This window comes from Electrona antarctica (genome assembly GCF_951216825.1).
Source record: "Electrona antarctica genome assembly, chromosome: 9".
Taxonomy (NCBI): Eukaryota; Metazoa; Chordata; class Actinopteri; order Myctophiformes; family Myctophidae; genus Electrona; species Electrona antarctica.
In genome coordinates, this window is record NC_136790.1 from 39,753,917 (window position 1) to 39,877,444 (window position 123,528).

The 123,528-nt window shown below is 42.7% G+C and overlaps 6 protein-coding genes across 7 annotated transcripts; 3 read left to right on the forward strand and 3 right to left on the reverse strand.

The window, feature by feature from the left end:
* Window positions 1-3,128: 3,128 nt before the first annotated feature.
* erc2 (ELKS/RAB6-interacting/CAST family member 2) lies at window positions 3,129-52,310 on the forward strand (the record flags this gene model as incomplete). Its single annotated transcript, XM_079509391.1, has 19 exons — window positions 3,129-3,803; window positions 20,072-20,095; window positions 22,574-22,993; window positions 24,015-24,089; window positions 26,225-26,380; window positions 27,699-27,866; window positions 28,814-28,981; window positions 30,492-30,629; window positions 31,354-31,494; window positions 32,437-32,577; window positions 34,914-34,949; window positions 37,348-37,550; window positions 38,900-39,022; window positions 43,321-43,435; window positions 44,681-44,841; window positions 45,704-45,851; window positions 46,428-47,168; window positions 51,955-52,022; window positions 52,193-52,310. The coding sequence occupies 18 exons, from the start codon at window positions 3,129-3,131 to the stop codon at window positions 51,979-51,981; spliced, it is 3,660 nt and encodes a 1,219-aa protein (XP_079365517.1). The 3' UTR covers window positions 51,982-52,022; window positions 52,193-52,310.
* A 7,121-nt stretch (window positions 52,311-59,431) lies between these two features.
* On the reverse strand, window positions 59,432-65,031 carry creld1a (cysteine-rich with EGF-like domains 1a). Of its 2 annotated transcripts, XM_079509496.1 has the most exons (6): window positions 64,902-65,031; window positions 64,018-64,193; window positions 63,347-63,430; window positions 60,753-60,848; window positions 60,410-60,550; window positions 59,432-59,665 (listed from the first exon to the last, which is right to left on the reverse strand). In XM_079509496.1, exons 2-6 carry the CDS (start codon window positions 64,178-64,180, stop codon window positions 59,445-59,447), a joined length of 705 nt encoding a protein of 234 aa, XP_079365622.1. In that variant the 5' UTR covers window positions 64,181-64,193; window positions 64,902-65,031; the 3' UTR covers window positions 59,432-59,444. The 2 variants fall into 2 exon arrangements, with proteins under 2 accessions (XP_079365622.1, XP_079365623.1); XM_079509497.1 differs by lacking the exon at window positions 64,902-65,031 and having other exon boundaries at window positions 64,022-64,108.
* Window positions 65,032-67,691: 2,660 nt separating this feature from the next.
* Window positions 67,692-79,920, reverse strand: il17rc (interleukin 17 receptor C). The gene is made up of 11 exons (XM_079510731.1): window positions 79,852-79,920; window positions 79,461-79,572; window positions 79,199-79,240; window positions 78,700-78,821; window positions 78,550-78,606; window positions 78,014-78,077; window positions 77,063-77,286; window positions 76,693-76,746; window positions 76,531-76,582; window positions 69,505-69,600; window positions 67,692-68,665 (listed from the first exon to the last, which is right to left on the reverse strand). Exons 2-11 carry the CDS (start codon window positions 79,513-79,515, stop codon window positions 67,968-67,970), a joined length of 1,464 nt encoding a protein of 487 aa, XP_079366857.1. The 5' UTR covers window positions 79,516-79,572; window positions 79,852-79,920; the 3' UTR covers window positions 67,692-67,967.
* Window positions 79,921-87,314: 7,394 nt separating this feature from the next.
* On the forward strand, window positions 87,315-102,565 carry rad54l2 (RAD54 like 2). The gene is made up of 22 exons (XM_079510301.1): window positions 87,315-87,467; window positions 88,557-88,779; window positions 89,439-89,778; window positions 89,872-90,014; window positions 90,919-91,050; window positions 91,905-92,137; window positions 92,413-92,595; window positions 92,737-92,870; window positions 93,032-93,228; window positions 93,351-93,693; window positions 93,788-93,965; window positions 94,080-94,301; window positions 95,775-95,893; window positions 96,187-96,305; window positions 96,605-96,704; window positions 96,852-97,057; window positions 97,499-97,674; window positions 98,464-98,660; window positions 99,069-99,247; window positions 100,137-100,226; window positions 100,310-100,402; window positions 101,005-102,565. Exons 2-22 carry the CDS (start codon window positions 88,614-88,616, stop codon window positions 102,015-102,017), a joined length of 4,563 nt encoding a protein of 1,520 aa, XP_079366427.1. The 5' UTR covers window positions 87,315-87,467; window positions 88,557-88,613; the 3' UTR covers window positions 102,018-102,565.
* A 3,019-nt stretch (window positions 102,566-105,584) lies between these two features.
* cyb561d2 (cytochrome b561 family, member D2) lies at window positions 105,585-106,968 on the reverse strand. The gene is made up of 3 exons (XM_079510302.1): window positions 106,527-106,968; window positions 106,403-106,440; window positions 105,585-106,282 (listed from the first exon to the last, which is right to left on the reverse strand). The coding sequence occupies exons 1-3, from the start codon at window positions 106,657-106,659 to the stop codon at window positions 105,779-105,781; spliced, it is 675 nt and encodes a 224-aa protein (XP_079366428.1). The 5' UTR covers window positions 106,660-106,968; the 3' UTR covers window positions 105,585-105,778.
* A 6,866-nt stretch (window positions 106,969-113,834) lies between these two features.
* Window positions 113,835-118,766, forward strand: rassf1 (Ras association domain family member 1). The gene is made up of 6 exons (XM_079509293.1): window positions 113,835-114,245; window positions 115,579-115,706; window positions 116,229-116,333; window positions 116,501-116,789; window positions 117,774-117,889; window positions 117,983-118,766. The coding sequence occupies exons 1-6, from the start codon at window positions 113,954-113,956 to the stop codon at window positions 118,130-118,132; spliced, it is 1,080 nt and encodes a 359-aa protein (XP_079365419.1). The 5' UTR covers window positions 113,835-113,953; the 3' UTR covers window positions 118,133-118,766.
* Window positions 118,767-123,528: the final 4,762 nt, after the last annotated feature.

Genomic DNA, 123,528 nt, shown 5'->3' on the forward strand with positions numbered 1-123,528 from the left:
AGGATCCACTTCTACCATGTTTAACGTATATTCCAAAGTGTACACATTGTTTAAGTCAAAGATGCGCAGCATCATGGCTTTCATATGGTAATATAAACTTTGGCTAAAAGCAATCCACCATCACTTCTAATCAATGTTTACAGTCAGTCTGTCAGTCCCTCCCTCCCGGCTTCATGATCTGAAAAACAACTGTCTGTCATGGAAGTAGGGCAGGCTACAACCGAACAGACTTCCTCTTCCTCTTCAAAATAGGAGCTATACTTGTAATGATTAGTCAACACTAGTTTTATTTCTTAAGTGAACTTGCAGGATGTGTAGATATATTTGTAGCGCCCTGAGAGATAACGCTTTGAATGGGTATCTGTCATGAGTGTCATGAGCATCAAATGTCTTTTAAACAACATTAAATTCACTTTGTCACTCACTTTGCCACTCGATTTGCCACTCGATCTGCCATTCACTTTATGCCTGCACATACCTAACCTGACTTCGCCAGATGGGGCAGCAGAGAGTACCCTCCTGCTCCCATCTGGGAACTCTCAGGCAGACTTGATGCCCGGCCACAAAACGGCCTGGCCAATCAGCAGCAGCTTCTAGCAGCTTCTAGCAGCAGCTTCTAGCTTCTAGCTGCTGCTGATTGGCCAGGCCGTTTTGTGGCCGGGCATCAAGTCTGCCTGAGAGTTCCCAGGTGGGAGCAGGAGGGGGGAACCCAGTGTACTCTCTGCTGCCCCATCTGGCAGAGTCAGGTTAGCACATACCCTCTATTGTATGAGATATCTAAAGAGCATAGAGAGTATGTTCTTGACTGTGCAGAAAGGCTGTCATTGTGGGACTGTCAATAATTGACAGGCTGTTAACAAATTGTTGCGACGACAGCCCATAGTATACTGCCAGTCAAAAACGTCCTTACTTTAAGTAAATCATAAGGCAACAAGTGTCTTCTTTTATTTCTGGACCAATTATCTGAAACGGGTCGCAATCATTAAAATGTTTGTTCATACACTGGTCCACCCGATTCTCATTGACTTCAATGCATTCCATCGAACTTATGGCTCTAATTTACCTCCCATTGTGTCAATGGCGCATGCGTGTCATGATGTAGAATTTATCCTTCCCTTCTTTGCGGTGTGCGTGTGTGGGGCAGTCATGTGATGAGGAAAGTAGGGAAAGTCTGAGGACATCTAGTGGATCAGGGATGAACAGCAAGGGCCTGGGAAAGCAGAAGGAAAGTACATTGGTGGAGCCATGTCCTTCAATATTAATACTTTCAGCGCCATTGCCGTCGATTAAAGTCAATTGAAGCCTAATTTTGATACTGACGCTTAACGCCATTGCCGACGGCCTTCGGCAATTGCGCTTTTATGGCGCGTTCGATTGCTCGAGCCATAATGCTACTCACGTTAGCCGGTTAGCTAGCTGTGTTGTTAGCACAGCACTGGATCGCCCATCTTAGATCGTCGTCGCCATAATAATCCATTCTATAATCCATTTCTTTCAATCGCCTGTATCTCCCATTCCTTGTCCCAGATGGCATTTTGGTCAAAACAGCGTTTCTTTGACGGCACAGATATGACGATCTGGAGCTCTGCAGAGCTCCGGTCTGGCTTCAGATGGTAAACAAGGCCTGTCCGCTCCGTGTAGTTTCCTAGGTTATGACAACTGCTCATGGACCGGAAATGGCGGCTTTTCAAAATAAGAGCTCAAATTAAAAAAATGCTGGCGTGAATTAGATCCTAATTTTTCAATAAATGATAGCGGCCGAAGTGTTAATGATCAGAAGAATTCTGAACAGCTCTAGGACGTTAGTCATCACCGCCACTATTCAACCTGCTTTTTTACATTTTCATTTACTTCTGTGTCTTACATGTGAAATGCATTTTCATTCACCCTCATTATAATATCTATTTCGTTTGCTTTTTGTACAGTTTTACTACAGTATTTGCACTATTATTACTGAATTCTATATTTGTGTTTGGGGGAAGGTACTTTGCAATATCCATATCACTTTATGATAAACAAATACAAGGCCCCTCATTATTCACTTCCCTCTGTAGCCAGTATAGGCTGCAGTGTTTAGAAACCACAGCAAAACCCTGAATCTCAGATTTCATTTCTCGTAAAAGGGGGGGAAGCACACACTTAGACACTGAAAGATATTGATTGATGTAAGTTCAAAGCTCAAGATATTACTGTTTTCAGATCAGTACATATTGTAGTAGTGCCTACAAATATATCAGAGAAATCAATCTGGATATTCCTTTGCATATGAAGAAAGAGAATCCATCTTGTAGCTCGGCCACTATCTGATCTCAAAATCACCTGTGTACTGTAATTGACATCATAAATGCATGTCTATTTATGAAAAGACATCATTAATTTAAATGGTATAATGTCTTCATCAATCTATATTCAACTTGAAAATTTGTTTTACACGTAACCACCATACTCCATACTTTTGATTGGCTGTGAAAGATAATATTCCCCAACATAATAACAAATAATCGCTGATTTAGACATTAAAACAATAATATTATGCATGATAAGAAAACAATCACATCCGTGTGAAGTAAAGGGCGCTCTATTCATCGTACATCATCCAATAAAACAAAAATAAACAGTTCTATTAGACATGTAATGACGTAAATTCTCCATTCATTGTCAATGGCATTTAATGTTTGGTCTACATTAAAAGGACTGGGATGAGCGCCTGCATTGGGGAGAGCCAGGTTGACACTGGGATTCATAGGGTTGACATGGAATTAGTCCAAACAAAATTAGGGTTGCTGGTAGTGACTCATGCTTTCCTAAGACCAATAAAGCTGTCCCTTTCTCCCTACAGTATAACCCTGACCTCGTGCAGAGGGTGTCAGTGTTTGTCTCCAAGCCACTGCCATAGCCCATCATCGCATATATTATTTTTCTGCCTTGTGTCTATTTCATCTGACACATTTTATCCTTTCATCTAACAATTACTTTGCCTCTGTTTTCTCAGATCAGACTTTGAAGTGCTCCACCTCTTCGGGCAATGCAATAAACCACTCATGTGTGATTGGGAGAAGCGGAGCAGTCTCATTACAGCGCGCCCCTGGTAAGGACCCTCTTGGCGGTTACACCTCCCCGTGCAGGACATGTACGGCAGTGCCAGAGCAGTAGGCCACATAGAGAGCAGCCCCGCACGGTCCCCGCGCCTGCCAAGGTCCCCCAGACTGGGCCACCGGAGGGCCAACAGTGGGGGCGGGGGTAGTGCGGGGGGAAAGACGCTCTCGATGGAGAACATCCAGTCCCTCAATGCTGCCTATGCCACGTCTGGGCCCATGTATCTTAGCGACCACGAAGGGGTGGGCTCTACTGCCACCTACCCCAAAGGCACTATGACTATCGGGCGTGCCACCAGCCGGGCCATGTACGGAGGCCGCGTCACGGCCATGGGCAGCAGCCCCAACATAGCCTCAGTGGGGCTGCACCAAGCCGACCTCCTGTCTTACAGCGACCTGGGCTCCCTCTCCATGCTGCACCACCACCACCACCACCAGGGCGTGCCCTCTGCCCTGCTGCGGCAGGCCATGAGGAGCAGCGGCGGGGAGATCCTGGAGATGCAGTCCCAACTCCGGGACACGCAGAGGGAGAACGAGCTGCTGCGCCGGGAGCTCGACCTGAAGGACAGCAAGCTGGGCTCCTCCACCAACAGCATCAAAAGCTTCTGGAGCCCTGAGTTGAAGAAGGAGCGCATCATGCGCAAGGAAGAGGCGGCGCGCACCTCCATCCTGAAAGAGCAGATGAGAGTCACCCATGAAGAGAGTCAGGTACGGTTGCCCCGTCCGCACACCCTCACATTCACTAGTTAATTTGAACGCTGGATTTAATTAATTTATTCCCAATCCATTCTCTTTGCTTTGGTCACTGCCTTTCACCGTCAGTCTCCCTCTCACTGTTCTTCCTTGTGCTTTTCTCGTCTCATCATTCTTTTTTCTCCAAAGGTTCACTTTGTCAATCTCTGAGTACTCTTGCTCTATTATCACACGTTATCTCAATCAAACTGCATTGCTGAACCTCTCTGGAAAGAGTTGTGTGTTTACAAATATTTCACATACAGTATACTGTTTCATGATCTAGTACAATATGGAATAAGATAAGTTGATTTGATTCATTAAGCAGTTCATTGTAAATTAATTAATTCTGGGTATGTACTGTAGTTTCTGATAATAGCCTACTGTTTGAGAGAAAGCCAACTGGGTGAATCCATGACTGGTATGGCATTTCTTACCCATTGTATTTCAAGAACCTGCCAACAGCTAAATTATAACATCATGGTTCATTGTAAGTCCAAAGACCATCATGCTTCACATGCTGTCTTCTGTGTGTGTGTGTGTGTGTGTGTGTGTGTGTGTGTGTGTGTGTGTGTGTGTATGTGTGTGTGTGTGTGTGTGTGTGTGTGTGTGTGTGTGTGTGTGTGTGTGTGTGTGTGTGTGTGTGTGTGTGTGTGTGTGTGTGTGTGTGTGTGTGTGTGTGACTGTGTGTGTGTGTGTGTGTGTGTGCGCGTGCGCGCGTGCGTGCGTGCGTGCGTGCGTGCGTGCGTGCGTGTTGGGGCACTCCTTAACCACATGAACTCTAGTGTCCCTATTCTGGCTATTCAGTAGGCTCTACACTTTTCTTTTCATGTAGTAGCATGTGGGGGTTCGCTTTTACGACCAGTCATTGGTCCGACATGCGGAAAGCGACCGGATTAAGGTTGGCGAACATGCGGTAAGGTTGGTGAACATGCGCTGCTCCGTGCTTGCGGTTATGGTTAGGTTAGGGTTTGAGGTAGGTTGTCGTTGTCGGACCAATGACTGGTCGTGTCCATCTCTTTTCTCTTATCTTGTAATCAATACAGTATAAAGTATATGGTAAATGCCTAGCCTATGGGGCGGCAGTGGATCAGTAGGTATACTGGCCATCTAGCCTATGGGGCGGCAGTGGATCAGTAGGTATACTGGCCATCTCAGTGGATCAGTAGGTATACTGGCCATCTCAGTGGATCAGTAGGTATACTGGCCATCTCAGTGGATCAGTAGGTATACTGGCCATCTCAGTGGATCAGTAGGTATACAGTGGATCAGTAGGTATACAGTGGATCAGTAGGTATACTGGCCATATAGCCTATGGGGCGGCAGTGGATCAGTAGGTATACTGGCCATCTAGCCTATGGGGCGGCAGTGGATCAGTAGGTATACTAGTGGCCATCTTGGAATCCGAAGGTTCAAGGTTCGATTCCAGGCTCCTCCTGGCAAAGTGTCGAAGTGTTCTTGAGCAAGACACTGAACCCCTAACTGCAGGTTGGTGCCTTAGATGGTTTCCTCCGCCATCGGTGTGTGAACTGTGAATGGGTGAATGTGAAGTACATTGTAATGTAAAGCGCTTAGGAGAAAAGCGCTATATGCAGTCCATTTATACAGTCCATTTATCTATTCTGTACAATTGAATTTGGCTGCCCAGATGGCATCATCATCAGAGCCAATCAGCGTAGAGCCAATCAGATTTAACAATATTCTCCGTCTGATTTGTCAGATTTTTCATATTCCATTCCGATTGACGATTGGCTTCCAAATTTACAGGAGTGCCCTGTTTTTCACAAAATTGTAGGCCCCACATTAGGCCCCACAAGTATAGGCCAAGGATGAACCTCCACCCTAAATTTCTCAAATTCAGTATTTTAGCTGTGACGTGAGCGCCCCCTCCTGAGATACTTCCGGGTCCTACTTTTGTGTCGCTTTTGTGTCCCCATTGAGTTATACTGTGACGCTCCGTCGGACTAAATCTGAGACGAAAACAACCACGAAAGTCTCATTTTACCGCTTTCCTCGCAACAACAAAGCTGCGCTGCTCTCCCAAATCTGGCTGTGACAGGACGTCTGCCCCACACGGAATACTATCGCCATTTTATTTCATTGTGTCAACTAAATCCTAATTAATGCAAACTAGATTCAACATACTCAAGCCTGCAAACATTCTAAATATGCCCCCGAAATATTTTACTGAGCACTTGTACAAAACATTAATAATTCTACTCGAGTTGGAAGCATTAAGATTTTAACCCTCAATGGCTTCCTTTCTGAAAAATAACGTCATTGTAAAAAGATTCACGTGTTTAGATATTCTATTTACAATGAGATGCGGACGGGAGCTGGTGCCACTTGGACCCGGACGTAACGTAGCACTACAAAATGACGTCGGACTTAAATACTGAATTGGCCTCATGGTGCTGCTACAACAGCCCACTTCACGTTTTGGCCGTAGGTTGTACAAAATCTTTTTTCTCTGGATTCCTTGGATCCTCGCTCTCCATATAGGCCACGGCCACATTCTGCCATTTTGCGTTTTCTTCCAAACACACTTTTTGCTACTATACTCCTACAGATTTTGTCCAAGAGTTTGCTTTCATTTAGGCAACCCATATGCAATCCAGCCAGGCCCCAAGCAGCACACGTTTAAAATTTTGATTTCGTTTTTCCCTTCTTATTATTTTCTTTCTCCTCTCCTTTCCATTTGGCACCCCTTGGCGGCCCCCACTTTGAAAACTTGTGCTCTGTTCAGCCGAATAGATCTACAAATCAATTGTTATCCTGTACCAATGACACACCTGTTGGATATAAAGTAGATTGTTTTGTGCAGTGTTGCAGCTGCAGACAAATAGAATGCATGGCACAATAAATGAATGGTATAATGAGGAAGGTGTCACATATTACTAGACGGGGCTCTGTGAGTTTTGAGGCCAGGCGAGCCGTGATGCAGCAAATTGCAAAACGCCTCAAGCTAATTTCAGTGGCTGAAAAGTGCCAGCTGGTTGTGGTGTTGGCCTCAGCTCTGTCTGGAGGCCTGATTTATGTTTCGGCAACAAAGTGTCTCGCAACGTGTCGATCAAGAAAAGTATGTTTTTTCTTCTTGTTCAGTTTGCAAATTGTGATTGGCCGGATGCAAATTGATGCAAATTGTGATTGGCCGGAATGACATTTTTGATGATTTGATTGGCTGAGCACACAGAAACTATAGTAAAATACGCACATCACTTCGTGGAGGTGCTGGGTTCACCATGTTGTGTTGGTTCCACCCGTGGAACCAACACACCCGTGGGTGTCTATTTAAGTGGGTGGATCACTCACATCTTGAGTTTGACCAGATGAAGAGCCTTGGCTCGAAACGTTGTCAATAAAATATACCTTTTGGAGCATATGAGTGTGCGGGTTCCCTTCTCTTTTCCTATTGGCTGAGCACGCAATGTGATATATGTATGATGATCAGAGCGCCCCTCACTTCATACAGGTGTGATTTTTAAATCAGGCTACTTGAGTGATGGCCACCGACATCCTCAGCAGCAGGCTAGCTATTCATTACTCACAGCAGCAGACACTGTCACTCCACCTCTCAAGGTTACAGCAGGATACTATATATATGAGTCTGATGTCTGACTGACTCCCACCATACAGTGTGTGTGTGTGTGTGTGTGTGTGTGTGTGTGTGTGTGTGTGTGTGTGTGTGTGTGTGTGTGTGTGTGTGTGTGTGTGTGTGTGTGTGTGTGTGTGTGTGTGTGTGTGTGTGTGTGTGTGTGTGTGTGTGTGTGTGTGTGTGTTTTACATTTAAACGTCTTCTGTTTCATGTATTTTCATGTTGCTGTATGTGAATGTCATTCCTGTTGATTATTGTGTTCTGTATCTTGGCTACATTGAAAAGGAGGGCTTGCCCCGCAACTGTACTCCTCTTATTTCACTAACATTCTGCAGTCTGCAGTACACTAGCTGGTCTTTGGGGAAATGACCTATAACGACTACTAGGATGCCCAGCATTTTCTGCTTCACAAGTGGATGCCCTCAAGCTCTGGAGATCCCTGGAGGGGACATACTGTAGAGGGACCTCACATTTGAAATCTAGCGTGGCAGCCTATAGTGTGTTTGATAAATGTGAACCTACAGGCCTATACTGTACACAGCCTCTGATTTAGTTACAGCTATTCATGATATCAGTTATTCACTGTTCTCTGTGTTGGCAAATATTGATTGTAAGAAGAGCTTGTTTGTTCAGCTTGATTAAGTAGTTGCTGAATATGTTCACTATAATATGTACAACAACAGCATGGGCTTCAATGCGTACACACTACAGTTAAAATCCTGTGTTAATTGTATCGTTATGTAATCCAGAGAGTGTGCAGAAGAGTCCATTTAGTTACATTTGTACACTGTCAGAGTTAAATAAGTGCTGAGGATTTTGACAGTGTGTGTTCTGTACAATCATGGCAGGATTCCATGTCTGTCTTTTAGCATTGATTGGTTTCAGATCTCTGGCTGCGATGCTGTGAATGATATCTTCATCCCTCCCACCAGGGTTAATGAAGTGTGTCAGCTAATATAAGGCAGATGTGTCTAGTTACTGTAACTGCTCATTTGTATCTTGATTTGTGGATGCATGTGTCCTGATCTAAGCAAGGTTCTAGTGGGAAGGTTTGCCCCTACCCATTGGGCTAGTTGAGAGACTGACTGAAAAACAAATTGCCTCATTAATTATAGAGTCATTTTAGGCCAATCATCACATCTGTCTCACAGAAGATCTTTGCAGTTTGCCTCAGGTGCCTTTAAGCCTCTGTTAGTGCAAGCAAACGTCATAAATAATTTATATTGTGAAAAATTAGGCCTGAGAAATGCATCATTACTCTAAAGGTGTGGTGTGTTTTTTTTGGGTCGTAAAAAAACCCAACACTTGATGTCAATCACGTTTTCACACTGCCGCCACATATTTCGTCCGTATAACGTTTTTCCGGACCGGGGTAAATTTTATCAGTTTTCCGCAGCTGTCTAGTCGGGTCTAGTCGGGTGTTGCTGACAGCTGAGCTAGTGATAGCCTACTACTTTCGGATCTGCAAAACGCAGCGAAAAAAACGTACCAGTGTGCAACCACCTTTACACTAGATAGACATGGTGTAAGAGTAACTGCATGTTTTTCAAGAGGGGAACTTGTAATACGGGCGATTGCAGCACAAGTGAGCAATAGCACTGGGCATAACGGGCAACGGATAAGGGATCTCTTAAAGGCAATGGCATGTGGCACAGTGATTGGTTTAATTGTTGTAACGCCCAAACCACACCTATGCATAATGTAACGGGTAACAGAGGTGTTTTAGGGAATTAGACAGGTAACCAAAATACCAACTTTAGTGGGGGAACACCCCTTCCCCACTGCTAAATCCCCAAATAGTGTATTTAGAATGCTCGAACGAAAATGGAGCACTATGTGTCTGGGTATGGGGGGGGTTATCCTACAGCCCTACAGTACAGCAGTAGACGAAATATGTTCAATGCCATTTTAGGCATCAATCGCGCTATGTGTGTGCGTGCGTGCGTGCGTGCGTGCATGGGTGCGTGCGTGCGTGCTGCGTGCGTGCGTGGCTGTGTGCGCGCGTCTTAGTCATCTCTTCATGTGTGGGAGCAACATGGTCACGAACAGGATGTGGGAATGCGCGCACACACTGTACGCATTCATTGACATGTTTAATTGGTAGTACTCCAATACTGTGCTGTTCATAGTGGAAGGATGATTTCTCTGAACTCATAAGTTCAGTATTGTATCAATGAGGTGACTTAATGATACTTACAGCTACAGTATGTTATAACTGTGTTCAAAGCTTTTGTAGCCATTAGTCAGTACATACCGCAGGTATGATGATAGTTGGTTTACTGACACATTTGCTATGCAGATATACGGTAATGTCTTCTGTAGAAATGGAATTCAGCATAGCACTTGGAAATCTCAAGTGGTCCACCCATCTGACCTCTTATTATTCGGCTGCCGTGTTAAGAGGTGGACCGTGTGCATTTTCAGAGCATGTTTATTTTAATGATCAATCAATGGATTGTGTTCCGGCTTGGATCAATGGAACTAACATGAGTTACTGCTTATCGGTCTCACAATGAAAACACATTTAGGTTTTAAAGGTTTTTCTTTTTACTTTATTTTATTTTTTTATATCACTGTTATATTATCATTCAAATCTTAGTGTTTTGTCAAATATTTGGGAGCCTACTTGGAATATCCCACAGTTTGGGAATCACTGGAATACATTTTATATAGAGACAGTCACCGAACATTATCTACAGCTTACATATATGTAAGAAATAACTCTTGTTCCTTTTATCTTTTTATGTACTAGACCTGTACATGCCCGTCGCAGTCGGCCACCGGCCTACTTGGGAACGATGCAACTTGGGAACCTAATGTATATATACGTTGTCATAGCACCTGTTTTAACTGTCAGCCGGTGTCCCACATGGAGATCTGTGTATGTGCCTGTGTGTGAAGACTGCAAACTGAAAAGTGTACTTGGCAATCAATTCGGCCCACTGGCAGAGCCTGATTGGTTGAGCCTCAATTGGCTGAGGCAGAGGCTGGAAACTGCACAGGTGAAAGGAGTTGGCCTCATTAGGCCCACTGGCAGAGCCTGGCCCAGGTGAAAGGAATTGGCCTCATTAGGCCCACTGGCAGAGCCTGACCAGAGCCTTTGTGGTAGTTCTGGAGAACCGTGGGTCCGACCGACTCGATACCTGGCACTGTACTCCCTGTGGGGGTGTGGAACGCGTGTGTCGAATGTGACGTCGGTGGGTCAAACGGTTCTCGAGTTACGTGCATTAAAACCGTACACACACGCACGCAGACAGACAGACAGACACGCAGAGACATGGCGCATTTATAGTAGGATTCAGGATGCATACTCATCACAGCCTTCCATAGCATAGACCTGTATGAAAGGGGATTCAGGATGCATACTCATCACAGCCTTCCATAGCATAGACCTGTATGAAAGGGGATTCAGGATGCATACTCATCACAGCCTTCCATAGCATAGACCTGTATGAAAGGGGGGAGGGGACCAGTATTGATACTTCGGACTATACCGACGATGTCATGCCATATCGTATGCAATGCCGTGTGGACACAGGAAGTATCATGTGGACAGTCAATGTGCTCGCGGATCCCACAACTCCTCGTGAAAGCCAAGTTCAATCTCGTTAAATGGCTCCTGCTTTTAGTGGAACAAGTGAGATGATGAGATGAAAACAAGAGAGGCGGGGAGGAGAAATGCTGCACAGCAGACAGAGAGCATAACGTGATAATGTATTACGTCTGAGATTTGCATGCAAGGTTGAAGAACAAAAAAGCATGCAGACAGAACATCTTGTTAGCCCAGAAGTGTCTCCGTCACACATCACATCCAGCACAGGGCTTTAGATTAGATCGGGTGAGCTAGCGTACAGTAGAAGAAAAGCCTGCCTCGACACCCAGAGAAAGAAACAAAGTGAACCTGTACAGAGCAGAAAAGAGACATGGAAGCAAATGAGAGGAGAGAATGTCAGCGAAGTCAATGAAGACCTATCAACTGTGCCATTACCTGTCTCCCTTCAGTTGTATGTGAGGCATGCAGAGAGAGAGAGAGAGAGAGGGATATGCAGTGGTAACCATCTGTTTGAATATATATGTTTTTAAAGTGAACATTTTTAAATCAAATATTTGCATTTGAAACGTTTTCAGATGGGGTCCGTGGCCAAATACATTTTGGTTGGTCCTTCCTTGACATGAAAAGTTTGAGAACCACTGATATAACACATATTTTCCAGAAAACTGTTAGGATTTAGAGGACATTTTTAGAATCGGCCTCAGGTCTTAATGGTTTAAGGGCATTGATCCTGGCGCTCTTCCGGTTGTAGCATTATAGTCTGTCTAAGATGTAACAAGCTGTCGTGGATCTGTGTGGTGAGGCTACCCAGGGCATGACTGAAGTGACTCTCCACTGCCACGGTGGGGTCAGTCAGTTGCGGGAACACCACAGTGACATACCATCATGAGATTTGGAATTGAGAGTTTTAGTTTGAATACGTTTTGTACTTAGTAATAATACCTTTTTTGTATCTATGTAGTATACCTGGACCTCAGCTACATTTACATGACGGTCAGTGTCAAAGGGCAGTGGTTGTGTGGCTGTAAGCCTTCATCATAGGTTGTTGTGAAATTTAAATAGAGAATGAAGTAATAGAGAATGAAGGGCAGAATGAAGGGCAGACACTGACTTTGCAGTTTGCTCACATATCTTCTTCATATTGACGCGCACACATTGGCTTTCCCACTAGGTTTTTTTCAACTATGTCCTATTTTGACTTGTAAGACTTCCCTGTGCGTGCTTAGCCTGGCTAATAAGCCAGACCGAATCAGCCGTTGGCAAAAAAAAAAATTGCCTGCCGGCGGATTACGGTCTGGAGAGGCTCAATTGTACGCCCATTTCCTACACCAGAGAACTGGTGTGGCCAATCGGGACACGGTATGCAATATGGGCGGGCTTTGGTACAGTGACGTTCAATGCTTGAGACCTTTGACTGACAGTAGCTCTGACCAATTGCGTCAAAGAGAAAATGTTTGAACCCGCCCCCCGGGAAACAAGATCCATACACAGCATCTCCAGACTCAAATACCACACGACAGTGTGATTTGAGTCTGGCTTATTAGCCAGGGTAGTGCGTGCTTGCATGTGTGTGTGTGTGTGTGTGTGCGTGCGTGCGTGCGTGCGTGCGTGCGTGCGTGCGTGCGTGCGTGCGTGCGTGCGTGCGTGCGTGCGTGCGAGAGAGAGAGAGAGAGAGAGTTATAGCTAATATTTCTCTGTTATGAAGACCAGATCTGTCACTGACAGTCCCTGTAAGTTAACCGATGGTTCATTTGTCCTGAGATGGTGACAGGTCTGCAGCATTGTCAAATATAATTATTTATCACATATCAAATTCATCCAATATCTTTGTCTTATGTAGTTCAGTCCCTCCCCCCCCCCCCCATTTGCCATAAAATGATTCATATACAGATACATTTGCATGAATCAGAACAGTTTACAATTGTGTATGCACTACTTATTCATTTCAAGATATAATTTGAACTTGCAAATTCTGTCGCTGCACATTAATGTGTTATGTTGATTAATTCACATTAACTATATTCACTTATATTTTAACAATGGCATTTTTGCACAGCATATTGTACGCTTACTTTTATATTGCAGTGATGTAAACTTTTTTTATATGGCATCGGTTTTAATATGGCATCGGTTATTTGGTCTTGAAGAAAATTTGAGAAACGTATTAGTAGTGTGACAGGCATATATCATACTCAAATATTTAAAAACCATGCTACAGGTATTGCTATGTGCTATTTAATGTTATTCCTCCTAGTGTTCTCTCCAGATTCTCCAGAGAGTCATTCAATATTGATATTCAGCAACGCCTCTTCTGCACTCACCCCGGCCGTAGAGTCAAGTTACGTTTTAGCCTATCCCTGTATTTACACTTATTGAAACCCATTGGTTTAATTGATTATAAAAAAAAGAATATATTTTTATAAAATAATCTTTTGAAAAACAAAATCAATTAATTAAAATGTTTAAATATATATACCACAAAATAGCAAGCTGTGTTGTGATGCGATATGTGAGCTTGTAGACAGGCTATTTTTGCGCAACACTGTTGTATGACAAAATATAAAATAGGGATGAAGTGGTTCATCGATTTAGTCAATTATAAAGAAATCATTTTGAATGTTTTCACGTTTAGCCTATTTGTAATTTGTATATCTCTGTTGTCGGGAAGAAACCACCTAACTCCACAATGTTCATTTTGAAGGAAATGAAGAAAATCTTATATATATTTTTAAAAACAAAGCAATACTGCCTCATCAAAGTTGGCATTGTGACTTTATATATTGTCCATTACTTGCATGAGGGTCCAACCGAAGCGCTTTTTAGTACTTTTCATTGGTTCAATGTTTTTTTTTGTTTTTTTTTCAATGTATTTTTATTGAGGCTCTGAAATTTCACAGCTGAACAATCGCCATTCAATGTATATAGAACCACACATTTTTCTTTTTTAAACACAACATAGGAAAACAACCACAATACGGACATTACAATGCACAGACAAAAAACAAAATACAAACAAAAAAAATCAAAACAAGACAAAACGAGTACACCACAGTCTTGACATGATTGTACATTACAGGTCACCAGAGTCTTTGTTATTCACTACCGTTCAATAAGGTACTTTGAAGCGCAGTCTAGAAGGGTCCACTGACTGGTTCCCATACCTTCGTGAACCCTTCCATGTTATCACGGAGGAGATAAGTCAATTTCTCCAGAGGAACCACAGGTTCAATGTTTATTTAACCAACACACAGACATGAAGGGTGTTCAACAGCACTGATTTATTCAAGAAAATCAAAAACATAAAAAATGGAGTTAAGTGGTTTCCTCCCGACAGCAACGATATATAAAATAAATAGATTTTAAAAACACGCCTTAATTGATTAATAGAAAAAGTAATCAATAAAATAATTGAACAAAACGTATTCAATTATTCTATTGATTGTATTATTTAATAATTACATAATTGATGGTTGAAACCCTATCAACTCTCCTCAGGCCAAGTGCAGATGAATAAATGCTGGGTTTTTCTGGGTTGGTTGTGAGTGTAATAGTATATTGTCAGCCATCATCACATACAAAATGCAGCAAGCAGCAGGGTGGTCTGAGTCAGCGCTTTAGACCTGTCTGTGTTCCATTTAAGGACACACAAAAACACATACACGCATGGACGCACACACGCACGCACACAAGGAACCTGCAACTGTGGAATAAGCATGAAGTCATGCATGTTGGAGCTAGGGCGATATTGAACATTGTTTTAACACCTCATTTTTATACCACCCCCCCCCCCCCCCTACTTACAGTAAGTAAACTATTGCTATTGTGTAAATCTAAGTTCACTGTTGAGTCACATAACTACGGTGTAATGATGCCAGTACTGAATAATATTCAAATCAACAATCAGAATTTTGAGTGCAGACCTATTTAGGATATAATGAGGTCTGCATTCAAAATTCAGACTTCTTCTTTATTCCATAATTGATACAGCTAGGAGTACGAATGACTCCTCATAGACATATTTTCTGATAAATCTTAACACAAGGACCAGTTTGTAGAGTCACATTATACAAATAACTCATAATTCCAAATTCATAAACTGAGCTCTAGTGGACTGTGTGTACGTGCGTGCGTGCGTGTGTGTGTGTGTGTGTGTGTGTGTGTGTGTGTGTGTGTGTGTGTGTGTGTGTGTGTGTGTGTGTGTGTGCATGCTTGTGTGTGTGCGTGTGTTTGCGTGCATGCATGGTAGTATCCCCAGATTCCCCACCATGCATGTAGACATGTGCACAGGGACATGAGTATCGACCATACAGGAGAATTTCACATACTGTACAGCACACATACCAATAGAAGATGCAGAAGTCAGATCTCAGGCCTCTTTCAGACGGCGACGGTCTCCAGATAAAACGGCAAAGTCCCGTTGCGTTCTGATTTTTTATTGACCCTTTACACGAGAACGCACACTTTATGAAAACTGTGCGTTAGACTGCCAGATAGACCAGTCACCCACGTACAAGAAGAAGAACCAGGTAGCTCCCCCTTCGCGCAACCCTATCAGAGTTTTGAATGACGCTTCCAGAACACAACCGAGTTGTGGCCGCCTCTGCCTGCTTTCAACTAACACATCGAGTAACACAGGCTGACAGGCAGCCCAGAGGCATGCAGGCAGCGAGCGCCACGGGATGGTTATATTTTATACATACATTAGGCTACATAAACGCTGCTGCTGCTTATCACAAGGCTTTTTATTTACATCATGGTTTTACATTCACCATCGCTGATGAGCGGCGCTTTGAGGGAGGAGGGAGGCTTGCTCATTGTAGGAACTCCAAATATTATGGCTCTGCATCAATGTAACATAATTATGCGTTGTGAGCCGACATGAGCCATGATGTCACAAGTTTTGCGGATTCACCGTTTTGCCTGTTTACATGGAGACGGGAGGAAACGGCGTTCTCAAAGATTTCCTCTCTGGGAGGTGTTTTCACTTTGTTGCTAATCACCTCCTGAAAACACCGTTCTCGTCTAAAGGGACCCTAGCAAACGATACTTTATTTTGCCGTTTTCTATGAACACCGGTCTCGTGTAAAGGGGGTCTCAGTTTGCACTTAAAAACTTTAGGCAGAAGGCTCAATTGACCAGCTTAAACTAACTGTGTGATCGCAGTTTAAAAAGTTAGAATTGTTGAAGTAGTATCATAAAAATGTAAAATGTAGAATTTTTCAAGGTCAAGGTCCAACCCTACGACTAAGGACTGACAGTGCTCCCATTGTCCTCGGGTGTAAGAGAGATGGGGGCAGGGGGTTACAGACTAGAATTTATTTAGTATTGAATACTTTAATCACAGTTTGCATGGACAATCACAGGGAAGTACAGTACTAAAAGGATTTAGCCTATTAGCTTGTTTCCATTGGGGTCCTTTTGTACTCAATTCATTGAAACTCATCGAAAATTAAAATATGTACAGTAAACAGCCCTGTTTTTAAGGCCTTTTATGATGTGTGACACGCACATGTGTGGACTACGCATGCACCTCTATATTATGGTACGAGGTAATTTGTCCCTGTCTGAGACCAGCAGAGCTGAGTCATCCGCAAACAGGAACAAATTGCAGTCACAATGTCATGTCGTTAACATATTAAGAACAGACTCAGTAAAGGCCTATGCTTCCTTGTGGAATGCTACAGCACACTTTCGGGCAGGGTAATTCCGTTCACCTCCACCACCTGTTCTAGCTCTCGATCCCCTCCAGATGCAAATGCCTTAAGGCTAATTACTTACAGTAACAGGCTGGTTAATATGACAAAAACATATTTTCAAATGCGGAAAGTGTTGACGCGAATGTGCCAACATGAATGCTGAATGTGATACTTAACTGCAGTGAAAGAGAAAACTTCTCTGGACACAAAATTAGACTAGACTGCCCCAATATTTGCTGAGTCATGACCCGATCCCAGAAGGATTCTCGTAGCTGGTGCAGCTGTGCCAGAGATGTGGTGGTGAAGAGGACCCAAGAATTGACCAATGTCAATTTTAACACTCTGTACAATTATGCAAATGGATTTATTGGACTGCCTCCTCCAATTTAGCTCCTAGAAGACACAATATTGATCAGGCCAGAGAAAGACAGTGCGGATGAAATTGGGGAAAGGGGGAGGGGTACTTGCAGTTGAGATGACAAAGTGGTAAGAGATGCGGAGGGAGGAAAAGGGGAATAGTGAGCAAGAGAAAAATGTTCCCTAACCTCAGCAAACCCTGGCAGCCTGGCAGGAGGAAGTGGAATATCACTGTGCTTTGGGAACAGAGTATAAAAGCCCCACTAGTGTGGTTTGAATCGAACAGCCTTGCCATCTTTGGAGCCCGCATGATCTCACTAGTGGGGCTAAAATGTTATAAAGAGGAAATTATTGGTGCCAGGATTGTGTGTGTGTGTGTGTGTGTGTGTGTGTGTGTGTGTGTGTGTGTGTGTGTGTGTGTGTGTGTGTGTGTGTGTGTGTGTGTGTGTGTGTGTGTGTGTGTGTGTGTGTGTGTGTGTGTGTGTGTGTGTGTGTGTGTGTGTGTGTGTGTGTGTGTGTGTGTGTGTGTGTGTGTGTGTGTGTGTGTGTGTGTGTGTGCGTGCGTGCGTGCGTGCGTGCGTGCGTGCGTGCGTGCGTGCGTGCGTGTGTGTGTTTGCGCAGCCGTGCTCACGTGCAAATAAATAAAAGACACACCAAAAATAAATCCACCCAGTAGTTCACAAGACATCTTGTTTGGGACTAAAGTGGAGGTTGGATTGACTGATTGACAGCAATCCTTATAGAGCTCTGCTCTGCCACTAGCGGGGATAAAAATGCTTCTCCAGATTTAGTTTGGGATTTTACATTTTTATGCCTGTCACACCACTTTAGCATCACAGTGTCCCAAAATAAATTACTTCAATGACGCCCGACACCAAGATACAGTATAGGCCTATACACTACAATCTGGAGTGTGTGTGTGTGTGTGTGTGTGTGTGTGTGTGTGTGTGTGTGTGTGTGTGTGTGTGTGTGTGTGTGTGTGTGTGTGTGTGTGTGTGTGTGTGTGTGTGTGTGTGTGTGTGTGTGTGTGTGTGTGTGTGTGTGTGTGCGTGCGTGCGTGCGTGCGTGCGTGCGTGCGTGCGTGCGTGTGCGCGAACATTTGAGGGGCTTTAAGTGGTTTTAGTGGGCAGGATTAAAATGGTTGTGGCTTACATAAGGGAGCTGGTGGAAGTAAAATGATCTGGCAGCACTGTCCAGAAAACACTGTTTCAGCACTGGCAGTACAAGCACTGCCCCCTGCTGGGTGGAAGAACATATGTTTCAAACACATGCCATAGGTTCCCAAGTTGCATCGTTCCCAAGTAGGCCGGTGGCCAACGGGCACGTACAGGTCTAGTATTTGTAAACAAACGTGTAGTGTCGGTATTCCCCAGCAGATCTATGGATATTTGACACAATTTAAATGTGTCTAGAACAATATAGCTATATGTCTAGTTTGACAACCTATCGAAATTTAGAACAATATACCTTTTTTTCTTCTTTTTCTTTTCTTTTTTTTTAAAGATATTGTTTTTTGCGGCTTACGCCTTTTATTGGTTTTTGAAGGGACAGACAGTAGGCTGACAGGAAACGGGAGAGAGATGGGGGAAGACATGCAGTAAAGGCCGTGTCGGGCTCGGGAGTCGAACCCGCGGCACACTGCGACTGGATTACCAGTCGGGTGCCCAGACGGTTACGCCACCGCCTGGGGAACAATATACTTTTTGTGTGATTTGTTGTGGGACATGAAAATGTACTGAGCAAAGAAATGACACACTAATGGGTGTACCATTATACATTCCTGTATGTGTACAGTGGCCTGTTTGCCACCAGCGCTGGTCAGTCAGTCAGAAGTAAAAATCCCTTTAATTTTCTCCATAGATGATCTTTTAAAGTGGGCCCTGGTCCAGAAAAGGTTGGGAACCGCTGTGAGAAAATGAAGGGATTTTTGTTTTCACCTCCAAATCCAAACTGCTACGCTCTATTATAAAGCGTCCCTTTTCATTATTCTATTAACATCACATAATTACATGAACTCGCATGAAATTGCCCAGCCAGCTTATTTCAAAGCTCACATTCAGCTCTTTCCAGAATGGTTCTGTGACTGAAGGTACATTTGTGACAGTGATGACAGTGGTGCAGTATAATGTATGTATACGTTGACATACAGTATCATAGTACAAAACACTGGTTCTCAACATCAGGTCCGGTGACCACCAGTGGGGAATGAAAACTGTAATATTGGTAAATCTCTGGGACCTTGAACTACACTGTAAAATCTGCAGCATTCATTTAAAAGGATATTTCACTTTCAGTAGCTTGATTTAGTATTTAGATATTTGATATTCACTGATATTCAACTGCCCTGCCCCCTTCCTATACAAACCCATTGTAACTTCAAACTCCATTTTATTTTTAATCATGATAGATCAAAAACACCTGTCCTTCTAATGTGAGGTGGCCATGTTTTTTCAATTACTTTTTTCATTTTTTATTATTATTTTTCTAAATTGTAAAATGAAAGAAAATGTATTTAAAAAAATCTATCTTGGACTTTGAAGTTATAATGGGTGTGTATATGGGGGGGAGGGGGTAGGGGGCAGGACAGCTAACATGAATATCAAATATATTAAAAAAATGAAATATCCCTTTAACTCGATCTGATCTGATCTGATCTGTAGAAAGTAACGAAATGGACCTGTATACATAATATATATGTGTCCATTCGTTTCCATTTGTAAACTCTCATACTCATAGTTCTAGACCGGTATATATTATATATACGGTATATATTTGCACCCCCTAGTGGTCCCTGGGCCGCACGTTGATAAACAGTGGTATAATGTATAGTGTGGCGTACTGTACGTACGGTACGATGTACAGTACGCGGACTGAGGACCTGAAGGATGGTGGACAGATAACGAGTACAGCTTGGACAGAGGGAGCGGCCGGCTGCCTCTCACTCATTTGTGTTAACCATCACATTGTGCGTTGCATCATGCTCTCTGACGCTGTGTTTTACCATTCTTGTTTTGTTTCTGTTCGTCCTGTTCATGCTCTGCAGCTGCTGGATGCCAGGAGAACCAAGGTTTGTCCTTATGTTTGCAACCGATGTTGTATGGCTGCACAACATAGAGTCACCTGTTGTGTGACGCGTGTTTAACGGAGGCCTGGCAATCCCTTTGAACCACACACACACACACACACACACACACACACACACACACACACACACACACACACACACACACACACACACACACACACACACACACACACACACACACACACACACACATTTTGAGCCTTTTCCCTTGTCTTGTGAGCCGTCCTACTCCCCAATCCCCACCACCCCTCCCCTCCCACCCCCTTAAAAAAATGTATTTCACTCCAACCAATCTCTACCTATAATGTTTCACATTCTACAACCCTATACACACAGGAAACTGGATTCAATTTCACTATTTCAGCATTAGAATCTGAAACTGCCTTTGTCCACTTTATCCTGCTGAGTGTGAACCCTGTGGCCCATTTTCTATGGGTTAAGCTGCATAATGTTTTCTTTCAAACTCCACTGCCAGACAGACGTTCCAGTCAAGAACGAAGTCTTAATACTTAATGGATACTATCATACTGGGCCCTGATGATTATTGCTCAAAACCAAACGTGAACAATGGCACACATAATAAGTTACACATAAACGTTTTTGTTAAAACTACAAATTTTATGTGAAACAGTGAAAGCTCTATATTAATCATTGCTATATAATATAATAATAGGTGATTGTTCAGTAACAGAAGTCTCCCGGTCTCTCCAGCTCTTTAATAAACAGAAAATCAAAACCCAGCTTCAATTCTATAGTGTTCCAGTTGCAATTTTGGCTGCTCATCACTTCCGATTTCACGCCTTTATCCGCCTTTATCCTGTATCAGATCCTGTATTACAATATGACTTCTCTCTTCTGATTGGATAAAATTGGTATCCCGACCTGAAAAAATATTTTCTGTTTATTAACATTTATATGCAATGGACGTGCATACTCAATTAAAACAGTCGTGTCAAAGGTCATGTCTCACCTACTGTAGTAGACACAGGATCTGACACAAATTTTGACCTGATGGTCAAGATTCGATTCATCCCCTCAGCAAGCAGGCAGGCGCAATTGTAAAAATTGCAGCACTTGTGCAGGGGTTCAAATCCAGGGTAGGAGAGGAAAGCTACATAGTGCTGCTTTAAAGTGTGTGAAGATTAAACCACGTGACCATTTGAAAAACAAAAAGCAAAACAGATACAAGTAAAAACAAGCGCCCACAAATATGTGTACACCTATTTAACAGCTCTTCTTGTTGGATTATCTCCAACATTTTAAGTCCTCCAATGACTGTTCATGTACACAACTGCAACTTAGCAGTCTTATTTATACATCATATATATATATATATATATATATATATATATATATATATATATATATATATATGATGTATATATAATATAACCGTGTCGCTCCCTGAAATATTTGTGCAAACGTTGTGCAAGTTAGCAAACTCCTTTCTTTCCTTCCTTCTTTTTTCTTTTTACCCCAACTGTAGTTTGAAACATCTTTATCCAGCCTTAGCTCAGGCAGGTAGATATTCATCCAGAACCTCATCATCATCTTCATAGGGGAGATGAAGGGATGGTGTGGTCCTGGAGGTATGCTTTGATTAGCAAGGCAAGAACCTATATGAAATCCACTCACGTGGCTAAAAACGGCACGATTTTTCACAGCACACTGCTGTGTTAGTCTCTCGGACAGCTATGATTTATTTCAGAGCTTTAATGTATCTCCGCTGTCTAAACAAAATTGAAAAAGACATTTCAAATGATTAGAGCTCTGAGAAATAGTTCTACGTATGGAGTGAAATTAATACTGCTATACTATTAATTTGTCCTAAAATCTTCCCCTGGAAGGACTACAGTATGTCATCTTTGGTCAAATGAATTCATTACATTTTCATGGCATTCATACAAAGGTAAGTCCTGTATCCCTATACGCCTATATGTTTTGAAGTACTTTAACAAATTTGGAGTCCTTTCTTATCTACATTTTTCACAGAACCTTGTCTTTCATTATTCTGTGGGTTTGTGTGTTATTACCACTAAGAGGCGTGCTACTTGAAAAAACCTGCATTGAGTATTGCATTCCTTTTTGAGAATTCCTGGTGTGTTTTTTGTGAGCTTGTTTGTGCATATGTGCGTGGGTGTGCGTGCGTGCATTCCTGGCTGTGTATGTGTGTGCGCACAAGCTCACGTCAATACGACGTGTTGTGAGCATTTTTGAAAAATGTTGAAAGTGTAACATGTTTAAATAATGTCTTTACTGTACATATTTACGTAAATTTGTCATATCTGCTCTGTGTAATTCTTCTTTACAAAGTCTATGTCATTGTGTCATTTTTATTTATTAATTATTATATGTTCCAAAGTGCCATCCCCTGCAAAGAAATTACAATTATTACAATGAATCGTAGCGTCATGATGTCATGATGGTGACAAGCCCTACCTACGCGTGATTCCCACACAGCATCTCCAGCTGACCATCCAGGCTCTGCAGGACGAGCTGCGCACGCAGCGAGACCTGAACCACCTGCTGCAGCAGGAGGGCAGCGGCCGCTCCGGAGTCGAGCACTTCACCACCATCGAGCTGACCGAGGACAACTTCCGCCGGCTGCAGGCCGAGCACGACCGGCAGGCCAAGGAGCTCTTCCTGCTGCGGAAGACCCTGGAGGAGATGGAGCTGCGGATCGAGACCCAGAAGCAGACGCTGGGCGCCCGCGACGAGTCCATCAAGAAGCTGCTGGAGATGCTGCAAAGCAAAGGGCTGCCGCCGGGCATGGAGGAGGAGCAGGAGCGGGCCAGGCGCATCGCCGAGGCCGAGAACCAGCTGGGACACCTGGAGGTCATTCTGGACCAAAAGGAGAAGGAGAACATTCACCTCCGAGAGGTATAGATGAGTGCTGTATACTGTACGACTGCGGTTCTCAACCTTTGGCGTCGGGACCCCGTATCATTTTTGGGGGTTCCCCATATGACTAGTATTTATCTGTAGAACCTAGTCAAACAAAATTGAATGCCTCAACTCCTACAATTCCAAGTGCTTGTCAGGGTCGATACAAGTCTAAATGTGATTATTTTGGTCGGTCCCGGCCTGAAAAGGTCGAGAACCAGTGCTGTACGACACCAGCTGTAAGGACAATGAAACATATAAGTACACTGCAAAATCCTCTGTGTTTTTGACACATAAGAAAAGAGAAAAAGCAAAATTAGCAGATCTAGGTCTGTCACAATGTGACGCGTGGTGAGCTTGTAGATTGGCTATTTTCGCTGCATGACACCATCTTACCTCTGAGAATAAAATAGGTCTTAAGTGGATAACTGAGTTTTTATTTTAAAAGGAATTTGCTTTGTGTTTAACTTGTAGCTGCTTTGGTGGTAAGACCTGGTGAGAACAGTCTGAATGGATCAGGGTGTTACTTGTCTTTTCATCACTAGAGGGCAGCACTGAGCTTCACAGTATTGCAATGACATGTATGTTGTAGAATTTATTTGATTGATTGAAAATTGTATTAACAGTTTGGGTACAGTTCAATGAATCTACAGGTCAATACAAAATCTACTGAGAGGATAAAACCAGAAAAGACTTGTTTACATAATGGTCCTCCATTTTCAATTCATCAGAACATTTAAAGACATACATTGAACGTTGAGGAGATTTGAATGGAAACCCTCCACTTCAATGTGGTATGAATTTTACAACAATTCCCAGATCAATAGCATGAAATGTACAGTTTTATGTGCCACAAAGGCTGGCATTTTGCTATAAATTGCTGGGCAATTTATTTCAGGCTACTGTATTTTACTGCCGTCTTTCTTTGAAGGGCATTTTGTGTTCAGTTCAGTTCAGTTCAGAATTGGACAAATGTGTTGGTTTGCCACATAATAACACAACGTGTCTTTGTTCTAAGGAATTACACAGGAGAAATCAGTTGCACCAGGATCCAAGTAAAACCAAGGCCCTGCAAACCATCATCGAGATGAAGGTAGGAGACATTCTCAACTTAAACACATGCATGACGTTTTGTACAACTGTTAATAACAAATTGAGTCAATCATGCAAACATAGACATTCACATATGTTTTTGTAAAGAGCAATATTGGGATATGACTGTGATATTGGCACTGTCAGCTGGATCCAATGTAGTTTACTAAATAGTCAAAAGCCATTTTTAAGACGTTCAATTTCTGTTCCATTGAGCTTGTAGATCAGCTATTTTCACTACCGTGCATACTTCCATATCAATCTATCAGTTATATTTCCATATCAGTCTCGGCTATGCCATTGCTGAAGAATAATATGGCTCTTCACAACATTGCTTATAGTCTGTGGTAGTTAACCCATTCCTGCATTAGAGAAACAGACCAACCTGAGAAATATTGTCGTGCGCGTCGGCCTGTAACTGCAGAGCCATGACATCACTTCCTCAAAATAAATCATGACATCACCGCTGAGCTGACACAGCCTCCTCACATGGGTCTGGATCGGCACTGAACAGGTCCCAGCATCCCCTAGCGTTGGTCATGTGACCCGACCCTTTCTGTGCTCCTGTGGATTTGCATGCAGACTAGCTAGGGGAAGGCCCGCCCCCTCTGCTGTGAAGGAACTCCCTGCAACTCTCTCTCTCTCTCTCTCTCTCTCTCTCTCTCTCTCTTTTTGCTCCTCCAGTGCTGTATGGATGCTAAGAGCAGCAGGAGTAATCCTACCTCCCTCCCTCCCTCTCTCACTCCATCCTTCCGTTCCTCCCTTCATCCCTCTCTCCCTCCCTCCCTCGCTCACTCACTCACTCACCCACCAGAGACACCACAGAGCACACAGCCTGCCTGCTGCTACCATGGAAACAGGTGTGGTTGTTTATGGCAGTATGCAGAGAGATAGAAAGAGGGAGAGAGACAGAGACAGACAGACAGACAGACAGACAGACAGACAGACAGACAGACAGACAGACAGACAGACAGACAGACAGACAGACAGACAGACAGACAGACAGGCGACAAGAGAGAGATAAAGGACAAGATTGACTGACCCAGGTCGATGAACCACTGAAAGCATTTGGATGGAATTAAAACTCTGACCTCTGAGGTACAGTATGAAGTCCTGTCTGTTACAGTAATGTTCTCAGAGCTGTTACCTGCCTCGGCACGAGGCTATACGTCTTAGACTGAGAGGAGATAGTTGTTATTTTCTGTGAAGTACATGTGCACATCAAAGTCCTCAGAGTGTGCAGAAAATGGATCCTTTGGGAAATGGGTCCTTTTTCTGCAAAACTTAAACCAACACTCAGGACTTTGCGGTGCACAGTGCACGATTAGCGCTAAACATTGATATTGGTGTTTCTTCGCTCATTTCGGTGAGGAAGGAAGGTTTTCTTTTTAATCGATGGCATGCTCCTCTCTGGTGGGCTAGACAGGTACCTGGCCACCGACGCAAGCCAGAAGTTCAGAAGTTCAGAAAAACCTGGAGGGGTGGGGGAGAGAGAGAGAGAGAGAGAGAGTGAGAGAGAGAGAGAGAGAGCGAGAGAGAGAGAGAGAGAGAGAGAACAAGGTTCTAGTTCAATGTTCCGCAGGAGAGGGAGATGGACCATGGTCTAATCTTAAAGACATGGTATTATTTATTTAAAAAGCTGCACTCGCAGTCGCAGTCGCAGTCCAGTCTGTAACTTCGGCATTGATCTGCCAGCAACTACAGCAACACGCGGCTCTTACTTCGCCTCACGTTTCCCTCTGGTTGGGCTGATCTCTGTCTCTGTGCTGGATGTCTGCTCAATATTTTCAAATGGTGATTAATCCTCTGTGTGGCTGCAAGCGAGCTGCATCTGATTTCACCCATAGATACTGCAGTTACTCTCAGCTACGTCAATCTCCATCTCTATCTCTCCGTTTCCCTCTCTCCTTCCCTCCCTCCTCTCTCTGTCTCTCTCTCTCTCTCTCTCTCTCTCTCTCTCTCTCTCTCTCTCTCTCTGTGTCTCTCTTTCTACTGGGCTCTCATTTTCACTTTCAGCTGCTCACTGCTACTCTTTTGCCTAATGTTCCGAGTGCACTGTGTTGTTTGCTGCACGCAACTTTGTGGAAATGCCAGTCTTAGTTGTGAGGTGTCTCTCTTCTGCATGTTTGCGTGCAGGACACCAAGATCGCCTCTCTGGAGCGCAACATCCGCGATCTGGAGGACGAGATCCAGATGTTGAAGGCGAACGGCTTACTGAACACAGAGGACCGGGAGGAGGAGATCAAGCAAATGGAAGTGTACAAGAACCACTCCAAGTTCATGAAGACCAAGGTATACACCCAGATGGAGAATGAGGGAAATTGTATGTACAGTACAGACATATACTGTACCTTGATATACATTTACATATACCATATACATGTATTTACATCAATTAAACGCTTAGTGTAATCCTACAAACTGCATTGGCTCGCTGCTGTATGGACTGAAGTGAACCGATTGAGCTGGCAACCTTGCTGAAACACGCTCACTTTAGCATTAAATTGATAGTGTCATCAGCAAAGTGTTTCGTTGGCAACTGTCTGACTGAGGCATTGCTTTTTTCTAGTACAGTGCAATAGCAATGACAAGGACACCTTTAACAATATAATTAGCTAATGTATTCAAAGGCTTATTCAGAGGTGCCTAATTATACCATCATGCCAGCTAAACATCCTTTACTTACCGTATTTGTAATTCTCATTAAATTAATCCTTTTCCAACAAGCTGTTTACTACGACTGGTTCCGACAAAGCTACTTCAACCCAGGGTATCCCATTGTTGGGCATATTATTATAGGCGAAAAACTAAAACAAAAAAGAAACAAGCTGTAGATCAGATAATGAGATAAAGTATACCTTTTTGTGGTTAAGCAGTTACCTGGCCTCAATCGGCCTCAATTTCAGTACAGTATGTTGTCATCAACCTGTCCCTTACACAACAGCAATTGTTTCCACATCAAGGTGTATATGCTGGCTCCGGAAGCTTTGAGCCTAATTTATGCTGATTTTTATGCTGAGAGGCTGCTACCTATTTCTAAGCAGATAAGGAAAACAAACCTCTATTTTCAGTCAGCAACACCGCTGTGCGGCAAAGTATGAATCATGTTTACATCCCTCTTATGATATTAGACAGCTAGGCGCGGACCAGCCGCAGTTTTGTTCTCCTATTTTTAGAGCTCTTTTCATCAATCATAGATGGAAGTGGTGTATAATACATGCAGGGGATGCAGGGGAGTCGCTCCTAAATGCATCTTTAATGAGAGGAACGCATGGTGATGGAAAACAGTAGGAAAGCTTTACTTAACTGACCCACCCCTTCTAACCAAAAGCCTTTTATTATATCCGTGCTGACTTTATGGAAGTATTACCACAAGGTAATATACTGTACAGTATGCACCTCTGCTGCTGTGTAACATGTAAACGTGTACAGTATATGTTCTCAGTAACACACACACGCACACATACACACAAGTACACACACACACACACACACACACACACACACACACACACACACACACACACACACACACACACACACACACACACACAGAATTATATTCAGTATTTGAACATGTGCTAAAATAACGTCCCATGGTCTTGAGCAGATTGACCAGCTAAAGCAGGAGCTGTCCAAGAAGGAGTCCGAGCTCCTGGCCCTGCAGACCAAACTGGAGACGCTCAACAACCAGAACTCAGACTGCAAACAGCACATAGAGGTGCTCAAAGAGTCTCTCACTGCCAAGGAGCAACGCGCTGCCATCCTGCAAACAGAGGTAACACAGACCGCTGCTGGTAACCAATTTGAAAGCTCAGAATCCGTTTGGTGTCATGCAATCTTATTGACTAACTGCCCTAACAGATCCTCGCTCTGACTCTGATCACACCGAATCCCATGCCTGAACACATGCATCAACCTAATGCCTAAACACAACCGTTTTAATCTTGAACCTAAACCTACAGTATGTAATGTATTGGTAAATGTTCCATTTGTATATTATTGCCTTTCTACTCTTTATAATAAATATGCATTACATTCAACAATTCACACACTTTCACACTAAGTGCGCGTTCGGAAATAGGTATTTACGAACGCATCCTAAATGGCAGATGCTCATCAGGGACAGTTAGGGGTTCAGTGTGTTGCTCTAGGACACTTCGACAGTAAACTCAGGGGGATCGAACTATGAACCTTGAACCTATGAACTATGAACTATGAACCTTCCGATTCCCAAGTGGCCGCTCTATTTCCTGAGCCAATGCCATCCAGTTGGTGTCTATAAGCACAACCTACAGTATAAAAACTAACTAACAAATAATACTAGAAAAAAATAAACATGGAAGACTACATTTGAGAAAACAGGGATTAAAGGTTATCTGAAAAATTCTTTTCAAACTTCACACAGAACAGTTTTGAACATTCATGAAAAACAACAAACAAATGGGGGGCCCAGTTCAGTTCCTATTCAGTTCTAAAGGGAAATCAGTCTCTTTCTCCAATTTGGAGAACCAGACAGACAGACTAAACATAAATCTCGCTTGAATTGGATTGCAATACTTTACAATTTCATCTTACTTTTTGGGCCCCCGGGCTGCACCCCACCCTAGCCCAACGGTAGATCCGGCTCTGGGTATATGAAATATTATTCACCGAAAATGGCCGCTAGGTCTAACTGTGACTGCCTCTGAGTGCTCCTGTTTGTGTGCTCCCACTGCGCTTCAGGTGGATGCCCTGCGCCTGCGTCTGGAGGAGAAGGAGTCCTTCCTGAGCAAGAAGACCAAGCAGCTGCAGGACCTGACAGAGGAGAAGGGCACTCTGGCCGGGGAGATCCGCGACATGAAGGACATGCTGGAAGTGAAGGAGAGGAAAATCAACGTCCTGCAGAAAAAGGTCAGCAGAGTCAACCAAAGACACAACAAACAGGCCCAGGCGGTGGCGTAACCGTCTGGGCACCCGACTGGTAATCCAGTCACAGTGTGCCGCGGGTTCGACTCCCGAGCCCGACACAGCCTTTACTGCATGTCTTCCCCCATCTCTCTCCCGTTTCCTGTCAGCCTACTGTCTGTCCCTTCAAAAACCAATAAAAGGCGTAAGCCGCAAAAAAAAAAATCTAAAAAAAACAAAAAAACAAAAAAAAGACACAACAAACAGCTGGTGGACGTTGATCTCACAGACTGTTGTTTTAACCACACAATGCATTGTGATGCATTGTGAGCTTGTAGATCGGCTATTTATTTTGCAATTTCGGAACAGAAAATTATAATTCGAGAGACAAGGATGAGAGTAGAGAGATGAGGAGTTGCATGCGCGCACACACACACACACACACACACACACACACACACACACACACACACAATCGCACATGCGCGCACACACACGCACACACACACACACACACACACACACACACACACACACACACACACACACACACACACACACACACACACACACACGATAAAGATAAAGATAAAGCATAGTTCGTTCTCTTCATTTCTCCACTTTCACTCTTTTCTTTCTTTCTTTCTTTCTTTCTTTCTTTCTTTCTTTCTTTCCAAAGTTTTTCCAACCCAAAAATAAGAAGAACTACATCCTACCTGAGCCATTAGAACTTTTTAATTTTAAATTAAGGTACAGTAAATGGCAAAAATATTAGCGCCCTTTTTTTTTTAAAGTAAACTACACATTGAGGGATGAGAGTCTCTGTTGCTCTCCGGGGGAAATGTCTTGAACGGACAAGGAAGGAGATGTTTCTGCTTCACTGGCTCTAGTGTGTGCTATAAATACACTCTTGAGTGTTACTCTCGCTCTCCCTCTCTCTCGCTCTCTCACCCTGACCTCCCTCGTCCATGCCCATCTGCCTTTCTTTCCTGCTTTCTCTACTGTACTGCTCCTTTTCTGCTTGTGCAATGCCTCTATTCACTCCTCTCTCTATTATCAGTCTACGTTTCTAAAACTCTTTCATCACTGACCGTGTTGTTCAGACTCTGTTCCTATACGCCTACAGATATTGTCGCACAGCAAAGCAATCGCTGTAGCTGGCCTAGTCAGTAATTATGTGCATTATTCTGTCTGCATGTCCTGTGACAGTTATCATCCGTCTTTAGTCGGCAGTGTACACACTCTCTCATCATTCTCAGCGAGTGCAGCTTTATTAGGACTTCCTCCGATCAGGCAATCCGACGACACTGGATATAATTTCCTTCTGAAAGGGCAAGAGCTTGGCTCTCCTTTGCGGTAAAACCCTGGCACGCGTCCCGACCCGTCAGCAGAGGGTATCATTCTTCAACAACCCCACTCTGAGTCCAACCCATGCTAATAATCACCTCTGGCTCTGTGTCTCTCCACCCCCATGGACCCCCCCGACAACCCCACCCACCCCCCAACCCTATGTCAGATTGAGAATCTACAGGAGCAGCTTCGAGACAAGGACAAGCAGCTGGGGAACCTGAAGGACAGGGTCAAGTCCCTGCAGACTGACTCCAGTAACACAGACACTGCCCTGGCCACGCTGGAGGAGGCACTCTCTGAGAAGGTACAGACCATCCAGTTACTACATACTACACACACATGACTAGAGCCCGACCAATTTCGTTCTGACGCAAATCCCCATTTTGAAGAGTCCTTAGACCAACAAATCAGTCAAAACCAATGTTTTGACTGATTTGTTTTTCAAAAAGTGTGAGATTTGACAGCACCTTGCAACATTGTTTGGAAAGATGCTTTATAAATAAAATGGACTATTTGAGAATGTGTAACATATAAGCACAAATAAATCAATAAATACCTGTACATTCATTCATTAAAAGTAATTTAAAACACAACTAATTGATAGATCAATCTATAGTTTGAAAGATCAAAATGAACACATGACCTTTATTACTTAAGCCCTATTCAGAATGATTAAAAAGTAACTGACTTTTTTGAAAATGTTTCAAAATGTTCATCTGGAATGCCATGCCCAAATTAAGGATGCCAGCTTGAAAGTGGTAAAATGGGACAAATCGGCTGCATAATTGCCGATACAGAGACAAAGTAAAATATCGAGCCTGACTGTCTGGCCCTACACATGACCCACCCTCATCATCTGATCGGTCATCGCATTGTTAGCATTGTTCTGGTTGAAGCAGAATTGTTCCCACTAGGAGGACTGATTGATTTTGCACTTTATTGAAAATGAATTCAACATGCATTGGGATTATTTACATCTTCCCCCATAGACCTAGTTTACAAAAATGTTGTATGTGCGTTCTTGACAGGAGAGAATTATAGAGCGTCTGAAGGACCAAAGAGAAAGAGAGGACAGAGAACGCCTTGAAGAGACAGAGTCCTACAAAAAGGAGAACAAGGACCTGAAGGAAAAGGTCAACACTCTGCAGCTTGAATTAACAGAGAAAGAGGTCAGTGTGAGAGAGAGAGAGAGAGAGAGAGAGAGAGAGAGAGAGAGAGCATGCGTTCATGTCTTATCAGTGGCTCTAACTCAGTTTGCTTGTGTGGATTAGAGGGACTATTACCCTCTTCTTCTTATGGGTGTGTGAGGGTGGCAGTTGTGTTCTGAAAGAATACCAGATTGCGTGCGTGCGTGCGTGCATGCGTGCGTGCGTGTGTGCGTGCGTGCGTGCGTGCGTGCGTGCGTGCGTGCGTGCGTGCGTGTGTTTCTGTCCTTTATGGGCCTGCATTCTACTGTGCTGTAAGTGCTGTATGGTGTGTACACAGTAGGGCTGGGCAATTAAACTACAATATATCGTAATATTGCTTGTGTAGGCTAATTGAATAATCAAGAAGCAGGTTTTTATAGCCGTTATGAGCTTGTAAATCTTCTATTTTCATAAGAATGTAATCGAGGCAAAAGTTTGAAATAATCATACTACTGTATTTATTTGAAGTCATATCGCCCAGCCCTACACAGTGTGTAAAGAACCTCTTTCATGCAGTAGGCCTAATTACCTTGTCTGCAGCAATGCATAAGCCTACAGTATATAAGCCTATGTTTGTCTGTGAACAAAAAATATTTGAGAATGGATGGGCAACTTTTCATGACACTTGGTGGGAATGATGCATAGACTGTCCCCGAAGCAATGTCATGAAGTCAAAAGTCAATGTCCCCCTCAAGGTCAGGGTAAAAATTACATAATTGACCATATCTCAGGTGTGCTGGCAGGGATTTCCCCTGCTGCGTTTTTAAATTGATTGATTGATTGATTGATTGATTGATTGATTGATTGATTGATGTGCCCTCTGGTGCTTTGAGACCAGACCTGTCTGGATTGTTGCTGACCTGTCTGTCTGCTTTCCTGGTTGCTTCTGGTGGTCAGCATCTTTTCTATGTGCCTACCCTGCAGTCCAGTCTCATCGATCTGAAGGAGCATGCCTCATCCCTGGCTTCCTCTGGGCTCAAGAAGGACTCAAAACTCAAGTCCCTCGAGATCGCTATCGAGCAAAAAAAAGAGGAGTGTAGTAAGTTGGAGACGCAGTTGCAAAAGGTAGGTGTTCAGCTCAAAGGGCAGATCACATCCTGTCATTCCTTTCATTTGTCCATTGATTGATTGATTGAATACCTTTAGACAGAAATGCAAACAGCAACATAGTACAGTCACTTGGTCTAAAAGGATAGCACCAAAAAAAAGTCCTTGTGGTCTTGTTTCCTTTTGGGTCCTATGTTTCCAATTCATGAATCAGATGCAGATCATCACTGAACCAGTGTGTGATCAGTAGGTCTGATTTCAGGAACAAGTAATTATACCATACATTGCAATTTGTGACAAATTTGGTGTTTCATTTAGCAAGGGCAAATTCATTTCAATAACACACATCATTCATAAAATGTTTTACTTACTTACTTACGCCTACGCCTGACCCTCCAGGTTGGGGGTTGGGCGTGGGGCTAACAACCCCATCCCATAAAACACTTCCATGTTACAGAAACGTCATAAAATGTTTATGAATGTTTAATTACTCTTCACTCAACTATACATAACTGGCAGCACATTTTCTGATTATTTTTTAACAGTGACTGAATGTGTGATCCTTAATCCCATTCCCCGCCAACACACACGTTTTGCAAGGCTGCCGGTTTCAACAGTCAAATATCATATAATATGGAAGTACCGACCAAGCAATGTGATTGATTGAAATGGCCTCTCCAGCAGTGCTCAAATGAGCAGGACAACACACAAACTAATCACAATATAAATACAGTATCAGCTGTGTTGATCAGACAGTCTTGGCAGAGCAGCACTACAGCTGCAGTGGGCTAAGTGGCTACCATTTTGCATGGAAGGTTTAAACATCAATCAATATGAACATCAAAATCTGGCATTGACATTTTAGAATTTCTATTGAATATCGTATTTACAATGAGATTGAGCAGATTGAACAGTTACGTTTTGTTTCTCTATGTAGGCTAGGGTATTGATTCGGTTTGGGAAAATGTGTCTGGCACACAGCCATCTCAATGGGTCTGGACTGGCTGAGTAAGCAGTAAGACTCGGCTACTATTAGTTGTCTCTGTCAGACTCAATGTATTTTCAGGATAACAGAGAACACTTACAATAAGGTTGTTATTTTGAGAGGGAAATGCCCCACAATGTTTTATTCTGATGGTAACTGTTGTATAATCGCAATATTACACTCGAGGGTATGCTTTACCATGATTATTCGCACTTCAGTGATGCTTGCAGAACTCTATTGCTTAAACTGTATTCTCACAGAGGGAACTAATGATGCTAATAAACTGCTTGAGAAGCCCCTGAAAATTGCCCCTAAATGCCATGAAGGACCATCAATAGATAATTTTCACAGTGGCCATTTTGGCACACAGAAACACCTAAATGCCATACCTATTATTACCTTCAACTGCATTTACCTCAGCATTTGTATTTAGCCACTGGCTGCTGCTGACTTTCACCCAGGGACCACCCCTTACATCCTGCGTCACAGGGAAGTGTTGTATGAATAATGCACTTCCTCATTCGCTCGCATTGGGTCGTCCAGCTAAGCTAAGCCCAACTAAGCTAGCTATGTTGAATGGTGACATTCATGAACCAACAATGATGTGTTGTTGTCAGGGAGAAACCTTGTAACAGTATCACCATATTTCAACGTTTTATGTTTTCTTCTGAGATTAATGTCCTACTTGCTACTTACAAATGTCATACAACATGGAAATTCGACCAAGCAATGTGATTGATTGAAATTGACATGCAAGTTTTTCACTCGACACCAACGATATGCAAGATAGTATAATCTCCCTTTCTCCTATATCCCTTTCTATCTGTGTGTAACTCAGACTCTGCTTGTTGACGCACAAGGCCATTGGTTGCTCTGCATGGGTACTCACTTGCCTCATGACTCACTTGCGTGCGCCTCATGAGCCTGAAGGCCCTGCTGTCGGCGCACCTGCCTTGTTGTTTATAAGCGTGCACTGCTCCTGCTATCCGTGTTTTTTAGCGAGTCGACCCACCATGATTGATATCCTTGAATAAGTTGAATTCCCTAACTGGCTGCACCCACATCATCGGATAAATGAGAGGAGCGGAGTCCATTAGATAATATGTCTATGTTCTGCCATAATTCATAACGTATATATCGTCCTCCATGTCCCTATATCCACATTTGTATTTGTGCACTAGGACTATAATGGTGCTGAGCTGTCCAACATGACCTGTAACATGTCTGCTCTGCCCTGATGGTGCCACTTGTTCTTCATTCTGGTTCAATCCAAAATTGTTAACCGTACTATCCTGCATCTTCCCCTCGCTTCCTCATCTCCTCCCCTCAATCACACCCCCCTCCCTCCCCCCACCCCTTTGCAATGTAGCAAGCTGAGCAGCTATTCAGTCAGATGAACAATCCTGTAAGTCCCTCTCTGGAGCTGTCGGAAGCACATATTGAAAGCATGAGGACACTGTTAACCTTTTGAACGTGCTATTGGGTGATCACGCACAGTCGACTCCACGAGTTCTGCTTTCACTCACCGAGTTTAGATGCATGTGGACTGTGGCACTGTTTTATTATTCCTCGAGCTTTGTGTTATGCCCTGAATTCTGTGCATTTCACTCTACCGTGTGCACTTCAACCGTTTGTTTACGATAAAGAGACGTTCATGACTACAGATAACTTTTGAGAAAGTGTAGAGAAAAGGTGAAAACGGACCAAACTCATATATAAACCAAAGGGTTTATCTACGTATGAGTTTGGTCCGTTATCAACTTTTCTCTCTTTTGCGTTGACTTATTGATTAGTAGGCTTCAAATGTTGTGTGACTGACTGTTCATAGTCTACTGATAACATCAAAAAAATCTATTCATTTGGAAAAATACTGTGCGCCGTGCGGTCAATCAAATGACAGCCTCTCTCCTCATGCTTGAAATATGGCACTACACAGTAAAATCCATAGTGTTATTTCAGCTCTGAAGAGCTTACAAATGGAACCAATGGAACCGGTAAGGATCCGAAGAGAGTACAAATAGGGTCCATTTAGTTCCATTTGCATTTAATTATCACTAAGGATTTTATTGTGTATATACTTTAGTGACTGCCTACTGATTGACTTGGATTCTATTGCTTCTGTTCTCTCTGTTCTTGGACTGGCCATTGCAAAGATTGTGCAGCTTTGTGGGGCTTGCATGACGTGTTCTATACCTTGATGCATGTCTCAGTGTCACTGTTGCAATGCATCATTGTTGTTGTTCTTACTGTATGTGGTGAATGTAGGTGAGATCCCAGCAGTCGTTGTTGATCACTATGCTGTTTTGGTGAACTTCTTTCCCTTGATTCAGTATTAACTCTTGTGCAACCTTGTGATTGTGTGTGGTTGGGTATGGGGTCAGAATAGTCTCAAAAGTCTCACAGCAAATATTACAGATTTGTAACTCACAAGTTCAGATTTGCAACTCACGTGAGTGAACTCACAGGTTCACATTTGTGTTTTGTATCTGTATTTCGCATCTGTGTTTTGTATCCGTGTTTCGCATCTGTGTTTTGTATTTGTGTTTTGTATTTGTGTTTTGTATTTGTGTTTTGTATCTGTAATTCGCATCTGTGTTTTGTATCCGTGTTTCACAGCTGTGTTTGAAACACAAATACAAAACACAGCTGTGAAACACGGATACAAAACACAGATGCGAATTACAGATACAAAACACAAATACAAAACACAAATACAAAACACAAATACAAAACACAGATGCGAAACACGGATACAAAACACAAATACAAAACACAAATACAAAACACAGATGCGAAACACGGATACAAAACACAGATGCGAAATACAGATACAAAACACAAATCTGAACTTGTGGATACAAAACACAAATGTGAACCTGTGAGTTCACTCACGTGAGTTGCAAATCTGAACTTGTGAGTTACAAATCTGTAATATTTGCTGTGAGACTTTTGAGACTATTCTGACCCCATAGTTGGGTGTCATTTCAAGGGTGATATACTGTACAGTTCCGGGCATCCACCCCTGAATTATACTGTTAATTTATAGAAGAGAATTGTGATATTAGTCCGTAGTGGCTAGTGGTGCTCTGATGGGACAGTCCAGGAGAACTGGATGATTTGAACCATCTACTGCCACACATCTCATTGTAAAGAATATTATAACATATTGTAGTTTGACCTGACAAACACAAATACATGCACACGCATGCACGCACAAAAGATTTAAAAAGCGTTCTCAATTGCCCAAAATGTCCTGCGGTTTAAAACTCACACAACACACAACTCAAGTATAAGAAAACAAACACAATACATACATACATGTACAGTGTGGACACACCGATATTTTGCACACACAAGTGTGCCAAGTGACTGGCAGACAAACAGAGCGCAGTAATAGCTTTGTTAGCGCTAAATGAAGCAGTACCAGTAATGATGCCCTTGTCCAAAAGCCTTTTATTCATTCAGAGAGGAAGGGAAGTGTAGCTAGTAAATTCTCTGGCTGACTGGAATGTATGCGTCTCTTCCTGTGCCAGTAACTGTGTTATGGCTCATTTACTTCGCCATACGACCATGTCGCTCACTGAAAATGATGTTATTTTGGGGGAGTGACAAGGACGTATGACAAAGTAGAAATAGGGCTTCACTGTATCTGCCGCGCAAGGCGGATAGGCTGCTGGTTACTGGTAGCATAATTATGTGTGTGCGTGTGTGTGTGTGTGTGTGTGTGTGTGTGTGTGTGTGTGTGTGTGTGTGTGTGTGTGTGTGTGTGTGTGTGTGCGTGCGCGTGCACGCCATTGTTGCAGAAGGCTCATGAGGGGGAGCAGCAGTCAATGCCGAGGGGGAACCCGGAGTATGTGGACCGGGTCAAACTCCTGGAGAAGGAGGTTTCCTACTACAAGGATGAAGCTGGCAAGGCCCAGACGGAGCTCGAGAGACTCCTGGACATCCTGAGGGAGGTAGAAACAGAGAAGAACGACAAGGACAAGAAGATTGCCGAGCTGGAAAGGTAACAAACGTATACAATATCAAGAGGATTTAATGGATTTGTTTCCAGTACGTTGTACTGTATGTTCAAAGTGAGCTACACTCACTGTGTACTATATTATTGTTATATCCACGAGTAAAATGATGAATGATTGCCTTTGCTAACATGTTAACTATGTGAAGGTAGATTATTGTCACTGTTATCAGACGGTTGTCATCTATCATCCTAGAGCTCCAAAGATCCCTTCATGGATGTGCTGTCATCTTGAAAGTCTCTTACTGTATGCTTCATACGTTTTTACCACTTACAACCTGGCATGCCAGTAATACTGTAGCCTGTAGGTTAAGAATTTCATTGCAGAATTTCATTTCCTTTTTTTGTTTTTGTTTTATGTTTGATGGTTTGATAGGGCTTAATTGGTTAATTGCCTCTGAGCTTTCAAACATGTCATGTTCATCGTCATTTTCGTGTGCACCAGTGTCACATCACGTGTTGATACATTCAGCCTTTCAATGGATAATATTTGATATGCATTTGGATAAACTTCAAACTGGGTGTTTATGTAAATCTTGTCATAATGTATTAGTTGTGGTGACTAGCAATGTTTACTAATCAATCCAACTCAAGCACTTCTGTAAGGGCACAGCATAATTACAGTGTATCAGTCCTGATTGGGTTGGATTGAAAATGTCCCCTACATCCATAAACTACATCCATAAAGATGACAGTGCCCTCATTCTCCCCTCCCATCCCATGGAAACCAGACCAATCTGCAAGAGTGAAATGAGTCTGGTCATGCCAGGACACGCAGTACAACCCATACACAATGTTTGTCCACGTCAGAGCCAGCTGGCCAAACGTTTGGATGATTTGCAGTGTGGGTAACAGTTATTGATCTACATAGGCTGCACCACTGAAAACACCTGAGAGATACTGAAGTAGAGATTTTGTTAGATTACATCTGATTCACACATGAGCACCGTCTCCTGCCCTATAGTATCCCTGCCCTAGCTGCCAGTGGACATTGTCAATGTCCCATTGTCCCTACCCCTGCCCTGTCCCTGGACATTATTTTAATTTCAGTGTCATGTTAACTATCTGTAGTGTTTGGATAACTGAGTGATTTTGTCCTTCTTTTGCCATCTTTACCTCTACTCTGTCCTCTTCCTTCCTTTATCTTGCATTCCTCACCTATCTGTCCTTATTGCCCTCTCTCCACCCTCTTCTGCCCTCATTTCTGATGATTCTCAATCCTCTTTTTCACTTTTCTTTCTCTGTTTTTTTTTCTCATTCTTTCTCCCTCACACCTCTCTGTCTCTACTCGTGCCTTCCTTCTCTCACTCTATACCTTGTTGTGCCCCTGCCACCAGTCCCACTCCCCCTGCCCCTCGCCCCTCCCCTCGTCCCGGTGGCAGAGCCCCCCCTGACCCCGTCCCCCCTGTGACCGCTGCCCCCCCGCAGATAGGGGGCATGGTGTGGGATTTCCTGGGAAAGTGAGTGCTCTGCCCTGGCACTTAAGCTCGGCTGCGTGGTCCAAGTCTGCGACTGTGACCGCTGCACCTGCCTCTGGTTTCATCTGTGTGCATGGGTCTGCCTGCTGTCTGACGGATTCACAGATCTTTATATCAGAGTGATGGGCTCTCTCTACTATGAAGCATGTCTATTATCACTTTCCTTGCCCATCCACGTGATAGAAAGATCTCAAGATCCATGTAATTCCTGTGCGAATATTATGCATTCCTTTGTGTTATTTCAGTTGTATGGGAATGTGCAAAGGTGGGTCTGTTATGTTAGTGCTGCAAGTGGTAGTCCCTCAGTGTATGTGTCTTTTTGCTCATGTGTGTGTATTCAGTATTTAAGTCCGACGTCATTTTGTAGTGCTACGTTACGTCCGGGTCCAAGTGGCACCAGCTCCCGTCCGCATCTCATTGTAAATAGAATATCTAAACGCGTGAATCTTTTTACAATGACGTTATTTTTCAGAAAGGAAGCCATTGAGGGTTAAAATGGGTCTTAATGCTTCCAACTCGAGTAGAATTATTAATGTTTTGTACAAGTTTCCATGACAAAAAAAAATATGATGTGTAGACAATAAAGACTATTATTATCATTATTATTGAAGGTGGTAACAGTCCATTTGCTCAGTAAAATATTTCGGGGGCATATTTAGAATGTTTGCAGGCTTGAGTATGTTGAATCTAGTTTGCATTAATGAGGATTTAGTTGACACAATGAAATAAAATGGCGATAGTATTCCGTGTGGGGCAGACGGCATGTCACAGCCAGATTTGGGAGAGCAGCAGCTTTGTTGTTGCGAGGAAAGCGGTAAAATGTGACTTTCGTGGTTGTTTTCGTCTCAGATTTAGTCCGACGGAGTGTCACAGTATAACTCTATGGGGACACAAAAAACTCTATGGGGACACAAAAGTAGGACCCGGAAGTATCTCACGTGCTCGCGCTCACGTCACAGCTAAAATACTGAATTGTGTGTGATTGTGCATGTGGCTATTTTCTGTTTCTAAATTGCATGTGGCTGCACGCATCAATCTCTGCATTGATGAGAAAACTATAAATTGCATATATAAATTGAATATAAATTGCATATGATGTTTATGATGATGTTATATTAATATTTTAATATAACATCATATAACAACATGATGCAGAAAGTTTTGCATCATCTATGCAACAATCATTGTCAAGTATGGAGTCTAAATTCGGCAATATATGTCCATTTATTTAGGCATATATTGTGACTGTAATGTATTACTTTGACTCCTTGTCAGTGTTATTGTGCCCTCACTGCCCTGTGGTTCATGTTGTGGCCTGATGTCCAGTGGCGTGCACAGACATTTAGAGGGGCAGGTGCTCAAGTTAAAAAAGGGCACCTTGTGCAGCGCGTGGAGCCGGCCGGTTGCCTTAACCCATTTTGGGCGGGAACCCCTTTTGCTTTAGCTATTGAAAAATAGCAGATCTACAAGCTCGTAGCGCGCCACCGAGTGGCGCGCTACGAGCTTGTAGGTCTGCTATTTTTGAAAAATCAAAAAAATAAAAATAAACGTTTTTTTGTTTTTTTTCTTCAAAAGGGCACATTGCCAAAAGCATTGCTCTAGCACCCCCTAGTGTCTATCTGTGCACGCCACTGCTGATGTCGTAGTGTCATAGTGCTTTCACACAAGGCTGTAAATCACACCAAGCATTCTAGATAGTCATCATAGAAAAGAATGTCGGCAAACAAATTGCACAATATCCATGAAACCAAAGTTAGATTGCAGTTATAATTCACATATTGCTGTGTTGGATAGAATGCTAATTAACATCTGTAGTCACTAGTCAGGTAATATTGACAATATACAATACAAATACACAAATAGAGAGAAAGAAACTAAACAAAATACATTGTCAGGTTAAATGAATTGATTTAATTGGTGTGATTTTACAACCTGTCTGTTTCCCTTTCACCTTAACACACTCAATACATGTATTCCATTGTACACACACATGCACACATTATATACCTTATTCTGTGTCTTTTTTGTGTGTGTTGGCTGTTTTATATAGCTTATGTAGGAAGGTTCTGTCATTATTAGAGCTGAGACTTTCTCCTGTCATCAGCATGTATCTCCCCTGCTTATATACCAGACACCTATTGTACTGTATCTGCCTGTCTTCACCCATAACATCTCCTTTTAACCTCACTCACCACTCAATTCCCTCTCAATAACATCACCAAATTAGCGCTTTATTCTCTGATGACGTTTTCCAATGTCTGCTCCTTCCCTGCTCCCCTTTCCTTACCCTTTCCACATCCCCAGTCCAGTCCATCCTGCTCTGCCTAGCTTGCTCTACCACATACTAACAGTGTGGTAGGCCTGCATGAATTAAGTTGTCATGCTGCAGGTCTTACATGGTGCTGTAGTATAGGTAGAAACACATTCGCTCACAGTATGTTTCCAAGCTTGGATGTTAACTGCGTGTGTTATGTTTAAGGATCTGCAACTGGTATTAATCTAAGTTTTGTGAGTTGAGTGTGCCAATCCTTTGATCTACTTGCTGTAGTAGACCACCGGTCACCCTGAGGTGTATCATATCAGCTGTCCTCCTCTTCTCTGACGAAACTGAACCTCTATACTGTACCACTCACACTCACCCTCCTGTCTTTACTCACCTGACCCAGACAACCGTCTTGCTGTCTGTCTGCAACTACTAGTCTGCAACTGAACCTCTTTGTACCATGCACTCACCCTCTTTACTCACCTGACCCAGACAACCTTCTTGCTCTTTGCATAGCTGTCCTTAATCTCTTGCTCGATGCTCCAACCTACTTCTTCCTATTTTCCACACACGGCTGATTTCTCCCTGTCCGACTGCATGTCTGCCACTCCCAGGCCTTGGCGGCAGATGCACATTGTACTACCATCTGCACCCTGTAGTAGCTCTGTCCGGCTGCGAGGCAGCCGCCGTTGCACACAGCAAACGTCCGGGAGTGTAATAAAAAGTGGACGGCCGCTTACAGTATATAGGTCAATTTATTTTGTACAGTTGGGTGCCACCGATATTGTCCCTTATTATTTGACCCATTTAGGCCTGACCTCAACATTTAAAAAAAAATCCTTCTAAATCCTCCAGTTTTCTGAAATAAATATTTTCACGATTTTTCAAAAATAGCAGACCTACAAGCTCGTAGCGCGCCACTCGGTGGCGCGCTATGAGCTTGTAGATCTGCTATTTTTCAATAGCTAAATTATAACATAATGTTTAAAACACCAAAAGGGGTTTTGCGCAGATCACGCAAACCTCAGCAAAAAGAAAAGGACAATATCGATGGCCTCCAACTGTAGGTCAATTTATTTTGTACACTCTGACTCTTACAGAGTTAAACTGACGCTGAGGATTTTGTGTGTGTAGGAGCCTTTGAACTACTCGCCCACATTGTTTGTGGACGAGCACGTCACAGTAAAATTCTCAGTGACTCAATGACTCTGAGAGTGTGAAAAACAGATCCAAACGGACCGTTTTGGGTCAATTTGGGTCTGTTTGGCACTGAGGGTTTCACCGTGCACCTTGGTCTTCTCTGGGCCCTGTTTTGTTTTATTGCGAATGTCTAATGTCTTTTGACTCTTTCCTCTGTATCTCCTCTTGTATCCTGTCTCCCCCTCCTCTCCTCTTCCTCTGCCTGCCTGCAGTCTAGCTCCCAGCCGGTAAGTGACGTCCCTCTTGGCATGATTCCCTGCCCCCTCTCCACACTGCCACCTGTCACCTGACGCACACTGCCACCCTCATTCTAATGCCTGATTTATATTTTGTTGTACAACGGTGTCCAGCACCAAAAATAGCTGATCTACATGCTTACAATGAGTTACATCGAGTTCAAGCTCACACCGATTTGCAGCACACTGTGACCTTGTAGATCGACTATTTTCGGCATATGAAATTAGGCATAACTGTGGGGCCTGTGAGTCATCTCACAGGCCCACAGAAACTGTGGTAAATGATTAATCTGTGACTCAAACGTTGTGAATTTGTCCCGTTGACATCTTTGGAAGTCCTTTAAAATAATTAACATATTTACTACTGGCCATTGTGCTTAAACTGTTCTACTTTTGTTGGTTCTCATGTTTTTGTTTACTTATGTGCAAATATAGTATTGAATTTAATCACCTTTGGTAACAACTGTCTCCATGCTCTCACTTTTCTTTTCTTTTTTGCTAACAGATTAAGGCTAGTGGAAGTCAGATTCAAAGACATGACTCCTTTGATGTGTGATGCTCTATTCGTTTGTGGTTTTCAGACAAGGAGGCAAAGACCAACCTAAGAAGGGTCCAAACATTAAACTTGGACCCCAAGCAGACAAGAAAGGCATGGGGCAGGATCCTCGTAAAGATGGCACTGTGGACCATTTAAAGGTGCAGGTTTCTCTTGAAAAATATGTTGCTGCTTAGTGCTTATGGTGAGAAGTGTTGTTTTTGTGGGCTGCACAAATCTTTCTTTAACTCTGTAAATTTGCGTTCAGACCTGAATAGTTAGAGCGGTGCGATTACATACAAAGTCAATGCAAAGATGAGAAATTGCGCAAACAGGCGCGGTGCGAACAGGCGCGGTGCGAACGGCCGCCTGTTCCACTCTCCCAAAGTTAAATTACTGTGTCTACAGCCAATGGGCGTGTGACTCGAGCGAAGGGACTTGTTTTTAACGCTGACCTGCGCAACAAAAGTAAAGCGATTGAAGTGACTGGAAACAAATATATATCTTCAGGTTTGAACGTAACAAAACAAAACATTTATACTTGATCTTTATACAAGTGTGTGTGTGTGTGTGTGTGTGTGTGTGTGTGTGTGTGTGTGTGTGTGTGTGTGTGTGTGTGTGTGTGTGTGTGTGTGTGTGTGTGTGTGTGTGTGTGTGTGTGTGTGTGTGTGTGTGTGTGTGTGTGTGTGTGTGTGTGTGTGTGTGTGTGTGTGTTACCAGATTGGTTTAGCTGTGCATGCGATGTCTTTGCTAACATCCCAAATACACCTGATGTTGTCTTTGTTGACACCAGTCACAAGGAGATCCTGATTCTGGAGGTGGGCTGTGTCTTTGATTTGTACATGGACCAGGCATTCCAAGATAAACATTCTAAGTATCAATACTTGGAAGTATAACAAACCTGGGGTATCGCTGTAGATTTGCCATACTGATATTCGGAAGCCTGGGCCATGTGCATAAACTGACCATGAGTGGCCTAAGAATAGCTGGCATGACAAAAAGCAAAGCCAAACAACTTGCCAAATACTGTTCTGTTTCGGATGTTATAGGCAGTTTGTCTGTGGAGGAGGAGGTGCCATGTGTATCCTTAAGTGAACATGAACTGTCAACCCTGTTATATTTGTTTCCTTGGTAAATTAATTGTAATTTGTGTAAATGTGCAAATAAAGAAATCGAAATGTGTGTGTGTGTGTGTGTGTGTGTGTGTGTGTGTGTGTGTGTGTGTGTGTGTGTGTGTGTGTGTGTGTGTGTGTGTGTGTGTGTGTGTGTGTGTGTGTGTGTGTGTGTGTGTGTGTGTGTGTGTGTGTGTGTGTGTGTGTGTGTGTGTGTGTGTGTGTGTGTGTGTGTGTGTGTGTGTGTGTGTGTGTGTGTGTGTGTGTGTGTGTGTGTGTGTGTGTGTGTGTCAGTTGGAAGAGCTAATGAACACTCTAGAAAGGACCAGACAGGAGTTGGATGCGACCAAGCAGCGGCTCTCATCAACCCAACAGTCGCTACAGGAGAGGGATGGACATCTGACCAACATGAGACAGGAACGCAGGAAACAGCTGGAGGAGATCCTGGAAATGAAGTTAGTGCCGACATCTTACAAAACACCATTGCTTTTGTGCCGACTTCTCTCTCCATCACTGGTCGTATAGTCGGATGATGTATTTTTCCATTTTTTTCTAGGAAGTTAATACTGTCTACTACTATCAGAAGTGCATTTTCTTGACTAATGTTCTTAAGTGTTTTTTTGAGTATCTGTACTTTAATTGAGATGTATTTTGGGATACTTATGACTTTCACTCCACTTCAAAGACAATTATTTTTTACTTTGAAAAACAAAAAAACATGTTTTTAGAACACAATACTGCCTCATCAAAGTTGGTACGGTGACTTTATACATTGTCAGATACTTGAATGTGTCCTTCCTTAATATATAACACTTTACCCAAATACAGCTCAAGTGGAGTTAAAAGGTTTTGACCATTCATGTGGAGATAGGGCGTTTTTCCGTCTGACGTCGTCATTCTAATCTCTAAAGTTGGAGTTGGGTGGTTTGACCGACAGTTTGAGGATCCAATGGAGATAGGAGGTTTATTCAAAAGCGCTTTTTTATACTTTTCATTGGTTAAATATTTGTAAAACCCACACATAGACATAAAGGGTGTTCGTTTACGATAGTAATTTTCTCGCCGTCAGTTGATGCTTCATATCCATGAGTCAAACCGCTGTGTAGGAACCAGGTAGGATGTGTAAATTACGTCAGACTTCGGTGCTCTATAGGAGAGATCTATGGCTTTGTATTTACCACAGCCATTCTAGAGCTTGTAATCCAGCACTCAAATACTGAGTCTGAGTACTTTGCTGCACCACTGCTTTTGACTTGTCATTGTTCCACGAAATTAATGATTATGTCGTCATAATGTTGTTTCTTGTATCCTCCTCAGACAACAAGCTCTCCTGGCGGCCATTAGTGAGAAGGATGCTAACATCGCTCTGCTGGAGCTCTCTACCTCCAATAAGAAGAAGTCCCAAGAGGAGGTGTTGGCCCTCAAGAGAGAAAAAGACAGACTGATGCACCAGCTTAAACAGCAGGTTCGTCCTATATAAAACACCCATATTGAATTAGCTAAATTAACTAATTAACTAAATTTAACTAAATTTCTGTTGTGTATTCACCAGTGTTTCTCAAACATTTTCATGGCAAGTTGCCTTGATGAAGGTCGTAATATACCGAAATGTAGCCTAATAAACTACTGCTGTGTGAAGTGAAGAGAGTGTGCAGGACTAAATTAAATTGTATTTGGCCACGGACCCCCATATGAAAGGATTTTGTGCCAGCGACCACATACAAGATTTCTGTTTTTAAAATGTGGCAAAAAAAGAGAGAGAAAAGACAATAACAGATACAAGTTGTGAGCTTGTAGATCGCCTATTGTCAATTAGCATACCGTACAGTGTACAGTAGGTTTAAGTAGTTAAACTGATTTAGAATCTATATGAACTTAGTTAGGGTAGCTAGGGACACCCTGAAGCCCCCTCAAGGACCCCTGGGAGTCCCCTGACCCCACTTTGAGAACCACTGGTATACAAGGTTATATTGGAGAACCACTGATTGCTGCCTTTATCCTGCATCTTTGCAATCAGCAGCACCTCTTTTAATCCCCGCAGACACAGAGCAGAATGAAGCTGATAGCCGACAACTACGAAGACGAGCACTATCACCCGCACGGCCCCCACCACCCCCAGCCTCAACCCCCGCACCCTCAGCCTCAGCCACAGCCGCAGTACCCCCACCCACCACACGCCCAGCAGGCTCCGTACCCGCACGCACCACATGCGCAACACCCCCAGGCTCCCCCTCAGCACCCGCAGCAGACCCAGCAGCAGTACCCTCACCCGCAGCACCCTCAGCCTCCGCCCCAGCAGCAGCAGCAGCAGCACCCACGGCCCCCGCAGTCCCAACACCCCCACCCGCAACAGCACCCACCGCAACAGCACCCACCGCAGCAGCACCCACCGCAGCAGCACCCACCGCAGCAGCACCCACCGCAGCAGCACCCACCGCAGCAACACCCACAGCAGCAGCACCCAACACAGCAACACCCACAGCAGCAGCACCCACAGCAGCAGCACCCACCGCAGCAGCACCCACAGCAGCAGCACCCACAGCAGCAGCACCCACAGCAGCAGCACCCCCACGGACCGCCCCCACAGCAGCATCCGCATTCCCAGCATCCCCAGCAAGGGCCCCACCCGCAGCATCCCCATCCGCAGCATCCTCCGCACCCCCATCACCCTCAACACGCCGGCCCGCCTCACTCCCAGCATCCGCGCCACCCGCCTCCGCACCATCGCGGAGGGCCGGCCCGAGGACCTCCCCATGCTGGTCACCGCCCTGCCCCAGACCAGGTGAGACTTTCCTCTTGACGCTGTGGCTGTTTCTCATAGGGAGAAACAGATGCTTAGAATGTAAACAGCTTAACTTCTGTCATACATATAGCTGCTTCTGTCATACATATAGCATCTCTATAGAGCGCCGAAGTCCTGACGTCACTCGCTCATCCCCTGGTTCACGGAAGTAATTTCTCTATGGAGAATAACATGGGGTCATCTTAAAATCATCTCATATAAGCATTGTGGTCCAAAAATAAACAAAGTGTCTCGGCGAAATTGTCGGGGGAGGTGGCTCTGTGTCGTTTACGACCGCCAGTCACTCATATTTGATACCGTCTGTTTCTAGCGAACATTTAACTAATTCAGCAGCAGTAACATTAGCGTTTTCGCTCAGTCAGTTGATTTTTCATATCCATATGAGAAACGGCCGGGATGACATGTTTATTTTTCAAACACAGTTCTTATAGACGCCTTAAGAGACGACGTCACACTGATAAGAAACAGCATGTGCGCGCATAAGGGCTGCAGAAGAACACCACCTCTCATAAGATGCAATGGAAAAGTTCTAACTGCACTCACGTGTAAAAAATGCCCCAACAAACTTTCAGATGCTGTTTTTCTCCCAGTGTGGAGGAAGAATGATTAGGATTTTTATTGTGATCTCTCGCCCTTGAAATATATAGTCCTTGGTTTCTGTTGTGAACAATAATAGCAATTCAAAACCACACCTTCAGTCGCTGTCATAAGAACGGGAGGTGCACTCATGATTAACTCATGATAACCTGTTTGTCCACGGCTGCACGCGCACCTGCAGCCCATCAAGTATAATTTATGCTTTGTCCCGCGATGGTGTCGCACACGCAGACCTCTACGCTCACAACAGTCGCATCTGTGATGCGATGTGAGCTTGTATATCAGCTGTTCTCTGTGCGCAACACTGTTGCGCTTTGAAGTATAAATGTCTCCTAGGGTGCATCTCACTAGCCAACTCACAAGAGGAGGTTGAATGGACTGAAACCAGCGCTCCCCAAAACAACAGGTTTGGAGATCTGTTGGGAATTGATTACATTAAACAGTCACCCGTGCGCCCAGTCCCAATGTTTGTAAACAAATAATTGGTCTATATGAGGCGATCTAAAATCCTCCTATGGGGATTACAATGCAAATAAAAAGTACATCAACCCGTGGACTTGCGACCTCTACTGATATTGACGTCAGACTTCGGTGCTCTATAGGGAAATGTTCTTGATATCTTTTTGATGTTGTTATTATAAGGCATTTGGCTCACAACCATCTCATCTATGTTGTAAACACTGTCAGCAACTATGGAAACTAGTGACCAGAATTTACAAGCTAGCCATGTATCACTGTAATGTTCTGGCTTATTGGCATTTTCTTTCTCCTATTTGGTCAAATATATTTTCCAGGTTGGACACCAATTTAATCAAATCAGGAGAGAGAACCCATTTATCAGCTTTAATTTGTTTCATCACTTCCAATGGGCTATATGCAGCCAACACTTCCGCAATCAGTTCAAGGAAGCTTAGAGAAGGAAGTGTCATGGTCACGTGACTGTGCTGCACCATGACACTTTCATGGGAGCCAAATCTCGCACCGGAAGTTACATGAATACAAAGCAGTGCATGGAGCAAGTTTGACCAGCTCATAACAAACATTATTTATGAACCATTGAGACCTGTGTCATATAATCGGTTCAGGCATATAAAAGAAGACATATCACAGTTTGTGTTCTAATCACTTGCTTTTCGATGTTCACAGAGTGCACAGTACATCATTTTATTTAAGGATTTAAACAGCAGCAGGTATAGTTTCTGTTCCGGGGGTATCGCGGGATTTGGCTGCCAGACAGGAAACGGTGGACAGTCTTGCGATACTTGGCACGTTCAGAAACGTACTTTTTGCTCTTTAGATACCTCTATAGAATTACACAGTGTACACATCGAATAGTAACACAGCAGACGATAATGTGTTATATGTCTTCTGTTATTTGCCAGAAGCGATTACTTTACAAAAGATCTCAGTCATTCAGAAGTTTGTTCATGAGCTGGTCACTGAGCTCTCATGACTCCAGTGCATTCTGCCGAACTTCCGGGTGCAGTTTGGCTCCCATGGTGCGGCGAATCTGCCGTCTGGAATTGCGTGATAGCGAAAATGACGTTGGTGACATTACCTCCATTTCATATACCTTGGTTCAGTTTGGGCCGCCAGTGCGCTTCCGGTCGGCAGCCACTCATTCACTGTGAACGTACGGTTGTGATTTTGTAGGAATAAAGTTCATTTCATTTGATTATGTGATGGCGTAGTTTTTCATAGTTATATTATTATATTATTTGTGTTGCGACGTGTTGCGACGTTAACATGATGACATGAGTTAGAAACGTCTTAAATCTCCTTTTAAAACGGGAGTTCTTCATTGATTTCTCCAATCGTTACCGGTGTTGCCATGTCCGCTTGTTATAAGACAGCTGATCCTGATTGTTCTTAGCACTCATCAGACAGCGTACCACTTCTGGTCCGTTTCAACGGTGTACTGCAGCTGTCAATGCAATCCCTATGAGAGGCATCATAAAATACCCTAATTTCGCTGGTCCATTACTGAGGCTGTAGCGATTTTTTTTGTGTTCTAATAAAGTTTCCCATATGTTTGATTTGTCCTTTTCAATGTCACATAACTTCCATCTGAATATACAACCCACAATGTAATGTACTATAATATACTCCATCAGAGATTCAAAAGTGCTAGCATTGTAAATCTCAAGTTAAAGGGGTCGCACGGTATATACGTCACGGTCGCATCCCTTGAGGTTTTCAATAACCAGATATATTTGTTGTGTTTCGTTTTATATGCTATGTATTTGTGGAAAATTATCTAAACAGCTTCTTGCAAGAGTAATTATTAATACTCATCTGGAGAATTCACTAGGTAGTTGAAAATGTCAGGATATGCCACTCCTCCATTTAGCTGGGTTATTTTCCCAACTTCAGCCAAGTTAATTATAGTTTATAGCAGGGGTGGGCAACTGGCGGCCCGGGGGCCACATGCGGCCCCCACCTTCACTTAATGCGGCCCACAGGTTAATATCAGAATACTTATAATTCCAAAGCCGCTTTAATTACTTCATAACTAGTATTAAATGGCTAGTACTTAATGACTAGTATTAAAATGTTATTGTCTTTTTGTGTCCAATGTAGTTATGTTAACAGTTCATAAAGTTAACATAACTATAACTAAATGCATTTGAAATTCAATAAAAAAGGTTACTTTTGAGGATTCTAATTCAAAAATAGCAAAAAATTATTCAGGTTTTCAATTCAAATAATAGCAAAAATAGCTGCGACGCGTTTTGAGCTTGTAGATCAGCTATTTTTGCTACGACAGTAATATGCAATGTGGCCCCTCTGGAGTGAGTGTGGAAATATATTGGCCCTCGCCATTGTCAAAGTTGCCCACCCCTGGTTTATAGCCTACAAAAAGTTGACAACGGTAAAACACACCGTCGGAGCTCCGCGGTAGGTAGAGCATACAGTATGCCCATGACATACATGTTCAAAATATAGACATGAATGAACAAAGTCAGTCGGGATCGGGAATTATTATTGAGAATTCCACTCTTCAAAGTCGGCGCTCGTAGCCTCGTAAAGGCAGTGACGTCCCTTAAAAGCGGCAGGTTCTCTGTCTGCCCTCTGCCGTCTCCCCTCTGCTCTGTTAACATTATGGGTAACTCATTCAAGTGGTAAATTAAATGTGAAATACATCCTCTATTGAGAAAACAACAATATATGTTGACAAAGACAATATAGTCTTCAGTTAATTTCGTATTATTTTAAAAGTAGGCTAACTACAGTTGAATTTCAATGGACTTCTATGGGCTGGCCTGCAGTACACCATTCTAACGGACCAGAAGTGGGGCCGCTGTCTGAACTTTATTCCTACAAAATCACGACCGTCCGTTCACAGTGAATGAGTGGCTGCCGACCGGAAGTGCACTGGCAGCCCAAACTGAACGCGGAAGTGATGGCTGCATATAGTCCATTGCACTTGTTTAAAAGAAGTATCCTGACCAGGGGTGTAACTAGACGTCAGTAGGCCCCGACGCAGGCTGGTCAGTGAGTGCCCCCGATAGTGCCCCCAACTTGCTTCACATTATTACTACCTACACTCCACCAGAGCTGTTGGGAGGCGGGGCAGGTGTGTGCCTATATAGTGTGTGGCTGTGTGTGCTAGCAGCAGCCACCACCAGGCTCCGCCAAACTCAACTGTCATATTGCATCTCTGTATGTATTTATAATTTTATTTTACCGACGCATGGGTGGAAGTCCGTGTGCCCCCCTTTCCTCTGGGCCCCCACGCAGTTGCGTTGTCTGCGTAGCGCTAGTAACGCCCCTGATCCTGACCTGAATATGTATATTAGAGTTAGAGTTGGAGAGACTTTAGCAATGACTACTATGGGAATAGAGTGCTAAAACTTATTTTAATACAATATCTCTTACAGCGCCTTTAATTTGACATGAATATATTCCATGATGTCCTCAGACAAATTACAGATAAAACAGAGATCACATTCTCAAGAATCTTTTGATGCAAAATCATGGCTTTCATGTAAAAACGTCAATACTTTACTGACACTTGGTTAAACCTTTTGCTCACATTTTTCTGAATATCTTTCACTCTGCTTGCTCTGCCTTTAACGTCTTTGGATCTGTGCCTAACCCCAGTAACTTCTGCTTTCTTCACTTCATGCTAACCCTTGCTATTGCCCTGTGTCATCGTCTACCATAGGATGACGAAGAGGGCATTTGGGCATAATCTTCGTTGTGACAACCAAAGCTCTAATGTTGTTTTGAGGGGTGAGATGTCAGACTTTTGCAACTTTACAGTTCTCAATTCTTTCTCTCTCTGAAGCGGCTGTTCATTTTCCTCTTTCTTTATTTTTGTATCAAACTGAATGGTCGTATCACTTCATCAAGTGTTGCTTTTCTTTGTTGTTTCATCCATTCCTCATCTTTTGCCCTTACAGATGATTCAGTCACTATTGGAAGTGCACAGCCATGCCATGATGTTGAAACACAGACCAGACCAAATCTTTATCACGATCATGTTTCATAACGTTGGGGGCCTTCATTTATTTTTATTTTATTTATTTATTTTCTGGGGAAGAGGAGGAAAGCACTAAAGTGGACAGGACACACGTGGAGACTTGACAGCTGGTCAGGTAATTTCAGGATATAAGGAGACACTTTATCTTAACATAATCTCTCACGTTGCACACTTGAGTTCAATAAGACAAACTCATGATGTGTGTTTTTATTTTATTTATACATTTTTAGGTGACTTAAGGACCAACATGTCCAATACAACAGTGGCTCTCAATCTTTTTCATGTCAATGACCCCCAAATTAATTTCTATGTGGCCACAGCCCCCCATCTGAAGATGTTTTTACAGGGACCCCCATACGAGATTTGTGTTGTTAAACGTTTTAAAAATTATTTCACGTTTTTGGCAAGATCTTTTCAAAATAGTCGATCTACAGTAGATCAGCTATTTTGTATATAGGGTTAAACACCCTCAAGGACCCCTGGAGGTCCCTGGACCCCACATTGAGAACCACTGTTCTACAACCACCAGACAACTGGATAAGGCCTTCAATAGACCGAGGGACAGTGAGGCAGTGGATGAAGACCACAACAACCGTCATCTACTGGAAACCTAACTGGCTCCGCCTCTTCAGGCCTTCCATTGGCCCTCTTCTGACTAAAAAACTCAGATCCAACTCCAACCTCAACGACCTGCTCATGTCTTTCTGGCTGTTCCACTAAGGTCTGGTTCTGGTTAGCACACACACCTCGTCTGGCTTTGTCACCATGGCTACATTCCAGTCCCCCACCCAAACCCTGATGGCCCATTTGGTTCTGACCCCTCTCCCTCTGCCTGACCGCCTCGACTCTTCACAGCAGCTTGTATTTCAAGTGCCAAAGAATGGCCTGCCTGTAGAAACGTAAATTCCCAAATGTTATGTAGTGCTGATTTGTTTTCCGCTAATACTTCTATGGAGCATGTTCCACACATACAAATACAGTTCGGCAGGCATTGTCATTATGTTTGTGTCTGTAAAGTTTTGTAGCTGAGTAATAGCCTGCAAGGCTAAAGTTTATATTTTATTTTGTTTGGCTTCTTGAGCAGGGCATGCTCCTGTTCCTGGGGCTTGTGAAATTAACATTCAAATCTCTCCTCGTGTTTCGTCACTTGATAATCAGAGGCAGTCAGTGAATAAATCTATGCAGATGTCAAGATAGAGTGAGGGTGAATGACGCGTTCTTTCCTGTACCCATTAAAAGCTATTTAAGGGCGTAAAGGTTAATGAACTGTCCAGTCAGAATGGCCAAGGGAGTGGTTGTGGCATGAATTGCGTGACATTAATCAGATCATTTTGAGTGACTATAAGACTATGCACCTCTGCACCTCCTCCCCATCGCAGGGATCTTTTCTAATGGTGCTTCTGCTGGTGCTCAGAAACAACAACATGGTGTCAGAAGACCTGGTCAACAGCATCTTTGAGTCATTTTACTCAATCGGGGCTTTCATCCTCAACTGGGCTTAATAAACAACTGAAGGAGAACTGCAATGCATGTTTGCATAATCTCTCAATGGGACATTCTGAATAATGTTCACTTTTGAGACCCACAGGGTGCTGATATTCTTCATGCATACTGTCAGAGTTAAGGGGAGACCTTGAAATGTAAACGTTTGAGAACCATTGGTCTATTGACACCCAGGTCAATAGACCAACGGCATGAATACTCAATGGCTGCCGCTATGTTGCACCACATCTCCCTTGTAATTCACATTCCTCTCCCTTTTCAGCAGTAGTCTGTGTGACCCCTGCCCTGAAATATAGTGACTTGTTTTATCGTTCTCAACAAGGTGGTCTGTGCCTCATTAAACTGTACACATATAATATTATAGATATGCAGATATTATACATATAGAGAGAGAGAGAGATCTATAGGGTGTGTATATGTGGTCCGAAGATTATTTAAAACCGAGGAGATAATATATATATATATATATATATATATACATATAGATACCTATATTAGATAAATATATTTTGTTTGTTTTCTTTTGTTTTCTTTATTGATTGATTGATTGTTATTTTCCTATCTGGCTGGAGTTTAGAATGACCTTTTATTTATTGTGTTGAGTGACTTGAAATTCCTCAGATTTATATGTTATAAGAAGACCCCTTAGCACTAAAGCAACATTCCCTGTCTGATAATACTGGACAGTCTAAAACATGCACGCACGCATGCACGCACGCACGCACGCACGCACGCACGCACGCACACACACACACACACACACACACACATACATATATATTAATCCTGCCTGTCTGGCTGAAGAGCAGACCATTGGAAAGATAGATCTGTTCTCCAATCAAAGAATAAATAATATTACATATTACATTCCTTTCTTAGTGTACAGAAATTTGTTAGGACTCATTTGAGACCACATGGCCTGTGGCAACCAAGAGTGAAACAGGAGGTGAAAAACATACCTCTAAACCTTGCAGCTCACTAAAGTAGCAATGAGATTAATTCTGCTGCACATACAGTAGCAGACAGAAAGGCATGCACTTGTGAGTGAGGACTATCACTTGTAAGATCAAAAAGTGGAGGTTTGTGTGACTCTGTCAGGATGCATCGTCTGCTCTCAATGTTGTGTGTTTGTTGTCGTCGTTGTCTTGTTGCAGAAGTGGTGACATACCGTATATGACCGTGACAGTTGAATAAAATAGATATCAGCAGACATCGTTACATTGTTACAGTGTAGTGGAACATTTATTAGACTGTTATTTCCCGTCTCCCATGGTGCCTGTGTGTGTGTGTGTGTGTGTGTGTGTGTGTGTGTCCCTCATTATGGCCACTGTTGATTGGTGTAGAAAGTGTCCATCATCATTCATAGGATCCAGACCATGGTGATCCCTACATCATCTTCTTTGTGTCTCTCTTGAGGCAGGAACCTTACAGACCCTCTCATTGGACAACAATCTGCAATTATTGTGCAACATCGTTTGGTGTTTGTGTTTACAAATGATCAGAGAAAGGTCACGATTTGAAAGGGGAAGGCAATGCAGACAGACAGAGAAGCAAAAATCCTCTCACTTTACCATCAGGGGGTGGAGTTTGAATCCTCCGTTTTCAGGTCCTTAACTACTAAATACTTGAAGTAGGGGGTTCTCCTACCATGATAGCTTCTATGATTTACATGGTAGAAAACATGACATTTCAATTGTGCCCATGCATGCTGATTTTTACATAATGTGCCAACTGAAAGTGACGATAAAAGGATAATCTCCAATTGTCTATGCAGAGTGAGAACCCAGCTGTTTCACTAAACAGTTTGAGGGGTATAATCTTACCTTTTAGGGCTGGTTTTCTGGGCTTTAGACTAAGAACAATCCTAGATGAAAATGAGGCTCTCCACAGAAGGTGTGAATGCCACCCAGGATGTTTGTATCTATATGCCTTAAAACCAGCCTCTGTGGAAGTACATTTGAAGTGATGGCCAATAGATTCACCAATAATTTCAAAGGCCTTCAGAAAATAGTAAATAACAGGAGTATGCTAAGCCTAACATACATAGTATTTTTTTTCTTTCTTTTTTGGTAAACATTGCTCTTAATTTATTGTATGATGCTGAAAATGCAAATCTATGGATCAAACAAATCACTGTGACCAATGCCAGAAACATTTTTGTTTAACAGAACAATATTATGTTTTTACTTTTGTATTCATTTTTGTATTTAAGTTCTGTTTATTTTTGTTATTGTTTCAGCTTATTGAATATGCCAGTTTGAGACTGTACTATTTGTATAAGTAAATGTTTTGAGCTGTACAGTAAAGATTTAGGAACAAGTTAACTGTGAGTGTCCAGCATGCTGAATGACTTCTTGTGTGAACGTGGGCTAATTTCCCATGAACCATCAGTCCTCATACATCAATTGCATCTGCATCGTGACGGTGTGATGTTGTGTTTGAGAGTGGTGTGTCTCACTTATTGTATTCCCTTAGTAGACAGCCTGTGCAGTTTTATGAGAGTGCAGCATGTTTTCAGGGTTGCTGGTATAAATGTATAAAACAAAAAAGAGTGAAATGTGTGTGCTTGCGTGCGTGCGTAGTTGTACAGTATGTGTGACACATTTACAGTTGTGTTGTGTGTGTGTGTATGTGTGTGTGTGTGTGTGTGTGTGTGTGTGTGTGCGTGCGTGCGTGCGTGAGTGCGTGTGTGTGTGTGTGTGCACATGTTGTGAACACATGCAACAAGAGAAAAAAAACTACTACTACTGTAACACAGGATGTCCTGAGAAAAATGAAGGGAGAATGAATGAAGGTTTGAATGACGCATGGATACTGTGTACTATGTTGGCTGTTTTTAAAACCTAGGAGGCTGTCTTCAGTGCCCCACAAGTTTGCTATTGTATGTGCTGTATCAGAATATTACTATTGAGTGTTGGCCAGCTTGTTTATATCCATCAAATAAAGGTGACTTTCTTTCTGACTGTCTCAGTTTGTAATAGAGAGTATGCGCATGCTTAAAGTGAATGGCACATCGAGTGGCAAATCGAGTGGCAAAGTGAGTTTAACATCGTTTAATGTTGTTTAATGCAATCAGATATGACTTTTCTGTGTGGATGTATGGGCTGTCAAGGCCAGAAAGTAGTTTTTTGCCACTCAGTAGGCGTTCCTGCATAACTTCCTGGTTTGATGTCACGCGCATACCCTCTATTGTAATTAGCCTCAGTTCATCATGATGCGTTTTTTAGATTTTCTGTTTTTGGCTTGCAATGTGGACAATCGAATGCTGCATTTATGATTTATGTGAGGTTTTGACAAATTCTGTAGGAGTAATATCAAAAATGTGTTTTGCAAAAATATAATGTGGTGCTATAACAGGCCCATGTGAAACATTTGTACAAAAAAAGAAAACAACATGCAATGCAATGTGTTGTGAGCTTGTAGATCAGATATTTTCAAATTATCTGGAAAAAACCTGGAATTTCTTTAATATTTTACATTGGGTCTGGGCCGGGGTCCACTGGGGGTCTAAATTGACCTTTACAGGTCTGTAGTGCTGAGAGTTAAACCAACACTGTGGATTTTACAGTGTAGATTTGACTCCCATGCAGATGTAGCCGGTCAGAGCTGAGCCTCAGGGGCCACCGTAGGGATGGCTGCACTATCAGTGTTATGCCTTGCAGTCTACCAAACAATAGGCTGCTTGGTGGTTATATTGCTGTGGGTCCTGAGACCTGGGTTTTGCACTTGTTTAATGCTGGTGCCAGGGTGAGTAAGGTGTTTTATGCCTATTGGCTCATGTTTACTGTCTGATATTGTAACCAACTGCTGTGGTAATTCAGGTTGATCATGTGCCAAACTGATTGCTGTGACGAGAGGGAGTGTTATAAAAGTACAGACAACTGAAGGTATGCAAACAGACAAATTGTTGTTGAAGCCTACTTTTCATTTGTTAGTGTACTAAATGTTTATTTTCTATCCCCTCCTTTAGATTGCCACTGCTGCTTTGTTTAGCTTGAGTTCATACATTGATTTTATTGCTTTTAATGTTTTGAGCTATTTCATATTGTGGTAATAAATGTTGAGTCCGGTGTAACCAGAGGCTAGAGCCAAGTGGTGCATTCAACCTAAGGGGTTCACAAATAGGTCTCCCCAGTCCTACAGGTTTGTTATTGATGTGAGTGACTGCGTGCACCTCTCTTCACGGTGACGCTCTTATTATTTCTGTATGCTGTGGTCCTAGGCTTCAGGTGGGCATACAGTATGTTTGGGGGAAAGTAACATCTCCGTCTCATTGTGCGAACTTGTTTTTGGGGAACCCAATTTAGAGGTATTCATTCTTTCATTTCCTTGATACAAACATCAAGGTGGCGTAGTCACTATAATATTTAAACGTAAATTCGAGTTACACAGAGATTACTCATTGTATATTCTCAAAGTTACTGACCCGTAAGGTACCATTTGGAACGCTGGTGGTCCCCAGACCCAATGTTGAGAACCAGTGTAGGCCTACTAGTAGTATACATGTGGACATTGAGCTGTGGTTGCAGCTTAGCTGCATGGGCACTTTTGGCACTTAGAGCCCTATTTGTTGCTGTCCATTTTTTAGGTTTTTGATGATTCTTTTTTCTTTCTTTATTTTTTTTCTTTTTTGCATAAATCAGTACTATTGAACACTCTTTACGTCTGTGTGTTGTTTCGAAATATTGAAAAGTAGTAAAAAGCCCTTGGGACAAAACCTCTTAACTCCACCGGACCCTAAAACAGCTAACTCCACCACCTCTCCCCCTCTGATGGAAGTAATTGACAATATACAGTATAGTCACAACACCAACTTTGATGAGGCAGTATTGCTTTTGTCTTTCAAAATAGATGGTTTTCTTCATTTCCTGAAAAATGAACATTTTGGAGTTAAGAGGTTTCTTCTCAACAGCAGAGATATACTTGGCTATATCATTGCTCCATATTCTACCCCCCCCATTAATACCATCCTTGATCATACTACAGCGTCACACAAAAGCATCAAAAGTAGCTAGTTTTGAGCTTGTAAACCTTTTGCTGCTTTTGAATCCTGAAAAGTACAGTAACAGTTTTTCCGGACACGTGAGGTTTCCACCTGACAGCAACGATATACAAACAGCAACAAGAGCAGAGCTTGTAGATCAGGGGTGCCCAAAAGGTAGATCGTGATCTACCAGTATATCACAAAGGCTGTGCAGGTAGATCACATGAAGGTTCACATGATCCCTTAAAGAATATTTAATTTAAATATGAAAAAAATAGAAATATTTTTGGCATCTGCCACTTGAATTAAGGTGACTTGATTGATTGACAAATCGTCAAAAGGGCCTGTTGTCAGCTCAAACCCACAATGCAATATTTTGTTTTCAAGAGTGTTGCTGTGCACAAGAATGTTGCATTACAAGAAATACAAGAAAACCCTACCTATTCCATTTCTCCCCCTCTATTTCCCATTCCAAGTGCATTTGTCTTATATGTAACGCCAGCTCTGCTATATTCCAAAGCCCCCTCAGGTACATATTTAAACTATTTTCAGCAATGGTATAATATTTTGGGGTGGGTAGATCTTGTTTAGCTGGTCATTTTGAAAGTAGCTCTCAAGTCAAAAAGCGTGGGCACCATTGTTGTAGATCTTCTGTTTTCAGTACATGTGCAAGTGGTTGATGTGGTTAACGGCCCTTCAGAAAGCTGTTCAGCATTCTGTCTCCCCGGTCGGAGAGCCAGTAGCCTGCCATGGCTGCCACGGCTCCCATGAATATGGAGGTGTAGACCATGTCACCCTTAGCAGCCAGCGTGGCCAGAGCACAGAGCACCACCCCGAAGAACATCTGCTGCAACACTTCCACTTCATCATCCTGGATGTCATCAAACAATCCTTTCTCATCAACACCTGCACGGGGGAAGAAGGGATATGGAAGGCCTGCGTGTGCGTGTGTCAAGGTCTTTTCAACATTTGTCAAAATCTTTCGAAAAGAGCAGACCTAAAAGCTCCCATTGCATCGGATGAAATGCATTTTCAGTTTATTTTGCTATTTATATCTGCTATTTTGGAATATCTTAAGTGCTGTTGCATCTTTTGTAATAATAATCTAAATCTGATTAGTAACTAAACTGAAGTTTTCAAATAATAGTTAAGTATTGGAAACATCTATGGAACTACCTCAGTACTCTTCATATAGGGGTTAATATGCTGCATTACTGTGTGGGTGTAAGACCCACATGTCATTCGCTGATGTAGCAGTCAGCTGACCAATTGGGTGGGTATTTAAGCTCACCTAGACTGCATGATTCTTCCTGCCTTCCTTCTGCATATGGTTCCTGGTTGTTGTTATGTGATGTTTGCTCCCACCGCCACCCCAGCACCACCAATGGGCTCTGCTATTTCTGTTCCCCATGGGGGGTTGTTATTGTATATCTATCACCCTGCTCTTAATGTTTAATGATGGTGTTTAATTGTGCCGAGCAGGGAGAAAAATGTAGCAGTGCTGAACGCCAAGATAACATATTATATGCACACTTGTATTCTATAATAAATATTGGTTAAATCTATACGTGAGTTATCTGACTGAAATGTACATAGTTACTTAGATTCCACTACTGCATGCGTGTTATGCTGAGATAGAACATCACTCACTGGGGAGCTGCTTCCTCAGACAGACGTTGTCTCTGCGAATGTATCCTTCAGCACAGTGGCAGCGGAATGAGCCGCCCACGTTGACACAGATCTCATCCAGGCCAGGGCAGGCCAGAACTATCTCACTACATTCATCCTTGTCTAATGGAAACAAACACAGGAATGAATGTAGTATCATGGTCGATATCACAGTCAGTGTCAGTATCATAACAGTATCATGTCACATGATAAATTGTAAACGTGTTCATTTCAGCAAGAAGTCGTACAGAGGAGTTTAAATTGGGCCTTAGTAGCCTCTCCAGACAACATGCACCCCCAAAAAATGTGTCTGTTTTGAAGTTACCCAAACACTTGGCTCCAGTCAGCCTGTACCCAGGGGAACATTTCTTGCAGCGTGCAGGACCCCTGCCCATACAGCCCACACAAGCCTGGTCACAGCCTGTAGAACAAGTGAACAGTTATGATTAAAAACAGAAAATAGGAAATCTAACAAATGATGCGCTGTGCCTGTGAGCTTGTCAATCGGCTATTTTCATTGAGCGATACAGTCCTACTGCGAAGTTCAAATCTTAGGCTTTAGAATCTCTGTTAATAGTTAGAGATTAAAGGTGCAGTAAGTGTATTTTTTTTTAAACTAGTGTTAAATAGCTCTATATTCTGATTGTGTGTGTGTGTGTGTTGTATTGTTTATTGGATCTTGTTTAGTCGATACACTTAATTGTTTTAGCTCATGCTCATTTGATTTAGCTATTTTGTCTCATCTGGTTAAGGAAATAGGTAGCTGATATATTGCACTTTTACCTTAGCGCTAGGTATACTCTTGGTTGCTTGTTTTTGCAGAAAATGCACTAAAGACTTCTGGTGATTAGTAGTTTTTGTTCCCTACCTATGTTGAATACACTTATTGTAAGTCGCTTTGGATAAAAGCGTCTGCTAAATGACTGTAATGTAATGTAATGTAATGTGTGTGTGTGTGTGTGGTTCAAAGGGATTGCCAGGCCTCCGTTAAACACGCGTCACACAACAGGTGACTCTATGTTGTGCATACAACATCGGTTGCAAACATAAGGACAAACCGCTAGGGCCCCCCCCCCCCCCTCTCTCCAGTTCTTAACAGAAAATGCATTTTGAGGTTGGGATACAAATTGTATCCAACCAAGAGAGAGAACACTGGAACATTTGAACAACTGGAACACTATAAAATTGAAGCTGATAATTTGGTATCCTGATTGTATAAAGGCAACCCACGTGAAAATGTATTTTCGTTTTATTAAAGAGCTGGAGAGAGATAGCCTGGAGAAACCACTCCCCCTGCTGGACAACATTTGCATTCTGCCAGAAGGGAGAGTCTGGTCTCTCTCAGGCAGAGACGATGTACTCCGGACCAATTCTGGTCGGAGCGATATGCGGCCGTATATGGCCGCTAGATGCGGGATCAACGCGAGACTGATGACATATTGAAGCTGTGCCACAGCACAAATGTAAACACAACCTAACAAGACTACAACTCGAAACTTCATCGTTTCTGCTTGATAGAGCCCAGATGCAGGCAGGAGGAGGGAACTTGTGAACTCAATATACTGCCGCAATCTGGCAGAGTCAGGTTAGGAGAGAGAACCATTGAACAAGCACTCTGGGCAGCAGTGGCTTAGGGTAGAGTGACCGAATGGAAACTGCAAGGTTCCCAATTCGAACCCGGGCTCCCCCAGAGTTAGTGTCGAAGTGTCCTTGAGCAAGACACTGAACCCCTAATTGCTCCCGATGTGCAGGTTGGTGGCTTGCATGGTTTCCTCTGGCATCAGTGTATGAATGTGTGTGTGAATGGGTGAATGTAATGCACAATCTCTGTAAAGCGCTTTGGATAAAGACACTATATAAATGAACCATTTACCATTCATACCAATCTATAACTACCTGAATATAGAGCTGTAACTTAATATTCACACAAAAATAACGTTTTGTCTTAAAGTGGAACTATGTTACTTTTTCTTTTGTATGTAAATGTTGTCCAATCTGTGTGGTAGAGTCCGTTAATACAATATAACTTATACAATTGGGGTGGTTCTAGTTTGTCCCCTTGCTCTTCTATTCAGACATTTAGATTGTGTCAAAGGTCATGTCTCATCTAGACAGGATCTGACACAAATTTTGACTTGATGGTCAAGATTCAATGTATCCCCACGAGCAAGCAGGTCAAGAGGAAAGTTACATAGCGCAGCTTTAACAAAAACTATCACTTTCGCTAACTTAATTGAAAAAAAGAAGAAACACTTTTCTGGGGGGTTTTATGTATTTCAAAGTGTCTGTGATGTCATGGACACTGGTCTCACTGCTGGATTACTACAATGCCCATAATGCTTTGGTGCACTCACCCCACCTTGTGGATAGGGGGAGGGCTGTCTTACTGAGACAACATGTAAGTCCAGGAAGGAAGTGAGACCAGTGTCTGTGACATCACAGACACTTTGGGCCGATTCATACTCCTATTTTAGAGCCGAATAAAAGTCGGTTCGGCGCTGTAGAGCCTACAATGTGACGTCATTTAAGGTTCGGGGGGGCGGGTACCGTCCTAAATTCGGCTCTTCGGTGCTACTGAAAAATTCTGACGAGCCGAAATCATTTTGGCACTACAGCGCCGAAACAGCGGTAAAATAGGAGTATGAATCGGCCCTTCGAAATACTGAAACATCTAAAAAGTAAAAACAGTGTATTAAAACACATATTACCCACATACAAATACTCTAGATAAATGTTTCTTGTCTCCCAAACATCATTATCTGGTTGCAAAAGGGGTGAAGTGTCCCTTTAATAAATAAATGAAACTTCCTGTGTAAGTGTAATAGTGTAATACATTAGAGTTAACTTCCTGTGTAAGTGTAATAGTGTAATACATTAGAGTTAGACGGACAACAATATGTCCTTAGCAGACATCCTGACCGTGGCATTCATAGGAACCCTCTGTGTTGAAGCAGTAGGTGGTGGGAGAACACTGTCCCAGTTCTGTGCCACACTCATCGATATCTGAAACGTGGAAAAACATTTCATTAATGTGTATTTTGTTTCAGTCTTTTAAGTAATTTACACATACGTGAGCACTTAACAGTGTTGGCAATTTTTTTTTTTTTACTTAAGTAATATTATGAATTCCACAAGGTAGAAATGCTCTGTTTACAAGTGAAAGTCAGTAAACAATTGAGTAAACGTACAAAAGTGTTTGCATAAAAATATAATTAAAGTAGGCCTACCGAAAAAGTACTAAAAGTAGCCTACTCTTTGCAAAATGTATAGAAATCTTTTGGAACTAGTTCACAACGTGTGAACATGTTTTGTAATAAAAATGTTATGTTTTGTATAATACAAATCTAAATCGGCAAAGTAACTATTAGTAACTAAATACCAAATACCGGTAATAGTAGTGGAGTAAAAGTATAATATTTGGATTTGAGATGTAAGTGGAGTAGAAGTCTACTCTACGGTACTCCGGTAAAGTAAAAATACCTCAAAATTATACTTAAGCAATAAGCACAGTATACTTAATTGTGCACTTACACAAATGTATACAAAGAGAGAGGGAAAAAGAGGGTGTTGGATAACTTATATTCCAGTACCTACACATGTGTTATCATGTAGTATCCATCCATTTTCACACTGCAGGCATTGGTTGTGTTCTGGACCTGCACATGTCCTACAGGCATCTGAACAGCTGTCCCCCCGAACCGTTATACACAACACTGACCAAGCAGTCAGCAGCAGGTGCCAGTGAACCATCATTCCACAATGTCAACTGTTATAAACATGAGGGAATAGTTGGCCTACAGAAAGAATGATTTGAGTAATAAAAGCTTCCCTTGCAAGTAAAGATAATAATATAGGCCTATAGCCTAAACCTTTTGTAAACACTTAAATTGGCAATTGGCAAGTGATTTTCTTTGGTTAAATAAGTGTTAAAAAGCTCTATATTTGTGATAGTAGGCTACTCATTGCTAGAGTGTTTGCTAGCTGGAGTCTCCATGTTTGTCCAGCTTTTTATTAAACAGAAAATGCATATTCAGGTCAGGATACCAATTTTTTCCAATATGATAGAGAAAGCAGTCAGTATAGCCTACAGATTAAACATGTGGAATTGCAAGTGATGACTGACACAAACAAATGAGCAGACAAAATTGGAACGGAACACTATAAATATTAAGCTGATAAATGCATGGCTACTCTCTTCTGATTGTCTGGGATTTTGTCACCTATACCTATATGTATTTTCTGGTTATTAAAGATCTGGAGAGAAGGGGAACCCCCAGCTGTTACTGAACAAACACTATAGCAATGTTTACTATTAGAATATAGTGATTTAACCTTTTCACATTTTTTTTAACAAAAATATCACTTACCCTATCTTTATGCATAATAAATGCATTTAATGGAAAAATAATAATAATAAGAAGAACACGTGTAGCCTACACACCACATACACACATTTGGAAGATATTTAGCCTACCTCGTGTGTCGATGATCAACTTGACTAGTCGCAAACAGACGATCGCTAACATTTTTTATTGTCATTTCTATGACAGTTCATACTGGCAGTGGCAGGCAGCGCGCTTTGCTTGTAGAGACTGCACTTCTCTACCTACTGCCTACTGAGTGCGCTTGTAAACATGACAGCAACATGCCGAGAGGACGGGGCACCCTGCAGCTCCTTCACTTTGCGTTCACTTTGAGCACCAGTGTTGCCAGACTTTGAGAGAAACACGCAACCAGCTCTATGAAAACAAACCCAAAAGAAGCAACTGAGTCACACTTTAAACTGGCTATTTTCAAAATATTCTTGGAATATAAAGAGGCCACATGGCCACATGGACCACAGGTTTCACCATAGACAAAACAAGCCCAGCCCGGCCGCAACCGCCAATATGTTCAAGAAAAACAAGCTCAAAGTCACTTATAATAAGCAGACATGGCAACACTGGTGAGCACCGCTCCTCCGGTATTATATCAAGTATATTCAACAGGTCGTTTTCTGTGGCACCATCATGTCCTAACGCAATGATGGACGGCCAATCACCGCTCGACATACACCATGCACACGGATAAGAACATGTATTTATAGACACAACGTAGTCGTGGAATATTAGTCGATCATCAAGACCCAAGACATGTCACATATACTACATGGTCAAAAATGAATCGGCTTTAGTGTCAATAAACTTGCTTTATTTGACAAAAAATGTAATACAATATAGCAAATTGGACTAGTTCCAGACCACAGTCTATCTGGCAGCAGCAGCAACAACAACAACAACAACAACAACAACAAACAACAACAATAAATAAATGATACTGGACAACAACAAAAGGCATATTTTAGCACGACAGAAATTGTTTATAGGCCATAATGACCGGATATCCACAGGTTTTGCAAATAGGCCTTAATGTCAAATACTCACGCATGTTCAAATCATAGGCCTATTTGAACTTATTTCAGACCATTTTCCAAAGGATAGCTACATTTATTCTTTATTTATTTTTTTACATTTTTGAAAAAACCCAAATCTTTAACCAAATCACTCCACCATGTTTCTTACTGACCCTGCATTTTAAAGTTTAATGTATTTTAAAGGGGGCATTTAGGTGCTTATGGGGGGGGGGGGGGGGGGGGGGGGGGGGGACTAGCCCGGCCCCTAACATGATAGGATACTGACATCAATACTGATCATGATACTGACATTGTACTGAGTCAGTACGATCATGGTTAGTCATGGTCAATGTATCATGAAAGCTTCAGTCAGTACTACTGACTATGAAGACTGTTGTCGATTAAATAATCGTCCAAAGATGAAGGAATGACAAAGTTCTTCAGGGTGAAGTATTGAGAATTTATTAAGAAGATTCAGCAGAGTAACAACATACAGAGAGTGAGGAACAGGCCTCCTTGCCTGTTCCAGCAGCCCCTCCGGGCGCCAGCCTCCTCAACCCTATTCTCAGACAGTCCTTATAGTCTTGTCTTAACAGAGATGCTATACAAAATGTTCATATAAGGATCTGCGCTAAAGATAAGGGTGACACACAAATAAGTATACCTTTGCTGACAGTGTGGAGGGGTCAAGTCAGCTGTTAGATTGACAGCTGCATGAATTAGACTGAGCACATTGGTGAGCAAAGAGACTTAATGGAAGGGAGATAAATACACAATAATGCATATATGTGGCACTGTAGTTGGCATTCTAAAACTCCCTTTACAAGACTATGATACTGACATGACATTGACCATGATTAACCATGATACTGACATGATACTTTTTTATAAAAAAATAAATAATAATTCTAAAAAATGTTTAAAACATTTTTTAGAATTATTATACAAATACATAACCCTATTATTGTTCTCTCCCCTTTCTGATCCACATATGGCCTACCTACCAGAGGCTTATATTCAGATTACTTTAGGGGACTTAAATACAGGACATGGAAATGTATCTCTATTTTTATTATATATTTGTGATCGATTGAACTGTAGTGAACTGTTTTGTATTGTATTGTATTGTATTGTATAGTTGTTCTTGACTGTGCGGATCTCTATTTTTGATATTGCAAAAGGAATGTGAGACAGCTGATCCTGATTGCCCGCAACACCATCAGTATGTGATTGGTTGAATGTTTAGCCCTGCTCTATATATATATATGATTTGAAATGTGTTTTCCATATACCCTGAAGGCAGTTGCATCTGCCGAAATGTTGGTTTCTACTCTGCATCCTAATAAATAATCGGCACTTTGGCTATCAGTGTGTGCCACTCCTTTGTCTTTTTAAGACTTATCTTTACCGACATGATACTGACATAATACTGATGATGTCAGTATCATGTCACAGGGCTGTGACAGGGTCTGACATCCCTATGACTGTCACAGGGGTGTTCAGTGCAGATGGACCATATTGCTATCAGCCTTGCCGGTCACCCTGTATTAAGACAACTTCCACTTTCTCTCCTATTCCGCAAGAGGCCTTGCGGAATATCATCAGGCTTTTGACGGTTGAAGCACCGTTTCTGATTCTTATGTTGGTTTACATTACTTTGGTTAAGTGCTGTGAAATAACTGTTTATTAATTAATATGGTGATCAGATAAAAAATACAATTGGATAAGTAAATCGGTGCGCTTTAAAATAGGTAACAATCTCATTCAATAATGATAATAGTTGACTTGTGTTTGAAGTAATTTAGAAAGAGTTTGATAGCCAATTGATCATAAATTTAATAATAGAATATACATTTCTTATAGTGTAGGACGCTAGCCACGGAGACCGCATGCGTTTCATTTTCAAAAAGAAAAGCCTGGGCAAACAAACCACATTTCCTGCTCCAGGAGTTGGAGTGAACTAGTGCAGAGGGGTGTTGCTCAAAAATGTGGTGATGTCAGTGTTTTCTGCTGATTCCTACTAGGGAGGGGAGGGGAGGAGGTGGGCAGTCTCGGGCGCTCAGATCGGTGAACCAATAGGATCCACCGCCGTGATCCCAGCAGCACCCGCCCCTCTAGAAATCACGCTGGCTCGGCCAGGCTAGTAGACTAGGATGGCAATTCATTTAAAGGCTTTATTTCCCAGTTTTTTTCAGTTCTAAGACATTTATGGTGTGGTATCCTCAACTGATCCGCTTTCTTCCATTCAGTTTCATACATGCCCCTTGTCTTTCTCATTTTGTCATATTGCTTCATTCTCTGTCCCACAGATAGCTCAGACAGGAGCGCCTGCATCTGGGAGGGCAGGTGGACCAGAGTCAGTCCCTGAAGAAGCTCCGGTAATCCTCTGTCGCTGCGGGGCGGCGTTTGCTGCGATGTGAAAGTCTCAAAATTCACCAGCATAAACCGTTCGCCAGCCCTGCCAACCTGCTTGTCTCCTCTGATGCAGCATAGGGAGGCGGTGAACAGATCGGAGTAAGGGGACGACATCTGAGAGGGTCCCTTGTCTTCCATGTTTCCTTGAGTGGTCGCGTCCTGGTGTTGATGGCCCCATTCCTCTGTCCTGTCCCAGGCCTCTTGGGTTAGGACCAGCACGACTCGCCCCCGCCCCACACTGTCCAGATGCAGCAGTTGGGAGTGCAGCCATGGAAGTGGTCCCAGAGCACACTGTTCAACTCTGCTCCACTGGTCCACAGACACACTGAAGCCCTCCTCACGGAGCAGGGAGCCTAACCCACACACTGACTCTGACACAGCGCTGCACGCCTCTGGAGGACTCAGCAGCACCACATGGCCTCTCACAGTGGCTTTAGAGAGAGGAAAGAACAAATGAGGTTATACTGCAGGTCAGTGGCTCTCAACCTGTGGGGTGGGACCCTGGGGCGGGTCCCCAGATGACAGTAAAGTGATAATTTCAAGACTTTTAAAATCCAAATGTAATTCCAAACCTTCATTCATTGTATTTGAGGCCAGGCAGTACATTAAAACAATTTATAACTCAAAAAATAAGAAAGCTGAGAGAACTGTTGCTTTGTGTTCACTCTTTAATGTTTTCTGTTTGTAATCCACTCTGATGTTGTATTGTTGTATTAATAACTTTGTTGTTTGTGTTTGTTGTGTCTTGTTTTGTATTGTAATGTATTGTATGTCATGACTGTTATAAAGATTTGCTAAGAAAAAAAGAAAAAGAAAAAAAGTTTTAATACAAAAAAGTCAAAGAAGTTAAATAACAGAGCGAGAGAGAATAATAGTATATAGTATAAATCAGGTGTAAATGGTTTACTATAGACATCCAAGGACTAACAGTGAATTCAAGGATCTTTTGGTACGAAAACAGTAAACTCACTCTGTAAACCGTTACGCCAGCTCTGAGCCCATCCTGTAGTAACAGAAAATAAAAACAGTGAATGATCATTATATTATTTATCATTATATTATTTATCATTCTCATTCTCATTCTCATCATCATCATCATCATCATCATCACCATAATCCTCTATTGAAAATAAGAAATATTTTGAGGGGGCAAATTATTAATTAGAAGGAACACAATAATTCATGTGAATAATGTATTAACATATTCTCCACTCTGTAACACAGGAAGACAATAATAAATTAATGAAAATGGAAAGGAGTAAAAACATACTCTTGAGCTTGTGATGCAGAAGATAGAGCATTAGAGCTGCCAAACAAAGCAGCAGTAGTACTGAAGCGATGAACAGACTCCACCGCCACCTGGTGTCTGTCAGTGGTAAATGTAAACATGATGATTAGTTCCAAATGAATGTTGTCAACCCAGTCTCTCCCCAACACGGTGAAATAACACTTCTGTCCATAGTTGGTGTCCGTTCATAATAGCCCAACATGGAAGTTCCTCTCGCCTACAGCAATAGTGGACTGTTTCTTTTGGTCGATAAAGTTAAGAATCTGTATGATGGAATGCCAAGGGTGAGCCAGAAAATAGCAACCAGGAGAATGAGACTGGGATGACTGGAAGCAACGATAAAGGGCTCGTCAGAGGAGGACCTATAGATTCTGACCGCGACGGAGGCCAAAAACGATTGGGTGGGCCAGTTTCTCAAGTCTCCAGAGCGGCTGACCAACGTTAAAGGGATAGTTCAGATTTTTTGAACTTAAGTTGTATGAAATACTTGCCATTAATATAGTGGTTGCAACTGTATTAATTGATTGCCCGAGTCCCAGGGTGGGAGTTCTGCTCTGGTTTTGATGAAATATCAAGTAGTTCCGGTCATTTTGTGGGGGGCACTGGGGGCCACGCAGTAAAAGTAAATGAATCCACAAAACTAACGTAATTTGTATTGTTGACCTATTTCTAAAATATTAGTGCAACTTTCGTTCTTTTTTTACCCCTCTATCACACAGAACTATGTTTTTTGTGTCCATATCACTACGCCCAAAAAATAGTTCCATGTGATAGAGGGGTCAAAGTTGAACGAAAGTCGCGCTAATATTTTAGAAATAGGTCAACAATACAAATGACGTTAGTTTTGTGGATTAATTTACTTTTACTGCGTGGCCCCAGTGCCCCCCACAAAATGACCGGAACTACTTAATATTGACCAAAACCAGAGCAGAACTCCCACCACGGGACTCGGGCAATCAATTAACACAGTTGCAACCACTATATTAATGGCAAGTATTTCATACAACTTAAGTTCAAAAAATCTGAACTATCCCTTTAAAGCCGTCGAGACGTAGTGGTCAAATCTGGAACTGCAGGCGGCCCGTGCATTTAAATGGAGTTGGTACAACATAAGTTCAGGAGGAAGACCACGCCTTCAATGATAAATCGTCGACTAACACTGCTCCTCCTCAATCTACCCTAAGCTCCATCCTCGGCCAACTTCCTGCAACACACTGTGATCAATCACCATGGTAACCCATCCAGTACCTCCCCTCGACTTATCTACCATGGTAACTGATAACCTTCCACCCAAACCCCTCCCCTTTCTCCACGTATTTATACCTGCACGTCTACCTGCCATTTCGTGCTTGGTTCTTCGTATGACTCACGTCACGTATCTCTCAGTCACACAGCCGCTTCCGTGTTTGCTCCTCCGCCGAATCCCCGTCCGATTTCAAAGTAATCATTACTTAACTTACCCTCAACTTAAGTTACCTTGCCACCACGGACGGACCACACTATCAGCATTCAGCACCGTCCCCGTCGGAGAAACCTCGGACAGACGCCACCAACGCCAGCCAGCCACCCCGTATTCCAGCGCTGACACCCCGCCATCAACTGCTTCCTCATCGATCTCGTTAATGCCGTCTCACTGAACCGCCGTTCAGCTTATTCTTCCAACGCCAACCTGGCCATCGACGTCGCGGGACACAAACACCACCGCGATCCGAGAGACCACCTCTCTCTCCCCCCCGCTGCAACTTCAAACCGGCACACTTCTTGCCACGGACCTGTCACCTTCGCTGATTCGATGACGTCACTCCCAAATGCTGCGCTGACTGAGGCTGAGTTACACACCCGCCCACCAAGCAACTACAACACACAAAGCTAAGTTTCCTTCAACACCATTCATTCATACTACCCAGCCAACATGTCCATCTGGGCCCCACATGGGTTTCGACATGGGCTAATGGGCTCGGGTTCCAAGTGGGCCGTGCACCCAGCTTCCACAAAGGGCCCCCCCCTTTTACAAACCGCCGTGTAAGCACAGCTGGACAACGTTCTCTCTGCGGTGCCCTTCACGCCCACTCGCCGTAGCTATTGGCTGTACTGACAGCCTCTAGTTTCATCACAACTACGCATTCTATTGCGCTACAATTCAATCATCTGTGTGTTCGTTTCCTCATGCTCCACGATCATGCAGATCACCCCCTCCTAACCTATTGAATTCATTCACCCTCCATTCAGCCTTTTACCCACCCACCCCTCACCCAGCCCCCATCTAACACTACCCACCCATCCCCTAGGGCTGCACAATCACTCAACTCCCTTGGTGAACTAGAAATTAACGGGCCATCATGGCAATGCATTTACCCAGTTAACGGACATCTACAGTCAAACAATTTACTGATCGTCTGCTCATTAACATCTGATGTAACGAGCATTTACCCAGTTATCTGCCCGCATGCTGGGCATCCGCTAACATCATCGGACATCTTCAGTCTAAACAATTTACTGATTGTGTGCTCATTAACTTTGACATAACCTTCCAGCCCTCCTTCCCTCCCTCCTTCCCCTCCCCTCCCGCCTCCCCCGGCACAGCGTGCTCCCTCCTTACCTCCCTTGGCAGGGCGTTTCCTTCCCGCCTCCCTTCCCTCCCTCCTTCCCTCCCTCGGCACAGGGTGCCTACCTCCTTCCCTCCCTCGGCAGGGCGCTTCCTTCCCGCCTCCCTTCCCTCCCTCCTTCCCTCCCTCGGCACAGGGCGCCTCCCTCCCCCTTGCAGCCTTCTTCCAGCCCTCCTTCCCTCCCTCCTTCCCCTCCCCTCCCGCCTCCACCGGGACAGCGTGCTCCCTCCTTACCTCCCTTGGCAGGGCGTTTCCTTCCCGCCTCCCTTCCCTCCCTCCTTCCCCCCCTCGGCACAGGGTGCCTCCCTCCTTCCCTCCCTCGGCAGGGCGCTTCCTTCCCGCCTCCCTTCCCTCCCTCCTTCCCTCCCTCGGCACAGGGCGCCTCCCTCCCCCTTGCAGCCTTCTTCCAGCCCTCCTTCCCTCCCTCCTTCCCCTCCCCTCCCGCCTCCACCGGGACAGCGTGCTCCCTCCTTACCTCCCTTGGCAGGGCGCTTCCTTCCCGCCTCCCTTCCCTCCCTCCTTCCCTCCCTCGGCACAGGGTGCCTCCCTCCCTCGGAACAGCGTGCCTCCTTCCACCCCTTCCTACCTCCCCCGGCACAGCGTGCCCCCCTTTACTCCCCCCTTCCCCTCCCTGCCTCCCTCCATCGACACAGCGTGCCACCGCCCCTCTGCACTACATGCTCAAGAATCGATTACCCCGTGATGCCGTTCGATGACAAGGATCAACTACCCAGTGACATCGGTCCATTACAAGAATCAATCGAATCTACCAGATCATCGTCGCGGCTTCCTTTGGGCTTAATTGACCAGCCGCCCGCTTCTCCACGCTCAAACAACCATCACAGTTCACAACACCAAACGGAAGCTCGTCCAGACCATTAAACTCCACCCTAACCACCTCCAACCTACCATTCCGTCCCAAACCATCATGGGGGGAAGACCCTACGACGACTCATCCCGGGTCACCGGCACGACTATAAACCACACCTACCTACCAAGCTCTCCGTCGGCGCTACTCACCCCCATTCTCTAACACCTAGACCTGCTTCGCAAATCCCACCATCAAGCAACAACTTCCCTACAGACTCCTGTCGGAAGCTCCTACCCCTCGTCTCATTCCACGTCACCCGGCTTCCCGAGAGCCTCTAAAGAACTAGTCACGTCATCCTCCTCGCCTCAAACCATCACCTCAAACCCACGTAGGACGAATCGACTCTCTCCTCGGACCACGTCAACCTCTCCTGCATTCCCTGGGTTCCCAGGGTACTCGGAATTCAGTACTTCAATCTCGCATGCAACCTCGCACGCATCAGACAAGGCGCCCTCGGGTCTAAGAAACGCCCACCTCGCCACCGTCAAGTAACTGTTTCTTACGCACTCCTCTCTTGGGGTCCCGTAATGACGGAGTGCGCCGTCTCAGACGTCAGCCTAGACGGACGCCTCTCTCTCCGGGCCGTCTCAGATGTCAGCCAAGACGGACGCCTCTCTCTTCGGACCCCAGGCCAATACTCAGGGTCCAATACCCCCATCGGAGCCCACACGGGCATCTCTCAGGGCCGCCGCCCCTCAATCCCGGGCTACGCCCTTCATCCTCCCCCCTCAGGGCTTCGCCCTTCATCCCCCCTCAGGGCTTCGCCCTTCATCCTACCTGGCCTTCGTCCACCACCTCCCCCCCCCACAGAGCTTCGCTTCGAGCTGGCTCTTCCTTCACCTCCCCCAGGGGCTTAGTCTTCACTATCGTCCATCCCCCTCACCCCCTCCCCCTTCCCGTAACGCCAAATCATCCATGTCTTCCTCACCCCTCGAACCTCCCCCCCCCCCCCTTTCACCCGTCACCCAGCCCCTCGGAAACTACCCTTCGTCCTCACTCCCCCCTTCCTCCCCTATTCCCAACCCCTCGTCCTCCTCCCTTCCCCCCTCGTCCCCACGGACAGTCCAAGGCCATCCTACGCATATCAATATGCACGCATGTCATCATGCACCTCATTTCTATCATTCCTTTTCATGTTCCTCCTCTCTTCTAAATAAACGCTAAACTATGTCAAACGATGTTCGATTGTATGTGTGGTCTGTACTAGTGAAATGGAGTTGGTACAACATAAGTTCAGGAGGAAGACCACGCCTTCAATGATAAATCGTCGACTAACACTGCTCCTCCTCAATCTACCCTAAGCTCCATCCTCGGCCAACTTCCTGCAACACACTGTGATCAATCACCATGGTAACCCATCCAGTACCTCCCCTCGACTTATCTACCATGGTAACTGATAACCTTCCACCCAAACCCCTCCCCTTTCTCCACGTATTTATACCTGCACGTCTACCTGCCATTTCGTGCTTGGTTCTTCGTATCCCTCCCTCCCTCCCTTTTCCAGACCTAGAGTCTGGTCAGCCTGACTTTTCTTCCGCCGCCAAGGGGAAGTTTTTTGTCACCACTTCAGACTTTGCTTGCGCCCCGTCGCAATTGCCTACTCAGGATAGGACAACATCGGGTCTCCACAAGAGTGCACCGAGACAACTTGCAGTGTTCCACACCTTAACCAGTTTAATTGCAACCATATCCTCATTTTCAGGTTCCAGATGGGGGTCCCGTAATGACGGAGTGCGCCGTCTCAGACGTCAGCCTAGACGGACGCCTCTCTCTCCGGGCCGTCTCAGATGTCAGCCAAGACGGACGCCTCTCTCTTCGGACCCCAGGCCAATACTCAGGGTCCAATACCCCCATCGGAGCCCACACGGGCATCTCTCAGGGCCGCCGCCCCTCAATCCCGGGCTACGCCCTTCATCCTCCCCCCTCAGGGCTTCGCCCTTCATCCCCCCTCAGGGCTTCGCCCTTCATCCTACCTGGCCTTCGTCCACCACCTCCCCCCCCCACAGAGCTTCGCTTCGAGCTGGCTCTTCCTTCACCTCCCCCAGGGGCTTAGTCTTCACTATCGTCCATCCCCCTCACCCCCTCCCCCTTCCCGTAACGCCAAATCATCCATGTCTTCCTCACCCCTCGAACCTCCCCCCCCCCCCTTTCACCCGTCACCCAGCCCCTCGGAAACTACCCTTCGTCCTCACTCCCCCCTTCCTCCCCTATTCCCAACCCCTCGTCCTCCTCCCTTCCCCCCTCGTCCCCACGGACAGTCCAAGGCCATCCTACGCATATCAATATGCACGCATGTCATCATGCACCTCATTTCTATCATTCCTTTTCATGTTCCTCCTCTCTTCTAAATAAACGCTAAACTATGTCAAACGATGTTCGATTGTATGTGTGGTCTGTACTAGTGAACACGAGTAAACGTGCAGCTGGGGATTAAAACGGAACGCTCGTTAGCAGTAGCACTTCCTCATTTTTGACACCACCCAAGCCCCGGACACCGAGAGGAAGCATTGAAGCGAAATGGTCATGTTGGCCGATCGTAGGTACTGCAGCTCGAGCGGCACTGGGCCTTACACACGCACGCACGCACAGTGCTCCTTCATGCTTTCGGCCCGGTGCGTTCATGTAAGGCCCAAAATGGGCAGAGCCCACCACTTTTCCAACCCGGAAAAAGGGGTGAAACGTTAACACCTCATGCACTGGGTGAGCAACTCAATGCAAGTGGATGGGAGGGGAAATCCGTCTCTATTATTTATAACTCTATGGTCCAAATCGAAGTGTCGAGTGTTTTTCCGGATCCTTCAAACGCCACTGAGCAACTTCTATTGAAATGAATAGCGGGGGGCGGGGCTATCCACTCTCTAGATTATATACTCTATAACTCTATGAGCTTTCTATAGGCCCACCCGGGCCCATCCCATGGCTGCGCCAGTGCTGTAAAGAATGGTCCAAGTCCAGGAATGCAGAGTTTGTATAATGTATTTACCTCCATAAACACCAATAAAGTCAATGCAGCAGTTTCACAGTGTGATGCCAGAGACGACAACTTAACAAACTAAAGCTGACCAAAAATAACATAAAAAAAAAGAAATCTGAAATCACCAATCAATTGGAAGCTAAACTAACACAACAAACCAAGAACTTAAGAAACTGAAAACAGGCTATGCCTTCCACGAAGGAGACAAACAGAATTTTGCCACCACATATGAAAGTCCTGGCTACGTCACTGTTACAAATAGTCACACAAATAAGTCACTTCCAAGCTGGCTTGATGTTCATCCAATTAAGGCAGTTGTGTGTGTGTGTGTGTGTGTGTGTGTGTGTGTGTGTGTGTGTGTGTGTGTGTGTGTGTGTGTGTGTGTGTGTGTGTGTGTGTGTGTGTGTGTGTGTGTGTGTGTGTGTGTGTGTGTGTGTGTGTGTGTGTGTGTGTGTGTGTGCACACGTGCGTGCGTGCAGTGTCCGCATTAGTGTCTATATAGGCCAGGGCATGGGCTGCTCCGGGCCATGACAGTGACATTCTTCAGTCATACTCACTATCATTGATGCAGAAGGGACCCAGGTCATTTTCCAGTCCTTTCAATTTTGCCTGTACAAATGGTAAACATATCCAGATCGTTTAGCATACTGTATAATAAGCATGATTTGCTGATAAATTCTATGATGCATTACATTGGAGGACAGCTTGAAATAAATTACCATTACACATGGTGAAAGCTGAATGTTTATATCTTCAAACACCCCCGGAATCTCCTGTGGATTAAACAAGTCAACCTAGTTGTATTACAGAGGATGTTAAAGAAAAACATTTATTTTGTTCAGTAAAAGGGATCTTCATATCTCTCAAACTCTTTAGTAAATATAAAATATATTATCAACTTGGGATACCGTCAAGAAGAGAGAACTTGACAAATACACTTCAAATGTATTTCCTGTTTACTAAAGAGCTGTGGAAGCATATAGAGCTATTAACACTGATTTTGACAAATAAATATCACTTACACACCGGTAACAAAATGAAAACCAACAGCAACAAATAACACACACATGTTTTAATACGTGCTCTTACCCATTGTCTCTTGCTATTTTGTCTCCAGGTACCATTTGACAGTTGCAACCTAAAGCCCTGCATCTCTTTGCACTTATTGTCTGCTGTTTGCTGACACAGCCACACTTCACCTTCTAACTTGCAGGGGGCAGACAAGTTCCATGACAGCATTGCAGCGTCATTGTACATCTGGCCCTGGACTACAGACATTGATACATTGTTCCATACATTCTTCTGGAAGGTCTCTGAAATTTTGACAGAAGGAAATTCAATTCAATATTATCGAGAAAGAGCAGGGTTGGCAAAGAAGACTTTAATGTGCATTCAGGGGTCATCGCCATGCTGGCTTGTGGTGGACATTTGTCAAACTTCTATTTTTGCCGCGGACATTCAAAATGCACCTGATACCCTCACAGCTAGAAGGTCCCACTCCAGCCTCCCATGTTCGGTTTCTGCTTTAGACGCTGTCAGTGCTGGGGGCATGTTCTCTCTTCCGCATCATCATCAGCGCCCATACTCTAGGTAGGGTTGGCGAAAGGGACTTTCTGTGTGGAGATTGCATGTTCTCCCCGTGTCCCCTAGGGTAGATACCCTCACAAAAAACATGCAGTACCGTAATCCTGGTCTCTATACGGCCTCCCCCTGGTCAGCCTGATGGAGGGGAAAGGGACTGGTTGGAATATCGTGTTCCTTCGTGATGCACTATGACCTGCTGGGGAAACTCCCCCTGTCAGGTGATAAGAAGCAGCATGCTCACTCCTCATGCATTGAAGGAAGCATGAGCTCAGTTCGGGGAAAAATCTAGAATTTATCACAGAGGGCAAATTGTGCTTGCAAGGCCAAGTCTTGCGAGCACCGACACATTTGTCACATTGATGACCCCTATGCACACAACATCTATTCTACACTATCCCCGCCACCTCCAAACTGAGAGAGGAAAGGATTTGGTAGAAAAAAAGAAAAAACACTCACCGTAGTTTGTGAAGGGGCAGCTTACGGACCGGCGTGTCCTCTGGTCACGCTCAACCCACCATACCTGAACACACACACACACACACACACACACACACACACACACACACACACACACACACACACACACACACACACACACACACACACACACACACACACACACACACACACACACACACACACACAAACAAATAGACAGGTAGTCACACTTGCCTATAGGTCATACTAGAGATATGCCATCACAATTATTAACCCAGTAACCTAGATCAATGGTTCTCAACCTTTTCAGATTGTAGGAGTTGAGGCATTGCATTTAGTTTGACTTCCTTCCACAGGAAAAAATAAAAATAAAATAGCAAATCTACAAGCTCACAGCGGCGTAGCGCCTTACGTTGTGCTTCTTTTATTATGTGACAATTTACATTTATAGTATAGTATGTTGATTACGGTACATTTAATGCAGTAATGGTCTTTCGTTCTCAACCCACAGGTTGAGAACCACAGATCAGGGTAACACACTATCGCTACAGTACCTGGAGACATATGCAGGATGTGATGAGGTATAATGGAATGCTCGTCCTGTTCCATGACTACACACAAAATACAAAACTGTTTTATGTATTGCAGGAAGTGAGGGAAAAAAAACACTGCATATTTTGAAAGATAATTAATTAAATAATAACCTGGCATTTTCCATTCCTCTCATACTGGAGGCAGACAACAGTAGGAAGGCTCTTGTTCTTGCCATCAATATAGAGCTCAACCTGATTCCTCTCCTGATTAATTATACTTTTGAGTCTGGGGACTGACAGAAAGACGAGACAAAATAAGACGGTCAATCTGTGTAAACTGGTTTCTGACTACAGATCTCTGGTACAGAGTAGACTTTTACAACTGAGGATAGAATAAAAGGCAAATACGTACAGAAAATAACCAGCCATGGCCACTTTGGGGCAGCAATGTTTTCCAAGTAGCAATAACAATATGGCTTAGTTAACTAAAACTAACAAAATAATGGAAACTGACATGTGAGTTTGTAGATCTGCTATTTTAGCAATCTTTCTGACCTTGTTGAATCTTGCCCCTGACTAATGCATATTTAAAAAAATAAAAATAAAATAAAGCTAGTAAAACCACAAAAACCTAGCAATCAATGTAGAATAGATGATCAGTGTCACTCACCATCACACTCCTCTATGTGTTCCTGAGATGCTTGAGTACAGACTGAGGACAGACAGGAATAAGTATAAATCAAAATATTATTTTAAAAACACAGAAAGACCAACTTTTGACAAGAAACATTAGTGTTGTGTAAGGACATTGTAAACTATTTTAGAAAAGTGCTACAAAAACTACAGTAGGCCTATTGTCATTATTATTCATGCTAAGACTAATATAATTCTTTCTAATATTGTGTTGGATATGCTGAATACTGAGTTCATACCTTCATCGACAGAAGGCATTACAAGCTCTTGTCGTAGTTTAGTGGAGAGAACCATCACAGACACACTGCTGCTGAACGACACTCCAGACGGCTTAATAATTACTAAAGTCAACTGTAGATGTGACACACACACACATATAGATTACATACTGTCTTGTTGAGATTAACTAGTGAAAATAGCTAATATCTCAGTCACAAAGCATTGTGACGTGTTGACAATTTTGGAAAATCTTGAAACATTTAGAAAATTATTGAAAAGGTTTGAAACATCAATTCCCCTTTATAAGGACATGCCCAAAAAGGGGACGCCAGATTAAAAGTGAAAATGCACCTAACATTTTCGCAGTATACGGTATAGTTGAAATGTCATAGTGTCCTGATGGAACTGTACCTGGGCCTCCTTTGTAGGCGTAGAAGTTACTGTGAACTGTACTTTCTTACACACAGGCAAGCTAGGTGCAGTGTAGCACACTGTGACAAATGCTGCAGAAACAACAGAGGAACAACAAATATATTACTGGAGCACTAAAGAGTAATAAGATATCTTACTTAAAAGCACTAGAAAGACATTTCCAAAGTAACTTGCAATTGTTGGAAGACAAAAAAACAACTCTAATGATCTTGTAAACTACAGCCTTCCTTCCATTACGTGATTGTCCAGAGAAATGTAATGTGTAACGTTTGTGATATGTAACGTTAGTGACAATTAAAACCTCACCACATAAATCACATTTTGACCAAAAGGTTACTGAAGGAATTACATGTTAAACTCACCATTTTTACTCTCTCAATCAGAGAACTAAAACTGAGTATTCTTCTGTGTATACATGAACATCAATGGTTCTCAACGATTGATAGTTTAAGGAACCAAATAGATCCTTATGGGTCTTTATGTAACTCTGACGAGTTAAATTAACACAGATTTTACGACATGGATTGGGGTCCCAGAGATACAAATTTTATCAAAGTGGGACCTTGGCCTAATCATGCATATCAAACTGGGGGTCCTTGAAATTAAAAAGGTTGAGAATCACACCTCTCGTACTTTGGACCCCTTTGTCGTCGTCCTCCCCATGAAGCCCCAGGCTTCCTTCAGCTGCCGTTCCTTCATTCAGACTTATGTTGAGTTGTATTTCTATGCTCAGGCATAATGCGCATTGTATTTGTATTCCTTCCTGGCAATAGATCTTGGCCTGCACCTTCATACCAGTAACATTCACCGCTTCGTTTTCTGAAGAGAGGATGGGCATCTCATCCCTCACGCTGCATTTTGACAGATTCTGTTGAGAGACACAGTAAAGTGGTTAAAAAATAAATGCAGCTTAAGCGTGATTTATACTTTGTCACATGGCACAACATCATTCAGGCATTATCTTCACAGCACCTTCTCAATAACTTAATGAGACATGTTGCTAGGTAATGCCTCATAGTAAAATAATTCTATTGTTACACGCTATCAGGGCATAGTGTTCAAGCTCAGTCGCCCATCCATGATTCAATATTTTAAAGGAATAAAAGGAAATTAAGAAAACATATGCCAGTGTATCCAAGGAAATGAAATGTGTGCTTATCAATATAAACTGTGTATAGAACAGGATATTTGTGCTCCTGTGTGCACTGTGCAGTGCAGAACATTGTGTGTGTACGGTTTACGTACCTCCGAGCAAACAACCTCTTGATAGTCATATCCAATGGTATACAAAGTCAAGGCTGGTATTGCGAGTTTCAGCAGGATATATCCCAACGTCAATGCAGAAGAAAACATTTTTTCCTCCCCTGGGATACGCTGAGATGCTTTTTAGACCATATTTCTTCAACATTCAGCAGCAGTACTAACAATTATTAAGTCCTACTATGTCCCCCTTCATGTCATAGGTTAAGGTTGTAAACCTCCACAGTGCGCTGAGACTGGACCATGCTGGCTGGCTGGCTGGAAGCTCACTTCTTTGTGACGTTTGGTTGTTCACATGACCTGAAAAGCCAAAAACATAAGCTGATGAAAGCATCAATCTGATTTTGGCAGATCTATAACAGCATTAGGCTGTTACACCCCAACGCAAATGATGGATATTATGGCTTTAAATAGCATGTGACGTGTCAAACTAGGGGGTTTTCATCATTCTGAATCCATTCCAAGCATTAGTTTTGCACGAAAAACACTCCTTGGGCTAAAAACGGCCATCGACACTTGCCCAAATGTGCTGACCTCATCACATTTGTGATGACGGCTATGGGCTTTTTAAGCCCAAGGAGTGTTTTTCGTGCAAAACTAATGCATGGAATGGATTCAGAATTATGAAAACCCCCTAGTTTGACACGTCACATGCTACTTAAAGCTTAATGAGAACATTTTGCCTTATAGGCTAATGATTGTATGGTAATCCAACTTTCAGCAGCTGTCAAAAATTCCCCTAGGGTGGTTGAATATAAACCAATGTTGGATATGTTAGTAGACACCTTTACAAACACATTCTTGGTAAGAAATGTATTCCCAGATTTTATTAATATCCCCTGACTATATATATTGTTTGCACTGACGATTTGTCAGGGGGAGACCTTTTCGATGCTTGTGTTTGGACGTCCATTCTACTCCCCAGAAAATATTTTGGTCAATATAATCCTTTGAATTCTTATGCTGCCGCTGGTCGACTCCTTTCATTGTGTGGTGTCAGAGTTTCTTCTTTTTCCTGCCGTAAGGTGATACTTTTACTCTTTAAGTATTGTAGTATTCCTTTATTAATATAGTATTACATTTTGGTTAACATTATACCATTAAAGATAAAGTTTAATATTTACTTGGAAAGGTTTTACATTTTGACTTGAGTACTTTTACTCTATTACATTCTTTCAATGGGATCCTCCCGAGTCCCGACTTGTCACAGTCACAGACTTTTGTCATTCATTGTACAGTCTAGGTCTTGTATTTCTATGTATTGTTCCCTGGTCTAGTTTTCATGGTTCTATGTTTGTTTGCTCCAGCTGTGTCTCATTTTGTAATAAACCCTCATGTGTATATCAGTCTTGTCCTTGTTGAGTCATTGTATCCTGTCACCTGTTTCAGTCTGTTTTAAGTTGTTCATGTTCACCTGTCTTCTGTATTAAAACACCAATTCATGGTTTTGAACACTACCATGCCTGGCCGTCCTGCGTTTGTGTCCTTACCTCACCTATACGTGACATGACTACATTTATGTGCTCCTAATTCAAAGGTTATCTCAATGGTTTATGGCTCTACATGCCGAAATGGTCTCAGAGTATTACACTTTAATTACTTGCATTCTAAAAGCGGCGATGACGCTGCATCCTCATTATTATGACATTATTGTGTTGGGTTATTAATATTCATAATTAATAATTATGTATTAATAATACATAACAGCAAATATTACTTAATATCTTCATAGTGGCATAGTGGCAGCGGTGGCCGAACAGTTCGTATCCCCGGACCGGCACGTTAAAATTACCACCGCTGAAGTGCCCTTGAGCAAGGCATTGAACCACTACCATGAAATGTTCTATGAGCAGGGCCTGGCTGTAAACAAGTATCTGATGCTTAGTCCAGTTACCCTGGGTAAATATAGTAACTTTGCTTTGCTTTGCTTTATAGGATATAAATTCACACATTGATTCTCTCTGTGTGTGCGTGCGTGCGTTTATACAGTGTGTCCTGATAAGGATCATTAGTCCGACTTACAGATTCCACTGAAAATAGACAAAAAGATCGAGGACCCAAGTGCAGGACAGTCAGCAAGATTGGTGTTTTATTTGATCCCAGTCAAGAGCCTCTGACTCCTCTGCTCCTCTGAAGTTCCTATTGTGCATATTTTGGTACATAAGGAGCCATCGATAGGGGGGATCTTTTGCTGCACTTTGTGCTTCATTCATTATCGTCTAGGTTTTGAAATTATGCTATTATGTTCCTTGGTCTAGTTTTCGTTCCCCTGATCATTATATCAGTCTGTCTTGTTCTCCAGTCAATCCCTGCGTGTTGAATGTTACGTTCTTAGCTTACACATGTTTCATGATAACTACTTTTTATATATGTAATGTATTGCCATGCTTTTTGTTCTTGCTTAATGTAAATCGCTCTGGATTAAGAGCGTCTGCTAAATGCCTTAATTGTAGGATTTTGGGCCACCATTTGCCTTGCTGTCTTGCATTTGGGTTCTCACCACACCAGCACACAAACAGCCCTGAGCCCCAGCCCCAGCCTATATTAACTCGATAAAAATACACTGAATTCAATAAATTACTGTTCATGGGAAAGGCCCTTCTTGAAAACGTTAACCCCGTGTGGGAAACATTCATTTAGCAGCATTACAATCACATTGCAAAAAGATGAAATACATTTAGGCTACTACCTCAAAAATCCAGGTTTCAGTTCAGGACTGTTTCTCTATAGTCAGCCACCATGTGGGAACTCAGATCACCAGTCCCTATGACTGCTTCAGGAGTCAGGACATTATAGTACAAGGCATGCCATTACACTTTACCTGCTGTGTCCCTGTCCAGTCACCTCCTTCCCTGTTGCTCTCTCTCTCTCTGAGACAGGACAAAGTCATTTCTGCCATCTTCATGTCATGTCATGTCTGTCTCTCTGTCGCTCTCTCTCTCTGTGTGTGTGTGTGTGTGTGTGTGTGTGTGTGTGTCTCTCTCTCTCTCTCTCTCTTAAACACTCCCTTAAGCAAACAAACATGTGATGACGTATAGCTACTGCTCTCTCTGTGATTAACAGAACACAAGGCTGGTTAAAGTCCATGCATATTTCCATTGCATTGTCAAAATAAGCCTCCACCCTTTTTTTTAAGTGTATATAAACACTTCAACATTTCTGTGGAAAATAGGTTGCAGTCATTGATTTCAACACTGCGTTAAATGATTCATTGATTGTCTCATTCCCCATACCTGGCACAGATCAGTGCATCTCCTGGTCTTTCCTGTTAAACAAGTCTACAGCTCACACCTCAAAACAAGTCTACAGCTCACACCTCACAAATAATCCTCAATTCTCATTATGCCTTTGACCTCATATTGGAGAATGGAGACCTGTGCTCCGAGGAGCACTTTTTCTAGTTTTCTGTATTTTCTTTTTGTTCTGCTATGTATCCCAGTTACTATTAGCTGTAACTAATAGAACTCAACTTCAATCAAGTTGAGTTTTACTTACTAACAGATCTACAGTCGACTCCATTAGCTAGCTGTGAGGAGTTTCCATGAAGTGTTGCTTTCTTATAACTTACATAACATTTTATGGGACTTTCTTTCCTGTCCTGCACATTCAGCATATGTTTAACTCCACTATCAGTGTTGAGCAAGTTACTCCGGTCAGTCATAAGCTAGGCTAGTACTTTTACTTATATTACTAGTTTAAAAACGAACAATATTACATTACTTATTAGTTATTTATTACTTGGTATCAAGAGTTCTAGTTACCGGTACAAAGTTATTACTCTTGCTTTTGCTACCCCATCGCATCCGCAATTACAGTGCAGACGTCAGAATGATGTCAAAACAGGACAGCTCCATGTATATGTAGTTCTTTGTCAGGCATGCCCAAATATGGAGTATAGAATGATTTCAGAACAGGACAGCTCCATATATGGACCCTGGGCAGGGGCCCTTCAGGTAAGCGTCGGCCACCAGGCGAGCCTCTTCAAGCTTGAGGTGGTCAACTAGGACTTGATACTTTAACTGCTGGGTGGCGTTGGATGGTAGCAGGTTTGAGTGATAATTTGAGGCGGGAAAACTCAATCAGGTCTCTGTTGGTGAAGTCGGGGATGGTAGGTCGTGGCCCCCTGTATTGCTGCTCCACTGTGTTATCTGGTGGGGGGTACAAGTGCTGGTGTTCTGGCCATGCCGGAGACTGGCAGTTCAGGGGCAGAGCTGGTTGGTGAGCTGGAAGGGGGTCTGGGTAAGATTACACAGACTGGTGTTCTAACCTCACTGAGGACTGGTGACTCAGGGGCAGAGCTGGTTTGCGAGCTGGAAGGGGGTCTGATGAGGAGAACAGAACATGGAGTACGCCAGCTGATGTCCTGGGCTCACTTGACTCTCACATGTCACAGTTTGAAAACATGTACATGCAGTCAGTACTACATCAATATTACACATTTTCATGATTTGACTATTATCTAACATGTTGTAAACAGTACCACTGTATTCCTCATCCTTGAAAATGTGGGATTAGTCACAAGAATCAAGATCCTAGGTGGTCTAGAACCTGCATTTGTAGAATAACGGCCATTTGGTCACCACGGGACACATCTGGGATGGCCCTATAGCCAAAAATGCTACTTATGGCATGCTCTAACTGTGTGCCAAATTTCATACATTTAACATAAAGTGCACGATTCCATCAAAATTCTGCCTGTAGGGCCTCCGCTATAGTGGGGCACCTTACCACCTTTCACACTGTTCCCCAATGAAGTCAGATAGCTCCACCTTCAGGTCAGTGTGGAGACGAGCAAACAATAAAATACAGTAATAAAATGAGAGTCAGTGTAGAGAGCAGAGATTCAGTTCAAACTAGAAAAAGTGCTCCTCGGAGCACAGGTCTCCAGGGGAGATCAGGGAAGTAGCAGTTCATAGCCAATAGACAATGTCTTACAGTAGCATAGAAAAATCACACCTGTGTGAAGTGAGGGGCGCTCTTATCATCTTACAACATCAATTACAACAATGTTTTTTGTTGTGCGGGTGCTAAACATTACATTTCTCTTTATTGTCTATGGTGTTTTCTTAAACAAGCATCGTTGAAAAACGAACATTAAAGCTATATATAGGGGCGCCCCTCAAAAATTCTGACAGATCTGTCTCGATCACATTACTATAAAGATCATGTGTACCGATTTGCGTGCAATTTGGACTAATGTGTTTCACATAAGTTGGCCTTTTTTTCAAAAGGGCACATTGCTGTCCAGAGGGAAAAGGGCAGGTGCTCTAGCACCCCCTAGTGTCTATCTGTGCACAACACTGAAAGGGGAGACACTTTATTGTAAAGGGACGAGAGGATGAGGAGAGTTGTTGTTGCTGGCGTAATTGTCAAGAGTGATGGGGCGGGGGGGGGGGGTCTCATATTTGGTCTTGAAACGGGCCTCCAGATCCATAAGGCCGCCCCTGGTTGGCCTCCTGGTGGTGCTATATAAGGCACATTTGGAAAAATGCAGACCAGATGTTTTTTCATGCAGATCGGTGCAGTTATAGGTAAAGACACGAGTCACACGACTGATCTGATCTGAATCGCTGGATCGAATGGTGTAGGTCTCGATTTTTTCTGACCTTTAGAAAGTGGTTAAATCAAGCATTGAAGTATTCGTTTTGGAAAACCATGAAATAAATAATAATAATAATAATAATAAATATAGCTGCAAGCAGCGATAAGGCGGGACCAAGAAAGAAGACAATACGCAATAAGAACAATGTGCACAAATAAGGCCTCACTCACACTTTTGCAACATGCATACAACATTTGTCTTGTGTCTTGTCCGTGTTTAATGGCCGCCCCAATGCATTTCCAATGGAAGTCACATGGTTTGACAAAACATTTTTGTTTGATGCGGGGAGGGGGGCACAACACAGCCATCAAACAAACAAAAAAACACAAAAACAATAAGTGACCAAAGTCACTTCTTGGTCCCTTAATAATAATAATAATAAAATAATAATAATAAATTACCCCTAAGTCAGGTGTGTGTATTATATATATATATATATATATATATATATATATATATATATATATATATATATATATATATACTTTATACTTTATCTTTGTATTCATCTTGATTTTTTAGTAAGCATATACCCGGAACGTTCGAGTGTGCAGCATTGTTCCCCATTTTGTGGGGATGATCTTTGTAGTCACACTGACAAAAAAACCTGGGAAAAATAGCAACCTTTGCCATTGCATTTCTTCTGTTAATATCCGTTTAATCTGAGAATAAATCACGATCACAAGAACACAGGCTTAATTATCTTAGAGGATATACCGTAAACATACACGAGGTAAGAACAGCGGCCAATCAAAGCTTGATGTTTGAACTTGGTGTCTTGGCTAGCGCATCGTAGCTAGCACTGTAAAAGATTAGCATTTGTGTGTAACTTGGCTAACGTTAGCCAAGTGAGCTGTTTAGCGAACATTAGCATCCCTATAGCCAGCTAGCCACACACAGCTAGTCAACCAACATCCTTCCTCTGCACACAAGGATCGTGGACAATGGACGTTGCGTGGTGTATGTTAAGGTTTAAAACGATCAGTCGTTGTCGTCGAACCCGCTCACTAGTTAGCAATAGCATACCTGGACAGGGTAAGTCCAGGAGTTATATAACATTTACATTACAGTTAACTGTTGTCTGTTGCAGCACCAGCGTCTCAAAACGACCGAGGGGATGTTGTTAACAATAACAACAGTACTATTACAGGCTACCTACTTGCGCAGTTAGCTTGGCTGGTAGTGGTAACAGTACATCCTTATCCTTGATCCATTAGGTTACTTAATACAACAGAGAAAGACCTGTGTATCACCACGCTGCACATTGTGTTCAGACACAGAGACAGTTTGTTCAAATCAAATCGGAACAAAGTTTTACTCCCGAAACTGGAAAATTGCCAGTCGCTTCAAATGACCAGTGTAGCAGTGGTTCTCACCCTTTTTTATTTCAATGTTCCTTATATTGATATGCCCCCCGGACCCCCATTTCATATGATTTTGTATCTGACTGGGACCTCAATCTACTCTGTACAATCTTCATTGTTAATTACCTCAGAGCTAACGTGTCTCCAAAACGCAAGCATTATTTTGTAGAGAACGGGTGTTGCTTAAGTGTTAAGATTCATGCAATAATACAGTAGTCGTGGTTTTGGTTTCCATGTTTCCAAGGTTTCCATCTTAAATTGTAGTTCAAAGGAAGTCTACAATCGCTCTTTGACCTCAGTGTTATCCTCTTTGTAACCTGCACTCGGTAGTCGGTAGTAATCTCTTCAAATAATTAAAATTATGCTGGAATTGGACAGCCTTTCATATTTTTTGAAAGACTGTAAGAGTATAACGTGTTCCGTCCAATATTGTAACATGCAATTAATTTCTCTTTTAGGATTTAGGGCTTCTGTTAAGGATGTGTAGGTAATACTCTAGAGCCCTGTAGGACACCATGTCTGAAGAGGCAATTTCAGAAAGTGATCGGGAGCACAGTCTTAACAGTGAGGAGGAAGAAAAATCGGAAAATGAAGAGGAGGAGGAGGAGGAGGAGGACATGGAGGAGGAAGACGAGGATGGAGATGATGGAGATGATGGAGACGATGAAGATGACGCAGCTGGTGAGACTAAAATATACCTTGTTTTAACTCTAATAATGAGGGTGGTGATTCACGAAGTTCTATCATTGAAAATCTTAGCCGTGTGCCAAATTGGTGTACGTGTTGTAGTGCTATTTGTAAGATATGGGTAGCCCTTAAAACATTACAACTTTGAAGTGTTCATTTCTAGTCTAGTTATTCAAAAAGAATAGTCAAATTCTATAGCCTAACTCCTGCATACATAGCTGTCAAGAAAAAACAAGTCATGAAATATGAATATACAAGAGTTTTTTGAAGCAATTTGCAAAGTTTATCCCACCTATGGCTTGTCTTTGTTTTGCTTTACTTAGATAGGATAATACTAATAGAGTTCAGCTGTTATAACAAAAAAGAAAAACTATGTAAAACATTTCAATGCAATTTTGTTTCCTTTAAAAGGATATTTTTATTTTTACATTGATGATAATTAAAAATCTGTACAAAATCTCACACGTCAGATTTCCAAAAACGGCTTTAGTGAAATATGTCCCTAAAAAACATATCGGTCGGCCACTACAGAAAACTGGGAGCATTGAGGTGGAAGGGCGTGCAACACATGTCTCCAGCTGCAATCAAACCTGGAACCTGTGCAATTATGTGATCAATGTGCAATATCTGTAATCTCTGTCTCACTCTCTCAGAACGAGTTGAGGGTGCACAGGATAATGCAGAATCCGGTCAGGATGGAGGGGATTCTGCTTCAGCTACCTCTAGAGAGCCCTCCCCCGAGCCTCCGTCTCAGCCCGCATCCCGCCCTCCTTCCAGACCTGCTTCCCGTTCTCAGCCTCCAACCAGCCCAGAGAACACAAGCAGCAGCAATCCCCCTTCCAAAATAAAAAAAATAAAGAAGCAGAAGTCCTCTAAATCATCTAAATCATCCAAGTCCTCTAAATCAACCAAGTCCTCTAGATCATCCAAGTCCTCCAAAGGTTCCAAACTCTCCAAGCTATCAAAGCCTACACATATGAGGAAGAATATCAGGTACACACACACACACTGAGATCCTTCTGGCTAAAACACATTTGGTGATTATATATATTTTTTGTCTGACCTTCTTGCCTTTTATCTTTATAGAAAGCTACTCAAAGAGCATCAGCTGGAGGCTGGGACCAAGGCAGCCCAACTAGAAGAGTTGGAAAGGCGGAAACGTCTGGAACAGCAGAGGAAGGAATCCTCTACACAAGCCCTACCTAGCCCTATCACAGAGTCTCAAATAGGTAAAAATCCCAAAGGTCTTAGTTTGCACGCTAAACGATGCCTTAAGTTTACAGAGGCGAGAACAAATATTTGAATGGGGACTCAAAAAATTACTTCATTTTAATATAACATTAATTTACGGTGAATGGAGAAATCTGTTTATAAACTCCAAAACAACACTCGTAGTTAAATGCAAGCCATGTTTACCGTTCAAGCTCCGGTTCAACCACACGGGCACGCCCAGGCACGTTTTTTGCTTGGGCACTTGCGATCACACTATGAGTGTTGTTTGGAGTATATCAACAGCTTTTTGATATAGTTTTGCTGTTGTTAAACCCGGCCTACCTAAGTATTTTCTTCTTTTTGAGACTTCTTCATTCACTAAAGGAATGTTATACAAACGAAACAAAAATGTCTTTGTATTTATCACCAGAATCAGAATCAATCTTTATTGTCACATTACACATAAGGTGGGTGAAATTCTTATTTGTGCAAGCTTATTGCAGTTCTAAAAGATAGAGAGAGAAGAGCATAAAGTGCATAATATGACTAACCTGCATGATACAATTGTGAGTGCATAATAAATATATAGGTGAGGAATGTAGGTGTATAGAAATAAAAAGGAGTCTCTATTTAAACACATTCAGTTCAGTCTGCAGTCTTAGCTCAGATCATGGGGCGAGTCATTTCTTGGGTGAACTTACCTTTTTAACCAAGTTAGGACTATGGCCACTTCTAAAAACACCTTCTAAATCCTTATCTGAAGTTTTCTGAAAACCTTCAAATATTTATATAAAAAAAAGTATGTTGCTCTATCTATACTGTGTATATGTATGTATGTATGTATATATATATATATATATATATATATATATATATATATACACACACACATCGTCTCCTATCCTTTTGTACCTCTGCCAGTGGAAGCTCTGAGGGAGGCGTCTCAAGCAGTGCCTTCTCTCCTGAGCAAGCAGGATGTCATCTGTTTGGATAGCAGTGGCGAGGAGGATGAACCGGAGGAACCCAAGCTGCCTGCTAGAACCATCCGGGAAGGTATGATTGCAGAGAAAAACGTCTTTTCTGTTTACTATAATGTGAGCAACATAGAAGCTAAAAACAGCCCTGATTCAACGCATATAACCTTAAACTAGGACTGTCTGAACAAATTTCGTGTGTGTGTGTGTGTGTGTGTGTGTGTGTGTGTGTGAGTGTGTGAGTGTGTGAGTGTGTGAGTGTGTGAGTGTGTGAGTGTGTGAGTGTGTGAGTGTGTGAGTGTGTGAGTGTGTGAGTGTGTGAGTGTGTGAGTGAGTGAGTGAGTGAGTGAGTGAGTGAGTGAGTGAGTGAGTGAGTGAGTGTGAGAGATCTCCCCCTGACCTGCCAATGCGAAAACAAACCACTTTACGCACGATGATCAACAATAAAGTTTTAATACATTTCTTGCACTGCACACACAGAATGTTATGCCATACCACCCAGCATCTGGTAACGGGTGGTAAATAATAACACACAAAATCTAAGGAAGCGTGAAATGCTTGAGTGGTGTGATTTTCTACTGTAGTTTCCAACGCCACTTCCCGGTACCGCAGCAGAAGTAATTACATTTTCTCCAAACACAATATCATAGACATTAGACAACACAGAGTTGCATATCTAACAGCATAGCCTGACTCTTGGAACCCAGTTCTTATGACAAGATGCTAAGAAGAACCTATGGTATTCTCAATAGAGAAAATACTTCCATGATCCAGGGGATAATGGTGTGACGTCAGGATTTACTTTAGTTTATTGGCAATGACTAAAATGGGGGGACGAAAGGAAGACACAACTTCAACATCAAAATCAGCATTTTGAACCACCTGAGTTATGTGCACACTCTTACATAATTAGTTTCATCCACTTTGATACAGATGTGATTGAGCTCAGCTCCGGGGACGAGGACGCCTTGCACATTAGCAGCGAGTCGACTGATGAGGATGCCGAGAGCAACGCTGGCACAGAGGAGAGCAGTGGGGCGCACATCAACGACATTCAGAACCACCCCGATGCTCAGGGTAGAGTGCTGGTCAATATGAATCGCCCTGCAGAGGAGGAGGATATCTTCCTGGCTCCACAACTAGCCAAGGCTGTCAAACCTCACCAGGTATACAGCTTATGCAGTTTACTTAAACACACGCACTCAATCACTCTCTGCACCACTGCTTTCAATTATGTATTTGGGTCAGACTTTTTAAGACCAAACTGAATGCAGGACCTGATAGCTGAGACATGATCACCCAACAAAACCCTCTCTCTGGCTATTTTTCTCTCTCCTATGCATACACCTATTCATATTATGTAATATTCTTTCATTGCCTTCTCGCATACAGAGTCCAGAGTATATGTGAATTAATGTATTAATCTCCCTCATTTCTTAAGGTTGGAGGAATCCGGTTTCTGTATGATAACCTGATTGAGTCTTTGGAACGGTATAAAACCAGTAGTGGATTTGGCTGCATCCTGGCTCACAGTATGGGATTGGGCAAAACCCTCCAGGTCATCTCCTTTATTGACATCCTGCTGAAGTATACTGGGGCACACACTGTGCTGTGCATTGTCCCGGTGAGTTGTCTATGTGCCTGTAGTGTAGTATATCTTGCTGTGTGGAGTGAATTGTATGCATTGCAAGTTTGCAACATGCTTCTATAGATGATAACTCTCATGTGAAAATATAAATATATTTTTCTCACTCCCATATCCCAGGTGAACACTCTTCAGAACTGGATGTCAGAGTTTAACCTCTGGCTTCCTCCCCAAGATGCCATTCCTCCCGACACTGACCCTGAGAGTTTCACAGGCCGTGCATTCAAAGTTCACATTCTCAATGATGAGCACAAGTACGCAGCTTAAAATTTGTGTATGATTTTGCACATACATTTGTGAATGCGCATGGTTGTGTGAAGGAGGGAATACGAGTAATCCACAACATTCCCTTTTGACATATCAATTAATGTTTACATTACATGATCAATTGTCATACTGGGTGTCTGACTTGCAGATCAACAGTGGCCAGGGCTAAGGTAGTGGAGGACTGGTCCAGAGGTGGAGGGGTGCTGTTGATGGGCTATGAAATGTACCGCCTGTTGTCCATGAAGAAGAGCTTTGTTGTGTGCAGAAAGAGGAAGTCTAAGAAGCCTGTCGGTCCAGTTATCATTGACCTAGATGAAGAAGACAGACGGGAGGAGCTCATGAAAGGTGACTAAAGATTGTTAGGTTTAGCAAACAAAGCAAAGGTTTGTTTGAAGAAATGCATACAGTCTGTGATTCGGTTAACGATAGTTAAAAATGTAACCATTTCCTTTTTATTGTCTTTAAAGGTATTGAGAGAGCCATTGCACGACCGGGTCCAGATGTGGTGATTTGTGATGAGGGTCACCGCATAAAGAATTGCCACGCCAACACATCACAGGCACTGAAAAACATACGTTCGCGGCGCAGGGTCGTTCTGACAGGCTACCCTCTACAGAATAACCTCATTGAGTACTGGTGCATGGTGGATTTTGTCAGACCAGACTTTCTAGGAACGCGCCAGGAGTTCAGCAACATGTTTGAGCGGCCCATCCTAAACGGGCAGTGTGTGGACAGTACACCTCAAGATTGTCGCCTCATGCGCTACCGTAGCCATGTGCTGCACAGCCTACTTGAGGGCTTTGTTCAGAGGTGAGTACGTTGTAATTTGGAAGAGGCTGCAGAGTCAAACTTGATTTACGAGTAACACATTTCTATTCTCTGTGAATCCTTTTCCGTTGTTCAGACGTGGTCACGATGTGCTGCGTGACCAGCTTCCTTCTAAGGATGAGCATGTGATGTTGGTGCGGTTGTCCCCGATCCAAAGGGCACTCTACTCTGAGTTCATGACCCGCTTCCGGGAGGCTGGAAACAGTGGCTGGCTTGGCCTCAACCCCCTCAAGGCCTTCTGTGTCTGCTGCAAGGTGATGCTGATTTCTTCATTCATGTTGGGTGTCCAGAGCCAGTACATACGGCCATCATATAACAATTTGGCATCGTTTGAATAAGCGAGGCATCTTGTTTTTGGAACCCTCCAGATTTGGAACCACCCTGATGTGCTGTATGAAAGCCTGCAGAAGGAGAACCAGGCTAATGAGCAGGACCTGGACCTTGATGACATAGCTTCCAACGCCCGCTGCTCTGCCCCTGGTACAGGCCTCAAGGCCAAAGCTGCCGATTCCACCAATAGCAAGGCCAGCACCTTGCCTCCACTCAACACCACTCAGGACAGAGCCAATCAAGTCATCACCTATGATTGGGTATGCCTTATCTTTTATGTAATGCAATTTAGTATTTAAAAAATGTCAAGGGTTGAGACACTAATGGTTGCCCAAAGAATGGAAGCAACCTTCTTTCACTATTCACATATCTGCCGGTAACACAATTGAAGATCCTTATGCTCTGTTCATATTGATGCACTCTCTCTCTCTCTCTCTCTCTCTCTGAGATGTAAGCATGCACCAGCTGAAATACAGCAATATGAGCAAACTAGAATAAAAGTGATTAAGATTGAGGCATTTGCTTAAATCTAGCCATCTTGCTGTGAGCAACCGCAAACTGAGCAGTAATGTCTTTCAGCCCTCAAATACTCGTTCACTCTGTCTGAGAGAATGTTTGTGTCCTGGCCCCACTGTGTTTGTGTATGCACGCCCACATCCTGTAGCATCCTGTAGATATGACAGGCCAATGCTACATTTCAGGACAGTTTAGTGTGTTCTAATAAAACTAGCCCCCCTGGTACATTGTTTTATGGGCGAACATCATTGGAGCCACTAGAGGCGAAATGGTACACAAAGCCTACAAATGGTCTCCTAAATATAGTAGGCATGGTTTAGCCACCATCACCCCAGAGTCTAAGACAGTTATGGAAAATTATATTATATATAAGCATTGGAACACACATTTTATTTCACTTTTAATATGTCCATTCATTTAATATTCACATATTGTCATCTTTTATTCTTAAATATGGGGCCAGAGCCCCCTATGTGTCATCCGTCAAATTGCAGACGGACAGAAAGACTTAGTGACTCCTCTCAAATCTTGCGAGAGTTTGTTGCTGGGATAAAGAATTGGTCGATAACAAAGTAGATTTTCTCCTGATTTGTCTCGCTAAAAGAAGCCATTTTAGTATGAATATCTTGGAAATATTGTATGCCTTGTGATGATTGGGTCCAGTATTTAGTTCAGTGACCATGGAGTTAAGGAATGGTTCCTAAGCTGTATTCACGTTCATTCTCCCATTGGAAATGAATAGACGCCAACATTCTTCCCGTCTCCGCAGATAATAATAATGCAGCTCCCACACTCGTATAGAATGGGTAGCTGAATGGGAAAGGTTGTGACAATTTGACATTGACAACTAATCCTGAGAACACTTAAGTCCTCTCATTGTGATCTTTTATTTATTTATTTATTTTTTGTGGCTTTCGCCTTTATTTTATATGGAGGGACAGACAGTAGGCTGAAGGGAGATGGGGGGGGGGGGGGGTGGCATGCAGTAAAGGCCGTCGGCATCGGGAGTCGAACCCGCGGCACACTGCCAGACTGGATTACCAGCCAAGGTGCCTGGACCGTTGAGCCACGGCCCAGGCCCTCATTGTGATCTTTGATTATACAGCAAATATTGACTGTGCCATTGTGTTCCTTCTTGGTATCTCCCCCATAGGCCTGAAAAATAGTCTGAGAAAATGACTAATTCAGCATCTATTTCTTCCATTGATCTATCACAGGCAAAAGGCATTATGTCAGACTACCAGCCAGGACTTTTGCAGAACTCTTCCAAGATGGTTCTGCTTTTCCATTTGATTGAGGAGAGTGTTAAGAAGCGAGATAAGGTTTTGGTTTTCAGGTTAGTCCCTTGTCCGCTATACAATCCAACATTAAGTGTATTAGAAATAGATTAATTAGCAGTGATAGTAATTTATTAATCTAAAAATGGAAAATGTCTATTACCTGGTTTGGACAGATAGTTGGGGCTAATTTATCTTTACATTTAAAACCACAGTATCATTTTATACACTGACTTTTTTCTTCTCTTCCGTACAAATATCCAGATCCAACTTCTATGACCTCAATTATTGTGCATTTCTTATTTGAGTATAAGAATCCTGTAATCTGTCATCTTTCCTGTTTTCCCATTAGCCAAAGCTTGTCCACATTGTCAGTCATTGAAGAGTTCTTATGTAAAAGACCCATGCCGCCAGGCATAGCCCTCCCAGACACCCACAACCAGAACTGGATCCGCAATCTCAACTACTACAGTGAGTCATCCAGCCTCGGCTCTGTTCCCTTAGCAACTACTCACAATGTGTGCTATTTACCATGGAAAACTATTGAATGGGAATGTGCATATTTCATTGGCACGTTTGGCTCTAATTTGTTCTGTGTATAGAGCAGAGATTTATTATCCATTATGAATAAAAAAGTACAAATGTACTAACCTCTAAAGAATTACATATGTGCTTGTGTTGGCATGGATTTAAAATCCACCACATATTCACTCATCCCAGAAACTCCCAGATTTAGGAAGGATAACATGCCTCATTTCTGCTCTATACAGGATTGGATGGGAGTACCTCTGCCTCAGAGAGAGAGCGACTGATCAACCAGTTCAATGACACAGAGAACACCTCAACATATCTCTTCCTTCTGTCTACCAGGTTACCACATTATGAACTTTTAGATCTGCTATATTTGTCAGCAACACCGTTGTACGGCAAAAGCATAAATCGGGCTTCAGTCTTTCACACACACTTCCCCGCTGAAATGTACACTGATATTTAATTAATTGTTGATTGTCCACACAGAGCGGGCTGCTTAGGGGTTAATCTGATTGGGGCCAACCGTGTGGTGGTGTTTGATGCATCCTGGAACCCGTGTCACGATGCCCAGGCAGTGTGTCGAGTGTACCGTTATGGCCAGAGGAAGGCCTGCCACATTTACCGCCTCGTCTGTGATTACACCCTAGAGAGGAAGATCTATGACAGACAGGTCTCCAAACAGGGCATGTCCGGTAAGATAGAAAATCTCAAAATACTACATATCTGCATCCAAAAGTGTCTTGAGTGCTTTTAGCCTGAAATGTGCCACGCCAGCTGTAGATGGTACCTTGAGCCGATTCATTGTGTTCTGTTCTTTTAATACACTTATTTAAGAAATGTAACATTGGACTTACCTTAGCTTTTATATATATATTTTTTATATATATTTCGCATGTAATGGTTGATTAGTGGGTACCTGAAAATATTCCAGCATTAAAAGTACAGCATCTATCAACAAGAGTTAAATCTTAAAGGCCCACTAGAGGGCCCTAGAGGCCATGCTTCACCCACAGACCCATCATCCTTAAAGCCTTGTGCTCCTGCTAGTGTGTGTGCAAAAAAACTAACAGGGTTAAACTCTGCAATTGAGAATATGCAGTTCATTGACTTAAAATGGGTTGTGTTCTATTCAGACCGTGTGGTGGATGACCTGAACCCGGTGCTGAACTTCACCCGGAAAGAAGTGGAGTCACTGCTGCACTTTGTGGAGGAGGAGCCTAACTTGACCAAAAAGCCTTTGGAACCAAAAGAAGACCTGGAGAACGTCATCAATCAAGCTTGTCTGCTCTATCCAAACCTCATCACCAAGGTACAGCACACATGCCTAGCTATTGGTCTGGCTTTAAACTTATGATAAGCATAGATTCACTTTGATTCCAGCTGAAATACCCCAGCCACCACAGCATCTTTCATGTGAACTACTTTTCCCACGCTTATTCATTGTAATTCAATGAGCAACGGCGAGCACCACCGCTGGCCAAATTTTTTTTCCTAGGAGGGTTGTGGGACCGACGTGTCCTCCCTTCTGCACGGGTAGAATGCAGGCTTCAACCCGGCAGGCATCGGTGACTCACCATATCGACTTCCACCATTTCAACAAATAAGCACAAACAAACCATCACATGAACAATATTGATCCCTCCCCGGGTGGAATCCAGCGAGGGGCCGAGGGCTGCTGATGCTGGATTGCAACCGAAACACATGCACCCCGGGGAGTCGGGAGACAGACACTGTGGTACGCGGCCAGGGAGCACTGAGCAGCGGCCAGCGAGCCAGCTTGTGTGCAAGGGCTGCTGCCTGGATTCCAGGCAGCAGCCTGGATTCCCACACCCAGACCAGGGGTCTGGGTGTGGAAATATACTATATAATACATATTGGCATTGCATCGCGTTTTCATTATAATACTGTGCTAGTAGTGCTACGGTTGAACACCCTTCGCTCATTGGCTAAAACTCCGCCCCACTCCCCCACGTCCCTGTTGCCTTCTTGAGCTTCTGCCATGTCTTTGTTTACGTGCTGCTAGTGTGGTCTGTTATTAATATATATATTATTAATTCAATATTCAATAATAGCCATTTTGTCATTTCTGTCTTAACAGCAACCTTTCCATCACGAGTCTCTGCTGGTGGACCGGAAGGAGTCAAAGCTGACCAAAGCAGAGAAGAGAGCTGCCAAGAAGAGCTACGAAGACGAGAAGCGTGCCTCCGTGCCCTACTCTCGTCCATCCTACGCCCACTATTACCCAACCAGTGACCAGACGCTTAACAATATACCAGCATTTAGCCAGCGCAACTGGTGGGTTTCAAAGCTTTCCGAAATAATTTTAACAACTCTAAACCACTCGGTGTATAGCCCGATTCATTTATTTATGTGAAAGTTGTTTTTTCCAAGCTTTTCTTGCCTTTATTGATAGTTATAATGTTTAGTATAAACGGGGAGAGAGCCGGGGCGTGACATGCAGCAAAGGTACGCCCAGTCCGGGAATAGAGCAAGGGCCTTGCTGTCGGGCATCAGAGCCTATGTGGTATGGACCTTTACCACTGGGCTATCTGTGCCCCAATATCCCTATTTATTAAAACATTATACATCCTTCACTATACATAAGTGATTGGCCTCTATTCAAAGCCTCAATAAGGAACTTCAAAATCTTTACCGATCAAGTTATGTTTGTGATCCTATTTTGAGTATAACTTTATGTTACAGGCGTCCCATAGCACGGCCAGATGATAAGCCTGTGGCAAGTGTCCGGCCAATTCAGTCCACCCCGATCCCCATGATGCCTCGTCAGGTGGGGATGGCTGGCTCCAGCTCTGGTGGCGGCTTTCCTGTTAACTATCTACAGAAGGCTGGGGTTTATGTGCAGAGGATTGTCACCACAACTGGTAAACATTACTGTGCCTGTCTTACCGATCAAACCATTTTCTTCCCAGCTCAGGTCAATATTGAAAATAGCCAAACTACAAGCTCATGACGTGATGAGCTTGTATTCTTACAACATTTTCCACAAAATACGGATTCTGGCTACCAATGCTATCCAAGCATTCAACAAAACACCATGATCATTTTGAGGTTGAGATCTTTAATGCTGCGTTGTGCTATACATGGCCATTAACAGGTTCCGTCGATCCGATGTCCATCCGGTGTCCACACGTCATAAGCAATCCAACCGACGGGTTGCAATGACGTGGGTACACGTCCTAGCACATCTTCAATGATATCAAACAAGAGAAGAATATTCTGAATTTTTGAGTTGGACTCCAAGGCCACCATACGTTTCGCTTTTCGTTCATGCGCGGTCTGTTCACTTCCCTGTTTACCGCTGCAGAAAGAATGCCTCGTCTCTCCTAATCTAGGGCGATCTCCGTGGTTTTGATCTGATGGATATACTAAGCTCTTAATTTCTGACTTCTCACCTGCCTCTCGTTCAAAAATATGAACGCGAGGGATCAGCGACTTATCAGATTATTAGCGAGGTAAGCAAGCAAAAAAAATATCTTAGTTTTACAGAGTAAAAGCGGCCATGTCTTCCCGGCACCCCAGAGCTCCAATTTTGAAGGAATCCCGGGGCTGATTGTGTTAAACAAGGGGAATTAGTATTACCCCTCCTCCACTGCTGCACCTCCCCCAGCTCTATCAAAACACCTCACAAGCACCAGCACAAGCAGCTTAGCAACTACCCAGAAGGTGGTTTTATTATCTTGTCAAGTAAAGCGGTAGGTACTAGGTAGCAATTTTTAGCAAAATTACTTATTGTTTTGTTTCAACCCACAGACATTGTAATTCCAGGCGCTAACAGCACAACAGATGTACAAGCTCGAATTGGTGCTGGAGAGAGCATCCATGTCATCAAAGGGTCTAAAGGTAACATCAACAACCTAGTACAGACTAGACTACGTTACCTGTCATCAATTTGCGTTTCTGAGTTTCTGTTCTTTCCGACACAGGTACCTACATTAGGACTAATGATGGCAGGATTTTCGCTATCCGTTCTGGAAAGATCACTAGATCACCAATGGGAGATTCTGCTATGTCACGAGGTATACAATGCTTGTATAATTCCACTAACATAATCTGTGACATGACATTTGTGACTGATAATTGAGGATTATAATAGTTTAAAGTCACAACCTTTTTCAAATAACCAATTGATTACACAATTTGTAACTGTAGTTTAATTAAGCAATATTACACTCAAGGGTGTTCTTTATCGTCATTAATGCACACCTGCAGTTCCGAAAGGCATCGCTAAAGTGCATTAATGACTATAAAGAACACCCTCGAGTGTAATATTGCAATTTTTACAGTTACTCTTAAAACTAAGATAATCGCTGAAAAATTATATTCTTTTAATGACAGATGTAGCCACTATGACCACAAATGTCCCAAGAAACTAGCTAGCCTAGCCACCGAGTCTGCTGCGCTCTAGGAGAAAAGCATGGCTGAATTCTTTGTTTTGATTAGGTGTTCCAAAATCGTGGTTAAAGCACGGCTAAAAAGCTGTTTCAACCAATCGGATTGCTTCCTCGAAACAACTTACTACCTCTTAACATGCCTTTTTACCAGTCACAAGAGTGACTGGCAATTCTGAAAGTTTCCTGTGGAATTAATGTGATAGCATTTTTCACTTTCACTTCTTTAGACTCACAGGGTTCCCAAATCCGCCCAGTCAGGAATGGCTGCTCATCGCCTGTGGAGCAGCGACAGCACAGCCCAGATGGTGAGCCCCGTCCCTCCACCCCTGAAAGCCCTGAGATTCTCAGAGAGCTCAGCCGCTACACAGAAACTTCCAATGCTGCTGTTGGAAATGAACTGTCGTCTCCATCAGAGATGTCTGCTGCACTAGCAGGGGACCGAAACAGCTCGCTGCACAATCGGACTGGAGACCTTGACAGGCAACTCGATGATGATGAGACTGATGATGACCTCATCGGTTCCGCTTTAGAAGTGTGCAGCAGAAAACGTAAGATGAGTACTGAAAGCCACGGCAAAAAGCAGATAGGAACTAAGCGTACCTCTGCTGCATCCCGTTTCCCAGGTCTGTCCCTGGGCAGTGGGCTCAATTTTCCATCCGCGGGTCTGAACTCATCATCCATACTTGGAAACATGAGTCACCCACTTCTGATGGGTGGGAGTGGTGGATCTTCCTTCCTTCAGACTCCAGGACAGACACTGGATGATCTGCAGAACATGTTCCCTTCTGCAGGGACAGACGCTCTGAGCCATTCAGCCACAGGGAATGGATACATCCCAGCCTGTTCCTCCTCCTCATCGTCTCTGTCTTCTGTTTTCTCCTCTACCGCCTCCTCCTCAACTGTCCCCTCAGCATCCACCTCCTCCTCCTTGGCATCAGGCTCATTGCCGCCCTATTTGATGAATCCCAACATGGCTGGTCTGCTGTCCTCAGGCTTCCCTCTCAACTACAGTCAGTCCCTGCTGCCTGAGCCCAGAATGTACCCCAATTCTCTTCTGTCTGGGGCAGGGGCATTCCCTGCACCCAGCCCCAGCTCTACTGCGTCCAGCTTTCTCTCCCATTTTAACAATCCAACCTCTAGTCTTTTGGGGGCTGCTCTGAGCCAACCTGATACACATCTGACTATAGACAATGGCGGTAGTAGCTCTGATGATGACGTCATTGAAGTGACAGGCAAGTAGGCAGAGACGACAGAGTTCTATAGAGTTTCCATTAAACATGGTGAACCCTCCATTAGAAATGGGAACCCCTCAATTAGGAATGGGAATTACTGCGCGTTTACTACATAACATGAATATGTGAAAATTGGAGGACACCTAAATTAGAGTTCTGGACCGGTACCTAAATATGAAAATAGTTGAGTTTGTTAATACACATCAGAAAAGTCATACCTTTTTTTTAAATATATGTTTTGTTTTTCATTTGGGCAAATGTTAATTGCCAAGCTTTCAATGATTACCGGTATGAAAATCCCAAATTGTACTTGTATTTAATTGAACTCCTATGTTTTTAGCATTCCCTTTTTCTGATAATTTCTTAGAACTATTTGTTATTTTTCCTAATTTTGTTACAATATGTTGAAAGTGTACAAGCACATTTTAATACGTAGCAGTAGAACAGTAAGAGCTGTCAAATGAGAAGAGAAAATGCTGAGGAAAAATAAAACAAATAAAAATACATATCTGTATATCCCAGGGATGGATCTACAGATACGGTAGAATCAAATAGACTCATACACTTAAAGAAATTGTCACAATCTTGTTACAATCTTTATTGCATATTTTTTGATAGTCTTGTAATTTAAACAGTTTACTACATTTGGTTTAATGGTGGAAATTCACTGAAATTCCCATTCCTAATGGTCTCAAATCCAGACCATGTTATACAGATCTCTTGAATGACTCTGAGAGGTCCATAACCATCCATACATGTCATTGTCTATTCATAGCTTTGGCCATATAAACAGACCATTTCCCGGTTAATGACTACATTTTTAGATTTCACATTTGTTAACATTTTTTCAAAAGTCATTAAAATGTTACCGAACATACCTGTATAACGGAATCAATGTTGGCTAAACATCATTGCGTAGTCAAGAAAACAGAAATTTTAGTTTAATTCGTAAATCAATCTTTTCTCCTGGGGGCTATTTTCGGGTAGACTTAACAAGCTGCGGTTTAAATGCATTCAAGTGCAACAATACCGTAACTTTGACAACAAATAAAGGTGAAATAAAGTACAATTTGGATCACAATCAAGTTACCAGTTTCAACTCTGAAAGTTGATTTTCATATCACACTAAAATGTACGGAACCAATGACTTACTTTAAATAGAATACAAAGTATGCTTGGGAAAATCGTCAGTAGTAATCAAGTACAGTACACCAGGAGCTGCAGTTAATGGGCTAAAGATCCCAGACTAGTATGATCCTTTAAGTTGACTTAACCAAGACAGTGTAACTAGTCTTGATGATGAAAATCCAAGTCCTATTTGTCTCGTCTAGCAACAGACACCATATGATGACTTTTGCTGGCATTTAGTTGAATCTTTCATGGTGCTTTCCAAGCACAGCCTCTTCCACTATATTTCTAAGAAAGACTTCGACATGCATTTAATTTGATTTTCTCTGAGCTCAAACAATTTAATTAAAATCTTAGTCAAATTTTCCATTAATATACTGTGTATCTGAACTTAATTGAGACATGCTCACAACTCACTGTTAAATGGTAGCTCCACTGATCTGATTTGAATTGTATCACTTCCCCCTTCTGGTAGAGAAGACTGGAAAAATGTTGGTGGTGATTGAAGATTATAAAAGCATGGTTAGTAAATGACATGGCAATGCATTGAGAAGAAACCATTTGAGACTAACTAAATTGTTTGCTTTCAGAGAGGTTATTGTAGTGTATAGTTATTTGGTAGACATTGTAGCATCCCATGTTGAAAAAGGACACCAAGTATGATCTGGATCTTTTTTTCTTGTTTTTTCTTTTCTTTTTTTTTAACCAGAAAATTTGGATATTTTGTAAATAGTGGTCATTATTGTTGTTTATATTGCAAGTCCGGGTTCAAGGGAAGAAGTGGTTTGGGGATGATTGATAATTATTATTACAAACATGATAACCATTAATTATTTTACTTTATTATCAGAGTCCTTAACTAAAATGAATGTAATTTCATGTTAGCCTTTGATAACACAGGGGCTGATACATGGATTTGGACTATGCGCTTTCATTTTTAGCCTTAAATGACACAAAGGGGTCTTGGGACTTAGTATTGATGACGGTACACGTTTTCATAAGCTGGAAGAAAGTTTTGATTATTGAGACAGTTGGTGTTACTCTCAAAGTGCAAGTTTATTGTAGAGTCAGCATTGTGACTAAAGGCACCAATATCAAAATCCAAAGTGGCTACAACAATGATTTAGTGTTGATAGTTCATTATGTATTTTGCCTTTTTTCTTTTTGTTACTGAAGTTGCCTACTATCTATAGATGGTTTGCTGCTCAGTCTACCTACTTGCATTGACCGTTACATTTTACTTATTCATTTTAAAACACTTTCACTAACTTGTTGAGGATAAATATTACTCAAACTGTAGAAGCTGTTGAATTGTGCAGCTTATCTCAGTACAACATCCGAAGTGTACCACATGTAGCCAGTCTAGCCACTAATCACAAATCCACAACCAAGAATATTCAACCACAAAGAACTGTGTCAGAAAGTTATTTGATGGCCTTACTATTTGATAGGTGTGAGGTAGTTTTTCATACAATTGTCTCTAAAAGCAGTTCAACATAAGTAGCTTTATTGCAGTAGTACCGTAACAGAGTAGTTACACCGTGCTTAGGACAATAGGACATGTATGTATTTTTTTGGTCTCTCTGGCCTGTAGTAGCCTTGTATTTCTCTCTTGTACTGACACCTCAAGGTAATTAGGGTGGAGAGAGGTCCATTTCAACCATTGATATACAGGCTAGAAGCAATGTTATTGTTTATCATCAATTACGAGAACACTGGATAATGTAACATTACATCATTCACTATGGAATTTAAATGTGTCATACATATAATTTTGTGGTGTCTTTTTGTGCATCCAATCCCCTAGACAATACTGTACACATTTTTACATTTGCTGCTGGCTTGTTAGCTATTGGTCTGCATGTCATAATTTTCTCATTAACATTTTGTGCTCAAGCCTGTCTTGAGCATGCCTGATTAGTTTGTCTAAGATACAGAGCTGGCACTTTGACTAAAGATCATATCTGCTCAACATGTAAATCATTCTGGCCCCATATCTTTGTTCTCAAGTCTTCTCAGTTGGAAACACCATCTGAATCTACAGTATATGACAAAGACAGATTATGAAATATAGGTATCCGTGTATAAACAAGCCCTGTCTGTCATATCAAATTATTTTACTGTGCATATTTTTTTATGTTTCATGAGACTTTAAACTTTTTAAATGTTTTTATAACTTCTGATTGGTGACCTCTGGCGATTTGTTCCTTATTTCAATGTGTTTACCAAATTTATTTATTTGTGATGGAAAAATATATTCTATCACCTTTTTGTAATTACATTTTTTTAACCTTTTCGTTCACTTTGATCCAGACAGCTGATCCAGTAACAACTGTCATTTCGTATATGCAGTCTAGAGTGGAGCAGAATGACTGTGTTATCAATGTTATTTTAACAATAAAACACTCTTCTATTGCAGTGTGCATAGTAGGTAAATGTTTTAATTGAAGCATTGCATAATACATTTATTATTTTAGGATTCAGTCTAAACAAACTTCAGAATTCAGTCAGAAAATAGTTCCATTATAGAATTTAAACAGATTTTGGTAATCATAATTACATGTACAAAAGAAAGTAGCAATATGGTTGTATAACACACTTGCATAGTGATATTGAATGTTATGGACTATATGAGAGTATGTCAGGACTCCAGACGTTTTCTAAGCATGTAAGCATTTGTCACTTGACTCATTACAGCTAGGGCAGAAAAGGCAGGGCAGAGTGCGGACAGGTACCACGTGTATACCCCTACAGATGCAGTGAACCAGGCAGAATTGATGCCCAGGAAAACACTCGCACTACCAAGGAGGTATGTGATGAGACCAGATGTCGCATGGTAGCGCTTCAGCTTGGCCAGGGACCATCCTTTTGCTAGAGCGTGATAGATCAGGGGCAGAGCTGCTAGTGACTGCACCCCAACAACACAGACTGTCACTAGGCCGAGTAGGCCATGCCATGAGGTGAAGTGAGGTTTTCCATTAAGGTGCTTATTGTAGCTGATAGTTGCCATGCCCAAGGCAGCGCAACAAACGCAGAGACATTGCAGGATCCAGTGAAGGCGTCCCTTGGTTTTATGTGGAAGTTTCCTGATAGGGGAGCCGTGGCGAGAGAAGATGAGTATGGCTTCAGTCATGAAGAGGAAGAACTGATGAGAAAGAGTAAGTAGTTTAATAGCATAATACATAATGTGATGAAACTTTTTCAAAGTCATGTTCCAGCTTCCAGGTTGATCATAACAGTAACAATGACATGGGTATTAACTTACTGCCATTGTCATGAGGAAAGGATGCCATGAAAACCAACCTAAGATTAAAAAAAAACTAGTTTTAAAAGTAATGAATGGGCAAATTACATTGTGAGAGTTATGGATATGAAAAAAGACCACTCACTTGACCCTGGTCGTGACAGGACTACAATGAACCCCGTAAAGCCAATACATATAAAGTGGGTCACCACCACGCACACTGTTTTAGCATAACTGTAGATCCGAGGCTCGGGTTCCAATGCTCTAATCTGTGCCATTTTGCGGACCAAAGCCGTTGCCTGCAATCAATGACCACGCACTAGAGTAGACTGCTCGTGTTTACCTTAGGACGGTGAACTTTGATAGGATGAGCGCCATGCCTCCGAAAATGCTAGAAATCATTCCCCAAATAGTGCAGAAGTTTTATCTTAAACAGAGACCTTAATTTGTGGGATAACATTCACAGTAATACATATAAACATATTATATAAAAGTAAAAAAATGTTCAGCTCAGATGACGCTGATGATGTGCGTTGACGTGGACGCTTCCTTGTTTACCCCAAGCGCCTGCTGGGAAAGGAAGTTCATATTGTAAACTGGTGTAGTCATTAGCAGAGGCAGAACCTTAGATATAGACAAGAGTTACGCAAACTGCGTTCACTTCATGGGGCCAGTCCAATGGCGGCTCTCCTACGTAGACTGAATGGGGATATAAGAAAGCTAGATGGCTCACCCACGCTCTGGCCAATGGAGAGCGACGTTGCTACGTGGCGGCCATCTTACTTCGGGGCTGCATAACATTGCCTATGTGGGGCATGTACTTTTAAAACCATAACTTGCTCAATTTTTAACCGATTTTCAAACGGTTTGGTTTGTTATAAACGTCAGAGACGTCCACATACTTAAATGCTTTTATACGACGTTCATATAAAAAACAAAATTAAGCAGATAAGCGTCCTGAATCATAGCCACGTTGACAACGTTTGTAATAAACCAACCAGTTTGTAAATCCGTCAAGATTTGAGCGAGTTATGACTGTTTTTGTTTGAGCTGCCTGATTGAACATACTGTACTGTAGTCCCGAAGCAAGATGGCCACCGGGTGAACTACGTCAGAGATTCCTGGACCGGAAGTAGGCAGAAATGCATTGGACTCGGGCAACATCCCAGCTTTAATGATTAAAATAGCTCTTATTTGCGCCGCCCCTGTTGAAAACAATGTATTTCCAACTCCAGCTCGTCTCAGTTCAGGCTGCATGAACAGCGCTCGAGCGCTCTGTTTCCGCCCCCTCAATATCGTAACTCTTCTATTAGATGGCTCTGGGTAGAACGATTCAGTTTTAATCAAATTAGGGATTGGGAACGTGGTCTAAACATCCATTGTATAGGCCTAAACATATTTCTTTGCAACTGTAGGTCGCAGATTACTATGAAAACCTGTCAGTGACTCCGTCACGCCACCATGTATGGCCATATGGTTGTCAGTCTGTCACTCCTCGTGACACGCCCCATGTATGGCCGTTTCCATATGAAGATCACGACACTGACCTCATCAAATCCTGGATAGCCATACATGGAGAAGACTGGATCATCACCTATATCTGCATATAATTATATTGAGCCGGCCAGCAACTCTACATCTGACCTCAAACCTCAAACCCTTAGATCTCCATATATGGAGCTGACCTGTTCTGACATTCCATATGTTGATTCCTCCACACTTGTCCTTCCTCTTCGATGTCTCCCTTTTGACTCATAGGTCAGGATAAATTAAGGCCCGGCCCTCCTCAAACCCTGTACACTCAAGACACTGCCCCCGCTGCCACCCTTAGATCTCCATATATGGAGCTGACCTGTTCTGACATTCCATAATTATGTTGATCTGACCTCATCAAACCCTGTACACTCAAGACACTCCATGTATGGCCAGTACAGAATTCATTCCATATTTTGATCTGACCCCCCATGCCAAAGCACCAGCGCTCGCCCAGCAGTCTGCTGTCACCCAGGAGGATGCGTATTGCATGGACGCGACCTCGCCTCTTCTCGCCCTCAGGGTGTCTTACTGTTGCAAACTGTGTGTGTGTGTGTGTGTGTGTGTGTGTGTGTGTGTGTGTGTGTGTGTGTGTGTGTGTGTGTGTGTGTGTGTGTGTGTGTGTGTGTGTGTGTGTGTGTGTGTGTGTGGCGTGTGCTAGGGGTGGGACGATATATCTATATCGCAATATATGTCGCCGCGATATATCGTATTGTCCTCCCAATATCGTTATATGGATTAGTTAGTACTTAGCCAGGCTACCCATTGTTGTGGACAGCCAATTTGTGGCAAGTTGCAATGTTACAGTCAGTGTTTTACTGGTTGGAGGAGGCAAGATTCATGTACTTATTGGCCAGTTTGTGACACAAAACATATTTTGGAATAAATACATAATTCCAGATTTTTGCCTTTTATGGTTATTTTTTCATTTTCAGTTACAGATGATATATCAACGATATAATCTCTTGCAATATATTGAATATCACGATATCGCAATATATCGAATATTGTTATATCATTATTGAGGACCTAATATCGCCACAAATATCGTATCGTGAGGTACCCATATCGTCCCACCCCTACTGCTCACATGCAGTGCGTGACTGCATGTGCGCATAGTATAGTTACTATGGTATCTATTCTCCTTAAAGGAGAATGACGATGGGAAATTGGGAATTATGCCTGTGTATTGTTTAAATATAGGAAGAAATGAAACATGAATGACATCACAATTATGACAGTAGGCCTACAATAAAATTAAATACATAGACACAGTCACACAATAATAATTATTAAAGAATTATATCTGTATGTGTATTGTGTACTATCCCCATGCACCACACGTACTGGGTATAGACAGATACAGATTGTGAGTTTATGAGGGTCCCAGTCTAGACTCACAGGATACCTCTAGGAACACTAACACAATGCCAACACCAAACCAGCTCATTAAAGAGGAAAAGGGGGTATATTACTGCCATTTGTTACGTGCCACGTAGTGTAGTTTGTGTAGGGTTGCTCTGTATTCCTCCCCTGTCTCTCCTTCCCTCCACTCTCTCATTCTCAACAGGTTTGAAGTCCCCGGTCACCTCATCTGTCAATCAGCCTGTTACCTGACTCCACCCTCATCCAATCACCACCACCTGCTGTCTATAAAAGACTGCAGTTCCACCTGGACTCACTCTCTCAACCAGTACACCTCAGTTGTTTGTAGCCCTGTCACTGCTGCATCATTTTTGTCTCCTTTTGTGTCCCAGAGCAAACCATATGTGTTTAGTTTAATGTTCTACTACTAATGTAAATTCTATACTATATGCCCTGCCTTGGGACAGGTAAGACAGAGGCCTCTATACATAGGCACCACGTAGGTAGAACCTTGTTAAGCACACTAGGTAAGGGGTGTTTGCCACCACATTTTGAACTAAGTTTTGGTTAGAGTAGTTAGGTAGGCAGGCTTTTGTTTTACTAATTGTCTAGATAGTTAGTTAGTCTGTCTTGTTTCCCTAGCTGCTTCTTTTGTTGTTTTGGCAACACCCGTGTCCCCTGGCAGTGGCTTAATTGTTTTTGCTTTATTATATGCTTCGTGCATATATTTTGACCACATGTAAATATACCTCAAATCAAGAGTAAAAAAGCACATCCCCTTTGGTGACTCTAAACCTGTGTTGACTCTGTTTATTTGCACCTCCAATGCTTGATATCCCTTTTTCTTACATTGTTGTGAAACCCTAGCCTCTAAGACTATTTTGTCTAGGGGTTTCGTAACACATTACTTATGGTCTCATCCCCAAACACACAAATTAACTAGATGTATCATGTACTGACCCACATGATGTCACAGGGAGTCAGGGACCCCAAACAGTTTATACGGAGTAAATAAATCAAAAAAGTCAGGCAATTACTATAGTCTGCAACCACACTAATGAAGGGATGACTCAATAACACAACAATAACCAAATCCTGGTGTGTGCCATAGGCCCTACTGGGAAGCATCTCTGTCAAATGCACACCCCAGATGCTACAATAGTTTAACATTGCATTGTCTTAGACTTAGAGACTTAGAAAATATATACCACTCATTCCAATCCGACTTCTCAATGGACGCTCATTGTTCAAGTATGTGACTCTGCCGGTTGGACCATGCAGTTAAGGCATTAGACATGAGTCACAACACATGCATTCTTGCTTGTTTTCAGTTGTATCTGCTGCTAATAATAACTGCTATAACTAGTGTTTGATCGCAGATAAAACATAAAATAAAAAATCTAGGCTTGGCTACCCATTGGACACCATATTTGCACCTCAAGGCTTCCCCCCAGGCCTGATTTCTAAATAAACCTATTCATTAATTAGGCTATAAGACTATGGTTCCAAAAATCGAACAATAGGCCTACTAAGCCCTACTTAACAACTAAAACAAGCTTGTTTTTTTTTTACATAATTTTAGAGCATAGGCTAAGATTTATTTTTACTGGTATCATACTGCTACATACACTCAACGAGCGTGCACAAAACAGCTTGTTTTAAAGTGATGTATTCTTTTCAAGTAATTTATTATACCCTAAAAAGCGAACATGTAAATGAAAACAGCCTATTTATACATAGGTTAATGTATGTTGTTATACAAAATCTGAATTGCACTTTAAGGCAATACATTATAGGGAGAGGTGCAAAATCTTTGTAATAGTAAGTTTTTCTTGTTTTTCTTTCTTGATTTTTTCTTGTTTTTTTACATAACCACTTGAACCCCAACATATACCTATTCCGGGGGGAACATTTTGGTGAAAATAGCTGATCTACAAGCTCACAACCATCAGGTTTGGTGAATAGAAGGGGGAAAGTGCAGACCAACAGAGCCAAAAGTCAAGTTTAAGTATTGGGTTTAAATGTGTTCAAATACACATTAACATCCAACATGGAAAAGATCACCTGTAAACAAACAAACAAACACAAACAAACAAACATTAATTTACACAACACTGCTGAGTGCTCATATAGCATTCACTGTCAAACAAGTAGGCCTATATGAAATGAAACTATGGAATCTATGAAAAAGTTGAATATGCAACACAATTTTACACAAAATATATGCTCTCTCTCGAGTCTCAGATAGGTCCTTCCTTAATTCGGTCCCTGGCCTTGGAAATGTTGAAGACCCTGGCCCATAATGTGCCATTTCTGCCTGGAACACATGGGATTCACTGAGCAAACTGTGTGAATCTGATTCACCCAGTTTGCTCCAGCCTCCACAGGCTACCCTGGATTAAACAGTAATCCGTTTCGTCGTTACCTAATGTGCATGCGCGAATTGAGGAGCGTGCAACGGGGGACAGTGCACTGTGCAACGAAGCGATGAGTTATCTAACCAAACTGAACCACTGCTGCTCAAGTCACTACATTTCAGAAACGCTTGGCTGTGTGGCTGGTGAATACTAAGGTAAGGCAATGTTAAACATTTTATGTCAGAATATCACCAGGCTGTCAAACAAACGGATTGATACCCGTTTTAGATAAACCTACAGGATTAGGACATTTGACAGCCCTGTACGGTTGAGGCGGCCGGCGATGCATATTGATATTGTAATTAACGAAAGATATATTGCCCAATGTCTTTTTTTTCTTTTTTTACAGTAACCTTATACTACACTTTAACACTACTTAAATTATAGAATTATATTAGTCAGGGTGTTTAAGTGAGCCTGTTACAATGTACCCTTGTTGTTGCCCTGTGTGAATAATTGTTCCGTGGTGAGGTGACCCAGTTGGCAAACGAGCAGTTTGTTCAAGTCACAATGCAACTCAGGAGAACACGTAACAAAGTTTCAACTAAGTATCCATTCCTACACGTGTCTACGTATGTTGATTTGGCCTAACAATATAAAATGAGATAGCTTTAAATTCATTTTAGACACAAAACGCTAAACAGGTTGCATGCACCCCTCCTCCCACCCTTTGTTTGCGATATGCATATGCTGTAGTAGTAGTGAAGTTTCTACAATTAAAAGCGTTTATTTATTTACTTTTTATAACAATTTCAATTAAATGTCATGTGATGTGATACGGCACCGTTTGCATTATCGCCTATTACTGGCAGTGCATGAATCTGGCAGTGAAGGAAGTAGATTTATTAATTATAGCCTACCACAAGTGTAGAAAATAGAAATACTTTCAATTTCGACTTAGCCTAGGCCTACTCATTGCACAGAATGGTCAATTTCAGAACAATATTACCTACTGATAATGTGTAGCCACTATACCTATAAGCACTATACTAGCAAGTAGCAACTGTCAAAGGAGGAGCTTATTTTAACTACCAATCAATATGTAGTGGCTTAAAAATTAGCCTATAACGTTTGACTCCAAAAATAACTAGTGTAGTAGGCTAGTAGCTATAAGAAGATGTAGCCTACTTATTTAGAGTGCTTACATTATTTTTGCCAGAGTATGCTGCTATTTTACAACCACAAAAAACGATACCAATATGAATATGAGTTCCCCCATGTTTGTACCGGATTATAATAGTCATTTTGCCCTACATTTCAATATAATCTCATGCATGAATCCATGCCATAATAAAGGTTAATCTCTTTCCACTCCTTTTTTGTATATGGACTATGGATTGAAATTAAATCAAACCCTGGCGTTCCTATTTTGGGGAATAATTTGTTATTATTTTTAAGTACAGAAAATAGCATCTGACTGAGCTTGTATAGAACATTGTGAAGATGAAATATAGTAGGCTATAAGGGTTCTCAATGTTTTTACCAGTGGCTTGAAAAGCACTGGTCTATGATTATTTAATACCAGGACCTCATTTTATGGGAGAAATGTTTTGATTCATAGTTCCATTTTTAAAGCACTATACATTTTAAATGAAGCATTACAAAATAAAGCATTGAAAATACATTTACAATGCTGTGATTCCGGCTGATTTGGAAGTGTTTCTAATCTATACACACATTTATACATGGAAGCTTTAAAGTAGCCTATATAACCATTATCAGAACCTTAATTAAAACAGGAAGAAAACGCCTTCAAAGTTTATGCTTTTCAAAAGCATAATAATAATCATACTCATAATCCGTGCCATGCATATAAAACAGACTTAATGAGAAGGATACATTTAAAAGAAATCAGTTGTCAATGTCACTTTTGGGTCATAGTTTTTATTGTATATGTACAGCAAGTGTTGTTGCTTTGTACTAACTCACACTTTGTATGTTCTGGAAACATTTACAGGCCCAAGGACTCCCTGGCCACCTGTTAATCCACAACAAATCCACCTAAAAATGGAATGAATCAAGAAATAAAGCTGGATCATCATCTGATGTTTTTCAGATCCTCATTATGGTTGTTGAGATGTCCCCTCTAAATCCATGATAATTCTGTATGTGTGGAGATTTTCCACTGTAGTAAACCCATGATAAGGTGGAGAGGTTCACTATGAACTCATAAATCTGGACATGTTCCCTATAAACCCGTGATAACTCTGGATGGCGAGTGTTCATATGACATGTCAGTCTCTGTGCCAGGGATAAGATGTCTAAAGGTGAACTGATTGAGCTGAAGGACCTCAGTCAAAGCGATCATATTGAACTAGCTACCCCTTCAATCTGGGCAGCCCCTCCACCATTAACCCTGAGGCAACCCAGCCAGTCTCTGGTTGCCCATATGGTTGGAGATACTGTCAGCTTTGAGGGACCATTGCGTTTCCCAGGGGAAGCAGCCGAGGGACATGACTTCCAGCCTTGTGGTTACACCCATCTCACCTGGTGTGACCTGTGTGGAGACTTCATCTGGGGTCTTTACAGACAGAGCTTACGCTGTGCCAGTGAGTAAAAAATAGTTATTCTAAAACAGTTAGTCCCAATACTTGATTCTGATTGGCTGGTTACCGTCACGTGACTGTTGTAAATTTCACAGATAACCCAAACCTTTATATCATTCCCAGCTGATTCCGCATCTCTGTAGCTGTACTGGGGAAGGGGAGCGCTTGATTGCCTTACAAACCCATGCCGTGAGGGCGTCTAAGCACCACCCGGCTCATATGACTGTGAATGTGTGGCTCCAGGCAGCCCCGTAAAGACATCAAGCGCTATTCTCCCGTCACATAGCCTACTTGCTGAGCAAAACAAAGTGATGTGGCTCGCTCTGGTGGCACAAAGCGTAGCTACTTTTGTGAATTTAATAGTTTTATTAGGTTAATATTGTTATATGTTTGTAACCGTTTTAGAAAAGCAATAAGCCACTCGAGGCCCCAGCTTACCGGGTATTTTACAATGGCTGGGAGGGTCTGCCTACGCCCCCAGCCATTGTAAAATACCCGGTAACCTGAGACCTCTCGTGGCTTATTGCTTAAATTACAGATAGGATCAAACTGATTTGTATTGTCTTGCCTTGAGTTATTATGATTCTGCAAAGGAGCTTAAAGATACAGTAGACTATAGCCATCGTTAACTTTAATACCATATTTGTTTCTTCCAACTAATTAGCCTCATAGACAGAACAGAAATGTATCTGTTATTTTTCCAAACAGGCAAAACGTGATCTCATAGCTTGACCCTATCAGCAGGAAGCTCTGGAGAGCTTCATGAGAATATTTTTGTTGTTCCTAAGATATCTTTAAGGGCGTTGTGCTTTATCAGTCGGCATAGATTAGAGTGGAGAGTGACAGGACCTGATAGCAAAAGCCACCAAGATGACCCAAAAAGCTTGCTAAAGCTTGCGAAAGACAAGTAGTTTATAATCAACTTCAAAGTCAATCAATTAAAAGCTGCAACATAACCATATGCCAAACTTTGTTCGGCTAGGGTATGTCGATAAGAACAAAAGAATGTCTGCAGTGCATTTCAGAACTTTGTTCAGTAGTTCTTGCACTTTCAAGATTTTCGGTAGCACGCACTGTGTCTGTCCCCAGAAATTATAAGCATGTCAGAGATTGACAAAACTAAACACAAGAGATCCAAGCAGAATATTGAGTGGGCAGGGTGTAACCGAACATTCTTCAGTTCGGCAAGCCCTTCCGAAGGCGGCAGAAAATATTGTTCGGTTTAAGTATGCTGCAGCCTTATGAGACCTGCAACAAATATATTGATGGCCTATCAGCTCTCTCTCTTTCTCTCTCTCTCTCTCTCTCTCCCCCCTCCCCTCTCCCCCCTTCTCAGATTGCAGTTACACTTGTCATTACCGCTGCCGCCCATTCATCCAGTTACACTGCAGCACAGATATCAGAACATCAACAGGACAAGAAACTGATTTCTCTGTAGATACCCTAGAAACAGATACAAATGTGGTAAGAAACACTTTGAGCAAATGTAGTGATAATTATTGGCAATTAGTGTCCGACTGCCACATGCATAAAGTGAGCCACACAGCTCAGCTGATGATGCTACGCCACTCACAGCTCAGCAACATTAGCACACAACTCTCATGTGAGGCATTGTTCAAAATATATGCATATCATATTATAAAGGATGCATGAAAGCAATTCTGCCACTATACAGTAAGACTGAAGAAGATTTCAATTCAAAGCCAAAATCCTAATCACTCAACAGCGTCACCCACACAGGCAAATAGGGTGGTTTTCATTGCAGTTGGAAAAGCTTCAGAACACAGTTAAAAACTTTTAATACATTCCTTACACAAGAATGGTTATGATTGTATAACTAATGCCATATTAAAATGTATTTATACCAAGTTTCTATACGAAATACTGTAAATTGTGTTCTTCATCAACGCTGTAACCAACGACAAGCTCCCCCATGACATCTTTTAGCCTATTTTCTACATTGTATTTATTTGTTCTCCATTTCAGGACGAACAATTCTGTTGGGATAAACGAGAGTTGACTGTTGGCAAAATTCAGCAAAAGGTCAAAGAATATAATGTTCAGATTAACAGCAACCACTACATGGTGATTGTAAGTGAATATGTAATTGATGTATTTGTCTGTACATTTGGGTTTGCACAATAATAATATTATTATTATGTCCTTTGCATTTACATTTGATATTGATATTTGTTACTTGTGTATAATACTGTGTTTAACTCACAATGTTGTGATTTATATATCCACTCACCTCGTAGAATAAGGATGGGTCATACACTGGATTCGTAAAGGTCCATTTCCAGCTGACTCGACCTATCTCTCTCCCACCTCCTTGGAAGATGTCGTTGACACAGGAAGGAGGTCAACAGGAGGGTAGACTAAAACGCCGGACATCATTTTACCTCCCTAAAGACACTGCCAAACACCTGCATATAAGCTCCCGCACACGGGCACGGGAAGTCATAGAAGCACTGCTCAACAAGTTTACCGTGGTGGACAATCCTGCAAAGTTTGCCCTGTTTGAACGCATTGAGCGGCTAAATCAAGGTAATGCCATTTTCGAATTTCATGATCTCCTTTAAAAAAAAGAATCCCTATTGATTTTAAAGCACTTTTGAAGGTGCGTGCTATAGATGAATCCACAGAGGGGTGCTTTGGGCGCTGCCATTAGTGAGGTGTACCATTAACGGATTGACTACACCTGGCCTACAGAGCACTAATCCGTAAACCTCAGTGATGCTGCGCCCAGGGCACCCCTCTGTGGATTCGTAGAGGCCCCATAACATGCAATTCCATTTTGGGGATGATTGGATTTTGAGTTGAAGATTTGCTGTTTTTGTAAGAAATAGACCTTGCCCACAATTGTTTGATTACAGGTAAACAATATCGAGTATGAAAACCTTGTTTGACGCACGAGAGCATTACTAGCAAAGAAAAAAAAACAGTGTCTTCACAACCCGGTCTCACCCAAACATGGTGAAATAGCACAGATTGACATTTCCATACATGGAAAACCCCAAAATCCGTACATATATTACACTGAAATCCTCCCCATAGACTGTGATGGAGGGGCGCTGCTTCTACCGAACTTGAGCCACAAGAGACACCACAGAGCAAGCTAAAGCGAGCGTGTTGCCGTGTCGAGCGTGGCTTCACCGTCTGCAACAAACATTGATTTGTAACATTGTGTGTTATGAGGCCCCTCAATGTGTTTGGGGTGGCATTTTGTACTAAATGGGCCCCTCCTGCGAGCCTGCTCACAGACAGACGGACGGACGGGCAGACAGCCATTCTGGCCATGGCAGAGATGAAAATGATTGCCTCCTGGCCAGAGATAACAACAGGACGGTTTATTCTCTGAGGCGCTAATCAAATGCTGGATTCAGACTCAGAGAGTACAAAAGATCCCATAGCCACTGAGAATGTGTGGGTAATTCCATGAACGTCAAGTATAGTATGAACTTTATGAAGATTACAGTATTATATTATTTAGATTGTATACTACTCATTTATTTTCTTTATTTTCCCAAGTGAACCTACGTAAACTGTCTGATGATGAATGTCCCCTCCACCTGCGTCTTTGTGCTGGTCCCAGTGAAAAGGTCCTTAGTCTGGTTCTGAAAGAGAATGAAACGGGGGAAGTAAATGTGAGTTTTCATCTTCATCTTCAAGATGTTAAGAGCTCAGAGCTAATTACAAATGAATATGTGCATAACTTGAAAGCATTTTCTTCCCTACAGTGGGACGCATTTAGCCTTCCAGAGTTGCACAACTTTCTGCGAATTCTTCAGCGCGAGGAAGAAACGTATGTCCGGCAGATAGTGAAGCGCTATGCAGTTGCCAGGGACAAGATGAATCAAGCCATGGCAAGCGTCACAAGCTCTGGGTGATTTCATATCACTCAATTAAACATTATAGACATTCAATAACATCACAAATCAATATAATAGAATGTTTTACAGAAATAGGGAAGACAAAATAAATGACATAATGAAGCAGGGATAGACTTATAATAGGTTTAGGCTTACCTTTTGTAAAGTGGTAAATGGTGCATTTACATATCGCCTTTATTCAAGGAGCTTTATACAGAGATTGTGCATTACATTCACCTATTCACACACCGATGGCGGGGGAAACCATGCAAAGGCACCAACCTGCTCATTGGGAGCAATTAGGCTCAATACACTTTGACAGCCCGGGATCGAACTGGGAACCTTCTGGTTGCCAAGCAACCACTCTACCCCTAAGCCACTGCCACTGCTGTACATTAATAAACTTAAATGTGTGAATAATATTAATTTCTTAGTCTTACTTGAATGCAGTTCTGTCAAAGCAAGGTCATGCTGCTGCACTGGAATGTTTATACAATAAGAGGACATGCTACCGGTCCTTGATGTCAAATTATACACTGTAAAGTTAATCTTTTGTTCAGCACTTAAAATGGAACTGTGAAATGAGTTGAGAAAGTAGGAACATGAAATAATGTGTATTCTAATTTTCTAATAAACTGATGAAAATACTGTATACTTATTTGGTGCCATTTTTTGTGAATGTTGTAATGTTGTTGTTGTTGTTGTTGTTTTAATGTTACAATGTTATGTAACTTTTCTGCTCTACCCATTTCAACCCTGGTCTCTGAAATATTTACCAGTAAGCCTATATTGCTCCTTGCACTGCAGAGAAATTGAATTTGGACCTTTTAGATCAAAATTGATGTCAAACCAGAAACAGGATCAAATGTTGTGGTTGTGTCCAACCTAGACTTTAAGCATATGGTTTGATAGGCTATGAAGTAGACCAGGGTAAGTCAAACTCTTTGTTTCAGCAAAGATTTATCCCATAGGTAGGCTACTGCAAAAATACGTTATAGTTTAAAAGTTGTAGAACAACAGCCCTTAGAAAGCAACCGCCCGTTTCTATCCACTGGGGGCTGATAATCAATTCAATGTAGCATACTAATAATTTTTATGAATAATTGATATTGTTTAAGTAGAACTGCACTCTGTCGAGTGCCTACTTGCTTGTTGCACACAAGTAGGCCATAAATGGCCTACTAGTGCGCAAGCAGAGCGTGCAAGTAGCCTACTGTAGACCGCTACAAACTTTAAAATCTCAGCCTCTCTGTGAAAGAACGTTTGCAATATTGAATTATTAGGTTTCGCTATTGGCTACGTACCTTGCTTTTGGAGGGAAAAAATAGTATTTTGAAGTGGTAATGATTACTTATGCCTGTTATGGCAGTGGTGTCAGATTACATACATGTATACATAGGGGCATTACCTTTAGTCCACCCGACACTGAAACATGTCATCGTTACGTCACCATCGATAACCAATTATACCCTGGCATTGGTACATATATTCATCACGTCATATGCTCATATGTCTATATATATACATGTATACGTCTATGTATATGTCATTTCTGAGTTGGTTAGTGGTATAATGTGGTTACTCAAGTGGTTTGATGCGTATGTCCCTTGAATCCACCCGACACTGAAACATATCATCATTTACGTCACCATCGTAAATCAATTATACCCTGGCATTGTTACATATCTTCATCACATCATGGGACATACGCGGAAAACATACCTGCACGGTCTGCTTCCGTATGTCCCGTGTCAGCATATGATGTCATATATTTTGCTGCTAAGGGACATTGGTACATATCTTCATCACGTCATGGGACATACGCTTCGTAGCATGACGGAAAACATACCTGCACGGTCTGCTTCGTGCCAGCATATGACGTCATATCATATGCTGCTAAGGGACATACGCATCGTAGCACCTGACATTACTTACACGTTCTGCTTGCGCAAGTAATTAGGTTGTAACTTCTGTGTGTGTTTCGGTCTCCAATTTCGTATTAATCACCTGCACATGCATCAAAAAGAAAATACTGATGGTAGACACCAGTGCTTCTTCCTATCAATCCCGTATTGATTATTGGTTACTTAGAAGACAATCGGACAATGGTTTTGTCTGTCTCCCTTCAAGAGCCTATAGCCTATTGTAAATCTCCAAGGCCCAAGATACCTGGAATAGATCAATTAAGCTTATAATTGCTGAAAATTCTAAGAACGAAAATAGGCTACATCAGTTTATCAATTTTTTGGAGAATTCGGATTCTCGCTTTGGCATATGAGCAAGCTGGATGGATTTACAAATAAGGTAAATGTATAAGGGCATTTAGTTTTTTCATTACTGGGCTTACAGTTTGTGGACTTTTGTGATGTCAATGGTACAATGCCATAGCCATAGCCATAACATAAGAGCTTCATACCCATAATGGTGTGTGCAGCCTACTTTCTTCAAAGCAGTGCATGTATATGAATATCCAAATAGACTGCTTTTCTGACAAACAGACCATTTTAGCACACACCTGTGTGAACTGAGCGGTGCAACTATACATGTATTGTTATAGTTACTGTGCTCTGTAGTGTATTGTAGTGTACTGTGTGGGGGTCCCCAGAACATCCAGACCCCCAGGAACGCACCCAGGGTGCCTGCCCGGTTCCGGCGAGCCGTCCCACGTCCGAAACGGTCGAGAAATCCCCGGGGACCCTCACAGACAGACAGACAGACAGACAGACAGACAGACAGACAGCTTCCAGCTTATCCGTAGTCGGGTCGCGGGGGCAACAGCTCCACCAGAGAGCTCCAGACTTCCCTCTCCAACATTAGTAACTTCCTCCTGGGGGATCCCGAGGTGTTCCAGGGCCAGTTTAGAGATATAATCCCTCCATCTGATCCTTGGTCTGCCCTGGGGTCTCCTCCCAGTGGGACGTGCATCAAGGACCTCCCTAGGGAGACGCTCGAGAGGCATATAACCAGATGCCCGAACCACCTAAGCTGGCTCCTTTCCAAGCGAAGAAGCAGCGACTCTACTCTGAGTCTCTCTTGCATGACTGAACTTCTTACCCTATCTAGGGAGATGCCAGCTACCCGTCGGAGAAAATTATTTTCAGCCGCGCCCGCTTGTATCCACAACCTTATTCTTTCGGTCATGACCCACACTTCATGACTATAGGTGACAGTAGGAACGAAGATTGCTTGGTAGACAGAGAGCTTTGCTCTGGCTCAACTCTTTTTTCAGGGCAGTACAGAGACTGCAATACCGCCCCTGCCGCTACGATTCTCCGGCTGATCTCCTTCTCCGTCCTCCCCTCACTCGTGAACAAGACCCTGAGATACTTAAACTCCTTCACCTGGGGTAATGTCTCATTATACTTGGACTGCACAATCCATCAGTTTCCTGCTGAGATCCATGGCCTCAGGGGGGGCGGGTACCGTCCTAAAGTCGGCGTGCTACTGAAAATTTCTGACGAGCCGAAATCATTTCATCACTACAGCGGTAATTGGAGTATAAATTGGCCCTTAAGGCCGATTCATACTCTATTCATTCATACTCTACCTATTTTAGGTATCTATTCCAGGTATCTTCCAGGTATCTTGGGCCTTGGAGATATAGGCTATAGGCTCTTGAACATGTTTATTTTGCGGCTTTTGCCTTTATTTTATATTTTTTATAGAGGGACAGACAGTAGGCTGACAGGAAATGGGGGAGAGAGATGGGGGAGTGACATACAGTGGGGGCCGTCGGCATCGGGAGTCGGACCCAGGGCACACTGCAAGGCTCGGGCTGCCGGCCAAGGTGCCTCGTGCCTGGACCGCTGAGCCACGGCCCGGGCCCCTTTCATTACAGTATTACACATGTTTTTTTTCTATGTACTATGGTAGGCATGAAATGGGTAAGGTATATGTACAGTAACAATGTCCACTGAACTGTATTGTTTTCAGCAGCATATGTGATTGTGTTTTGTATTTGTTTGCAATGTGTGAAAAAGCACTATTAAAGACTTGTATAAGGGTCCTCCATTTTCAATTCATCAGAACAATTAAAGACATAGTCATAGGCCTACAGATATACACTTATATGGAGAAAAAAGGGGGGAAAAAGATAAAGAAAAATAAATCATCATGGTTCAGAAACAAACACTTTCAGTCTCGATCCTTCGATCCTTCACACTCCGTGCCAGTTGGTGGCGGTATTGGATTATGACGTTGATAGTCCGATTCGTCAGAAGACAGAAGAGTCTGAGACTCTGAGTTAGCTGTATCTTTTGCTCGTGTTACATTAGCAAACAGCTATCGACTTAATATCATATTATATTGTAAATCTCCAAGGCCCAAGATACCTGGAATAGATCAATTAAGCTTATAATTGCTGAAAATTCTAAGAACGAAAATAGGCTACATCAGTTTATCAATTTTTTGGAGAATTCGGATTCTCGCTTTGGCATATGAGCAAGCTGGATGGATTTACAAATAAGGTAAATGTATAAGGGCATTTAGTTTTTTCATTACTGGGCTTACAGTTTGTGGACTTTTGTGATGTCAATGGTACAATGCCATAGCCATAGCCATAACATAAGAGCTTCATACCCATAATGGTGTGTGCAGCCTACTTTCTTCAAAGCAGTGCATGTATATGAATATCCAAATAGACTGCTTTTCTGACAAACAGACCATTTTAGCACACACCTGTGTGAACTGAGCGGTGCAACTATACATGTATTGTTATAGTTACTGTGCTCTGTAGTGTATTGTAGTGTACTGTGTGGGGGTCCCCAGAACATCCAGACCCCCAGGAACGCACCCAGGGTGCCTGCCCGGTTCCGGCGAGCCGTCCCACGTCCGAAACGGTCGAGAAATCCCCGGGGACCCTCACAGACAGACAGACAGACAGACAGACAGACAGACAGACAGCTTCCAGCTTATCCGTAGTCGGGTCGCGGGGGCAACAGCTCCACCAGAGAGCTCCAGACTTCCCTCTCCAACATTAGTAACTTCCTCCTGGGGGATCCCGAGGTGTTCCAGGGCCAGTTTAGAGATATAATCCCTCCATCTGATCCTTGGTCTGCCCTGGGGTCTCCTCCCAGTGGGACGTGCATCAAGGACCTCCCTAGGGAGACGCTCGAGAGGCATATAACCAGATGCCCGAACCACCTAAGCTGGCTCCTTTCCAAGCGAAGAAGCAGCGACTCTACTCTGAGTCTCTCTTGCATGACTGAACTTCTTACCCTATCTAGGGAGATGCCAGCTACCCGTCGGAGAAAATTATTTTCAGCCGCGCCCGCTTGTATCCACAACCTTATTCTTTCGGTCATGACCCACACTTCATGACTATAGGTGACAGTAGGAACGAAGATTGCTTGGTAGACAGAGAGCTTTGCTCTGGCTCAACTCTTTTTTCAGGGCAGTACAGAGACTGCAATACC

Coding starts and splice junctions, on each gene's coding strand:
- rad54l2 (XM_079510301.1), top strand. CDS start 88,614: ATGTCTGAAGAGGCAATTTCAGAAAGTGATCGGGAGCACAGTCTTAAC. Junction 93,229..93,350: donor ACGGGAGGAGCTCATGAAAG/GTGACTAAAGAT, acceptor TTGTCTTTAAAG/GTATTGAGAGAGCCATTGCA. Junction 95,894..96,186: donor GATAAGGTTTTGGTTTTCAG/GTTAGTCCCTTG, acceptor TTTTCCCATTAG/CCAAAGCTTGTCCACATTGT.
- cyb561d2 (XM_079510302.1), bottom strand. CDS start 106,659: ATGGCACAGATTAGAGCATTGGAACCCGAGCCTCGGATCTACAGTTAT. Junction 106,441..106,526: donor CCTGTCACGACCAGGGTCAA/GTGAGTGGTCTT, acceptor TTTTAATCTTAG/GTTGGTTTTCATGGCATCCT. Junction 106,283..106,402: donor CTTTCCTCATGACAATGGCA/GTAAGTTAATAC, acceptor CTTTCTCATCAG/TTCTTCCTCTTCATGACTGA.
- creld1a (XM_079509496.1), bottom strand. CDS start 64,180: ATGATGGTTCACTGGCACCTGCTGCTGACTGCTTGGTCAGTGTTGTGT. Junction 60,551..60,752: donor GACTGGAGCCAAGTGTTTGG/GTAACTTCAAAA, acceptor TGTTTCCATTAG/ACAAGGATGAATGTAGTGAG. Junction 59,666..60,409: donor TCTGAGGAAGCAGCTCCCCA/GTGAGTGATGTT, acceptor TCCCCCGTGCAG/GTGTTGATGAGAAAGGATTG.
- rassf1 (XM_079509293.1), top strand. CDS start 113,954: ATGTCTAAAGGTGAACTGATTGAGCTGAAGGACCTCAGTCAAAGCGAT. Junction 114,246..115,578: donor ACAGAGCTTACGCTGTGCCA/GTGAGTAAAAAA, acceptor CCCCCTTCTCAG/ATTGCAGTTACACTTGTCAT. Junction 117,890..117,982: donor ATGAAACGGGGGAAGTAAAT/GTGAGTTTTCAT, acceptor TCTTCCCTACAG/TGGGACGCATTTAGCCTTCC.
- il17rc (XM_079510731.1), bottom strand. CDS start 79,515: ATGGTTCTCTCCACTAAACTACGACAAGAGCTTGTAATGCCTTCTGTC. Junction 79,241..79,460: donor AATGCCTTCTGTCGATGAAG/GTATGAACTCAG, acceptor GTCTGTCCTCAG/TCTGTACTCAAGCATCTCAG. Junction 76,583..76,692: donor AGCTTTCACCATGTGTAATG/GTAATTTATTTC, acceptor CCATTTGTACAG/GCAAAATTGAAAGGACTGGA.